Source organism: Quercus robur, chromosome 12 (assembly GCF_932294415.1).
Source record: "Quercus robur chromosome 12, dhQueRobu3.1, whole genome shotgun sequence".
NCBI lineage: Eukaryota > Viridiplantae > Streptophyta > Magnoliopsida > Fagales > Fagaceae > Quercus > Quercus robur.
In genome coordinates, this window is record NC_065545.1 from 897,286 (window position 1) to 1,032,510 (window position 135,225).

The 135,225-nt window shown below is 34.7% G+C and overlaps 6 protein-coding genes, 1 long non-coding RNA gene and 1 pseudogene across 38 annotated transcripts in view; 5 read left to right on the forward strand and 3 right to left on the reverse strand.

Annotated features, from left to right (window-relative positions):
* The window catches only part of LOC126709745 (E3 ubiquitin-protein ligase CIP8-like), a 1,778-nt gene extending 1,571 nt beyond the window's left edge, over positions 1 to 207 (forward strand). For both annotated transcript variants that reach the window (XM_050410079.1, XM_050410081.1), the window contains exon 2: positions 1 to 207. This exon is cut by the window's left edge. In XM_050410079.1, the coding sequence (XP_050266036.1) occupies positions 1 to 26 (26 nt within the window). In that variant the 3' untranslated portion in view covers positions 27 to 207.
* A 1,925-nt stretch (positions 208 to 2,132) lies between these two features.
* LOC126708803 (lysine-specific demethylase JMJ31) lies at positions 2,133 to 10,625 on the forward strand. 2 transcript variants are annotated; one of them, XM_050408754.1, is made up of 15 exons: positions 2,133 to 2,273; positions 2,376 to 2,453; positions 3,598 to 3,681; positions 3,785 to 3,940; positions 4,079 to 4,147; positions 4,255 to 4,381; positions 4,898 to 4,970; positions 5,143 to 5,259; positions 6,247 to 6,366; positions 6,488 to 6,506; positions 7,132 to 7,216; positions 7,391 to 7,719; positions 8,384 to 8,499; positions 8,600 to 8,693; positions 10,203 to 10,625. In XM_050408754.1, the coding sequence occupies exons 1-15, from the start codon at positions 2,151 to 2,153 to the stop codon at positions 10,266 to 10,268; spliced, it is 1,656 nt and encodes a 551-aa protein (XP_050264711.1). In that variant the 5' UTR covers positions 2,133 to 2,150; the 3' UTR covers positions 10,269 to 10,625. The 2 variants fall into 2 exon arrangements, with proteins under 2 accessions (XP_050264711.1, XP_050264712.1); XM_050408755.1 differs by lacking the exon at positions 3,598 to 3,681.
* Positions 10,626 to 15,562: 4,937 nt separating this feature from the next.
* On the reverse strand, positions 15,563 to 20,502 carry LOC126708651 (protein indeterminate-domain 12-like). Its single transcript, XM_050408492.1, has 3 exons — positions 19,291 to 20,502; positions 18,776 to 19,172; positions 15,563 to 16,827 (listed from the first exon to the last, which is right to left on the reverse strand). Exons 1-3 carry the CDS (start codon positions 19,454 to 19,456, stop codon positions 15,855 to 15,857), a joined length of 1,536 nt encoding a protein of 511 aa, XP_050264449.1. The 5' UTR covers positions 19,457 to 20,502; the 3' UTR covers positions 15,563 to 15,854.
* A 14,723-nt stretch (positions 20,503 to 35,225) lies between these two features.
* LOC126708693 (heat stress transcription factor A-6b-like) lies at positions 35,226 to 40,542 on the reverse strand. Of its 29 annotated transcripts, none has more exons than XR_007649235.1 (6): positions 39,659 to 40,510; positions 37,110 to 38,246; positions 36,901 to 36,991; positions 36,716 to 36,781; positions 36,356 to 36,388; positions 35,226 to 35,762 (listed from the first exon to the last, which is right to left on the reverse strand). XR_007649235.1 is itself a non-coding variant. In XM_050408559.1 (2 exons), exons 1-2 carry the CDS (start codon positions 39,956 to 39,958, stop codon positions 37,494 to 37,496), a joined length of 1,053 nt encoding a protein of 350 aa, XP_050264516.1. In that variant the 5' UTR covers positions 39,959 to 40,510; the 3' UTR covers positions 35,226 to 37,493. The 29 variants fall into 29 exon arrangements, 1 of the variants encoding a protein (XP_050264516.1); XR_007649231.1 differs by adding an exon at positions 36,590 to 36,636 and having other exon boundaries at positions 35,226 to 36,388; XR_007649234.1 differs by having other exon boundaries at positions 35,226 to 35,508; positions 36,716 to 36,791.
* Positions 40,543 to 46,973: 6,431 nt separating this feature from the next.
* Positions 46,974 to 62,618, reverse strand: LOC126710001 (uncharacterized). Its single transcript, XM_050410383.1, has 8 exons — positions 62,012 to 62,618; positions 61,635 to 61,790; positions 54,481 to 54,627; positions 52,590 to 52,676; positions 52,230 to 52,358; positions 51,795 to 52,073; positions 48,802 to 49,121; positions 46,974 to 47,829 (listed from the first exon to the last, which is right to left on the reverse strand). The coding sequence occupies exons 1-8, from the start codon at positions 62,559 to 62,561 to the stop codon at positions 47,215 to 47,217; spliced, it is 2,283 nt and encodes a 760-aa protein (XP_050266340.1). The 5' UTR covers positions 62,562 to 62,618; the 3' UTR covers positions 46,974 to 47,214.
* Positions 62,619 to 62,621: 3 nt separating this feature from the next.
* On the forward strand, positions 62,622 to 65,391 carry LOC126710158 (peroxisome biogenesis factor 10-like; annotated as a pseudogene).
* A 33,293-nt stretch (positions 65,392 to 98,684) lies between these two features.
* On the forward strand, positions 98,685 to 104,504 carry LOC126708595 (uncharacterized). 2 transcript variants are annotated; one of them, XM_050408397.1, is made up of 8 exons: positions 98,685 to 99,424; positions 99,525 to 99,674; positions 99,822 to 99,980; positions 100,836 to 100,916; positions 101,927 to 102,049; positions 102,301 to 102,525; positions 102,618 to 103,123; positions 103,743 to 104,504. In XM_050408397.1, the coding sequence occupies exons 1-8, from the start codon at positions 98,866 to 98,868 to the stop codon at positions 104,352 to 104,354; spliced, it is 2,415 nt and encodes an 804-aa protein (XP_050264354.1). In that variant the 5' UTR covers positions 98,685 to 98,865; the 3' UTR covers positions 104,355 to 104,504. The 2 variants fall into 2 exon arrangements, with proteins under 2 accessions (XP_050264354.1, XP_050264353.1); XM_050408396.1 differs by having other exon boundaries at positions 98,688 to 99,424; positions 101,921 to 102,049.
* Positions 104,505 to 120,875: 16,371 nt separating this feature from the next.
* On the forward strand, positions 120,876 to 125,049 carry LOC126708598 (uncharacterized). Its single transcript, XR_007649201.1, has 4 exons — positions 120,876 to 121,498; positions 123,297 to 123,348; positions 123,470 to 123,686; positions 124,220 to 125,049. It is a non-coding gene; the product is annotated as an uncharacterized LOC126708598 (long non-coding RNA).
* The last annotated feature ends 10,176 nt before the right edge of the window (positions 125,050 to 135,225 follow it).

Here is a 135,225-nt window from a genome sequence, read left to right on the forward strand (position 1 = left end):
CAATGTGTCGCTATAGGTTGCCTTAGTCAGTTAGTTGTTGATTTTTTTATCAGAAACTAATTGTGTTTTTAGTTAGTTCATTTATGTTGTCTTCTATTGTTTTATCCAATTATGGATCAATTTGTATGCCTTTAAGGCTTTAGTTGTGTAGGAGGACAATTTCTGCTTAACCTCTGATTAATTAGATTCATCTTTTCTGAGCAACAAGTATCTTTCTTATATTTGTTTTGTTTTACAGATATAAAAAGTTTTTCTTTTCCTCTTAATGTTGTTAAAGTGAATTGAAAGAAAGTAGAAAATTATGACTACAATTAGTCTCACTGAAAGCATTGTATATTGACATCTAAGACTGCTTTTTTCTTATTGAAAATATTAGATCATAGTTCATCTAAAGTTTTACTGTGGATTTTGCACAAGTGACAGATTAGAAATAATGCAATGCCTCCGCACACTAGTGCCTAATGCCTATGGAAAAGCAGCCCCTAAAGATGTGATGCTAGTTTTGTTTTTTTAATTCCTTGTTTATATTACATTGCTTTCAAACTATTTTCAATGTTGATGTCATTGGGTACAAATATTTGGAAAACACTTAGGCACTATCGGAGTATAGTGAAATTGAGCTCCATTCTCTCACGTTATTGATGGATCCTACTAGGAATTTAATGAGTAAATTTCACCATAAATGTGAAAAGAGGGAATACCATTCATCGTGCTTTAGGAGTAACTAATTAAGAATTACTCCGGGAATCCTAATGAAGAATACGACCAACTCGGCTCCTCCATTCTTAGTTGCAGAGCAAGAAATCACTCTATTGGAGGTGTTGATGATTAACGTCGATATTGAGGTTGGCAGTGGCAATTTCAACTTGGCTCCTCCACCCATGATCGCCATGGAAGATGATGATGATGATGATGATGATGAAAGTGGTGTTTTTTACTACGAACCAAGAATAAAGCATAGAAGATTAAAATAAATACCATAACTATTAATGGATAATAAAGCAAATACATGACTATAAAAGGATGTTTAAAAATTAAAATACCAACCAAGAATAAAGATATTTATTAATTTTCAAATGCACTATTATTATTCATTCATGTTCTCTTTATTTTGTGAAAGAGTATTTTTTTTCCTCTTGTTATTGTGTACATCTCAGCCGTGTCTTGCATTTTTTTTTTTTTTTTTTAAATGACACGGTTGTAACACACATGCAGAAGTGTCCCAAGCATGTTAAGTGTCCGACATAGGTATAACATGGATACAACATCCCAAATAAAGTATGCATACTTCTTAAGTTAAGACTTAAGAGTGAATGTTATAAAATCAAATTTTAAGGAAGGTTTTAAGTATGTTACATAATAAAATAATATACATTTGAAAAATGAAAAATAAAAAATAAAAAATAAAAAATACAAAGCAAACACAAGATTTGAATTCCCTTTCCCACTTGTTGTAACTTGTAACAATTGAATTATCAAAATTAAATAAGAACATAGTAGGGTAAGGTGCTTGAAATATTTGAAGTACTATAAATCAAATCTTTCAAGGATACAATGACTTGTTTGAAAGATTAAAAGGCGTAAGAGCTGGCCAGGCACTTCAAAATTTAAATATCAATATAGGGGTTTATGCTTTTATAAATATGATATACCAAACAGTAACTTGGGGCTGATTTTTAATAATTTTTTTTTGAGAAATAATTATAATATGTTTCTAACTCCGCAACTCGAACCCTTTCCTCCTAAATCCCTAAGCATTTTGTGCATAGAGAGGTGCCAATTCAGCTAAAAAGCCTTTGACCCTAATTTTTAATATTAATTTTGGATAATTGAAGTAAAAATTAATTTTGGATATCTACTCAGTAATGGAGCAAGAACCATGATGGACACGACCCAAAATCATAAATCATTGATAACAATATCTCTCCTTATCTCTCTCCAAAAAACTATTTTTTTTATTCATCAAGTCTTTCTTATCCTGATCTCACTAAACGAATTGGGTGACCTGACTGTGTGAGCCAGTTCGGTCCAGCCCAAAATGCCAAAACCCTTAATCTGGACCTAAAACATTCGGGCTTCAACTATAGGCCCAGCCCAAAACGCTCAATAGATACTTTCTCTTAAAACAAAAAACAACACTAATCGGAGCAATGTCCGTACAACTAGATAGCACCGGAGAAAACATGGACGAGTCCCTTCGAATCCAAAGATTCGAACAAATTCCTTCGTCGTTAGAGTTCGAGTCTCTGATCCAATCCACAAACGTTCCCGCTGTAAAATTCACACTCACTCTCTCTCTATTTTCTGTTTGTTTCTCGGGAAAATAAAATGTAACTCAAAACTTTCTACTTTTTTCTCTTATTATTCATTTACAGGTGTTTACTGGATGCGTTAAGGACTGGAAAGCTTTTTCCAAGTGGAATCCATCTAATGGCGGCCTTGACTATTTGCAGGTTTTCTTTTCAAACTCTGTAAAAGAAATTCCAGTTTTGCTTTGGTGCTCTTTGATTTTTTGTTGGCCTTTCAGGAGAACTGGAATTGCATTAAGAAATTTGATGCCAAATTGTGTAGTACTATCCCTTGAAATTTGATCAAATACAATAATTGAAATTAGAGTGATGTTAGTGTTACCAATAAATTTTACTTCATTAGTCTTAGAAATTGATGTGCTAACTATTATACACAATACAAAAAATTAACTTAGAAATTTATTCATTGTCGCGTTATTTTGTCCAAAAATCTTTGCACTAGTGGTGATAGATGAATGAGCTCACAAAATCGATTCAACAGAAAGTACCTTGGGTGTATGTCTTTTGCAAATGATATTGTTATGGTCGATGAAATTAGATGTGGAGTTCATGCCATTTGTAAAAATTGATTGGTAAGTTACATACGCATATGATGGGTCTTAAACCTATGATTTCACTCTTCACCTAGCACTTATTAGGGGAGGAAATGCCAATTGAGCTAGAGCTCATTGGTACTTTATGTAGTGAAATTGTTAGGAGCTTTGGCATTTTCCTTGAAATTATGGCTGAGATATGCTTTTCAGTTCTCAAAATTTGGCTCAAGTTTGTCGTACTTTAAAATTTAAAAGTTGCAATTACGACCCTAAAATATTTAAAAAGGTATTAATTTTTCCCCTTCTTCTTTTTATGGTAAATTTATTCCATGCCACATTAATTTTTTTAATGTGCCATGTCAGCACTTCATCTGCCATGCATGAAATTTTTGTAATGGGATATGTTTCAAATTTTTTCAAGAACTCAATTACGATATGTGACAAAGTGCTGACATGGCATTGAGGAATGAAAATGAAATTTGGAATAAATTCTAAGAATCAAAAGTGTGTTTTAGCCTAAAATTCTTGTTCAAATGTGTGTGTGCATGATGCATGATCTTCTTGACACTGTGACTAATATATTTGATTTTGGCCTTAAAGAATAAGCCTTAATGCACATACGCTTAAATTTTATTTGCATGCTTGAGTAGCATAGCTACAAAGATTGTTCTACCTATTGCTTTTGCAGTTATTAATTTTCTATTTATAAAGTCATTAGATGAATTTTTGATTTCTTTAACTTAATGGAAATTTAGGAACGAGTAGGGTCTGGTATTGTGGAGGCCATGCTCTCAAAATCAGCGCCTGTCTTTTATGGTGACCTTAGAAGTCATGAGAGGGTAATTTTTTTGTATAGTTTCTTAAAACATTATGGAACTTTGAATTGCTCTCTCTCATGGAAGTCAATAAACCCAATTACTTTAATTCCCTTTCTTTTTATAGGTTCCATTACCATTTTCTACCTTCATTGGTTATTGTAAGCAACGAATGCAAAACAGAGATTTTGGTTGTGCCAATTCTGAATTGGAAAGTCATGGCCTAATTGGGAGTGATGTAGAGCATGCAGAAGATGCTCCTGAACAAATCTATTTAGCACAGGTTCCAACTTCATGGGCTTTTGTATCATTCATAAATTTGTATTTATTTTGATTTGGATGTATCAATTTTCGGTTTTTAGGTTTCACTTTGCCTTTGAGAGGGTTATGGTTTAACAACTTTGAGTATTTAATTATTTAGACACCAATTATGAATGCTGATAATGAAGAGAAGGTTCAGTTGGAAACTTTGAGGGAAGATATTGAAACGGTAAGTATATTTCTTTTCACTATCTACCATTGTCTAGTCCATTGCTCTCTGCAAAAGTGTTCTTTCACAGATTTTATTTTTCTAATCAAGCTTGGTTACTTCTGCAGCCTGCATTTTTGGAGAGGAAAGCACTAGCATCTATCAACTTGTGGATGAACAATGCTCAAGCTAGATCAAGTACTCACTATGATCCACACCATAACCTTTTGTGTGTAGTTGCTGGCTGCAAACAAGGTGAAGTCATTATTTTGGTTTCCTTTGCGATGGATGGCCCATATGCATGCCAAGAGTAGATGACCTAATTACCTTATCAAATGACAAGGGGGGGTTGGGGTCTTGCAACTTTTAAAACTGTTATTTCCTTTTCAGTTGCAAAACCATGTTAGGCATTTCTTTTTGCAAAGCACAAGTTCACATTGGCTTATATGTATATGAGGATACAATCAATTAAGTGGAAGTAACATTTATATATACCTTATGAATCATTATATCCACAAAATGTTGACTACTGATTTGTTTCACCGAGATGGTTGGCATTTCATGGCTAGTTTTCAGGGGATGTCATCATGAGTTGAGATACTGAGATTTTGGTCTATCAATAACATTGATGTATAATGCGCACCCAACACCTTCAGCCTTGAATATTAAATAACTCAACATAAGTCTTTTTTTGTTGGTGGGGAGGGGGGTTTGCATAAAATAGTTTTCTTTTGTATGGGCACTCAACATAAGAGCTTCCGTGCTATGCAGTTGTCTTATGGCCTCCTTCTGCTACTCCAGTGTTATACCCATTGCCAATATATGGTGAGGCCTCAAATCATAGGTATGCTACTTTCAATACTGGCAACAGGAAATAATTATTTGCTTCTTCTCTACCCATAAGATTTTTGAAATGCTGATACTTCTAATATTTGCTCAATGACATAAATAATTTTCAGATTTCAATTTTTGTGTGGCCTGCATTTAAAAAAAAAAATCTTTTGTGCATTTGGCAGTTCTGTTGCTTTAGAAAACCCTGATTTTTCAACTTATCCAAGAGCAAAATGCGCAATGGAGCACTCGCAGAAGGTTGTTCTTCATGCAGGTGATGCACTTTTCATTCCTGAAGGCTGGTAAGGTCTAATTCTGTCTATTTATACCAATGTTGCATTTGTTAGATCCCTTTACAATTATATATAATGTTGACCATTTTCTAGATTTATGATATGTCCCTCTCTTCAAGTTTAGTAGTGTATGGTCTCACCATCTCTCTATCCCCTCTTTATTGTGATCTGCTTCTTTTTGGTGATGATTACTTTGTCTACTTATGATTACATTCTTATCATACTAAGCTTAGCCTTCAACTCCAATTTATTAGCTGTGTGCTAGTTATTTTCTTTGCTTCTTGTCTAGACTCATGTTTGATCTCTGAAATGGAACTAGAGACAATATGGTTATTCATTTTCTGTGAAAATTCTAATGTGCAATATATGCATGGTTGTTGAAAACTAAAAATTTGATTTTGACTAGGATACCTGTTAATGCATCCTTGGGCAGTACTGCATAACAAAATCTGATTCATGCTTAACTTCTTTACTTCAGTCAGTTGTGCATATTCTCCTGTCATTCCATTTTATTGTGGGCTACTCCATCTGTTAAAATGCATGACTTTGTTTTCTTTACCTTAACCTTGCAAATTTATGATCCTCAATCATTCCACATGTGATGGTGCACTCTCAACTATCGCTGTCAGTGGTTTTCATTGCACATGATAGAATTTTTTCCTTGACAGTACCTATCTCTGTGCCTGTAGTTCCCTTTGCTATCATTATTCATGTGGCATTCTTAAATCACTCACAATAATTTTTATTACCATTTTACTAGTAATATAACAACAACAATAACTAAAGCTTAGCTGGTTGTTATCTGGATGGATGGCAGTGTTTGTGACATTATTAGCGTAGCTGACTTATTTCTTTCTATTATTATTATTATTTTTAAGTAAAGAGTGTCATATCATTACAGTGTTTACTCATTATTTAATAATTTCTCTTTGTGGACTTAACCTTCTTCTATATGTATCTTCAGGTTAGGTGATTATTTTTTTCTGTTTGTTACAGGTTCCACCAAGTAGACAGTGATGATTTGACCATTGCTATTAACTTTTGGTGGCGATCCAACATGATGTCTTCCATGGAAGAGCACATGGATGCATATTATTTGCGCAGAATATTGAAAAGGTACTTGTAGTATAGATTCTTTAAAATATGTTGGTTAAGCCAGCTAGTGTGAAAAGCTAACATTAGTTCTGTGTCAATTTCATGTGTCATTCACTCATCGAATCAACATTTTATATAAAAGATTGACAGATAAAGAAATGGTATGTATCTCTCTTACATATGTCATTTGATGCCAAATATTGTTGGCAAACAGCCATTTTATGGGGTGGGGGGTGGGGAGTGACAGAAACAATCCTTTTTATATTTATGATTTCCACTTTAGAATGTATTTTCTATTGTTTGAGTTGTCTTTTTCATTCTTACTTCCATGGGTATGGAAAGTATTTTGGGAAAGATACTCATTGAAATGTCCTAGAGCTTCAGAATTACCAGCAGTCATGAAATTAAAAATGATTTCATATGTCTGCATAATTTTTCTAAAACTTTTACTGAAATCTTCTTTTTCTTTTCCCCTATTATTTTTGGTCTTTAATGCTTAATTTCTATAACATTTTTTTCTTAGCCTGCAGAAGTTTAGGATCTCAGGTCTCTTACAAATTTGTAAAAGTTGATTATGGAACTAATTTAATATGAATTTCAGACAGACTCATAGCTAGTTAAATGTGATATACTGATGAAATCTTTGATTTCATTCGTCTGTTTCAGTCTTAATTCTGTGGTGGAGTCATATTTAAGACCTTCATTTATTTTTTTTATTTTTTCAAATATATAATAAGAAGTTTATTAGTGAGTGTTGTTATATTTGGTGATGTACAATTAGGGCAGGACCAAGTGCTACATAAGACCTCTTCTACTATAATGGGGGACATGAAGAGGCATATATGTGAGCTGCCTAGTAATGGAAAAGCAGGTCATTTTCTTATAAGCCCGTGAAATCTCTGTCATATATCAGGATTATTTGTTCTATTTTTTTTATTTTTATTATTTTTATATATCAGAGTAAAAAGAAGGAAATTCACTGCTCATTTCCAAGCCAGTGGCTATATACTTTTTCTTACATCATAATTTGATATTTGATAACCAGATCATCGTGGCAATGATTTGGATCAGGCTTGTGAGGAAGCAGATTCAAAAGAAAAAGAAGTGCAGCAGAAGAATCTGTTGCAGGACCTGGAACCCATTGCTCTCCAGGTGCTTCATGAAATCGTTTCTCTGGTTCATGACTATATTAACATTTCTGATCACAGTCAACTACTGCAATCGACTTTGATAGATGATTCTGCTGCTAGAGTGAAAGGTGAATGCAAGAAATTTGTGCCAGCTAATTTATTTCACTTGGAAGATGATCCAGTTGCTAAAATTCTTTGGAGCCTTCAACCAAGTACCCTGCAACATGTATTTTTAGCTATGGCGGTGAGTTTGTATGCTCCAATGAAGCTTACACTTCAAAAAGGTTACTGAGTTTTGTGTTAATACTTGTTTGGTACATAAAGGGTATGGTAAATAATTTTATTCAATACATATTATGAGATTGTAAAGTCTTGTTTAATCTAAATGGCACCTTTTATGTAAGTTGTTGCTTAACTGATATTAAAAGAAGGAATGTGGTGAGTGTGATCTCTTTTCCCTTTAATATTCTACGTGGCAAACAAAGTGTTGATTGAAGTGATAAGAAAGTAAAAGGACTTACGAGATTTGAAGGGTCTCCAATTACTGATATCTTTATACTTTATTCTTATTCATTTTTGGAAATAATTTGAAATTCTTTAAATTTTATTTTATGTACCTATCGATTTTCTATTAGCTAATGAATAATTTTGAGCTCCAACCCCGTTGCCTCACATTAATTATTCTTCCTTTGTTTTCTTTTCACGTGGTAAAAGAAGCCCCACTTTTGGGGGGGGGGGGGTTTGCATGTGGCTTAGGTGTCATGTCTTGTACTTCGTCTTCGTTTCCAATTGTTTTGTATATCCTAATTAGCCCGTTGTATGTTCGGCCATTTGAGGATTATTTATTGATTAAATTTTAGTTATCTTATCTTCAAGCATGTAAAACTAATTACCCTTTTTTCTTTCAGTACAATTTCCCAAGAACTTTGGAGGCTTTGATCCTTCATTTGCTTTCACCAGTGGGGGCAGAAGTCCTTACACGGAAATTTGATGAGATGGATCAACAGATCACTGAGGAAGATAGGTACTTGCTAATTTCACAATCATTCTTTACATAAGTTTTGTGAAAGAATAATGCATTTACTTTATGGTTTTTAATTTTGTCATTCATCACTATGTGTCAGGAACAAGTTCTACCAGGTTTTCTATGGTGCATTTGATGATCAATTTAGTGCAATGGATGCAATTCTGAATGGAAAAGAGTCATTTGCACTCCAGGTAATGCTGTGCTCTTGTCAAATGTGTTTTTTTTGGAACTCAATGTTTGTCATATCTTCTAGTATCATCTACTCATCTGCAAAATGTATATGTACTGGATTGCTGGGAGGTTGTCTTTGGATATACGCAACATCCATTTTTGCTGTGTTGGGTGGGGGTTGAGTGAAGAAATAGGATATAGTGTGGCTCATCTTCACCAATGAGCTCTAGTTCATATGTCACTCCCTCCCTTGTAACTGCAAGGTGGTTGAAGGGATTGAGGATTCAAGACCCACCCAGTGCATGTGTAATTACTAGTCGAAAAAGAAAGAAAAAATAATGTGGCTCTTCTTCCATGTCAAGACTATAAATAATCTCTTTGATTTGATCAATAAAATTTTACTTATCTATCAAAAAAATAATAATCTCTTCAGTTTGAATAGTGTGTTTTAAAAAGAAAAAACTAGCAGATCAGCCATCATTACGAATTGCTATGATATGCCTTTTAGAGTTGCATGAAACAATAAAAAAACGGTCTTCAATGTTGATCATATTCATTCATTGGATTTCATTCCCCTGATTTGCCTGTTTTGCAAGGAATAGTTACTGAGCAAGATCTCACCTGAACTTCTCTTTGGAAAATTTTCATAATTAAATTTAATTTACAGAGATGCCATGGAATGCTTTTGTGGATTAGGATCCTTCCATTTGATAATGTTGTCATTGTGGTTTTTCATTGTTTTAAAATATGAAATGCCCTTGCACCATGAACATCATACCATGTTTCTTACAGTAGCTTGTCCCAACAAATGACAAAGCTGTATCGTGGTGGGAATCTGGTGGTAGTCAGGGTTTACTTGCATTAGCCAGTGCACAGAATAAATGAAGGTTAAAATGTTTATAGTTTTGGTGACTGGTTTCCCTGGAACAGAGGCCCCTTACTTTATTGAGGTCATCTAGTCATGAAAAGTACTGGCTAATGCTTGTCTATCATTAGTTCCATGAATAGAGACAAAAAAAAAAGAGAGTTCATTGTATGGTATCTTGTGAAGAATTCAATATCAATTTTTTTTAATCAGAATTTTGCCTGTTGGATTTGGTTGATTCTGTCATGGCATTTAATATTTTATCTGTAAAATTTTGGAATATATACATTTCCGCATTAACTTACTCTTGTACAGCCAGTACTCCTTGTAGTTTTGTGATCAATTAAACTTCGACAGCATTGTCTTTTTCCCCAAAATAAGTCTCAATCTATCACCGTGTCCTTTCTTCATTTTTTTCTCTTTTACATTTTCTCAATTACCATATCATCATCTTGGTAGACATGCTTGTATATTGGCTTACCTGCAAACATATAACTATAATTCTAGTTCCATATGTTGAGCAGTGTGCACATATACAGAAGGTGCAAATTGCCTAGAATGTCATTCAACTTTACCCTTGAATGGTTAACTTTTATCCAAAAATTTGAAACCTAACTGCAGTGCATTCTTCGTAAATTTTCGTTTTGTTTGTTTTATGTTGCAGGCATTCAATAATGTTTTGAATAAATACGTGGGAGTAAACTTGGACGGACCTAAACCAGGGTTTTAATGACACTTTGGAACAACTGGTCCCTGCAGTATCTCTAGAGAGAAAAGTACACATTCATGTTCACAGCAGAAACTTTTTCCCCAGTTGGTGCCTTCATGTCAGCCATCCACAATTTTGTATATTAGGAATAATTACTTTGAACAGTTTTGTTGTGTATATCACTATCACTATTTCATGCAACAGTTCTATGCAATGCCCCTTTCACATATAATGAGACTGATGGATGTAGGTCCCATTCATAAGAGGACCATTACATATACATGTTACCATAATTTCTTGTGTATCTCAGCTTTGTACATGCTGGCTGATCTGTGTTATTTGACTTGCAATGCAACTCTGAATTGTTTCCTTATTTAAGATCTAACATGGTCCATTAATTAAGACTGTACAGCGAAATTGTATACTTGGTGAACAGGCTTCTAATTATTTTAGTTAGATCTGTGACATTTCTTTTTCTTCTTTACATTCAGTGTTCATTATAAACTTCTACTGAATGTGTCAATGAATTTAATGATAAGGTCAATGTCAAAGTATGAAAGTAACTTGATCTGACATATCCACGTGTAGATTATCAAAAAAGACAGATCCTCGTGTAAGTGCAAGTTGCATAAAATCATTAAGAAAATGGTATATATAATATATTAATGCCTTCAAGTCTAACCAAAATTCACTTATTTTTATTGCTGTATAGTTTATACAAAAATCTATAGTTACCGAAAATCCCAACGTTTGCAATACGCTCCAATTGACCCGAGGTCTGAGATTTGCCGTAAACAATGGGCTTGCGGAGATTTTGATTAGAAACAATGGGTACCCTTTCACATCACCATGGGCCTCGACCACGATTATCTGCCTCATGGGTATCACATTTGATTGTCTATTAGTCATAATAAGTCTCTAAACATAACATTTTTTATAACGGCTGACATGATTTATTATGATTATGATTTATTATGATTGATTCATAAAAAAGGTATTGTCAGTGTTGGACCTATGTAAAAATTATGCTACTTCGATCACAAAAAATTAAGGCAATAATAGGTGAAAAAAAAAGTTGTGAAAATAATATTGTATCCCTATCAGTTGCTGTAATTACAATTATACAAAGTTGCCAAGATGTGAATAATATGAATGATAATGAATATTCAGACTAACTAACTAAACTAAAAAATCTACCAAAAAAAAAAAAAAAAAACTAAACTAAACTAAAACATTATCAATAATGACTTTGTAAAAATGTCCTTAAAACTTTCCTTATTTGTTATTAATTATAGGGTAATGGTAATTCCGATGAAGTTTGTGGAGAAGACAGGAAGCTGTATGGGGATTTCTGCAGAAGAGAAAAAGAGAGAAAAAGCATGAAAAAGAAAGGTTTGGTAATTATTAAGATTGGAAGCAAGAGAGAGGTAAAAGCAGGGTTTGATGAGATGAGATTCCTCGATGATGGAAGATGACATGTGCAGGAGTGCTTGAGAGAGAGGAGGAAAGGGGAAGAGAATAGAAGACTAGAAGAGAAGCTTTTGGTTTTGTCTGGTTGTGGAGCAGTGAGAGAGAGAGAGAGAGATAAAAAGAGGCGGTCTTTTGTAATAGGCAAATGGCATGTATTGTACCTAAACCCTGCCACTCAAATATACTTTCTAAAAGCTTGGATATACCATAACACCCAACCTTCCTTTCATTAATCCCAAGGTCCTTTCTCTACCTCTCTCTCTCTCTCTCTCTCTCTTTTGGTGAATATACTTGGTTGTAGTGGCAAGGAACTTTGCCTCTTACTTTATTTGGCTAAGAATGTCGAGAATAGTACTTGTAACCTTTAAATCTTGTAAAAAAAAAAAATCTTGCGTTTGCTTATTAAGCATGTTACTCTGCTCTTTAACATGTAACACTAATTATTTGAGGAATGACTATTTGTTTGTTCATCACCATACCCTCTAAATTAATTGAACCTCTAAATGGGACCCCTAAGTTTAATTATTGAGGCCTAAACCTCATAAGATATCGTTGACATTAATGTATTTAAATCCGTATAATTGGTTGTAAAAGCATTAAGATTCAAGTTTTATAATCTTTAGAGCGTGGTTTTCCTAAACTTTCTCACCAATTGAAGGGTTTAAGATTTGATCATAGGTAGGCCATGTGAACTAAGCATGAAGAAACACTTGGAATATGTGATGGTTTTTGCTAGTTAAGCTGCCAACCAAAGGCTGCGAAATGGGGACGTGCACAGAAATTGATAAAGGGTCATCAAGGAAAGAAGAAGACTGATCAGAACTGTAATTCAAAGTTCTATCGAGCATCTTTTCGTGACCGTTGACATTTTTCTTCTCTATTATTTTCTCTTCTTTTCCTTTCTTTTCCTTTTCTTTTTTTCCTTTTTTTTAGTACCACTTATATGTGCCGGACCACCATCACACCCAAATAGACATATAGTATCAACTTAGTTTGCCTTTTCACTCACGCTTACAGTAGGTTTTACACCCTTCCTACCTTCTCTTTAGAAAAGGCTACACTTCTTCGGAATTATCAAAAGAAAGTAATGGGGAAAAGAATTTCTCGGAATTTGATTATACTTTTAAATCTTTTTGGTAGGTTATTATTATTTAAAGATTCAATGGTATTTGACGTGAGAAGAAAAAAGAAAGTTGCACGAAATTTCCCAATTGCAATTTCTTCTAGTTATCCAATTCAAATTGGAAATGAAGGACTTCATCTATTAAATTCCAACATGGTTCATGTAAACAAACAAAAATTTATGATGACTCCTTCAAAAACATTTTTTTGACTCATTTTCTACCCCTCTTGTTTGGTCTGTTCAGGTTTCATGTCAATATCTTTGAAACTTTAGTTTTATTTTTATTTTTTTGGGTGATTCTTTTCTGGCAACTCTACTGGACCCATGTAAACAACTTGCATTTTTTTTATTTATGTGTTCTAGAGGATGGTCATTATTTTCTAATCATGCAATCATATACTAAATTTGTGACTTACTAAAACATGGTTGCTTTTAGGGGAATTTTTTGACCATATATATATATGCCTAGTTGAGAAACCGAAATTGCTCTCATTTGTATCCCTTTTTTGACTCAAAGCCTACTTAATTAATTCTTAATCAATTCTAGTACTTTCCATCCCTTTTTTCTTTGGTTTTACCAAAAGCTTCTGTTCTTCTACCTAGAGAGACCAATTAATGGGAGAGTTTAAACCTATTATTACCGTCTATATAGTTTCAAACTTTGCCCTAAGAACTGAAAAAGTCTATACTTTCGAATTGAATACAATAGGAGAGTTAACTGGAATTGACTAAATGGGCATTATATTATATGATCTTTTGGACGTAACATTTAGAAAAATCTTAGAGCCATACAGTGAGAAAGATAAAGATATAATAAAAAAATACAGTGGATTTTTCATGCTTATTATAATTAACTTTCATATCACCGGCACCTCGAATTTTCTTATGGGTTATCTGACTGGATTGCTTGAAGGTCCAATAATCAAATGCACTAATGTCAGCAAGGTTGGTCAGGTTTGGGTTGGTTGAAGGGCATATTCGTAAAATCGATGGAATATGAAGTGTGGGCCCATGCTTACCTCATCTCGTACTTGGTCATCAGTCTCATTGGTCTTTGCTTGTAGTATTTTCTTCGCCTACAAATAGTCCAACACATATTAATTATAGTTTTCTTAATCATGCAGAAGTACCATTCTTCTTGGTAATTTTCTTGGAAATTGTGGGTGTAATCGTAATTCTGTTGCATGCAAGTTTCTCGTTTTATTATACGTGTATGGCTAACATCACGTGGAAAATGCTACATACATCGGATTCTTTCTCACTTTCTTAATTTTCCATCATTAAATCCAATGAATAGAGAAAAAAAAATCAAGCTTAAAAAATTAGTACGAAGAGGAATAGGAAACTGCTAATAAGTTAATTATACCACCTACTTAGAAGAAGAGGATTCAAATTTAAATCCTTCTTCGTAAGAGTTCCGAACAATATTATTAAATATTATTAAGCTATAAGACTTTGATTAATCAGTTAAGTTTTAAAAATATTATTGCAGTTTTTGTTTCAGTTTGCAAAAGGAAGTGTGCCATGTAAAGATACTCACTAGAGTCTAGACACTAGAGGCATGCTAAGACAGTGGAGTGGCTTTAACAAGCATGTACAACAACGTCCTTTTTCAAAGGAAAAGAGGATTGAGACCATCTTAATTAATTGCACACAAAAATTTATGCTCAAACTGCACCTTCTTTACACTGAATAGGATCAATGCAAAATCCTCAATAGCATTGTAATATGTGTTTCCATGAATATCACCAATTAGCCCTTGATCGACTATCCTCTCGTCTCGTGCATTGCTTATCCTTCTAACGAATCGAAGTTTTAACTCCATATATATTGTGACAACTGACAGGACTTGGAATAGATGCGTAGCATTAGAGTGAATTCCCTCAAAGGGAACAATGCATGACACCTTTCTTCAACTTCAAATTGATGGGAAATTGGGTTCAATCTACTTTCATTCAGATTAATTGGCAATATTGTCCTAGGCCCTATTACATTGTTAATTAAGGCTTATAAGTATATATACTGGGTAAGTTAGCTACTCGATTTTGCAGTTGAGCCTTAAAAAGCTATACATATCATGATAACAGTAAACATTGGGCGGTGGCCACCCTAATACCTCTAGCTAGGTATATTCTTTAAATGACTTTGGCATATGTATGAACAAGGCACTAAAACCTCAACGATGAGGAACAGGAAAAAAAAAAGAGAGAGAGGTAGGGTTTCAACTTTTTCTTAGAAGGAGAGAGAGTTGTAGGACTTTTTTTTTTTTTTTTTTTTCACAACATCATTTCAAATCATTTTTATGAACGCCATTTATGACATTTCACCTTAACAATTCTGAAAAAAGAAATGTGGAAAATTTGTAGCTCCATATACCTGTTGTGTTTCAAATGAAAACGATAAAATCTAACCTATAAAATAAGAAGACAAGGCATTGTTTTAACTCAAGCTTCCCCCCGATTTGTTCTATAGCTATTAGATAATCTCTTTTTTCTTCTGAATTACTAGAATGCCACCCTCATCTACCATTAATCATTGCATCAAAGAGGAGGTGAAAAAAGGATAACAAGAAAAGAAGAAAAAGGCATGGGAGCTAGTGAGAAAAAAATGAAAGGAAAAATACAGGCCAAATAAAACTTCCAACATGAAGGGAAATTTCCCCATGAGAGAAAAGCTTACTTCCATTTAAAACTAAAATAAACACATTATAGACAAAAGGTAATTAAACTGGTAACATAACTCGATCTTTATAATAAAAAAAGAAAAATGTAAACAACAAAGCATTTAGTAAATGAAAGCCCAAAAGGAAACAAAAACAAAGGAGTTATATAATTGTTCATCAAAAAAAAGTAGCCATATAATAATCAAATGAAAAGCATAGAACTTGGACATAGACTTCCTCTAGCTAGAAGTAGAAGTAGAAGTAGAAGGATACTTCTGTCATTTCACAGAAGAGCCTAGTAATTTGTGTGAAATTACTCTTATAGCCTTTCCCTTTCAATGTTTTTACCTCTCTAACAGTCCCTCCACGTTTCCGAGGAAGGGTCAGCCAATCCAAAACCTTGGGACTTCATGTTCAACATCGACGTGTGGTCACGCTCATTATAATGTTGTTGTTGTTGTTGGTGTGGGAACCCTACGCCATCCGTGTACGATAGCATATTTTTCACGTTAATGCTAACGTTAACGTGTCCATGTCCATGTCCATGTCCATGTCCAGTACTTGTTGTATTTGTAGCTGTAGTAACATTGCCATTGCCAGCAATATCTGTGAGACCCAGAAAATCCCTGGTCAAACGGTCAGTCTTGTGCCACGTGGCGAGGTTTCGTGACGTGAACTGATCAGCGATATTGTACTGATCGTTGGAAGAGGAAGGTATCATGTGACTCACTACTGGGTCCATTTGAATTTGATGATGATGATGATGATGGTGACTCGGTGTTCCGAACTCAGCTGAAGATATCATGTGACCCACTGACTGACCCTGTTGGGCTGCATTGGCTGTTGAGGCTAAACCAACGGTTGCAGCCTTTTGGAGAAGTGCAGTGGCTGAGAGGTGCGCTGACGTGGCAGGGTTTGAGAGGGTTTGGAAGGGTGAGTTTATCAAAGCCTTGTGGTGGTGGTGGTGGTTGTGGTTGTGGTTGTGGAAGTAAGTTTGTGGGATGTGGAAATGGTGAGGTTCAAGTTGTTCTTCAGGCTTGATTTGATGAAGTAGTAGTGGGTTTTGTGAGGGATTATTATTATTATTACTATTAGTATTAATACTATTAGGGTTAGGGTTTTGTTGGGGTGGTAGTGGGTCCCAGGGATGGAGGGACATGTGGGTTTGTGGTGGGTTTGTGAACTGTTGTTGGGTTTGAAAGGGAAAAAAAGTTTGGATTATTGATGGGTTTGTGCTGCCTGTGGCCAATTGGTTTGCTGATAGTCTTGCACTCTCTTCCGCCAATGCATCACAGAATGCTCTATGGGTTATGAAGCTGTCTTTCCTGTCAATTTTACATGAAAATTAGAGAGAGAAAAAAAATATTCAAAAAAAAGAAGAAAATAATTATGTTTGTGAATGCTAGTTAGTGTGTAGGATTATTATTATTATTTTTTTGCTGAAAAATTTATTTGCTGAAAATTAATGTATATACAATTGTAGAGAGAGAGATTTTAAAAAACTATATATACATAAATAAATTAGTAAATTAATGGAAAAAAAGCTAATCCAAATGGACTAGTACTACTAGGTACTAACAGATTGGAAAAAAAAAAAAATTGACATGTTTCACTTTGTCTTATAAATTCCTTTTGGTACTTTCAATGTGGGGTTACCAAATGTGGGGTGAAGATGGTTGTGAATCTCTATCGTGCAAATGTTTTGTGCTTTTCACGTGAAAGAGTTTAGCAATGCCAAATGAGTGTCAAATATATCCACGGTTTTTGGTTTCCAGAAAATTTTAGGTGTGATCATCAAGCACAATTTGAGAATTAAGGGAATTTTTTTTTTTGGCAAGTAACACCATGCATTTAAGATTGATGATGCAAATATGTCTTTTCCTTAGTTTATCTTGTGGATAAAACTTAAAAGAGAGAAAAGACGGTGAGAGGCTAAGAACTCATGCATGCGGATTGCATTGAGACACAAAGGTCAAAAAAGCTACAGAGCATAAAAGAGAGATTATCTTTGAGGTCAAAATTAAAGTTGAGAGAGAGAGAGAGAGAGAGAGAGAGAGAGAGAGCAATTGGTTGATGTTTATACATGCAAAAAGGGCATTGATAATGTCAAGGAATTGGAGAAATTACAATGGCAGAAGTCTTTTGAAACTAGATAGAGCACATGCATGAACGAAGATATGGAATTGTTGAAAGTAGAGCATATGCATGAAACAATGATATGCAATTGAAGCCCGACGTATCTATTGATAATGAAGAAGAAAGAAAAGCAAATCACTATATCAGATATTTTTGCAGATTTATCAGTTTTCACAATGATGAAATTGTTCAGAGATTCATTGTTCAGCTAGTAATTAATTGCATGCTTCATAAAATAGAATAAAAATGTCACGGATTTTCCAGCCATGAAACACCAAAAGCAATTAACATATTCTTTAACTTTTATCTAGACAAGAGCAGATCCACTCATTCTTTTTGAGACTGCAGTCACTCCATTACAAAGTACCAAGAGGATATACACAGGAAAAAGAGGCAAAAGTAAACCCTTGAAGGAAATCAATAATTTGAGCATTTTAAATTAATATATATTTTTTTTGAGGATGTCATGAAATATCATGTTTATCAAGCATAAGGACGGACAAAATGGTCTCAAAATACAAATCCCTAGGCCACAGAAAAAAAAGAAAAAAAAAGAATAAAAGAACTCATGCATATATGTCCAGTCTAAGCATAAGAGAAAAGATTAAGTTTGCTATTGAATCACAGACAAAACAGTATATAAAACAAAATTTTACATTGATTGTTCCTATTCAGCTTATCTTTTTTGTTGTTTATATATGAACTTAGCTATATGGTTCAGATTTCAGAGATATTGCTATCAGTTTCACTTTAAATGTCACCAGCAACAGACACTCGTCTTAATAGTCTCCACTTTCATGCAAGCTGCCACTGCATCTAAGCTCCAGATATAATTCATGCAGAGGGCTTACCACTCTTGTGTAAGAACAACCACAAAACAAAACCCACTCAAAAACAAAAACAAAGACCATCCTAAAGACTTCCCTCTCTAAACAAAAGACCAATTTTTATATGAATCATATTTCTAGTCCAAAGTGATGAATGATAGCTAAGAAAACACCAAAACTAGGGAAAGTTTGGAGCTTTGAGACGCGCGCGCGCACATATATATATATATATATATATATATGTGTGTGTGTGTGTTTATAAAGACCAAAACAAAAGAAGTGTAAGAAAATTGATTATAAAAAGAAGAACCTGGAGAAGAGGGTTCCACAGTCACATCTATATTCTCTTGTCCCACAGGTTTTAGAGTGAGCCTTCCAATCTGATTGAACTGCATAGATCTTTGAGCATTTCTCACACTTCCACTTCTTCTCTCCGTGTTTCCTACAATAGTGTTTCTTAATTCCTGTAAGATCACCAAGAGCCCTTGAAGGATGGTGGTGAACGCATGAAGGCTCAGGACAAACATAGGCTCTTTTTCTTATCTCTTTGCTGTTTCTTTGCTTTAGCTTCCAAGGAAGGTTATGGCCTCTCCTGTGAAGTTGAAGGTTTTGATCCCTTTGAAACCCCTTGTTGCAGATCTCACATACAAATCTGTTGGTGGCTAGTAAGGTCTTTGGGGATAATGCAATCACTTCAGCATCTGGGTCTGAAACACCATCATATATACATAGAAACAATTTTTTTTTTTTTGAGAAGAACATAAAAACAAAGACAAGACAAATCTGACAAAATTTTGAAGAGATTGACCCAAAACATAATCTTACCTGGGTTTCCAGGTAGGCTTCTCTTTTTCTTGATCTTCTGTGTTTGTGGTGGAGAAATAGTTGAAACCATTGGATTTAAGCCACCAAAGTCTTGAACTCTAGTACCAGAAGAAACACTGGCTTCTTCAGACAAAGAAGTTGAATTGGACATAGCTGCAGGAAACATTGCTTTTGACTGGAAACTCCCTCAGAGAAAAACAAGAAAACCCCAAATATCTGATCTCTTTGTATTAAATTCTTCTCCAAGTTTATAACTTTCTTCAAGTACCCACCTTTGCACCTTTGAACAAACTAAGAAGGGCAGTTCAGAAATAGAGAATCCCAGCTTTGGACACAACTAATAAGCTGCAGAGCTGGCCTTGTTGAAGAACAGGTGGCAGTGACACATAGACACAGAAAGGCATCATTCATTGGTTTTGCAAAAGCAAAATTAATCTCGTGAAGAGATGATGATGGTGATGATGATGATAGGTTATTCTCCAAGTCACTATCTTAGGCCATGGATTGCTTGTCTGAGCAACTCTGCAGAACCAATTCAGATATATCTCTCTCTAGTCTCTCTCTCTAAAACACATCAAGAGCTTTCACCATGCAGTCCAACATGGAAAGAGCAGACAATAAGATGGGTTTTCCTCAAAACTTCTTCACAACCCAATAACTCTTACCTTTTCTGTACATATGTGTACAGAGAGAGAGAGAGAGAGAGATAAACAGAAAAAATCAGTAGCAGGGTGTTGTAGATGATAGTGTGTACAGAGGGTGATGATTACAATGGCAGACAAAGGAAGGAGGGGTGGCAAATTGTAAATGAAAAAATTGAAAATAAAAAATTTAAAAGAAACCAAGATGGGAAAAGGCTAGAAAGCCAAAAAAAAAAAGCTTGGAATACTGCAAAGACTAGAGAAGAATCCAAACCCACTTGATGCAGCAAATTTTTTCTCTTTATTTTTTTTTAAAAATTTTTTCTTTTCCTTTGAGTTGAGACTGATGTTGGCACTTTCTGTCTTTTCTTTTGTTCCTGTAATAAAACACCCAAATCCTAAAAGGCCCTTGATTTGAATGGAATGATTTTAAAAGGAGGGATTGCTTACCAGAAGGCTAAGGAGATTGAGAAGCTTAAAAAGCATGGGAGGTGGTAAAGGCAAAGTGTTAGAGATAGGGCTTCTCAACCTTTTATATAACCCCACACTAACATGATTGATTCATTGATTGACTCTCAGCTACACACTGTGCTTAAACTATAAAATTTTTATGAGCTTATTGATATATTTTCAAACTAGCCACCTGTGTATCTTCACCTCCAAATTCCCTTAAGAAATGAATTTGACCAATTAGAATGTCATTTTTTAGCCTTTCCTAGAAGAAAAAAAAAAAAAATAGAGATAAGAATGCCTTTTAATCAACCTCCTTAAATCTCGTAAAAGTGGAAGTTTTGTGCAATAAATACAATTTTTTTTAAAAAATACCATTACCTTCTTCTTATTATTGTTATTAGTATTATTATTTCTGAAAAATGATTTTTTTTTTTCTAAATTATCATTTGAATCTCTATAAATTTTAATTATTCTTTGAAATTATTTCACAAAGTTTCCTTGAAATTATTATTTTGTTCAAGGATCATGATCAAATTCTTTCTTTCCATTATTTCATTGAGGATTTTCCTCCCCTTTCTGTCTCTCTTTTGTTATTATTCTCTTACATCCTTGTGTATAGTGAAAGTGCTCAAGGAAACCCCACCAAGGGGAGAATTTGGAAGGTCACTTCTTTTCTTTTCTCTCTATCTATACTTTCTTTATTCCAAACCCAAATCTAAAGCCATGGAGTCAGAACACAATTTGCCCATTTTATCCCTTCACTTACCAAAATTAACTAGAAGTTACACAATGTTGATGTCTAGAATGGTCTTTTTTAGAATATAAGGGATTCCCTATCTTTTTAGCAGTATATATTAATAGGCTCTATCGCAAATGCCTCCATAAAAATATTCTATTAAAATTATTTGGAAAGTTTGAAACCCGAATATGAGTATTAGAATTAAGAAATGGGTTATTTCCCTATAGCCCTAAAATCAGCCAACTTCTCTAAAAATATTTACGTTTCCAATAATATTATGTAAAATATTATCTTGAATGGACAACTACATCTGCTTTAAATATTTATATGAGACTAGCTACCAGAAAATTCCCTATCTTTAAAAAGCCATATGCCTGGCCTAAACATGGATAAACTAATCAAGCAAGTCCATAAGTTTTAGGGGTGTAGGAAAAAGGACTCATCTGCATATAGACCTTCTGGTACAAATACATTGCAGTCTAATGCCACTCTTATAAATCTTTTTGGAATCCAATGTGGGTACTTTTGATCTAAATCTTTTGAATATGCAGGCAGAGCTTTTTGAGTGAGATTCATGTTTCTTTTCTTTTGGGATAAGATGAGATTTATGCTTCATTATTGATTCACCTTTAAAGAAAAGAATGCAAGGTATATTGTCTCAAATTAACAAAACCCTCACGACCACAGAAAGATGGAAGTATTGTTTAGTGATCTGTATTGCAGTTAATTAGCGCTACAAGAGCCCCAAGATAATTAGTTAAAAAAAAAAAAATTGAAATAACCCAGTATTACATATGAGAAATGACCAGTACATACAGTTAAGTATATATATAATACACACAACTACATTTTATAAAGGAATTTGTTACTTTAAATGTACTATGTGTATACTAAAATGGGCGTAATAGACACTACTCATTATATATATTGCACCGTTATTTTACCAAGCCTTTTGCACCATATAGCATATGATGTGGTTTCTCACTCTTAATTGTTTATGAATGACCAATGTTCAATGTAGTAAATTTCTAAACTTCACCTGGAATGATAATTTTAGTTGGAGTAAGAATTTAGTTGGACAAGGTAACCCATATTAATTATAGTTGGTCATTTGGCTAACTTGGAGTTGCTTATTCTTCTTATTCATATATGTTAAGAATTTCAATTCATGTTGAACATATGGTAGAGAGAGAGAGAGAGAGAGAGAGAGAGAGAGAGAGAGAGTAATAAGGTGTTGCTAAATGTCAAAGATAATTGATAACTAGTCAGAGAATATTGAGAGAGTTTTCGACTTACTAGAGAGGTGAAGAATTCAAGCCCCACCCTTTGTCATGTTAGGATAACCATTAGTATTTTTACCTTTTTATATAGAATTTAGGAAAGACCAATGTAAGGATGCAATCCTTTTCCATATTCATAAACAGCCAACCCTTGCAAAGACAAGAATCAATTCCAAGTGTTTGGTACAATCACCAATAAGATTTACCAAGGCTCAACACCTTTTATAGCGTTGGTTGTTGGTGTTAAGAGATAAGACAAAAAAAAAAAAAAAAAAAAAAAGAAAAAAAAAGAAAAAGAAAAAGAATAAGAAAGAAGAAGTGAGATTGCTCTTCTTGAACACCCAATTTCCTCATGTTGATCAATCCAGCTAGCTAGGATGGATATATTTGACCTTTTCAAGTGACTGAAGTACACATATGATGTTATGATAGCCATCTCATAAAAGTGTGTCTCTTATACTTGGTCTTCTAATTTTTGATTTTTCCTATTATTACTCTCTGTTCTGCATGCAGAGAGGCACATTGATGAATGAGAAAGAATAGCCCATGCGGGCCATACCTTATTCACGGGTTCTTCTATTACTAGATTCTCGCATGCAGGTTTTGGCTTTCTTACCTCCCAAGCCCACAACCAAAGGCATTATTGTACTAGTGCACCAATATTTTTAACTTTTTCTATATCTGTCTTGCTTAAGAACTTATTCAAGATCATTGTATTTTCTATCCTACGTTGTCCAAATATATGTTATACCCACTCATCTCCAATGAATTAGGTTAGGTGCATCAAACTCAAAAGTTTGGAGGTATTTTTTTTTTTGTGTGGAGAAAATGGATTTCAGAAATGCTTTTGTATGAACATGATCTATTAACAAGGTGAAGACCAAGAAATGCCTTAGTAAACTTGCTCTAACAAGGTGAAGAACCAAAATATTCATAAACAAATAGAAACTAAAATTTGTTTGTACAAGTTGTTTAGTCGAAGTTAATGCTTGGAGCTTGGAATTAAATACTTGCACTATCGATCGGAGCCTCTAGACATTACAGGGATTCCCATCCCAGATAATAGAATTTATGCATTGAATAACAGTTCATTGACACTAACTAGGATTGAACCAGCTGAGTTTGAATTCCTACCCACTTTATTAACCCATCCGGCCTTTTCTTTTTCACTTTTTGCTGAATAATTGCAAACTTTTCTATATAAAGAGTATGCCTATTTATAAAATATTACTATCACTCCTAAAGTTTTTAGTTTTTGCCACTTTACACTAAGGCATTTCAAACCGTTGATTCTTGGGACATGATCTATATGATTGGTGTGGAATGGCACACGTGTTTGGACCAGAATCTCAGTTTGTTTTTCATATAAAAAGAAAGTCTCATATAAACCATAATTTCACCCGTGTATTTGTCTGTGTCTAGCAAACTGATGATGCCATAAACTTGTTATAAGTGTTGTACAAAAGTTTTTTGTTGTTGTTGCATGAGAAATCTATGAATTGTGTGGTTGAGGAGAATGAGAAACCTGAGATTGAATTATAATTATACTAAAGATATGTTTGGATATCGTTTATTTTGTTAAAAATTAAAAACTGAAAACAATAAAAAATTTACTGTTCATCAAAGGGTTACTGTAGATATGCCTATTTGCACTATTCATGTCCCATGAACAGTGTAATAGGCACTGGTTAAAAAAAAAAAAAAAAAAAAGGCTTGAAACGCGTTTTGCTGAAAAACGTGGACGCAATAATTGGTACCCAAACGGTACCTAAATAAGACAAATTAAGGAAAAAAAAATTCACACGTCCAATAAACCTTCAATAATTTTTTTTATTAAATTCGTGAGGTTGGGAATAAATGCTGGTATCAAATATCTACCGTCTTTTGCCATGCTTAATAAATCCTTTTTTACCACTGCGCATCTTGGGTGTAGTGGTCACTCTACAAGTATAAATGCTTGTAGGGTGTGGGGGGCAAGGACCGGTGTTCAAGTCTTTAGGAGGGAGTTTCACACACATATACACTTAGGTTATGTTAGAGTAGAAATTCTATCTTTTATATATATATATATATATATAAATCCCTTTTTCAAATTTAGTGCAATGTTTGGTATAGTTCTTTTTTCAAAACTTTGAAAACAATCAATTTAAAATGAGTTAGGTTGAAGTTATATCTAATATGAATTTAAGTAATGTTACATTATTTAATATATTTTTTATTAGATAGTAATTTTGACAAATTCACCATTAAATTATATTTAAAAAAAAATACATTTTATGCTTTGTAAAATTTCAAAATGATGAAAAATTAATAATTATGTCATTCAACAAATGCAGTTTTGAACTGTACTCCCAAACTTGTAATTAGTTCTAAGCAAAATCACTTCTTTTAATTTCTTGTGTTATACTGTTACGTTTGCCTATATTTTACAACAAAAATATATGATGTTTTAGTCTTGTATTTGATTACTATATGACTACGTAAAATATACAGAGAAATGCCTATCTCGTGTTCCTTCTGTTCTAGGTAAAATAATAGAGTATGATAATTAAAATTATCTGGAACGTACGTGTAGCAGTTGAAAAAAATAAAAATATTGCCGTGCATATCTTGCTCGGATTCTAATATATATATAAACTAATAGCATTCCACTACAACGTTATCATGAGTGAGAAAGGTGGACAGCTATATATAGATCCCATAAAATTAAGTTATGAGTTTAATTTGTCAATTATTAATTATTGTGTTCTGCGTGTTGCAATGTCCATATAACATAATGCTTAAACTTGGGCATTAGTGGAAGTCAGAAACAAAAGGATTGGGCTTCATTTCTTGTCAATTTAGTTTGTCCAAATTCTCCTTGGCTTCTTGCTTACCCTATAATCTTTCTTCGGGACATGGGTCAAGAGAGGAAAACTCGGATTAATCATAAATTTGGTATGTAATTAAGTGGTTATTAGCTGGGTTTATGAAGAAAAAATTATACAATATAGGGTAAATTCCACTAATATATCCTAAAGTTTGGACTAATGCCAACCAAATTCAAGACTTTTCAAAACTAGTCAATTTAATCCCTAAATCCAACTTAGTCTATAAACATTTAGTTATTTTTTCTTAATTGTTTTAAAAACTAAATTGGTTCTAAAAACCAAATTAGTTAGTTTTGAAAAGTCTTGAATCTGATTAATATTAGCCAAAACCTTAGAAAGTATGAATGAAATTTACCCTATAATATAAACCAATATTTCATATATATGAGATATAATAGAGAAGGTATATTATTTATTTATTGCATGCAGTAGATTTCTCATAACATGTCGGTCTTATCGGTGTGTGGGGTTCATTTAGAGTACCCAGCGAGTACAAAATATACCTTCAAGTTCACGATGTCAGGAAGCTTAGCATAGAGTTGTGCGGCTTGTGCCCGATTATAGGGCCCAAAATTGCTACGAATAAGCCAACGAGCCCAAACAAAACACAGCCCTCGTGTACTGAAATCATTTAGGACCATATATATCCAAGACCAAGACCCCACTCTAGGACCATCATGACCTAACGAGAAGGCAAGGAAGTTAGGCTTTTTATCAAGTTTGAGCTAGTCACGAGCGTTGAGCTGAAGAATTGGACCCACAGCCTCGATCCACGTGTCTGACTCACGTGCTTCCAAGACAGACAGATAGACACGCGTAGCCCAAACTTGTAAAAGAACTAAAATGAAAAGCAACCATACATGCATGATTGGGTATTATCATTTCTACAATTGCATAAATATAGTAAATTCTTATATAGTGTTTAGAGACCAGAGACATCCACCAATTACTTAAAGCATATCAAGTTGAATCATAATGCATGCACTTGAAAATGTAGAAATGGTTCTTTAAGGTAGCTGGTAGCTAGCACTAGTCCTTGCCTTATCTGGTAGCGCCAATCCTTGATAGTAGGTGTGCTAATGTTTAACATAAACCACAAACACGATTGAATAGTCATATGAGGGGCTTATTTTATGTAATGCCAAAGTTCTAGTACCAAATTAACAAAAAAAAGAGAAAAAGTTTAAAGGATCTTAGCTTAAAAACATGAAAGTTTAAGGGGTCTTAACGTAACAACATAAAAGTTTAGAGAGAGAGAGAGTACTAGTTCAATACTTCAATTTACCAAACTTGAAATTGTAGCATCTATAAATTCTTGATTCAAGGTAACTTGAGGAATGCTATCATAGACGGGTGCAAAAAGAAAATAAAAAAGAAGGGTTGGAATATTAAAGTGTGTGAGTGGCGTGAAATTGTGAATAACTAAGTAGTGAGGTTCTATATTGGATATTAACGACAATATTGCGTGGTTACTACTTACTTTAACATCACTAGATTTAAACTTATAAACTTAAACTTTTAGGTCAAATGATGCACTTATATATATACTTAATTTTTTTTTTTATTTAGCCCTTCTTATAATGTTATCTATCGCAGTGGCGAATGATCAACAGGAGTGAGGGGGCCTTGGCTCCCTCTCTCCACCCCCACCCCCTCCCAAATTTTTGAAAAAAATTAAAGATTTTTTTTTTTGAAATTATCCTATGTAATTTGAAAATTTTTAAATGATCCTTATCATTTTGGCCCCCCATTTCCGATAATATACATACATACATTTACATATATATATATATATATATATATATATATATATATTTAAGAAAGTATAAAAAAAAAAAAACATAACTTTCATTTAAATAGAATACAACCATAAATATATATGTAAAAAAAATTACAATAATTAAACATATAGGGCCCATTTGTTACCGTTATTTAAATAACAGTTTTCAGTGTTTAAATAACATTACACGTATTTTCACACATTTTTTCATCCACACGTAATTTCAAAAAATACAAACAACGTTACTAGAACAACATTATCAAACGGGCCCTTAGCATCTTTAAAATGAACACAGAGATATTTTAACAATTACCTCAACAAATAAAAGGGGAAAAAATTCTAATTTTTATCTCAACACATGTAGGGCTTACTTGTACCACAACAATAGAAAAATTGAAAGGTCAGAAGTTTTGTTGATTCGCCGCACCACCTAGTCTCTCACATAGTGCTCTCTCTCTCTCTCTCTCTCTCTCTCTCTCTCTCTCTCTCTCTCTCTCTCTACGTTGGTGTTTGCCTTCTTCTTTTTTCTTTTTAGTTCTTTTTCCTTTTCCAACTGTTGCTGCAGCTTTGTGTTTACAATATAAAAAGTAAAAGTTCTGTGTAACTAGACTAGACAAGAAAGAGTGAAAAATAAGATTGAAGCTTCCATAAGCTCCTCACTCCTATGCAGTGCTCCTGTGTACTTTATTTTTCATTTGGTTTGTTTTGATTTTTTTACTTTACGTTTCATTTACTTTCTTTTTTATTTTCCTTATAATATATTATTTGTTATTATAATAATCAATATATTATATACCGTATGGCATTATAATTTATAAATGTACTTGATTAGTTTGATTAAAATATACAGTATATACTACTATATTAACATGTATTTAGTTGTTGTTTATAGCACATATTAAGTTATGAAGTATTATACATTATTATTTTAGATTTCATACACACAAATTTGTTTATATATATACCCCCAAAGATAAATTCCTAGCTCTGTCATTGATCTACCAGACAAAGAAGAAAATTTCATGCATTATATATTCTCTTAATTTCTTTAGGTTTTCAGGTATTATTTCAAGAACCCGAAAGCTAACTTAAAACTGCTCCATAGTAGAATTTGTTATTTCAGTCCGAGCAAGAAGACAATGATATAAGATTAAGATATATTCATACATAAATAGGATTGGAGTTTTATCCTCTTCTAAGTTAAAGTAAAGCCATCACTGTGAAGCATGTAAAATGATCATTGTTTACACATATAAATATTATAGCTTGAGAACAGGATCTCTTGTATATGTTTTTATAAGAGAATATTGAAAATGACTTTTGCTGTTGGCGAAAAAAAAAAGAAAAAAAAAAAAGAAGATAACTATAAATCTAATAAAAATATTTATAACTATAAATTAGGCAGTTTGAGAAATGTAACTACTCTATTAAAAAAAAAAAAAAACTTCTATAAATGATACCATCCGTCTTTCATGAAAATGACAAGTAGTTTTTTAAACAATCCCATTCAAAATTGATAAATTTATTTGTTAGAGACTTAGGTTCTGTTTGGATACTGATTATTACTGAAAACTGAAAACACAGTAAAAAAATAGTTTTTAAATGTGTGAATAATGCCGTGAAATCTAGTTTTAATGAAAATTTTGCTGAATTAGATAATTTGTAGATTTTGTGAATAATGCACAGAATCCACTGATAGAGACGCAAATGCGCTGAAATTTCATTTCAGCTTAATCCAAATCCAGCCTTAGATGAGTCAAATTTGAACGACAACTAAACAGTAAATTTATAAATAAGTTTGCGCGTTAACTATATAGTAAAAGCTTAATCAATCTTATAGAATTTTTTATTTCTATATATAAATAGGCATTATGATCCTTTTTTAAAATATCAAATTCATGGCTGGCTAAATTAGATTAATTAATTCTCTGACTTGTCCCTTTTGATGACTGGAGGTCACGGATGGGAAGGCTGGCTACAGCTAGAGAGAGTAGGACCAGAATTTAGGGTTGAGAGAGTATATAGAAATAATGATGATGACATGATTAGCCTATTTTTGGCTCTTTTTGGTTAGTTGCCACCTTTGTTTATCACTGTTTAGTCGGCGTACAAGTTTTGATTAAGAAGATTCAAAGACGTTTCTGAAGTACATGTATTTAGCCCGTGATTTTTAAAAAAATATTTCAGCCTGGATGGGACGTTGTTCTAATTTTCTGCCAACCAAACAAAACCAAGTATTTCTTTATTTTTGATACTATAAATCCAAATCACAGAGAATTGACAATATATCCAAGTTTTTGGCAAAGCTCTCTAGTGGAAAAAATAATACCGTCAACTCTAGATTTTTTTGGGGGCTAGGGGGGATTATAAATAAAAGACGTTCCCACTTAGGCTTATTGACTTCAATCCCAATAGACTTAGTCTTCATAAATCATTGGTAAAAATAAGAAAAGTATAAATAAGGTCTATTCAGGCATAACATCCACCTTTTAAATCCAATTTGTATTTCTTACCAAGTAAACATTTTACGGAATATGCGTTTGTAAAGAATAGAATATATAGTAGGTATTTAGTGAACAAGAACATGGCTCTAGTGTACAGATCGATGGTTAGGATGGCTAGGTTAAGAAGGACACCAAACAACTCCCCTGGAAATTAAAATTGAAAGCAGACTATATGTCCCTAAACCCTAACATAAAAGAATGCTTGTTCTTTCTTTTTGGTGGCTCCAATTAGCGGCAGTCAAATTTATTTATTTTTTTAACCATGAAGTAATTTGCACAGTGGACCATCTTTCCTTCGAGAATCTAATATATATCACATCATTATGTAGTGGCAACGGTCCCCAAATTAATTAGTATTAATATATATACATAAGGTTCCGCCAATTGACATATTCTCTCTATAGAAAGAATTTGAATATTCTCAAGTGCCACGTCAAAGATAAGAATAAATTAAATATTGGTTTCATTTGGTTAAATGTTTTAAGATTTTTCATTTCTCATACATATACACAAAATTCTTTGCATTTCAATTCATCATTTTTACCTCTTACACTTCTACTCCTTTATATATACTTATCCATAGCCCTTCATGTCATTCCATGTTAAATACATACAGACCAAAAACGATATAATTTGTCTTCAATCTTTTGATGGCACCTGCCTAGCTTCAACATTGTTGTCTCATCTAATCCTAACCCATATGAGTTGGCTACAACCAAGGAAGAGGACTTGTATTTCATATTGAGTGATAGCGGCAATTACGATTTTGATATTATGATTTAGATGTTAAATTCAGACATTGTAGATTTGTGAGTTTTGTAAAGACTATGTGAAATGTGTATTTTGTTTTAGAATTAAGGAGAAAGAGAAAGACACATTCTATATTAACTTTTTTCTTTTTGATAAGTTCTATATCAATTCTTTTTCTACATTAATATTCTCCCAAAGTTGTTTTTTTCCTCATTATTTTAATTAAATAATTGTAATAGATGTGTGTGTGCAATTTGTAATTGTTACTTCTTATGATAAACACATTACTAACAAAGTTGTATAACAATTATACTATAATATATATATATATATATATATACAATATTTTCCAAAACTCTTTTACATAAAATATTACAACATTATCCAAATATTGCATGGGCAACTTACTAATACTAGGTTAATTTTAGAAGTTCATGAGAAAGTTAAATTAAGAGAGAATATGAGAGGAAGACTAAAAAGAATTTTCCTCTTATTTTGGTAGTTGATTTTAAATTAGAACTAGTAACAATTTATTACTTAGAGAATGTTATAAATGTAACACTTTTAACAAAAGAGATAAGTGTTTATTTAGGTATTAGTAAAATTTTTAGAATAAAAATCTAAATGCTGAAAGTTAAATTTATTAAAGAATTTATTATCTTTTTCCAAATTTCTCAAATTGAAGGGAATTAAAAGGAAATGTTTTAAAATTAAAGGTAAGATGTCCCTTCAAATCTTCTAAGATCTTTTTCTCTTTGTTAGAAAAAGGATCTAATGTCCAAACCCTTCATCCAAACTTGTGTTGTATAGGCACCTAAACTAAGCAAGTTTTATTTTATTATTTTTTCAAATGCCTAGAGAAACCAGGTAATTAAGTACAAAAACTATGTTCATCTAATTGTTGGTTTTTAAGCCGTGTATTAGATAAGGAAAATATTATTTTAACCCACTTATATATCCAAAATCCAAAATACAAGTATGAGAAAATTGCAAGATATATATGACAAAGGTCATCACTCTATCACATCACTGAGATGTCTCACTAGAAAAAGTTATTACAAATACACGTACGAGGAAACTACAAGTTAAAACTCTTTACACAACATCAATTAATGAATAGTTCTGCTTAATGATTAATTAAACGAGTGAGCACGACAAGAAAAGAAACCACTATGTTGCATTCTTTCTTTGAACACAATCTCAAGGTTTAAAAAATATGGCCATTTAATTAGGGCACCATCTTCTAATGCTTGTTGCCATGTAGTATAGTTCTTATTTGCAAGGAAATACCCTCACACTTTTAGTTCATATATTGATTAAACCAAATCAACCTTATTGATTTGTGTATATGATAAAATATATATATATATAAGGTTTATTTGAATACCGCTTATTGCTGAAAATTGAAGACTGAAAATACTGTAACAAAATAATTTTTAAATGTGTGAATAGTACCGTGAGACCCAAAAATGCATGAGTATATGCATTTTGCTGAGTTTAATGGTTACATGAATAGTGCCGTGGGACCCAAAAACAGCCAAACGCAGTTGAAACTGGTATCAGAAGCGTGCATTGTAACCGTGGTGTAAACGCAGATGCAAACGTAGACGTGGGGCAGATAAACGCAATCCAAACGCCGACAGTCTATGAATTGTGTGTTATTTTAATTTATGATTATTAAGGATTTCTAAGGGAGTTTGTTGAGAATATTATAACAAAATTTGAAACACGATGTTGCAGAAAAAAGCTTACTGAAATTGCTACGAAAATCAGACTTTGGTTGTGGTAGGCCGTAGGCACTAGATTGGCAGCCAGAAAAAAACAGCCTAAACTATCGGTTGAGACTTGTTGTTGGCATTAGTTGCCATTGTTTTAAAGGAAACTCTTCTCATAGGTGAACGGTCAATGTCGGATTCTTATTGCAAACTTGAAATTGTTCTTATGCAACAGTTTTTGAATCTGAATGGGTGAATGTCAATATCTCAAACTCTTACATAACCAAAAAAAAAAAAAAAAAAAAAAAAAAAAAAAAAAATGAAGAAGCTTATATTCAAGATTTTATAAAATATGAAATTCTCTCTCTTGTCTTGTATGTGCTATTAATATTTGATAAAGCCTGCAAAATCTCACATCTACATTAATGCTTAAGCTATCTTAACTTAAACCAATCATTATCACACACATTTTTGTCTAAAAAAATTCTGGTGAAGTGCCAAGAGACAGTTTTGGTGAAGTGCGAAAAGTCTGGGCCAAGCTATATGAGAGGTGCTCTCCTTTGTAGACCAAGGCAACAACCTTTCTATGGGACTTATAAGTTACTATTAAGGAGAACTAGTTGTAGGTTGTCATAGAGGGTAATGCTAAAGCTTGTGTTGATTGCCAATCTAATGGGTGAATAAGTTTTTTCTCAAAAAAAAAAAAAAGAAAAAAAAAAAAAAAAGAAAAAAAAAGAAAGAGGGTGAATAAGTTGACTGGTCTATTAGCACAATTATTTGTGTTTTTCCTTGAATTTAGCAACTCCTTTATCAAATTTAAGTTTAGTTGGATAAGGAGATGTTTAAATTTTGCAGCCCACATTGCTGCAAAATTTGCTAAGTATGTTTAAAAGCCATTTATGTTGTAATAAGTATGGAGTAATTCTAGTACCACGTAAAAAGTTACAACGTTTGTCACACTTATTTTACGTGATAGACTGTGATTAACTGTCTATTTCTTTTAGTTGGATCCACTACTTTTTCTCCATTATTTATAGTCTGTCAAGTGGATATTTTTGGTAAAAATTGTGACTTTTTATGTCATACTTGAATTTTTTATAAGCATGAAGGCTCAAAAGTAACACTGATGGAATTGTTGTTGACTCTTCGGTTTGATTAATGAAGATCAAAATTATTTAAAAAATAATAATGAGAAGGAGGAGAAGGAGAAGAAGATATCTTGTGTCATATGTTCAGGTCTTGGTTTTTTGGGTGTGTGGGCTTTATGAAGTTAAGCCCAAGCCCAATCACATTAATAGATAGTGCTACACAGCATTGGGTCTTCAAGCCCAAAGATATTAAATGGCATTACACGTATTGAACCCCAAGCCCCATAGAAAAGTAGATAACATTATATGGTATTGGGCCTAAAATCAAATGCCTAATAAAATCAAGAATTTCTACTTTATGATATCGTTGAAAGAAACGATCATATTGGGCTTCACTTGATTAACTTGCCATTCTCCAGCCAAATAAACTGATAGAAAAAGAACTCTTGTTGTTACAAAGTAGAAAGCAGCTAGTCTGAAACTGAAAGGATCGTTACCAAAAACTCTCTTGGGCTGACTACTTCCAATAGTGCTACATAATTTGAAAATCTAACCATTGAATTGTATGTTCTTTATACTCTTAATACGCATGTCAAATTTTGTGTCAATTGGATATCATTTACTATATCATCTAAAATATTATATTTTATGCATAATTTTAAACTACAAAAACTTGTAATTTAAACAATTTATTGATGACATAACTATTAATCTTTAATTTTCTAGAAATTTTACAAGCATGTAAGATATAAGAAGAAGATGTAATCCAATGGTGGATTTGTCAAAATTTATCTCCAATAAAAAGATATTGAGTAAGGTTATAGTCTTAAACTATAATTAATTTTGTAACTAAACTTTCTCCTAAAAAAAAATCTATAATGCGCAAGTTGTATGTTGTGGTGTCAAAAAATGGTCGATATAACCCCCCCCCCCTCTCTCTCTCTCTCTCTCTCTCTCTCTCATGTGTGTTTGTTTTTAATAAAAAAGAAAATAAAGTTTTGTCAAAAAATGGTTGATATAACAAAATTTTGAAAGACCATAAGCTTGTCTGTTTGGGGCACTTTTAATGAGTCTGTGGAATGAACATCTTCATGATTATGAAATTTTATAGGAAAAAATATATATAATTATGAGGAGGAAAACTTTATGAAAAGTCACACGGATAGTGTGAGATTACGTGTGGTATGTACGGATAATGTGAAACAGGCAATGTAAAAATAACATTTTTCATCCTTTTAAAAGTCATCAATTTTTTCCTCAAAAAAAAAAAAAAAAAACGTTATCAATTTTAAGCTGGTATACGATTTGTTAGTTGTAGAATGGCTTATTATTGGAGTGAATTAAAAGTTTTTGATCTTTTGAATTCTCAAGCTGAGACGAAAGTCATTATTTCTCAAAGCTTTTAATAGGGAAGGGGCCAAATTACCATGAATTTACACAATAATCTGCTCCTACACAATTCTATAGGAAACTCTACCCCTCTAAATTTGTATTTGTTCGTAGTCAGTCTTATAATCTTATTGTCTATCACACATGCATAGAAACTATATTTGCTTTTGAGGTAAAGCTTGGAAGTTGGTAATAAGACCACTAAGCCGGATTCACTCATTTCCATTTTCACTTTATAATAATTTAAATTAAATTTTAAAAAAATTTCTAATAATTTGTTTGAAATTCACTTATTTTATTAAAACTAAAATTTTTTTACTGAAAATATAATAAAAATAAAAGTTAACTGAAATAGTATTGTGAAATTAATAAATAATACTAAAAAATACAGGTATATACCGGGCAGTTATGTATACTGCATAATGGTCTCAAAACAATATTATTCTGGATTAATGATGATTATCTCACCTTGCATCACAAAGGATAGAATTCAACTAAAAGCAACTTTTCTGAACATTTTACAGTTTCCACGTGTTTGCTATGTCACGTGTCTCTCTACATAGTGATTGGTCAAAGTTTTTTTTTTTTTTTTTAGGAGAGGAGAAAGGCAGGTGGAATCCGTGACACGGAAAACAAAAAAAGATAACATGATTGTACCTAGATTTCTAATCCATATGTTCAGGATTAGGTTGAACATAATCTTGTTCTAGGCCTTATTCAGCCCTCTGATGAACAAATGGGGTATATAAATATTAGCTCACACTGCTACCCAGAAATCAATTGCACGTGCAGCACATATAGAGTTAGGTACAGAAAACCAAGGATATGGGACCAGTTTTTGTTACAAATCTCAACTTATAATACCTACTGCATAAAGTCTCACTCATTACTTAAAGAAATCTATATTGCAGACAAATATACTGCATTTTGTATTAGAGGCAGCAACAGCATTGTAGAAAGAATCATAATCTGCACTTCAACGAAGTCATTCTACTCTTAGTACTCTTTCCTGTATTCATATGAAGGAAATCAACAAAATGAATCATAAGGAACAAATTAATTTTTTTAGTTATGACATATATAACAATAGGTTACATTTTGAAAGCCCATATTTTATTTTTAACTTTCACTTGTATTCATCTGGAGGGCAAACAAAATGAATAAAACCATGAAGAACAAATTTGTTTGGTTATGGCATATATAATAATAGGTTACCATTTGAGAGCCCACATTTTACTTTTAGCTCTTACTTCTTGTATTTATCTGGAGGACATCAACAAAATGAATAAAACCATGAGAAACAAATTTGTTTGGTTATGACATATATAACAATAGGTTACCCTTTAATAGCCCACTTGTTACTTTTAGCTCTTACTTCTTGTATTTATCTGGAGGACATCAACAAAATGAATAAAACCATGAGGAACAAATTTGTTTGGTTATGACATATATTACAATAGGTTACCCTTTGAGAGCTCATATTTTACTTTTAGCTCTCACTTCTTGAATTCATCCGGAGGATATTAACAAAATGAATAAAACCACAAGGAACAAATTTGTTTGGTTATGACATATATAACAATAGGTTACCCTTTGAGAGCCCACATTTTACTTTTAGTTCTCACATCTGTATGATCATTTGGAGGATATCAACAAAATGAATAAAACCATGAGGAACAAATTTGTTTAATTATGACATATATAACAATAGGTTACCCTTTAAGAGCCCTCATTTTACTTTTAGCTCTTACTTCTTATATTCATCTAGAGGACATCAACAAAATGCATAAAACCATGAGGAACAAATTTGTTTGGTTATGATATATATAACAATAAGTTACCCTTCGAGAGCTTACATTTTACTTTTAGCTCTCACTTCCTGTATTCATCTGGAGGACATCAACAAAATGAATAAAATCATTAGGAACAAATTTGTTTGGTTATGACATATATAACAATAAGTTAACATTTAAGAGTCCACATATTACTTTTAGCTCTCACTCTTGTATTCATGTGGAGTATATCAATAAATGAATAAAATCATGAGAACAAATTTCTTTGGTTATGGCATAAAGAGTGCAATAGGTTACCCCTTGAGAGCCCACATTTAACTTTTAGCACTCACTCCTGTATTCATCTGGAGGACATTAACAAAATAAATAAAACCATGAAGAACAAATTTGTTTGGTTATGGCATAAAGAGAGCAATAGGTTACCACTTGAGAGCCCATAGCTGTTGGAAAAAGACTGATGAGAACCAAATTGCCATGACTTGGAAAAATCTACAAGGAACTACAAATGTAACATCAAGATATTCATCACCGACCAAATCTCTCTATCTTTCTAAAACAAAAAGGGCAACCCAAAGACACAGAAATATCAAACCGACAAAGATAACTACCAACTGCCATTTGGATTCAAAAGCAATATTCAGTTGTGGTTCTTGAAGCTTGCAGGTACACCTTGTCCAATTTCAACAGCTTCTGAACAATCTACATTAATTTGAGGCCAAGAATATATATTACAAGATGCAGATACAATAAATGAAATTTGATGCATCACCCATTGAATGATGGGTTTTTAAGAAGGTGAAAAAATAAGGACAAGAACCTTGAGACAAACATGATAGGAACCAAAGATCTGTCCAAGCAATGCCTGCAACCTAACCAAGATAGAGCAAAATAAGAGGTAGGGATGTACAAGAACAAAAAAGACAACAGGAATTAATAGAGTTTAGAAACGCCAATAATTTCCATGGCTACACTGCTTGTTACTTCTCCTGTCCTGTTGATAGTAAGAAATGCAGATCAATGTTATGGCCAATTGACGTTTGTAGAGACCCAAACTACACCAAATGAGACACTAACCAACTACTATCTAAAGCTACCTAGGAAAAGGTCATTATGGCGATGAACTGAAGAGGATGAATAGCAATGCACAAAAAGGTTCTGCTACTCTACTTTGGTCTTGAACTTAAGTAACCTATGCGATCAGCTATAAGACATTAACATCTTCATCTTCACCTCCTTCAGCATCTAGTATGCCTAATTCTTCTTCAAAATTCTCATTGAATAGCTCTTCCCAAAATCCCTCATCAAGTTCTTTATCTCCACTCTCTGGTGGCATTAGCTCTTCATTTCCTTCCTCTTGCACCTTTCTTGCCCTACCTAATCCTTGCATTTCCATTGCAAGTGCTTCAAGCTCTGATTCTTCAAAAACATAGTCCCCAAACTCAAGAGGTTCAAGTTTAATTTGGTTTGATCCTTCACCACCCCAGCTTGATTGGCCGACACCACTACCACCACTAGGTCCTTGATCAATAGGCCTCCTCCTTTTCTTAGTCATGGCTTCTTCTAGCTCCTTCCTCTTCTCCTTCTGTTGGACAAGCTGCTGGAGAAAGGTTGGGTTTTGCATTGCTCTAGCTAAGAAGGACATCATTTGTTGTTGCTTCTTTTCTGTCCCTTGTAGCCTTTGTTCCATTAATTGAAGGTATGCTCTAGTAGTCTGTTGCTGCTGTCTAAGCTTCACTAATTCCATCACTAGAACCTGCTTGTCACGCCTCAAATGATCAATTTCTCCATCTAGTCCAAACCTGCCTAGGTCAACACCTGGACCAAGAGCTTGTTGTGGAGGAAAAGGTTGAGGAGGTGCTTTTCTTCTCTTAATGTTTCTTAGAAGATGTCTCTGGCCCCTTAGAAAACCTTCATTGGAAAACTCCCATCTATCTGGATCAATCTTCCTAAATCCCTGCAATAATTAAATTCCACATTTAGTATTTCGCTAAACATATGAAAATTAAACCCCAATCAGATTGAAAATTTCTTTTTCCTTGCTGATTCAGCCCATCAAACTTTTGAGTCAGACTATTACTTTCTATTGGTCGCCAAGATCAAATTTTTATGTGCTGCACATGCTAAGTGAGTAGAAACAATGAGCCGAATATAATTTTTCTGACTTTTGGAACCAAGAAGAAATTGAGAAAGGTCCCACATCCAGAGAAAACCATAGATTTAAAAATTTGAGAGTAGTAGTGGGAGTAAAATTGCAGCTTATAATGGGAGATTATTTAAAAAAAAAAAAGGGCATAAAAATGAACATTCTAGGTAATAAATATACCATTTGTTTTATGGTAAATGAAAGTATAACTAATTGAGATTCTATAACCTTTAAGAACAAGGTTTTATACCGAAAACAGTAATACTAATAAATAATGAACATCCAACCAATAGGACTTCTCAAGTTCTCATTGTTCAATGAGCATAAATGCTTAGGCTCCGCTTGGGAGGAGGGAATGGAATGGAATGGAAAGGAATAAAAAGAATAATTTTAGAATATTCTTCCCTTCTCTTGTTTGGGAGTTTTAATGGAGGGAATGGAAAGTCCATTCCCTTGTTTGGGAGTTTAAGTGAGAGGGAATGAAATGGATAGGAGGGAACACTCATTCCTCTCTATTCCCTTAAAACCTCAAATTTTCATTCCCCCCAAAATTGGAAGGAATGGGAGGGAATGAAATTAGATTTAATGATTTTTTTACTAAAACTCCCAAAATAACCCTATATATTCAAACTTTTATTTTAAAATAGGGGTCTAATAGTAATATTGTCATAAAATAATTCCATTCCATTCTCTCCATGTTGCTCCCAAACAGGATTACTTACATTCCATTCTTTTATTTTAAAAGATCCAATCAAGGTTACTTAATTCCATTCAATTCCATTCCTTTCCCTTACTTAAATACATTTCATTTCATTTCATTCCATTCTCTTATGACCATCTCATCCCATTCCATTCCCTTATGAACTCCCAAGCGGAGCCTAAAGATAAGTGACATTCAAGAACCAAGATAAAATAACCAAGCATTTATAATTAGTAAAGAGAGGAAAAAAAAAAAAAAAAAAGCCCGAAACTGTGAGGAACCAAAGGGTGGAATAATTGAAAACAAGTTCAATAGACATTCTACCCAAAAGGACATTGCTATAGCTTTCATTCAAATAACCTATATGGATGATAAATGATAATTCACAAAGAAATTAAATCAAAATGATCTTATCTTTTTTATCTAATTGAAGTGCTTTGTGTCCTGTAAACATTTTAAACTCAGAACCAAGAAAAAAAAAGGAGTATTGAAAATTTGATGATGAAGAGAAGAGAATACTTACATAAGTGTTGAGCTGCCTAACAAAGCTTGAGAAATTGTTGTGCTTGAAGTGTCTTGGGAGGAGATTTGTGGAGAATGAATGAGGATCCCACACAACAAAGCTGGCACCTCCTCTGTTCCAGGAGACTATGTGATTGGTAGTTGGGTCATCCACCATGTCATAGGTCTTGGTCAGGAATGGTGGTGGACCTGTATCATTAAGGCCCTCCATTGGCTGTGGTGGCGGCATCATCGGCGACCTCGGCGGATGCGATGAACTTGATCCCAGGTACTCTTCTTTTACTGGATACAATGGATTCATTGCTAAAAAAAGTTGATTGCCTTTGATTGTTATAGCAATTTTGTTGCCTTTTAAATTTCCAAATCAAAACAGAGTCCAATGCAAATGCAAGATTGATTTTTATTTTTTAATATCAAATTCCTGAAATCCCAGAAGGATCTTAATCAATAGGTTTGAAAATTGCAAATAAGAAGCTCAGAAAGAATCCAAAGATGGAAATTTGAATCGGGTTTGTGTTAAAAAGCAAGAAGAATGAAAGAGATAAAATGGAAATGTTAAGTTGCTGATACAGAGGAAACAGAGCTATAAAAACTATAGCCTCAAATCCAGAAAAGTTATAAAGAAATGGAAAAAAAAAAAAGGGGATTTTGAAGCAGAACCCAAGTGAGAATCAGTGATATAAATTGGAAAATCTGAAAGAGTAAGTGATGGTAAAGAATAAAAAGAGGAGGACAAAGTGAACCTTTCAGATTTTTCTTCTTGAGCAGAGACACTTACTCTGTTTTCTTCTTGGGGAGGTAGTTTAGTCTGTTGACATGAAGTCGATTTAATTGTCACCAAGAAGCTAAAGAATTAAGTGTTTCAGGCTTTAAATAGAGTTAATGAGGCTAATTATAAAAATAAAAAAGTTAATATTTATTAGAAAGTTCTAGACCTCTAGGAGTAGCAACTTGCAATTTTTTTATATTTTGGATAGGCCTTTCTTCATTTGGCAAGTTGGGGGGACAGAGAATGAGTGAGAGGAAGAGAGTGGTCCATACCTCATGGGAAAGTTCTGGAAGTTCAAGGGGGGTAAGGATATTGGCAGGAAATAGTGATGGTGGAGAAATGGTGTGGGACTTGCACAATTAAAAGAATGGATTTGATCGGCACACTTGATTCATTGAATTTGATTGGTGGGACAATAGAAAGATAGACCCCATTTGTAATTGGGTGAACTTTCATTGGTGGGAGAAGAATAGAGATATAGACCCCAATTGTAATTGGCCGACGTTGTTTGGTAAAGAGAATAAGATAAATCCCATTTGTAATAGTTTTGGGGGACTTAGGATTCGTTTGGTAAGAAATTTCTGTTAACATTATTTGTATTTTTTGAAAATATGTGTAGGTGAAAAAGTGTAAAAATATGAATAATGTTGTTTAAATACTAAAAGTTGTTGTTTAAACAATGATAACAAATGACCCTTATTGATTTACGCAACATCACTCTTATATGTGGAACTTAAACCTTATAAGTGTGGGATTACTTCTATGTGAAATGGGTGTTGTATGTAACTATTATATAAGATATCACTACTTCAGTCTAAGAACAAAATATTTTTTTAATAAAATTAAAATTGTTAACATAATAAATTGTGATTAGTATATAATGAAATGGGTGAAAATGATATCATTTCATTTACAACAGACCATGCCAAAATTTATGAAAACAACTATAAAAAAAATGTAAACTTCCTAACATTATTTGTTGATTGGATGAACTTGATTGAAAAGAGAATAAGATAGACCTTGTTTGTAATTAATCAGGTGACCTTTGACAGAAAGAATGAGACCCCATTTGGAAGAGAGAGAGAGAGAGAGAGAGAGAGAGAGAGAGGTAGGTAATGGGTTACCTCATTTGGAAACCACTACTAGATTGAGTAGAAATCACAAATATAATAGAGGGTTTTGGAGCTATGAAGAGCGTTTTGATTGATTGGTGGGTGGTAACTAAATTATAGGACACTAAAAGTCAGTTTGGATTCATGTCCACGTTTGTGTTTGGGGCTTTTTTTTTTTTTTTTAACCAGCGTGTTATGCACTGTTTGTTCATTGGCCATGAATAGTTAATTTAGGCCAATGAATAGTGTCAAACAGTAATAAACAGTAATTTTTTATTATTTATTATTTTCAATTTTCAACAAAATAAACTGTATTCAAACACACACTAACATAGAAAAGAACGGCTTAAGTAGAGGAAGACACATGTACAAATTACAAAGTGCTTGGTATTAGGCTAATTAGGTAAGCCAAGGTAAATGTAACATAAACACGTGTACTGCTTCATTTCACACATTCCTAATCAAATAAGGCACAGTAATCAATTGCAGCAAAATATCTTAAGGACCACATGTGGCAACCAACTAAAATGACACGTATGAACTTAGCGGCAAAAGTATTTTTTACCTTTAATTTTACTTGTTTTTTCCCATGCACTTTTTCCTTTATCTAAAATGCCAAAATATCTTGAAGAATATCATAAGAGTACTCTTAAGGTCGTGGCATTCATATAAGCCGACATATGTATACTAATTTGATTTTCCAAGCGTGTTGAATCGTTAGGTATGTTACTCTTTCTTGTTTCCTAGTCATATAAAATAAATTGTACCTGCTTTTTAGGGACACTAAATTAAAATTATATAATTCCTAAGAGATATACGTGGTGAAAACTTTAAGTGACACATTAGTTGTTAAGTGGAAAAAAAAATGTAATTTTTAAAAATTTATAATAATTTAATTTTCCAAACGTGTTGAATGTTAGTAATAGTTAGGTATGTTACTCTTTCTTGTTTCTTAATTATATAAAATAAATTGTACTAGGTTTATAGACACTAAAAAATTATATACTTTATAAAAGGTATTTTATAAAATATATACGTGGTGAAAACTCTAAGTGACACGTTAGTAAGTTCCTCGCAAAGTGAGAAAAAGTGGGTAATATTTGAAGTTGTGCTAAAGAGATGAAACTAGGTAATTTCTTTTTTTTTGAGACCGAAACTAGGTAATTTCGATTGGTGTGAACTAGGTAATTTCGATTGGTGTGAAGTAGGGCAAAGAAGACCCCATGTTGTTATAGAATCAAGACACACTCGTCGCTCCTTCTCTCTCTTTTCCTCTCTCTTTCCGACAAGTTGCAATTATTTAATTCAATATTAGGTAAACAAATTTATATTATTGCATTAAACTATGAAAATGATAAGAATAAGTGAATAACACAAAAAAAGTCTCACTACTTCCCAGGCAAGAGGACAACATCTATTTTTTAAATTATAAACCCACTAAAGATATGCAATACAGCAATAGTTTATGATTTATCCAAGCAAATCTTCTACATTGTTCCGGAAGGTACTAGACTTGGTCATTTACAATGATCCTAGAGTCACCATTTCCATATGTTAAACCTTATATACCCGTGAATATGCTTTTTTTTTTTTGGGTAAGACCAATGCCAAAATATAACTAGTATACTTAACCATCACGCACTTTGGGCGCGATGGTCACTCCATAAGTATAAGTGCTTGTAGAGTGTGGGGGGCAACAGTCAGGGTTCAAGTCTCTAGAAGTGAGTTTCACACACATATACACTTAGATTATGTTAAAGTAAAATTTATATCTTGTAAAAAAAATAGAAGTAAGTATATGTATGTGTGTGTATATAAATATATATTTATATATATATATATATATATATATATATTCATCCAATTCCATTCATTGGTCTTAAAAATAAATTAAAAAAAAATGATGCGCATGGTGGCTTAGAAATATTGTCTCGAGTTTCTCAAAAAAAAAAAAAAAAAAAGAAATATTGTCTCGAGGTTGATGAATAAAAATCGTAGGTATTCCTCTATCCAATTACTAAGCGGCTAATATTTTAGCATTTAACAATTAAAAAAGTAACTTTATAACATTTAACACATTACTTTACAATGTATCTAACATCAAAATTTCTATTTTTTTACCACTTCATTTAAATATTCTTTTTATTATTATTTTTTATTCATTTTTATTCTCTCTCTCTCTCTCTCTCTCTCTCTCTCTCTCTTAGTTGAAGTGATAATAAAATATATTTTTTAAAGATTTCAGCTACAGTAGGATGTCAAAGATGACATTCTATTGTAGCTAAGATGTCAACTTTTAAGTATAGCACCCTTAATGTAGTGTGCTTTTTAAAAATCAAATGTAAAAAAATAGCATATTTAGCATTTGAAACCTTTGATGAGAATGCTCTAATACATCTTTTTTTTTTTTTTTTTTTGGTGTCAATAATAACATGCCAATGTGTAATATAATATACTACTCGGATTTTCATATCCACCACTACACTCCACCTCTGCTATCACACCAATGAAGAGTCATATATATGTTGGAGAATCTTTCAAATATTTAATATTTATTTAAAATTTTATTTTATATGATATACCTATGAAGGGGCAAAATTTAGCGCAATGGACTTTCACCACATTGGGCCTGACGGATCCGAGCCCATGGGCTGGCAACAGTAGAGCCCAGTGGCCTAGAGCAGTTCCATATTCTTGTCGCACATGTAGAGTCTCCAAGGAAATCAGAAACTTAGCACAAAGAGCATTCTGGAAGATACGCGCGTTAATCCCCTCTACAAGGAAATGTCTTGTCCATCACGTTTGAGATTACTCAAGAGGATTCTTATAAGGAAAAGACTTCCACATCAAGGAGGAGAGGTCAACCTACTACTATAAAAGCCTCAATACCCTCGCAAATCAAGGTACGCATAATTTACCCTCTCTAGCACTCTAGAGTTGAGAACAATTCTAACTTGACCGTTGGAGGGTATTTGGTCGACACCACACTGGTGCCCTCGGCGAGATCACTTCTTTCTTCTTGCAGGTTGTTAGCTTGAGCGAGCGTGGATCGTATAGCTCACTGGTGATTTTACGGCATCATCAACCTACATTATGAAAACTAAGAATGAACAATTTTACATGATATAATGAAGTTTTAATAGGTTTAGTGTTGGGAAACCATGCTTACAAATTGAAAGTTTTGTTGAGTTACAAGGTGTATTTTTAAGTACTTAAAAAATGTGGCTATAGACTTAACCTATAGCTGCATTTTTAAAATGCTGCTATAGGTTAGTTTTAGCTGTGTTTTTCAAATGCAGCTATAGGGGTTTCAAAGATTGATGTTAGGAGGAGTCTTATTGTGCCCGAGACAAGTTAGACCCAATACCGACTAACAAGCCAGGGGGAGGGGACGGTAAAATTCAAGTTGGTCATCGAGTGCTATTAGTGCCTTTGGGAAGTTCGCTGCCGAATGCTATTTGGCGTCTAGAAGAAGTTTCAAGAGAATCTCCAAAAAGAATGATTTTCCTTTAGGATTCTAGTCAGAAGTGGGATTACGTGGGAAATGATGAAAAAGTAGTTATTTGAACCCCACTAAGGAGAGACTATAAAAGGGTGGGGAGGACGAATAGTGAGGGGGGGTTCTAAAAAGGAAAAAAAGAGGGAGACAAAGGGAAGGTGAGGGCAAGTAGTAAGAAAGGAAGAAGAAAAACCAGAGGGTAGGTGAGAACTAGGCTTAGAATCACAAAAGTAAAAGAGGTTGGGCTGTTAAGATAGCGTTTGAGGTGACTATATGTAGGAGTGCAAGGAAACCCACCAACAAGTAAATTGGGAGCCCAAATCCTTTGTCCCTAAAATCATTACTCTCAAGTTTGGGCACCACAGCGGCAATAGGCCTTATATAAAAAAAGGCAGCTAAAACCACTTATAAATGCGGATATAGACTTAACCTATAACCGCGTTTTAAAACTGCAACTATAGGTTAAGTATATAGCAAATGCGGCTATAGGTTAGCTATAGCCATGTTTTTTGTAAACGTGGCTAAAAAAACGTGACTATAGCCCGTGTTTTTTGTAGTGAGTCCAAGTTAAAGAGCCAAGGTGAGTTACAAGTTGTTGACTATTGTTCAATAGATTGAGAATTATTTTGAATTGATTGAAAATCATGAATTTTGTAAGATCAAGTCTAATATGTTGTTTGTTTCATTCTTAATTTGTGGCCTACTTGTTGGACTACATAAAAACACATTAGGGGCGACCAAAACAAGATAGAGTAATTTTGTCGTACAAACAGGTCCAAATCCTATTTATCTCTATTTCACCATCATACTAGTATTCAAAAAGTAGATTTGAAGACAATATCCTTTAAGAGCTTCTTAGAGACGGTCGAAGGTTTTGATAGTGAATAGTGTCATCCATGAAAACTTCCAAATATTGAAGAATTTAGAGATTTTGAAGTAGTAGAAAGTTTTTGTTGTAAGTTATCCACGCGTTGCTGAGTCTAGGTTGAAAGGTTTTATATTAGATTGTAGACTTTTCTCAATATAGCGGATTTTTCTTTGAGGAAGGTTTCACCTAGTGGCTTTTACTTTGAAACCGTTGTTTCATTGGTTTTCTATGTGTTGCCATATTGTGTGGTATTTATTTATGCTATTATTTATTTTTGCATTATATTGGTGTTGTCTTTGTTAACCATGTGTAGTTCATAATTAATTTAATTAATTATTTGGTCTTAAAATTCGTTAATCGATATTTTGGGGATCTTAATAAAAACTAACAGATCAGAAAATATACTAAATTCTTATGTGTGTGTACCTTTTTTGTTATGTGAACTGTTTAGTTCGAAGGTCCAAGCATTGCATTTGTCATGCAATAGTTATTCCGATGGTAATTAACTTTATCCAACAATAAAGAATACATGTTTTTAACTTCGATTTATTTGATATCATTTTGTTTTTAAATAATAACTTTATTGAATTTGAAGCAATAACAAAGAAAGGACTTTACCCATCTCCATCTTCACAATCGACAACGGACTTTGTCCTGTTACAAGAATAGGCCCAATGGCCCAAATTATGGGCTACAAAATTGGCAGTGCAATGGGCAGTAACTTCATGGGAGTTAGGACATGCTACTAGCCACTAGGGAAACGACACACAGCCCATAGAATGACAATCAAGCAGAATGGATAGCGAACGGCAGTTGTTCCATTGTTTTATTGATAGTGTAAACGACAATCATTTTGAAACTAACTAATGTGTTTGAAAAGTAGTACAACTCTTAATGCGTTTAATGGAGATGTCTATAATTCAAATACCTCATTCCTCAATTATAACTATTGAATTTATCAAAAAAAAAAAAAAAAAAAAAAGCAGTGTAACTTTGCATAAGAAGAATATAGCATGTCACAACCATTCTACGTAAATCATAAATATTTGAGAGTGATTAATTAATTATTCAATTATTGAACTCATTCATAACTCAAACATTTTGGAAGTTTAAAATTTCAATTCCAACGAAGACACACACAGCAACAGGTGCACGACACACACAAAACACCGAAAAATACAATACATCCCAAATTAGTTTAAAATGGCAAACACCTTATTTGAAACTTAGAGCAAACCATCAAACCCGTATGATAGGAAAAAAAAGTAAAAAAGTTCAAACAAACAGTTGTAGAATATGGAAGAAACCCTTAGAGAGTAATCGCCTTGTAGCTCGACGGAGGCACCTCGTCCAAGTTAGCCATTGCATAATCAATGTAGAGCGGAAGCTGATGTAAGAAAAAACAGATTATCGGCAGGCATGTCAGTCCTGCATATACGTTAAAGGTTTTGTCTTTCAGTTTATTCTCAAGCATAAAGGAATGTCCAGCAGAAAAAGAAACCAACATCGACACAATGGATATGAAGAGCGTAGATAAGCCAAACAGAAGTCTCGTTGGCAACTTGAAGTGGAAATCTTTCTGTTTGTATCGTTCAGTAAGGATGGAGAGAAACAAGAACAAAGCAGTGGTGGAGAAGAACAAGGCAATCAGCGAGGAGTAGGCAAAGATGGAGAGCCCCGATCGGTCTTCAAGGTTCGGCTTCCCTATTTTCTCGTCGATATTACCCGGGATAGTGGTCGATGCCGCAAAGGCAACAGTGACGATGAGTGCAGCCACAACTGAGCAGGATTCAGAGGTTTTGTTTAGCCACTCGCTTCCTTGTTTGACTAATTCCACATGGGTGCCGTTGAAGATTTCATCAGGGGTCATTTTGTCCTGGTTGAGTTGATAACGGAAGTGTTCCGGCATGTTGTTTTTTACGAACTGCATTAATTGATCATATGTCCAAGGTGAAAAATTCTATATCAACTTGTAGGATATATTCAGTAAAAAAAAAGAAAAAAGAAAAACCAATTTGTAGGATATGTCAACAGCCTCATAACTAAACTAGCACTCAATATTTGACTAAGGGGTGAATTTATAAATGACGCACGCAATTATGCACATGCATTTATATATGTATAGAGGATTTGAGACCAATTTGAATGAAAAACTATTTATTTGAACACTAATTTATATATATTAAATGTAAAAAAAAAAAACTCACATAATGATAGCATATTCATTGATTTTTTGTTTGGTAACAATATTTATTACTCCTATATTGTTAATAATTAGGGTTTTTATCACATGAATAATCTTTTTTTTTTTTTTTAATATAGTTTTCAAAGTCAAAATTTAAGTTATGAATGGAATGATTTTAGTAGTTAGATAAATATTAATGTTGACTCATAAAATTTTGGCTAGTACAGTGTTGACTCATAAAATGTTCGAATCTTCAAATTAATTGTAATAACAGAGAAAATCTATTATGGTTGGTTATGAAGTATATTCCACATGCAATTCCACACAAACATGTTGAATTTTACAAAATAAAAACAAAAAGAAAGTCCAATTATATTCTAGGTTAAGTATGGAGGGTCCAGGTTTCAAAATTTTAAACTACACAGTATGGAGGGCTTCAAATCCTAATTACTCACAAGTATTACTTAATTAAGAATTTCTTGGATGGACGGGGACAATTGGCTCCTTTGGCTTTGCCTTTGTTCAAAAGGTTTAAATTCTCCCCATTGTAATAATTTGAGTAAAAAAAAAATATTCTTGTAAGATGTGGCATTTGCTATGATGTGCTATAATTACACAATTAGGTGCTTCCGTGAATAGGTGGTCAGGTATTTCGGTAATTAAGTTGCTTAATAATAAAAATCAAGGTCAAAGTTGGTTTTGACTTCATACCTCATACCACTTGATTTCCCACTGCATTTGCAATGCTGCCCCAGGAATTACCCAGGGCTCTTGTTCTCCTAGCTCTGCCGCTAGATGTAATGCGTTGTTTCTGTTCGCATCCACTTCATGAATTAGTTTACGTTTCACAAAATCATGCTTGAATAGTACCCTTAAAACATGTGTTTGTCTGTTCTTCGCTGCCAAAAGCACAATATTGTTGCTCTCGTCGTTAATGGCCATTGGAATCTCTTTAAGTATTTTCACGACCATTTCTGTGATACCATTTTTGGCCGCAAGCAATATGGGTGTCTCTATCTTTTCCTCCTTTCCTACAAATAACAAAAGGGTGGAATTAAATGTTAGCCACAAATCATATTATATATAAATATATATATATATATATATATATATATATATATATATATTTATATACGCGGTTGTTGGAAGTGGTAAATCAAAAGGTGTCTCTTGATATTTCATAACAATTCATGTTTTTTGTTTTTCTATAACTATTTGTGTCTTTTGTTTTTTCATAACTTTTTGTGAATATTGTCATTCCATAACATTTGTGTCTTTGAGTCTTTTAAATTCTAGAATTTTCTGTTATGAAACAAAGAGTAATGACAATAATGACAGCTCTTATAACTTCACCCTATAAAATGAGATAGATGTATGATGTGAAAGTGTATGAGAGAAAAAGTTGTAGTATGCTCTCAAGGCAGTAGCTTGATATCTTTGTTTGTGAGTTTGAAGTACTATAATAAAATTTTCATTCCCCTCTTTCTTGTAAGTATTTTGTTAAAAATTTAAGTCAAGGCTTTGTAAAGCCAACAAAGTGGTATCAGAGCCAAGTTCTTATAGCCTAAAGTCTTTGTCTACACCATTAGTAAGAATGTCTTCTAACATGGTACAACCATAAATTCCTAGATTAACGAAAGAAAATTATAAGAGCTAGCAGATTCAAATGAAACCATTGTTTGGATCACAAGAGCTATGAAAGCTTAACCCACAAGTGAGCAAGAAGTCACCTACAACGCAGACCAAATAAATTTGCTCAAGGATATATTAGAGGAAGAAAGACAAGAAGGCATTGTTTCTACTCTATCAAGGGGTGGATGAGTCAACTTTTGAGAAAATTGCCAAAGAAAAGTCGAGCAAAGAAGCATGGGAGATTCTTGGCATTTTCTTCAAGGGTGTTGATTGTGTGAAAAGAGTTCGTTTGCAAACTCTCTGTGTTGAGTTTGAAGTTGCTCACATGAAAGATGGTGAGACTATTTCTGATTATTTTTCACGATTACTTGTAGCTGTTAATTGTTTGAAAAGTAATGGAGAGAGTATGAAGATGTTCATGTGGTGGAGAAAATATTAGGATCTCTTGCAAATAAATTTGAGCGTGTTGTGGTGGCCATTGAAGAGCCCAAAGATTTGGAGAGTCTCTCAATTGAGGAATTAATGGGATCTCTTGAATGTATGAGCAGCGTATGGAAAAGAATTCTAGCTATGTTGTCATTGAGCAAGCATTAGAGTCAAAATTGACCCTAAGAGAGGAGAAGAGGCTCCTGTGGAGGATATACCAATAGCAACCATGGCAAAGGTCATGGAAGAGGATCCTAAGATATATAAAAGGTACCATGAATTTTGGTCTTTTATATTCATATAATAATGATGCTACATTATATGGATATTCAGATAGTGATTGGGGAGGTGATCAAGATGAAAGGAAAAACACTACTAGATATGTTTTCTATCTTGAATCAACAACTTTCACTTGGATGTTCAAAAAGCAGAGTATTGTAGCTTTGTCAATGCGTGAAGTTGAATATGTGGTAGCATCCTCTTCTGTTAGTGAAGCAATATGGTTGAAGAATTTATTAAAAGAATTTGATCATCCACAAGAAGAATCCATAATTATTTTTGTGGATAACAATTTTGCCATAGAACTTTCTAAGAATCTAGTTCAACATGGAAGGAGCAAACATATTGACATGAAGTATCATTTCTTTAGAGATTATGTGAAATAGAAAGTTGTGAAGCTCCAGTATTGCAATACAGAAGTGCAATACAAAAGAGCAAGTAGCAGACATTTTTACCAAAGCCTTACCAATTGATAGATTTAGAAGATTGAGAACAATACTTGGTGTGAAGATGCTTCTGGTTTAAAGGGGGGAGTGTTGGAAGTGGTAAACCAAAAGGTGTCTCTTGATATTTCATAACAGTTCGTGTCTTTTTTTTTTTTTTTTTTTTTTTGACATAATTGTTTGTGTTTTTTGTTTTTTCATGACCGTTTGTGTCTTTTGCTTTTTCATGACCGTTTGTGTCTATTATCATTCCTTAACATTTGTGTCTTTGAGTCTTCCATATTCTAGAATTTTTTGTTATGAAACAAAGAGTCATGACAATAATGACAGCTCTTGTAACTTCATCCTATAAAATGGGATAGATGCATAATGTGAAAGTGTGTGAGAAAAAGTTGTAGTGAGCTTTCAAGGCAATAGCTTGATATATTTGTTTGTAAGTTTGAATTACTCTAATAAAATTTTCATTCTCCTCTTTCTTGTGAGTATTATGTTAAAATTTAAGTTAACGCTTTGTAAAGCCAACAACGGTTGCCTTGCCTGTTCTTCTCAGCCAAAAACACAATGTTGTTCCTTCGCTCTTGACATTAATGGCCATTGGAATCTCTTTGAGTATTTTGTTGACCGTGTTTGTGATAGCATTTTGTGCCGCAAGCAATATGGCTGTCTCTATCTTTTCCATTTTAGGAATTTCCTCCTTTCCTGCAAATAACACAAGGGTAGAATCAAATGTTGAACACATATCATATCATATATTATTTATATGCATTAACTATTATCCGGCCCTAAAAAGTACTAATTACAATTAAAATTTTTAATAACGGTTTATATATATAACTAACTCAGATAGATCTACTACATGTCTCTTTTTAAATAAGTTAGTTCATGTAGTATGTATGGAGGAGGAGATGGGGATTAGTAAATTACCTTTTTCATTCTCTTTCTTTTCTGAATCAGTTTCCGTTCCATTGCTCTTATGCTGTTGCTCAGTTTTGGAAGCCGTGGCACTGACGTCCGTAGCCTGGACTGTGGGTGGTTCCTGTTGGTACTTCCAATCGACCACGGATGTTTGCCCAGGGCCAGGGTCCCTCCCGCTTGAGAAGTCGAAGTACATTTTTTGATCTTTTGTACGTTCGATTAATATTTCCATTATTTTTTCCATTATTTTATCAGAATATACGTGCTTCCGTTTTATCATCATTATACCTAATTATAATCATAAAAATAACAATTATATTAAAAAAAAGGAAAATATATTGTATGCCTATATTAGTTTATATATAGGTATGGTTATATGGTTAAGAGGGGGGAAAAAACGAAAGTAGGTAGTTTGATTATCTGATATATTGGCAATGTGAATACCTTTCAGAAGATCATGAATGAACTTATAGCCCGAAATGAATAATATTTCGTTGCCTAAATCAAAGAGAATGTCAGAGTACTTGGAAAACCATTTCTGAAAATCCTGAGCTTCACTAGGAGCATGGGGTCCTGTACAAAACACAATTATTTCTTTATAGATTATAATGAGCAAAAATAACAAGGGAAGTGGCGCATATAAGTTTTCGCATTAGCAGTACTTTGAAAACCATTAAACCCAATAATTTAATAGATGGACTGGACCAACTAAGAACTAACCCCATCTTAAATCCCAAACCAACTGATTTGGGATTCTCTAACAATTACAACTCACATTCACTTTATACATTATGCATTTCTCACCTTCTTGTTCTGATTTGGCACTCTCTACATCAACATCCCCGCCTCTTTTAATCTTCTTTTTTAGTAAGTCCCTGCATCTCATAGTCACTAGAAAGAAAAGTAACGTTATAGAAACTAAGGAAAGAGGAGACCAGGGTTAAAAAAAAAAAAAAAAATCAACACTGCTTTTTGATGGTTTTTGGGTTCTGCTGTGTATGTTGAAGTTATAATCATTCTGTACAACGTAGTTTTGTTGGGCAACAATCTTGTGTAAATTAAAAAAAAAAAAAAAAAAAAATTTAATAATGAATTTCAACCTATCTTCAAAAAATATATGTTTGGAGGTTTTTTTGTTGCTTGAACATGTGTCGTGCTTTGATACGTTAGAATCAATTTTTTGGAGGTTTGTTTAGTACAGAACTCATGCCAATGTCTCACCCGTTAACCACTACTATTTTGCTTCCCTTTAAATGGTAAAATAATGTAATTAGTAAGTGAAATAAAATAAGAGGTGGGTTATGAACAAAGCCTCCAACAGAAACATTAAGAACATTAAAATTAGTTCAAAAGTAATCCAAAATATTAGAGCTTGTTTAGTAGAGATTTAAGTGACAAAAGAAGTAGTGAAGAATCACATGGGTTCGCTTTTAGTAGTGCTAGTAAAACAAGATCAGTGTGTATGTCACGATTGAAATTCAAAAGCAGGATGTTTGAGAAGATTAAAGCAACACATAAAATTTTTATTATTCATCCAACAATGCTAAATAATATGTCGATGAAGTCAGAGTAAAGTTAATGATGCTGCTAGAATAAAGACATTTAGTAATTGTAATAAAATTTAAATAGGTGTGTTCAGTAAAGTAATGAAAAAGTCCAGCAATGCTATCAAATAGATTTAGCAAAATATCGTAAAGAGCTTAGCAAAGCTAAGTCTAGATGTTCAACAATCACAAGTTAAAATATTTTTTATAGTCAAGTAATGAGTGGCCAGTCATGTCAGATAAGTAAAATTTACACAACGCAAACAAATATCTTCGGTACACTGACATAACCTTCTACAGTGAAATTTTATAAACCTGATGAAAAGAGAAGAGTAAGTTTGAGAAGGGGAGAACATAGCTTTGGGTGGTACATTCCTTCAGGAGTTAAGCCGTCCTCTTATTTCTGTTGCTGGACGAGTATTATCTTTGGGGGATAAGTACTAGTGTACACTGGTTGTTGCACACAACCATACACATACTTTCTATTTAGATTAAAATCATGATCTCAAGTCACAGTTTCAATTCAAATAAACATGGTAATTTTCTTTGCGCAGATAATGACCATGGAGACCAATTAATTAAGAGGAATAGAGAGTGATGTCTTAAAGCAAGTAATGAGCTATGATTATTGTCCATTTGCTGATTACTAATATAAAAATAAGTTTTAAGGGTGGTGAGACTTGAAAATTCTAAAGGAGACAATGTCTGCAGAAATTATAATATGAGATGAAACGAATCGCGAAAAATAATAACATAGGGTATACTGCACATATTATGTTGGATTGCATGTTGAGTTGGTGGACATGTACACTTAGCACGTACAAGATTACCATCTATTGACTAGGATTTTTCATCCTAGCGAACTGTTAGTTGGTAAATTTAAAAGTGTTTTTTATTTACTTGATTCATGTTAACGCACGATATTGCAAATGTACTTGTTAGTGCTGTACCTCGATATGAGTGAATGGAGAAGAAACTGCACGAATTTGATAAACCTAGAGTCGTAAATGATCCTACAAAAATTCACATCTCTAGCGTACATCTAAACATTTTCGAGTTGCCCTGATATCATGTTCTCTGCTTTTAAAGTAAAGAAAAAAAGATTCATTTATTTAGCAAAAAAAGAAAAAGAAAAAAGATTCATTTCATACCGGCACGAGCCATTTTCCAAAAGGGATATATGCGTTCTTGGCAGCTCTTTTGGGATTCGATCCTGGAAGACTCGTCAATTCTTTCCATAGCAGAACTAACCAAACCTCCAAAAGCAGTTTTGTGCTTGAGCTCTTTAACCCATGTACCTTTCACACAACAACAAAGGGTAACGATGAGTGGCGTAGGACAATAGATGTAAATCGGAATAATCCATTTGATAATTGAGAGATGTATACAGTGCCGGAACTACTATAAGACATGGGTGACTATATGCCCCCTGAAATTAAAATTTTATTTTATTTTATTTATTTTTTCCATGGTGTAATATATAAATATATAACACTTAAAATTTGATCCAAAAATTATATATCTTACTCTCCCAAAATTAAAACTAGCCTTTCTAATTAAATTGAAAGGTCAACCCAAAGAATCCAAAACAAATTAAAATAGCCACGTGACCAACCATATTTGTGTTTGAAATGAAACTTTGATTGTTTGTTATTTGGGACAAAATTAAAAATACTAGATTTTGGAATTTGGGTGCTGTCGTGTTGTCTGACTCTACCTAAAGATTAGTTTTATGCTTTTCTTTTTTATTATTTATTTATTTATTGTGTTTGGCTTTTTTTTAAAAAAAAAAAAAATATGTTTCGGTGGTTATTATTATTATTATTATTTTTACTTGGCAACATTACTACAAGACTTCATAGATTATTTGTAATACTTCATATATTATGGAAAAAATTAGTACTGAAAATGGAACGTCACCATTATGATCATAATGTAGTTTGACATTTGTGCTTAAATTTTTTTTTGAAATATTTTTGAATTGTGCTAATGATTGTTAAAGACGAACAAATCTATATATATTAATAGGCAAAATTGAGAGAAAATTCAATTATGTTCTAAATTGGATTTCAATTATTGTCAAATTTTGCGTCACATGTCCTATTTAAGTAGTTTTATTTTATTTTTTTGTTTTTGTTTTAGGTGAGTTAAGGAAGTACAAAAAACGAAGAGTCTAATACAAATAAATTATTGAAAACTCAATAAAAAAGAGAGAGTAAACTCACATGTGTATATCCAAAAGAAATTAAAATAAAAGAGAGAGAATATAGTTTGAATCCATATAGGTATGTGTGGGGCCCAACAATATGTGGGCTAGGCCCATTTGTTCATGGGAAGCTTTAAGGCCCAATCCGAAGAGGATGTTAGTCCAAGCTCATTAGTGTAAAGCACACATGGGCCCAAAGAGGCAGCCGAGGACGGTGCAGCCCTCGGTTTGGTCCAAAGCTCCATCAGGAAAAGGGGCAAAAGCGGCATAGGGACAATCTTAAAAGGAAATCTGAAATATCTAGGAAAGGCTGACCTTACTGTCTTTCCCAGACTGACCTTTGCACCTAACAGAGCCGTGTTCTTTGGCTTTATCAGCCACTCCCAACGACTTAGGTCTGGGACAGATGGGACAAGTATCAGTCTTGGAAAGGTCGACCCTACACGTGGACGAGGGAAATTGAACGCATGCTAGTATAAAAGAAAAAATATGTAACCTAAAGAGGGGCCTCCAGTCCCAGAGGGAGAGGGAGGGGTTCCAAAGGTGAATACACCTGAACCATGTATGAACAGCTTAACAAAACCACTGCCGGGTGAACATGACTTAGCCTTTAGATCCCACTCTCTACAAATGATATTGTATGGGCCCATTCACGTCCTGACCCAACTACAATTTCGGTTCGTTCTGGACCGTGACCCTACAATTGGCGCCGTCTGTGGGAAGGCTTGCGCGTTAGCTCGAGCGGTGGCGAAGTTGAGCTTCTGTCGAACAAGGGACTACGAGGGTGCCTGTATCACCGGCGACACATTGTTGCTATTCCAACATAAGCTCCCACTAGGGGCTACGTTCCACGGTGTCAACGACATGGGCAAGCCTAGGGGCTTCAAACATCAGGCCAGCTTCCCCCACCTTATTCGAGGAGCTAAACCTTCGGAAGATAAGCAAATAAATAAGAATACAAGTTTTGGACAGAACCAAGGCCTTGTATGGTCCTCGGACCCAAGCCTCTGGGGAAACCAACTACTTAAAAAGAGAATACAAGTTTTGGACAGAACCAAGGCCTTGTATGGTCCTCGGACCCAAGCCTCTGGGGAAACCAACTACTTAAAAAGAGAATACAAGTTTTGGACAGAACCAAGGCCTTGTATGGTCCTCGGACCCAAGCCTCTGGGGAAACCAACTACTTAAAAAGAGAATACAAGTTTTGGACAGAACCAAGGCCTTGTATGGTCCTCGGACCCAAGCCTCTGGGGAAACCAACTACTTAAAAAGAGAATACAAGTTTTGGACAGAACCAAGGCCTTGTATGGTCCTCGGACCCAAGCCTTTGGGGAAACCAACTACTTAAAACGACAATACAAGTTTTGGACAGAACCAAGGCCTTGTATGGTCCTCGGACCCAAGCCTCTGGGGAAACCAACTACTTAAAACGACAATACAAGTTTTGGACAGAACCAAGGCCTTGTATGGTCCTCGGACCCAAGCTTCTGGGGAAACCAACTACTTAAAACGACAATACAAGTTTTGGACAGAACCAAGGCCTTGTATGGTCCTCGGACCCAAGCCTCTGGGGAAACCAACTACTTAAAAAGAGAATACAAGTTTTGGACAGAACCAAGGCCTTGTATGGTCCTCGGACCCAAGCCTCTGGGGAAACCAACTACTTAAAGTTTTGGACAGAACCAAGGTCTTGTATGGTCCTCGGACCCAAGCCTCTGGGGAAACCAACTACTTATAAGGAAAAACTGTGTTACATGGATTTCCTAGTTTGCCCTTGGATCCTCAAAGCTAAAGGGACCAGTATAGAATGGAGTAACGTGTTTCCAAAAGCATAACCGGAGTCATGCAATGCTCGGTCGCTCCCTCGGGTGAATTATTTAGAATTTGTCATCCTCGGACAATATTCCCGCGCTTATTACAGAGCGTTCAACCGTCATCTCGGTTAGTTTCCTAAGTTTAACTTACTATGAGTCATTATTATGCCTGATAGTGTCGGTAGATTAGAATTAGTTGGATTGTGTTTCAAGAGTTCTTGCTTTAAATACCGCTGAGGAGGAACACACACATAGAACACACCCACTCACAAAGTAGTGTTATCAAAGGAACAGCATTCAAAACAAATAAAGAAGTCTCCATTTTTTACTAAAGCAAAGAAACAGTACAGCGTACAATGAAAAGCTAGAATCAGTTTGTGTCAAAACTCACTACATAACCAAAAAGAAAGGAAGATACAAGAGAATAAAGTAAAGCCGAGGAAGTAGATCAGAGGAGAGGTTGGCTACAGCTCCAAGATCTTGTTCTTCCTCAATGCTTTCACTTGCCCACAACTCAAACAGCAAAAGAGACCCAACTTGAGCCTGACACCGCTGAAGGAAAGGTGCAGGGAGTTGGAAGTTGAGGGGCTTTCTCTAAATATTCGCCCGCCACAAGACAGAGGCGATGATGGCGGAGAATCTTTCTTCTGACACACCAAAGTTCTGGTATGAACAGAACCTGCTTCGGATTTTGACTAAAAGAAGAAGAGACATCCTTTCCCCTCTATTGAAATAGAGTACTCTCTTGAGCCTATGCTTCCTGTGCCCATACCTCACCATTTTTAGTCTCATAAGTGCACGGCGCTTTCGTGGCGGAGAGATTTCCTTCTTCCCAACTTTCGCCTCAGACATGTTGTGCTAAGGGAAGACAACACTGAATATAGGAGCTGTGATTTGGGAGAAAACTAAAGAATTGGTGCGAAGATGAAGTAACTTTCTCTCCTATTTATTTAAAGAGATAAAGAGGTGGCATTTAGTTCACGCAGCGTCCCAAGGAACACTAAAGACAAGATGGCGTAGGCTCAGTCTCCAACGTCACCTGCAACCAGGGAATTAAAGGAGTCTCTGGAAGGTGCACCTCGAACATTGGGACATCAAAAAGTACTACGTAACCAAAACTACATAAATACCCTTTAAGTTGTGGGCCAAGTGAGTTCGTGGCCCAGGCCTGTTTTGCACGGAGGCCTAGGGGCAATGGCCCACACCGAGGAATAACTGTTGCCGAGGACAACTTCCTGCTCGGCACCTCGCGAAATACCTGAGGAAAGGGAGAAACTGAACTCAAAGGGTCTTGGACAGAACCTAGGCCTTGTATGGTCCTCGGACCCAAGCCTATGGGGAAACCAAGTACTGAGAAAACCTAAGTTTCGGGCAGAACCTAAGATTTGCATGGTCCTCGGACTCAAGCCCATGGGTAAACCAAGTAATGAGAAAAATGTCTAAGTTTAAGACAGAACCCAGGTATTACGAAGTCCTCGGACCCAGGCCTTTTGGGAAACCGATTATTCGAACGGGGAAGGTTCTCGGCTCAAATACTGTAAAAGGTTAAAGCCAGTGTGATTAAAGGATGGCGAAACGGCCCAACTCTCATTAACCTAAGGAAACTGTCCATTTGGCGAGTGAAATGTCTTCGGATAGTTATTTCCTACACTGTATCAAGCACTTAGTCCTCATCTTGGCTAATTTTAAGGTGAGTTTCGTCCCTCACTGGTCGGCTTTGCTATGTTAAATAATTTTATTAAAGTCATGGTGACACCTTTTTTATTAGCAAACATTTTAGCCTTAGTTATTATTGATTCAAATACTATATTACGGTGCCGAGCAGCGTTGGTAAACTTGTAAAAACATAAAAACATAACATACGAAATAAATGAATAGCAACTTTTATTAATATGGAAAATTGTTACAACGTACAAAGAAGGGCTTGAACAAGCCTATACAAAAAATGAACTGCCAAAGCAACACTAGCATCTGCAATACAGATAAGTAAATAGTCAGTTGCCTTTTAAACTCGCCTTCAAAGCTTTTCCAATCTCTGCCTCAGTACTGCTCGTATCAGGAGAAGAACCTTTTTAGAAAAAGATAAAGGAGAAGGAAGAAGAATTGGAACACATGGAAGCACTTCAGCAAGCTCTTGTCACCGAAGAGTGCAAAGGAAGAAGAAGATGGAGGACATGAGCAAGAGAAGGAGGAGAAGAAGAGGGAAGCAATGAAAAGAAAGTAAAAGGAGCAAAAGAGGGAGAAGGAAAAGCACCAGGATGGATCTGGTGGGGGAAAGAAGAAGAAAGAAAAGTAAAGGGTGGCGCCAGTGAACGAAGAGAGGAAGAAGCAGGGGCATTTAGTCCCTGCCCCAGTCCTGACTCCTAGCACACCGGTGCCACATTAGATATGCTCATGAGAGAGCGGGTGGTGATGATGCTGTGTGTTCTCGGCTCAATCACGTTGAAGGTGCGACGTGACGAGTTCTTGCTTCGGATTTTGGCTGAAAGGTAGGCGGGATAAATCTTGAGTCTCTGCCATCCTTGCCCCGACCGAGCCATCTCGAGCTTGGTCAGAACGAGGTGTTTTTGGGAGGGAGAAGGTTTCTTCATCACCTATGACTGTGGTGAACGTATTACGAGTCGAGGTATAATCAGAGGGTAAGTATAAATTCTGGGAGGGATCTGAGGACTTCAGTTTTCTGGGGGATTAAGGGATTCACTTGTGAAAGAAACAACTCATGTCCACCCTCTTTATATAAGGGATGAAAAGGATAACATTAAATGTGTTCAGAGCTTCAAGGAAATCTGCCAGCGAGAATACGCCTGTTCTGCTCCCCCACGTCATCAGCAGCCATTGAAGTTGAGAGGTCTCGTGAAAGGAAAACATTAAAGACCTACTTCGGGTAACCAAACGGACAGAACGTATCAAGGCTAAATCAAGGATGATATCTCGTAGGTCGGAGCGTTTCCTGGGTATTTGGAGAATTGCCAACGCCAGGGAAGGGTCGAATTAAATGAGCAGTAATGAAGACTCGGAGTTACCAAAACCCCCCTTTCCAACCAAGAGGTCGGACAACAGGGTTTTGAGGGGCTATTGTGGGGCCCAACAATATGTGGGCTAGGCCCATTTGTTCATGGGAAGCTTTAAGGCCCAATCCGAAGAGGATGTTAGTCCAAGCTCATTAGTGTAAAGCACACATGGGCCCAAAGAGGCAGCCGAGGACGGTGCAGCCCTCGGTTTGGTCCAAAGCTCCATCAGGAAAAGGGGCAAAAGCGGCATAGGGACAATCTTAAAAGGAAATCTGAAATATCTAGGAAAGGCTGACCTTACTGTCTTTCCTAGACTGACCTTTGCACCTAACAGAGCCGTGTTCTTTGGCTTTATCAGCCACTCCCAACGACTTAGGTCTGGGACAGATGGGACAAGTATCAGTCTTGGAAAGGTCGACCCTACACGTGGACGAGGGAAATTGAACGCATGCTAGTATAAAAGAAAAAATATGTAACCTAAAGAGGGGCCTCCAGTCCTAGAGGGAGAGGGAGGGGTTCCAAAGGTGAATACACCTGAACCATGTATGAACAGCTTAACAAAACCACTGCCGGGTGAACATGACTTAGCCTTTAGATCCCACTCTCTACAAATGATATTGTATGGGCCCATTCACGTCCTGACCCAACTACAATTTCGGTTCGTTCTGGACCGTGACCCTACAGTATGTAATTGTAATTTTTTTCAATTGTAACGTGCATATGCATGGTTTATACACTAATTAATCAATAATATATCAACTTTATAGAGTGATTATGCTTGTATTTACTCTTACAGTTTCTATTACAACTACAAAAGAAACATTTTAGTCATGAAGTTGTCAATACTAGGTTTCTCAATAAATGGAATTTCTAACTGAATTTTTAATTTTATACATAGAAAGAGGAATTATTCTAGCATATAATATATAAGCAATCATAAAGATTTCGGGATTTAAATTAAAAAAAATGGAGTTTAATTTTGATAGATCATAAATAGCTGAGTAAATATATTAGGAAATTAACTATTTTGGGTTTTTTCTGTTATTTAGATTTCGTTAATACTGAATAAATCATAAATGTTAGTTTTGTTTTTGGTGTGTATATATATATATAAGATTTAAAAGTACGGATCAAAAAAATTATATACATATGTCCCGATGTTTATATATACGCTTAGCAAAACAGGAGTACTCATGATGTATGTAGAACTCGGCCGGATATCCACCATTAAAGAAAGCTTGTGATTTGCAGCTAGACAATTGAGTAGTACTTACAATGATAAATGACGCTCTTCCAGTCCCAAAATTTAAGGTGGCAACAACTTCTGAAGACCGAAGGCTTACTTGCTAGGAGATGCAGAGGGGTGATTCCATGCTCGTTCACAGAATATGCAAGACTACGGTCCCGTTCAAGTATTTCAAATGCCAAATCTGTGAAGCACAATAGTTTAAATACGCTTCAACAGTATTCCATTAGTTGCCCAATTTGACTATAGTCACGACTCACGAGTGTGTTACAAAATTTTCTAGAATTTTGTTACAAATATAATAACTTAATAGTACATTAATTCATAATTTGCTTTTGTCAATAAATTTTAGTTCACTTGAAAAAAAAAAAAAAAAAAAAAAGTTTAGCAAAAATATTTACTCACCGAAATGCTCCCACCTGATGGCACAGTGAAGGATAGTCTCACCATCCTTTCTTCTGTAGAAGGGATTGCTTTGGCTGTGGTTCGAGTCGGGGGAGCCACCGAGGGATTGGAGACAAAGGAAGTTTGGTTTTTGACCATGAGAAGCGGCTAAGAAGTGAGGGCTCTCACCAGCATTGTTACGAAATAAATCTTCAAGCACCAAGTCCTGAACGTCCGAATTTTTAAGTTCTTTAGCAAGGAGCAAGCATATTAAAAATCTCCTCGTTGTTGCTGCCACATGCAGAGGGGTATTCCCTTCATTGTTTTTTGTCCATAGACCGAACTCCGAAACCTTGGTAATTTCACTTACAAGTTTACGTACCATATCTTCTGGGGCAATGGACACAGCTACGTGCAATGCTGTGTCCCCTGACGTGTTGATCCTGGCGCAAATGGCTTTGGTTTGGTGTTTCTCATACATCTCAACAACATTCCACCATTCACCTGTCATTGTATTATTGTACAAATTGATGGCGAGCTCATCATCCTGTTTCGCCCTATTTTCTGCCATTTTCTTTCTCACAACTGTGAACAATGACCAAAAATATTTGATATACGAATAATCCTAGCAATGCTGGTAATGTGGATAAGTTATCGGGCTATAAATAACCATAGGGGGGGGGGGGGGGGGGGGATCAAGAGAGATGAACAAAAATCTTCAATTGGACTCTTATTATTTATTTTATTTATTTCTTGATAATTCCATAGATTCAATGAGAATAATGTTTTTATTAGAAACACCAAGAGAGTGCCAATTAAGTTATAAGATTCTTGATTACTTTTTTCTTTATAAACCTTTATTTATAGTCCTAATCAACTCAATTAGTGAAATTTATTATTATTGAATTCATGGAACGGACGTTATATATATAAAATAATGATAACTTTGATTACTTTATAACCAAAAAAGAAAAAAAAAACATATGACAGGCTGCCATTGGTTGAACGTCAAAAAGAACACTCACACGTACGGCAGTATAGAAAATTTTTATTGAGCCATTGGAAGAGAAAAATAAAAATTTTAGAGAAAGAGAAGGAAATTATGAATAATTATTTTATGCCACATGCCAAGAAGAAAATTTTTATTGAGCCATCAAAAGTCATAGAGAGAGAGCGAGAGAGAAAAGAATAATTATTTTTATTCCAAGAATGGAGAAAATAAAGGAGGAATAATTGTTTTATGTTGAGAACTTGGCCCTTTAAATTTAAAGATGTCTACTATAAATTAAATTAGGTAACGGTATACAAAATGGAGACATTTTTTTTAAAGCTATTGTATGTGTGTTTCACGATTTGTTTCGAAACTAACTTTTGTTACTTTGGATCTTAAAAGCTATTGCACGTTGTTTCTGTTAAGAAGAAAAGTAAGAAGAGCATTGAGGCACGTGAGCTTCACATGCAGGAGATTAGTGAAGGTTTGATGAAGGAAGAATTAGTTGATAAGGAGCAGCTAGGTTCAGACACGTGTACATTAGGCATTAGCTAATTCCATAATTGCTGCAACTAACTCCGTGATTCACGGATTGATTAGTTAGTTAGCTTTTCTGGTTTTTTTTTTTACCTTTTATGCTTGCTTGTAAATTCATTTGAGATGCTCATCTATATATATATATATAAAACCGAAACTTTTGAAGCTCCCACGTTTTTCCACATCAGCATTATTTAAAAAAATAAAACTATTAAAAAAATAAAACCCTAAAAAAAAAAAACTATTAATACATTAGTGTTATTTTTGGTGGCCACAGTCCTCATCGTTGTTTTAACAGGTTGCAGGACCTTATGGAATTCCTCCAAACCCAGCAAGTCGTGCTCTTTTCATTGTCTACCATTAAGCGGTTCCTTATATTGCAGAACGAATTAGGTTCAACAGTTCCATCTCTTTGATTTCTATTTTTTACACATAATATTTTTGTAATTGTGATTAGGTTTGAGCCTGCATTGAAACTTTACTCATAGAAAGTGCCGAATTTCCTGTTTTGACAGTTCTAGAGTAGTTTCCCATGCCATTGTTCTGGCTGATTCACAGTCTGATGAGCCCTACACCGAAACTTTTGAAGCTCCCACGTTTTTCCACATCAGCATTATTTAAAAAAATAAAACTATTAAAAAAAAAACCCTAAAAAAAAAAAACTATTAATACATTAGTGTTATTTTTGGTGGCCACAGTCCTCATCGTTGTTTTAACAGGTTGTAGGACCTTATGGAATTCCTCCAAACCCAGCAAGACGTGCTCTTTTCATTGTCTACCATTAAGCGGTTCCTTATATTGCAGAACGAATTAGGTTCAACAGTTCCATCTCTTTGATTTCTATTTTTTACACATAATATTTTTGTAATTGTGATTAAGTTTGAGCCTGCATTGAAACTTTACTCATAGAAAGTGCCGAATTTCCTGTTTTGACAGTTCTAGAGTAGTTTCCCATGCCATTGTTCTGGCTGATTCACAGTCTGATGAGCCCTACAACAATGTTGCTCCAGGAAGCAGTCATGTTCAATCTTCCACTGTGACTAATCTTCCACCCTCCTCCACATCAGGGGTGTCTGTTTCTCTGATAAGGTTAAAAGAGAAATTCAATGGATTATGGTTTTATGCAGTTCAGAGATGGCCTACGGTATAGTTGTTATTTAGGCATCTTGCTAACTCCAGCCTTAATATATGAAAATATGATATAACCTTTTGAAACTAAGTCATGTTTTTATATGCAGTTTAATTGAATTACAACTTTTATTTTTTATTTATTCTTAAAGAAAACCCATGTCTACAAGGTATATGATGAGATTGTTCCTTTTATATTATTTTTTTTCCATGGAACAATGTCCATTCCCTCCCCCCTCCCCTCTCTTCTAATTCCCTCTCAGTTTTAGTGCTTTGTATTCAATTTAGCTTCCTTTAATTGGGTGTTAGAGCACATGGGGAACTGCTTTTCTTATTTAAGATTTATATGTCCAGGTGCTCCCTATAGCTCGAGAATTTTTGCAATTGGTTCTTTGTGCTAACCTAATGTTCTTCTACTTTGAAGGTTATTCCTGTCTTTCAGAGTTTATTTAAGGGATTAGAAATTCAAAATCTTAACGATTCAAAATTTTTTCTCTCCAAGCCTCTATTATCATTTATCAAAATGTGCTACAGGTATTCGTTATGTGTTCATTCGTTATTTGATTTTTAAATAGTTTTTATGTTTGTATTTTTGATTAAAATGAGCCGTACTCACAACCATTTTTGACAATTTTGAGTCCAACCTTAGGAACAAACTCTGGTAGCCATGATATGACTCCATCGTGCAGGTTAACCCTATCATCTAAAAACTTTCCCGTGCATCGCACGGGTTAGCGACTAGTTTCAATAAAAAGCAATCTTCTATTTACCTTTCTTTCTAGGGAGAGAGAGAGAGAGAGAGAGAGAGAGAGAGTTCACATTGAATGTGCAATTGTTTTACAGATTCACCACTAACTTTTGTTACTTGGATCTTAAAAGCTATTATATGTGTGTTTTAAGATCTGTTTCGAATCTAACTTTGGTTACTTGGATCTTGAGCTATTGAATGTGTGTTTCACGATCTGTTTCGTGGAACATGTGTGTTTCATGATATGTTTCGAAATTCTCATAAGATTTTGCACCGTAGAACTTTTAAGTATGAGATCAATTTTAATTTTATGATTTATGAATGTCATATATTTTACGTGGTTTTTCAATAAATATTTAGAATTTCCTCTTACTTTGAATTTTTGTTTTTTGTTTTTGGATTTTTATAGTCAAATCTGTGAACTTTTAGTTTCTAATTAACATAGAATGAATTAAAAGAGTAAGTATTTAATTTTCTTGATTGAGAATACGACAGTGCATTACTTCCTCAGGCATTTCACATATTAGTAACTAACTAATATCATGATTAGATTCACCGTTCATGTAAGAAAAATGAAGTATTATATGTCTATACTTCAAAAGCATCTAATAATTTTTTGGTTAGAATATAATTGCAAATATATTACTTGGTATCAAATGGGCATATTATTGTACTCTAAAATATTAAATAAATTTCCGTATTAAGTTTTACGATGCTTACAACTTGGCATCCAAGCTTAAATTTTATAGAGTAATGCTATAAACACAAACTATTTTACAACATTTTTACAAACTGCTGATGTGGCTTTAATATTTTCCAAATAGTTATTGTAAATAAAAATGTGATTTTAGTGATGGACTCATATAAGAAATAGTAAGAGTTTGCCACATCAATAGTTTGCAAAAATATTGTAAAATAATTTGTGTTTGTAGTATTACTCAATTTTATATAACATGCAAATCCTATATTACATATGAATTATTTTATCATAAGTCTTTGTCTTGTTTTACATTAAAACTTTCTTTTCACAAACTCAAGGTGAGGGGCAATTTCTTCAAGAAATGATAGATGATTGTAAATATGTGGTTTCGGATAGTGAGTATAAATAGTAAGAAAATAAAAAAAAAAGTTAAATAAAATAAATAGGTAGCTCATGTAAAGCTTACAAATAGTAAAAAAGATAAACAATAAATTAGTTTATAATTACATCCCAAATGGGCACGAAAGCCTTAACCTAAACTCATTATAGTTATATTTTCTTTTAGTCAGCGAAGTTCTTTTGTTTTTTGGTTTTCCAATACAAGAACTTCGCTATTATATTAGAAGGAAGCTTTAGCATTTGTTTTACCTCTTTATTCTTCTTGGCTTCTTGCTGTTCTATCAAAGTATCGGGAACATAAAGTTCTTTTGTTCTTTCGTTATCAAAGTATCGGGAATATAAGTTGTTGCTTGTTCCACGTCGTTTTACCTCTTTATTCTTCTTGCTCTTCTAGCAAAGTATCGGGGACAAAAAGTTCTTTTGTTATTTTCTTTACAAGCATTTGCTTAGAGTGAAATATAAAATTGTCCTCCATGATTGTGTTCATCAAACTTGGATCTTAAGTTGTTGCGTGTTCCGCGTTATGTTTCAAAATTAATTCTCTTAAAAATGTTGCACCATAAAAGATTAAATTACTTATGCTCAGTGTATGATAAGGAATCCTTTAAGGCTTGAACAATGAATGATGTAGGGAAAAATATGGGATAAATTTTTTTTAATGTAATTTTATATTTTTCAAAGATTACTTTCTTTTTCCTTATAAGTTATATCAATATATATTTTTCTGGTCTTATTTCCAAATTATGTTTTATGGAATTGATAAATTAGCAAGTGTTGTGTGTGGTACGGTTGTCCAAACCTAACAGATACCCGTCAAAATGATAGATCTGACTAGGCCAAAACCAAGATTTGACCGATTTGATCAATGCGGTGGTTGACGGTGCTCTCATTCTTTGAAATTTGATGGCTTTTGGGTTGAGTGACAGATTGTTGCAAGAAAACTTGAATCCAATTGAGCCATCTTGTTAGTTTTTAGACCCCTTAAAACCACAAACAAATTAACCTAGGTAATTAGCCAAGTGATTACTTAGTCAAATTAATAGATCTAGGTTAACACAAATAGTAGCGGAAAATAAATAACACAACGATATGATAACTCAGGAAAACCAAACCGGTAAAAAACCTGGGGAGGATTTAACCTAGCTATCCTCAAGGTAAAAAGCAAATCCACTAGAAAGAATCGAAGTTCATACAATAAGACTTACAAGCCCCCACGCTCGACTTCTTATTACTACCCACCAGTAGAACTTACTGACACGACCACATGCAAGTTTCGAATCCACGGACTCCTTCTTTCTTTGGCCTTTGCAAAACACAAACACCCCCGTTTGTGACTTTGAGATCACACTCAAAGGTTTAGCAACACAAACTCTCCTGTTTGTGACTTCAAGACCACCATTGAAGGTTTAGATCATCAACACCTTTGATGACTAGAGAAGGCAGCAACTTCTACAACACTGGATCTTGAGATCCTTCAAGGAATAATACCGGTAGAAGACATAATAGAGATTTTTAGGAACAAAACCCTAAATACAAAAGAGGCACCCTCTTTTCTCTCTGAAAAGCCTCACAAAAACGTGCTTAGGGTTTCCTTTATATACTGGAGAAGTAGATTAGAAACCCTAATCCTAAATGAGCTTGAACTGCTGTTTGGGCTTAATTAAAATTCTACAGATACGACTTTTGATCGATCGAGCCTGTCTTTCGATCGATCGAATCAGACAGATTATGAAATCTTCTTCCTGCAGCTTGTATGTTCTTGAATTTTGACTTGAATCACCTTGAGCATTGTCTAATAAAACCTATAGACTCTAAGATCTATATCTAGACAAGTTTGTGTTCACGATTTGCCAATTGTTCTAAACATTTAGAACCTAACACATCCAAATCGTGGTTCCTTCGAGGTTGATGGTGAGTTATGTTCTTTCCCACCTGAAGTGATCTAATCGAGTTTGTGTTGAGCACAAACCCAACTCATGGATACCCTAGCGTACAGTGATGAATATCTCTAAGAGTCTAGCAAATATAACTAGATATTTAAATACATGCTTTTTCACATTATGAATGATAATAAATTCTTAATTACATCTGAACCCACCTTAACTCAAAACAATGCTGTTATGAGATTTTGTTGTACTTACAAACTCTATCTTACTTGGCATGTCTTCCATTTGGAGCTTGTCTATATTGGGTATATACGTGTGATTGAAATCTCATATTAAATAATAATGTAAATGTAAGGTTGAATTTATTCAACCATTTTGTTGGCTTTATTCCGTGTCAAATTTGCTTGTATTTCAACAATTAGTAACCCTGTATTTAGGTGGGTTTGTTGTAAGGGTAATGAGTGAGATAGAGTGTTGAATGCTTAAGAGTGTGCAAGAAAACAGAGTCTCGCGGCTAGATCTTGCGGGTGACTCGCAACTGAAAGCCGCTAGAAACAGCACACGTGCCAAGCATGCCAGAAGTTGAAGCGTCATGCTAGCTGGAGCACTACAGGACAAAATAGGACAACTGGCCGTTCTGTTATCGCGCGGCTGGATCTCGCGACTCAGTCAAGCCGCGAGCCAGCCCTGTTTTGAAAAACCTAACGTTTCACATTCCCCTCTCATCCTAGTAACCCACAAAAGAAAGAGAGCTTTCAGAGACAATTTTGAGAGAGAAACCCTAGAGTAAAACAAGATTGATTCATTAACAATTTTTACATAAGAAACTCTTCAAATTCCTCAACTCTCTTCCTCTCAATTGTTAAATCCTTGAGAGACATTTTACCAAAACCTTTTCTCACCATATCCATTACTGTGAAAGGGCTGTTTGTTGTTCTAGGAAGCAATTAGGAAGGAACTAATTTACATTGGTTGATGTTATGGTCAAGTAGCAGAATCCGGGAAGCTAGAAAAGAAATAGGTTCGGCGTAACCTTGTTGGAGCAAGAAGCTTGGAGGGCTTAGGTACACTGGGTAGATTAGGCTTGGAGGGTCTATTACTGTTCATGTATCCTAACTACATTTTCTAGTGGATTGTTTACCACTTGGAGGGCGGTGGAGAGGTTTTACGCCGAGGGCTTCGTTTCCTTTTCGATAACACATCGTGTGTTGTCCTTGTGTTTGCATCTCTCTTCCCTTTATCTTTGCCTTTTATTTTCTGCTGTGGATGTGATTTTAATTGGCAAAGATTGTTTACCAATTCTGTATTAAGCTTTTGTTCATGTTCCGCACATTAATTGTTTGATATAAAACTTGAATTGGTAATTTGTAAATTGGTGGTCTAAACGTTCAAGGGTGTTTTTACACTATTTGAACTTTCAGTAAAGAATGAATATTTAATATAATATAGTTGAACTTATACACATTAAGCATAGATGTGTCTTTATATATTATATTAATTACTCAATGTGTCTCCCCTATGTGTTATTTCCCTAACAAATGGTGCAGGGCAAGGTGACAAGGTTATCAAGGTCCCATTTGCAGTTAGAGCAGGGATGAGGTGTGTATACTTGGAGCTCTCACAAGTATATGGATCGCATAAGGCAAAGCCCATAAAACCCATGTATACAATTTTGGAAAAAGGCCCAACAATGGAGTATTGCTATCGGTGCTGGATAACGGTCTGGCACAAGGTTCCCATGGATGAGTTGTGGAATTGAAATGTGGTTCCCATGAATGACATATGAGAGGCCCATAGATGACACGTTAATGAAGAAAAATCCCATAAGGCAAGGGGGGAGTGAGCAAACTTGTTGTTCATGGCCCATATAGAAGTCTTAAAGCTCACAGAGAGGTATAGACTTACATGTGAGGGGAAGATTGTTGGATATACAAGTGTAAGTGAAATCCCACATTGAATAATGATGAGATGAATGAGTAATTAATATAATATAATTGAGTTTATATACATTGGGATTAGGTCTTTTGGGTTAAGTGTATGTCACTATATGTTATATTAACTATTTAATTGGAAGTTCCTCAAGATGTTCTCTTCCTTAGGGCCTGTTTGGATTGAGGAGGGGAGGGGAGGAGTGGAGTAGAGTTGGTTGAAAATAGGCTAATTTTGGGCCAAATCTACTCTATTATACTCCCACTCCCACTTCTTCTCCTTCTCCTTCTCCCTCAACCGAAACGAACCATTAGAGTTCATTCTTGTGGATGGAAGATCCTTTGACCCCATTAAGGGTTTTTTTTTTTTTTTTTTTTTTTTTTTTTTTGGAAATATATACGAAGTTCTTAGTTAAATTAAAGTCATTTTATGATAATGGACGATAACGGTTTTTAGACTCGGACTATTCAAAGAACCATAAAAAGGAGGGATTTAAGATTTTTGAGGTTGGATCGAGTGTCATAATTAATTTAATAATTATTTAAAATATAAATATATATTAAATTAGTAAAAATATAAAGATCAACTAAAATAGTCCAAATAAATATAAAAATCTATCTTTTAAATGTATTTTTCTTATCATAACTTTTATAAGGCAAATAAGAAATATTAATTCCTATGCTAGCAAGGGAGATGAAATATTTCAATACATATTAATATTGGTGTACCAAAAAATATATATATATATATATAGACACACACAGCATTTTTGTTAAAGTTCAAAATTTTTATAATGCAAGTCTATGTCTAAATTATCTTTAATTCAAATCCCGCCATTTGACAATCTAATAAACTATTTTCATGAGGCCCAATGAAAAGGTTAAGAGAGATGGTTAAATGGTCAAGTATTTCCTATGAAAAAAAAAATGATGAAGCTTCAACCCCAATAAAACTTTAAAGATAGATCCATTTCCCATGACACAACTCAACAAGGAGGGTGTGAGACCCCAGCAAAAATCTTCCCCAACAACCCATGAAGACCTCGTCATCAGGGAGGTGAGTGGTTAAGCAAAACCTCTAAGTCCTATTCACTTGTGGCTGCATTCGTTGCCACCATTGCCTTTACAGCATCAATCACTGTCCCAGGCGGTGTCAAGGGCAGTGGCACACCAATCCTCGAAAGCCATCAAGCATTTGACATCTTTGCTGCATCCTCACTTGTTGCCCTAGGCTTCTCTGTAACTTCATTGTTCTTGTTCCTCTCCATTCTCACTTCCCGATACCAACAGAACGATTTTTGTAGTGACTTGCCCAAGAAACTTCTGTTAGGTTTAACTTCGCTCTTCGTATCCCTTGCGTCGATGTTAATCTCTTTCTGTGGAGGACATTTCTTTGTGCATAAGGATAAACTTAAGAACAATGCACTTCCAGTATATGCAATTACTTGCCTGCCGGTAATCCTTTTCGCCATAGCACAGTTTCCGCTCTACTTTGATCTTTTAAGGGCTATTTACAAGGTGCCTCGACCAAGCTACAATGTGGATTGATCTCTCTGTAGGGTGTTTCTATTCTACATTCTACAACTTAATTTGAGCTTGTTTGAATGTTTTTACTTTTTCTATTGGTTGAGTTTCAAGGTTTGATCAACGTTGAATTCAACTTTTTGTTTTGGGCCTATTCTGTGGGATAAAGTTTAGTTACAAAATTGGTTGTAATCTAAGACTACAACATTTCTTAATATTTTTTATTTGAAGTGATTTTTGACAAATCCACCATTGAATTACATTTTTTTCCTTATATTCTTTATACTTGCAAATTTTCTAAAAAATTAAAGATTAATAGATATGTTATCAATAAATTGTTTAAATTGCAAGTTTTTGTAGTTTAAAATTATGTATAAAATATAAGTTTATAGATTATATCTTAAATAATATCTAATTGACATAAAATTCGATATGTGTATTAAGAGCGTAATTCAACAGTTAGATTTTCAAAATAGGTAGTAATATTTATTTTATTAAGTAAGGTTGTAGCCTTAAGTTACATCCAATTTTGTAACTAAACTTTGTCTGTCATGTAATTATGTCTACGAGTGTGTTTTTACTGAGATTTAAACCTTTCGAAAATGTTTTGCTTATGGGTTCAACAATTGAATATTAAGTGTTTTCTGATTCTCTCACCCCCATTAATAAAGACACTGAACTATATAAGTTCTTTTTTGACTGAAAAGGTAGAAAAAATCTAGGTTCTGAATTTGTTCTCTAAGCGTACATCGCCAATAGTTCGAGTCATAGGGAGTAGACCATTGACATAAGGCACAACCCAATATGGAAAAAACAAAAACACCAGCTGCTTCCAACTCGATCATGTAGTTGGAGGAGTTTTTATTTTATAATTATATAGTTATAATAATTTAAAAAATTTAGTATTTATCTATATATATATATATATATATATAAAACCGAAGCCTTTGCTAGCTCCATAATTTTTCACGTTAGCATTCTTTTTAATTTTTAAATCTGATTTTTTTTTTTCTTTTTATTAAATATATATACTCTCCGTCTATTTTTTTTGCTGAACTTTTTTTTTTTTTTTGGTTGAACATATACTCTCCTTCTATGAATATATATATATATATATATATATACTCTCCTTCTCAAAAAAGTTTTTTTTTTAATCGATCACTCTCTCTCTCTCTCTCTCTCTCTCTCTCTCTCAATGGTTGACACCATTGACACCGCTACAGCCACCACCTCAGGAAAACACCACGGCTGTTGCTGCTGCTCCGCCGCCGCCGCCACAGGAAATCCCTATTCCAAAGACAGAGACGGAACGCTAGGGCGACTAAGAAGACGACGAGCCTTTGGAGGACACGGCTACTTCGTCAACGTCGAGGCCTTGACCATCGACGACACCAAAATGCTCATCACTGCGGTACCATCAATCTCTCACATCACCAAGATTTGAGTTTCTTTATTTGCCTGATCCTAATTACGGTTTCGATCAACTTAATACCTTTGCTGCTACTTTTGGTTAGAATATAATAAAGTACTGATTTTGATTATAGTTTGAGATCCTAATTAGGGTTTTGAATCTTTATCATTGATATTACTTTTTGTTTTGATGCTTATACAATGTGGTAATAGATATAGTGTTCTATAGTTTTAATTCCTATTATTATGTTACTTGGAACATGAATGTAGAAACACACATGTATAGTTGAGTCTAATAGATATGTTTTGTTCAATTTTCAATTTTGGGTTTTGATATATTAGGGGGTTAATTTGATGTAGGTTACTGTGAATGATACCCTGTTTACATCGGCAAGTACTTTCGAGGACTTGAATATGTCAAAAGAACTGCTGAAGGGTTTATATATCGAGATGAAATTCCAGAAGCCAAGTAAAATTCAAGCTATTAGTTTGCCCATGATTTTGACTCCTCCCCATAAGGATTTGATTGCCTAGGTGCATAATGGTTTTTCTGTCAATTTAAGGATTTCATTTTTAATTAGGTTTTTCTGTCAATTTAGGGATTTCAATTCCTAACTCCTTTTTCTCTCTATTCATTTTTGTTGAAGTTAGGAAAACACTCATAGAAAATCAAATTCTATAGGTTTTGTAAGAAAGTGGAGATGGTATTGAAGAGCCTCTCAACCGTCAAAATCTAACAACAATCCTACAGGTTTTGCTTTACCTTCAAGTTTTGCTTTATTTTGCTATCTAGGTTTTTTAGCACATCTGATTTAGCTTAGCTTAATCGTTTGTTTGATTAAATAATTATTTGGGCACCTAAAACGTCAGCCTTCTTTGTCTCCACTTAGTCCCCTGTTTTTTTTTTTTTTTTTTTCAAACCTTCTACCTCTTCTGTACAAGTTCATGTATTTTTCGTTTTGGTCTGTCTCTGATTGTAAAATTTAGGAAGAAATTTTATCTTCTCAGTTGGGTTGTAGCTGTTGTTTTGTTTTATAGTAGAATTGTAGTGAACTCCAGCAATTATTCTTTTTAAGCTATTCTAGTAGATGAAACACATAAAATCTTAATTAAAGAGATATGTGATAAGTGATTGCAAAGGGAACAAACTAGCACAACTTATTTGTCAACATTAGATTTGTTATTTTGTATATTTTTCTGCTCTATTGTTGGTGACACGAATTGGAGACATATGGCCATTAATGATTGATTCATAATGTGATTGTTTTGTGCAGATTTATTGTTTTGTGATTGTTTTGTGCAGATTCAATTTCTGAGAAGAACATTAATCTAGGATTTGGCTACTTTTGTCAAGTAATAGGTGTCTGTTGGGTATTGGAGTGCAGTTTAATTGTGGAATAACAAGATGTCCATATTTTGGAGGGTTTAATTTGAGAGATTATATAAGTTTACCGCATTATGCATGTTTATTGTGCATGATTTAATATTAGTAGGTTGTATACTTTTGGTTTCTAAGGTTTTGCTCTCAAAATATATTTCTGAATTCAGAGTTATAGTGTTATGATCTATTTTAAAGTAGTGAAACTATTGATTTTCATATAAATGTTTTGTGCTCTTTGGTGAGCTTCATTGGATTAGTGATATGAAATTTAGTTAATTAATACCCATTTGGTGTCAAAGCATATAAGAAAGTGATTATTGGTATATGGATGCATTTATAGTTTCTTATGGCATTATTCATGATAAATCAAAAGGCATATATTACACCTTTATACAAAGTTTTTTTGTGTGCAGTTGACCTTATACTTAAAGCTTTAGGTTTTGTCTTGAAACCCCGTATTTTTAGAATTGTGATCTTGGATTTAGAACAATTAGATTTTCCCCAGGAGGAACTTCACTTCGAATCAGATTGAATTGCATATTTGAGATTTGAACTTGAAGTTACAAAATTAGTCAAGATTAATAGATAAATTTTGAAGACAAGATAAAAATCAGATTATATTCGAAATTTTTATTTGCTAAGCTTGCATTAGATTGGTTGTTTTAGGACAGTGCTTTGAGATTCTTTTATGTGGTGGTTTGTGCAAAATGAGTCTCCACAACTTATAGGGTAGTGGAAGTGTTAATTAAGCTACAAGACATTTGGCTACCTTTATATTTTAAAATGCTCTGTGTTTTCTATTCCTTTTTATTTTCCTTTCCTATCCATCAAGTGCCCAAGAATATTGAGAGTTCACAATAAACCTTAAGCTAGAGAGAAAAAGAAAAAGAAAAATAGGAGGTTGTAGGTTATTAGCAACAAATAACACAGGAGTTGTGCTTGAATTTGTATGCAGGGAGTTTCACTCTATTTAAATTGATCATGTTCAATTGAGTTATCAATCATAATGGCCATGCTCTTTTGTTTTGTTTTTTTTTGTTTTTTACCTATATGAATTAATTAGATTGCTTTGCCCGTTTGTAAGTAATTAGCCATTTGTAGTCAATTTGGAATGATGTCTAAGTGGCTATCAAGGCTATTGGAGCATTTAAAGCCAACTGCAGTTGTTGATGCAGGTTTGATTTTCAGTGTGAAAAGTAAAATGTTGGTGAGTTTCATTTAGTTTCCACTTATTTTATAATGTTTAAATCATTAAATTGTGTTTAACATTTATGAGCTTATAACGTGGTAAATAGTGCTTATGAACCATTAGTTAAGGTGCCTTACCAGGATCTTATAAAATATGTGTGAAAACGTGAAAGAAAATATATGTGCAATGTGTGTGTGTGTATATATATACACACACAAATGTAATATTTAGTACAGTTACTTATTTGTTCTAACCTACATTACTTATAAATGAATTGCATGAAGTTGATTAATTGTTTTTGGCAAATTACCAATTATTTTTAGCTCTTTTTTTAGTGTTACATTTTGCTATAGGCTTTTGTTTCTTCGAATTCCAAACCAATTGAGAAGGGAAATTAAGGTATCAGTAGAGCAAAAGTTTTATTTTAGGAGAGAGTTGAAAATTGGTCATTTCATCATTGTCATGTAATAAAAAGTTCCAAGCTCATGCTGCAAATTGCGCTTAAGTTCTTGAATGGTAGGGTATAACATGGGTTCCGAAATAGGTTCCTAGGATCAACTTAAGGATAGTGTGTGATAGGTTGGATAATTGATTGATTAGTGATATTATTGCTTTCATATGCCTCTTATATCTTCGACTGAATTCATAGACAGCTTACCTTCTTCCATTAAGAATTTTCCGATTTTGTTATTACAACTGGAGCTATGCATTTTTTTCTTGCTTATAAAAAAGGATATAAGTGCAATTTATGAAAGTTAGAATAACAATTTGTTGTCATTATTCTTTATTAAATGAAGATAGAAAAAAATTTGTTATATATTTTTTAGATTTTCATAGATATGTGTTAGTATATGAGTTTGTTTAATTTTATATTTTTATCTAATTTATTGGTCTCTGTGATGTTTCTAGCAAGATAATTTTCCTTTTTTGGTGATTTTTATTGGCTTTACTTACACTAAGTGCTGTTTGTATGCCTGTTAATCAAATAGTTTGATGAAAGCGATACATATAAGTGCAATTTATGAAAGTTAGAACAATAGTTTCTTATCATTTTTTTTTATATTAAATGAAGATAGAAGAAAATTTGTTATATATTTTTGAGTTTTTGATATATACATGTTTGGAAATGAGTTTATTTAATTTTATATTTCTGTCTAATTTATTGGTCTTTGTGATGTTTCCAGCAAGATGGTTTTCCTTTTTTGGTGATTTTTATTGGCTTTACTTACACTAAGTGATGTTTGTATTTTTGTTAATCAAATAGTTCGATGAAAGCAATAGACAATTTAAGTAGAATTTCATAGTGGGTTTGTGTGATTGTGTCTGAAATTGTAATTTTAAGATAGATTTGCTTGATTTTGATTGCTCAAATATATTTGTTCTAAAGTAAATGTATCACAACAATACTTTTTGGGTTATTGATATTGTTGGGTTCCTTAGAATAATGGTTAGAACTCTAAGCCTTATGGTCGTGGTTGTAAGAAAATGTTTGCTCTTCTCTCTGCCCTCTACAACACTCTAATTTGTAACATTGGTTACACATTTTTGGATTGAATATTAGCTTTAGGATGTTGATTATAATGATAGAATTTTGTATAACCTTATACATTCTTATGCAGTGACCACATGACACTTCTTAAAGCTTTTTAAGGTTAGAAGGATGCAAACCGTAATGAAAAGAATCCTGTCACCTTGCAAATGACAGAGGATACGAGAATGCAATTTGTAGATCTATTTAGCATTGGTTTTGTAAACAAATTGATGAATGCTAATGTAAGTTCTTTAAGATTTTCAAATTTTAAAGCATTTGATTTGTTGAAATCCTATATGACAGTTTTTAGACCCCTTAAACAATTGAATTAACCCTAGGTAATTAACCAAGTTGTTACTTAGTCAAATTAACAAGTCTAGGTTAACACAAATATATCATATCATGCATAGCAGCGGAAAATAAATAAGACAATGATATGATCACCCAGGAAACCAAACCGGTAAAAACCTGGGGAGGATTTGACCTAGCTATCCTCAAGGTAAACTTGAATCCACTATCAGAAAGAATCGAAGTTCATACAAAAGGACTTACAAGCACCCCCGCTCGACTTCCTAATGCTACCAACCAGTAGAACTTACTGACACGACCACGTGCAAACTCCGAATCCATGGACTCCTTCTTTCTTGGATTCCCACCAGCTACAAGCACCCCCGCTTGTGTATTCTTTAAGCTTTAATGGCAGCAACTGTTTTGATCATCAAGGTTTAGAGAATATCTCCTCCTTGAAAACCCTAAGTTTGTGTAAAGGAAAGCTTCTTTAGATCTCACAAGAGATTTACATAAACCGCAATATGAGCAACACTAAAACGTGGCTAGGGTTTACCTTTTATACTTAGGACAAATAAGAAACCCTAAAAACGTTTTAAAACACATAGGGCTGAGTTGGACGAATCTGCAGAAAAGCAATTTGCCCGACGTTCGATCGGTCGAGTCTAAGCTTCGATCGATCGAGCCAGGCCGAAAGCCACACTGCTTTCTGCTTTACACTCGATTCCAACTTTACATTGACTTACAACTTTGAGCTAGCTTTAAACACTTCTAAACACATTGTTTTGATCATGGTTTGCCAACAATACAAATTAGAGTTCTAAATACATAAAGTCCTAAACTTTAGAACCTAACAAACTCCCCCTTTGGCAATCCGTGACAAAACACAACATATAAGCTCAAAGTTTACAAAATGAATAAGCCCTTTACAAAATAATGCTCATAAACAAAAATTCAATCCTAACTACTATCCATCAGTTGCAAGTGTAGACAGCAGCTCAATTGAATCAACCTGTATATTTCCTGAAACACTAAACAAAATGCATAACCGCATGTGTGGGAATAATACAAGTAAACAAAATAACTTCTTGATTTCAAACAACACACAAATAAAGACATATATCAATGAATAACTCATAAATATAAATCAATAAGCAGTTTGAAACAAGAAACAAATAAAGTACTAACAAAAACATAAAACTCCCCCTAACATGAATATCCATCAAAAACAAGGAAAGAGCTAAAAAAGTTAAGTACACAGTGAAGCACTTAGATACAATCTAAAAACTCCACAAGCTCCAACGAAAAATAAAAAGTCTCCCCCTGAAAGCAAAAACTCTACAAGTACTCCCCCTTTTTGTGACGGAATGCCGAAGGGCACACACGATATCCATCATCAAAAGGGAGGTGGTCTAAATTGCGCCAACTCCGCACGCAAGACACGGATCTCATTAAGCACGTCCACCAAAATCTGTCCTTGAGCCGCCTGAACGGTCAAGAGATGATCCAACGTGCGACAAATGTCTGAATCATCCGTAGCAGTCGGTGGAGGAACAACAACATCAGCATCAGCAACAGTACCTGAAGGCTCAGCAGCAGCTGTACCTGTAGAAGAGGGAGGAGGGGGAACACTACTAGATGATGCACCTCTAGGACGAGAAGGAGGGACCCTCAACAGAGCAGCTCTCTGACGAAGAAAGGTGGCACCTATAGGAGCTATCACATGAACAGGCTAACCTGACGGAAAACCATCTAAACCCAAATAGAGCAGAATCCTATGAATAAAAATAGGATGAATTAGCGCATGCCCTACGGCAGAACTCCTATGAACCTCGTTCAAAGAACGAAGGAACAAGTGAGGAAAACTGATAAACGCTCCAGAAGCAAAGGCGTACAAAAACACACATCGCTCTAAAAGGATGGTGTGGAAGTGAGAGATAGGCCACAAGGAATGACACGCAATCCTAAAGAAGAGATAGGTAATCTCGTTAAGCTCAGCGGACGTGATCCGAGGATCAGAACCCCACTGGATAGATGACTCAGTGATGTAAGACATGACTACATCTAAAGAGGGTGACTCATCATAGGGATAGACAGCATCCCGAACTACCGGCACCCCAAGAGCCTCAGCCACCACCCGAGGGGTAATGGTGAACTCTACACCTCGTATCCAACTCCTAACAAGGGTGTTGGAATCATAGATGTGGCAAGAGAGATTCAAATAGAACTCTCTAATTAGGACGGTCGGAGGTGGATGATCTATCTGTACGAGAGGCAACCAACCCCTAGACTCAAAATTAGCCCTAATGGCCGGATCAAGCGCATCTAACACAATAGCTCGCTCAGACCAGATCTTACGCCTACAGTTCAAGGTGTCATAGGCTTCTCTACACTTATCATTCTTAAACAGCTCTACTCTAGGTGGAGAGTCAGAGGAAGTGGAAGTGGTCCTATTAGCTCTAGTTTTCCTAGGCATGGTGCTAAGATAAGGATCAAAACACATAGCGAAAGAACAAAACCACAAAACAAAACCAAAGGCAGATTGCAAGTTAGCACAAAAGCAAAAAATAGAAACAAAATCTATATGATGCATGAACAATTTTAAATGTCATGATGCATGTGCTAATGTAGTGAACCAAGTCAAAAAGGTTCAAATTACAAAATTGGCTTGCACATAAAGGTTTTTCACACAAAAACCCCAAATTAAAGAAACCACTTGATCAATTTTTTTAAAAATTGACGAATTGATCATTGCACATGATAGAATAACAATAATAATGACCAATTACATCAATTGGAGAAGCCAATTTCATCAATTTAAGCCAATTTGACAAAATCCCCAATTCGGATCAAATTCAAAACCCTAGAATTTTCAATTTTTCAAAAACCACCAAATTGATCAAATTAAACTATAGAGAACATCAATATAACATCATGGCACAAAAACCCATTGATCAATTACACAAGAATTGGCTTGAATCATCAAAAATCCCAATAATTTTGAAGATGGCGAAAATACCCATGAGAATGCATGAAAAATGCATGAAAACAAGAAATAAACTTGAAAAAGAAGGGCAAAAAGGTCTTACTGGCTTCTAGGGACAAAAACCTTGCAAGAATCTTGAAGGAAAACGACAAAAATAGATGGTGGAGCCAAAAGCCAATGCGGAGAGAGAGAGGAACTTGAAAAAGTTTGAATAGTGACTTTGAAAAAGTCCTATTCTGCCTTTTTTAAAAACCAGAAACACGAGTTTCGATCGGTCGAAAATCAGCCTCGACCGGTCGAAACAGACAGAGGCTCCCTCTCTTAAAAAATTTAAAATTTTAAAAATTTTGATCGGTCGAAAAACAGAATGGACCGATCGAATATGGCAGAGGCTCACCAAATTTTTTTGGAAAAACACAATTTTTGAAAAACAAATTGATTTAACTCAAAGCAATGAAATTCAAGGACAAAAATGCATGAGTATGAGATGATATGATATGATTTTCCAAACAAGACTTTTAAGCCCAATATTCCCAAAATAAAATTTTGCATTCTCCACAAATTTTCAAGCAACAAATTTAGTTTGCACACAATTCAAAGTGATTGCAAAAACTTGGTTGGTCAGACCATAAACACACACAATAACATGTACTATGTTTAGCAACGAGTAACTCGTGTAGTGTGTGCTACTAGCAAAGACATGAGATACATGTGAGGTGATATGTGAATAGCAATTAATCACGAAGTCTACAAAATTCATCACAAAGAATTTAAAAGAGACTATTACCTAAAGAGTTACATCATATAACTCCCACATCTCCTAGATCATAAGCTTGCAATCATGTAAGTTTCTTGTATTTATGCCTCATAATATACATTCCAGTTTTAAGTTTATTGTGAATTTGGCATCAAGCCTAATAGTACACACCAATTAGATTTTAAGAATTAAGCACTTAAACCGAGGCTTCACCTTATGTTCTTTTTGTGCATGTACTACACTTTCTCGAGCACAAAATCTTATGATATGCACTAAGGTGTTCATGATTGGCTAGTGAACAGTGGTGAGATGGTTATTTATGTCTTTCTCTAAAAGTTCAAGTCCGTCATTTAAAAACAAGTGACTTCAAGATTAAGACATAGTAATCAAAAACCATACACATCTAAACCATACACATCTTTCCCATACAACATGCACTACAAATCTTCAACTAGTAGAGTGCAATAAATAAGCCCATCAAAGCTAAACAAGGTACAAATAACATGTTATGTGAAAATATATTGACCAACCTTGTTCTCAAAAACCAAGAAGAATAGTGTAAAAACAAAATGTGCTTCCTTTTTCCTTTTTTTTATTTTATTTATTTTATTTTTTATTTATTAAAAATAAAAACACCTAGAATGAAATGCATGAATGTTATGCTATGCAAATCCTAGAGACAAAAAAAAAAAAAAAAAAAACCAAAGAACAATGGTCACAAAGGATAAAGCAATGAAGCACAAGGACCATGAGGCCAAAGACAGATTAGGGACACAGAATCACACCAATCACTTGACGAAGAGTCTTAAACTTACTTCTATCAAGAGGTTTGGTAAAAATATCAGTATTCTGACGCTCTGTAGGAACATACTCAAGACACACAATTTTTCTTTCAACAAGATCCCTAATGAAGTGATACCTAATCTCTATGTGTTTAGTCTTAGAATGCTGAACATGGTTATTAGATATGTCAATAGCACTAGAGTTATCACAGTAAACCACCATAGTATCTTGGGATATCCCATAATCTGTTAAAACCTTTTTCATCCAAAGAAGTTGTGAGCAACAACTTCCAGCAGCAATATATTCTGCCTCGGCAGTAGACAAGGACACATAATTTTGCTTTTTGCTCATCCAGGCAATAAGGTTAGCACCAACATAAAAACATCCACCAGTGGTGCTTTTTTTATCATCAGCATTACCAGCCCAATCAGAATCAGAAAAACCAGCAAGAGACAGATTAGACTCTTTGCTATAAAATAATCCATAGTCACAAGTTCCAACAACATATTTAATTATTCTTTTTACAGCATTTAAGTGTGAAACCTTAGGATTAGACTGAAATCTAGAACACACACCAACACTAAAAGCAATATCAGGCCGACTAGCAGTCAAATATAACAAACATCCAATCATACTTCTGTAGAGTGTAACATCAACAGACTCACCTGATGGATCATTTGTTAGTTTTGCATTAGCGGCCATTGGTGTTCTAGCATGGGCAGCATGGTCCAGTCCAAATCTCTTGACTAGATTCTTTGCGTATTTGGCTTGGTTGATGTAGATCCTTGAATCCGTTTGCTTCACCTGTAATCCTAAGAAATATGTTAGTTTACTAACCATTCTCATTTCAAACATTGCCTTCATTTCATCTGCAAAAGAATGAGCAAGAGAGTCATTAGTAGCACCAAAAACAATGTCATCTACATAAATTTGAGCTACAACAAAACTATTCTTATCCTTTCTTATGAAGAGAGTAGTGTCTGCAAATCCCCTTTTGAAGCCGTGCTCAGTAAGATATGCAGTCAATCTATCATACCAAGCCCGTGGAGCTTGTTTCAAACCATACAGTGCTCTCTTCAATTTGTACACATCATCCGGTCTGTGAGGGTCAACAAATCCTTTAGGTTGTTCAACATAAACTTCTTCTTGCAGCATGCCATTCAAGAAAGCACTTTTGACATCTGTAGGGACACGATTATTTAACGGCCCAAGAATGACGTTGGGCTCGTAAGTAAAGGGCCCTTACAATATGATTTGTAGAGAGTGGGCTTGAAAGGCAGGACTTTAGTCACAGGTTAGCGGTTTGAATGAGATTTCTCTGGAAACTTCTCTCTGGGGGGACTTGGCTTGACTAGCTAAGCCTTCCATTAGTGCGGGTTGTAGGGTTGAAGTCCTCGGACAGTGTCCGAGGAGCATTGTACCCTTCCCTTTGTCCGAGGAGCATTGTACCCTTCCCTTTTTCTCCCCTTATGCAGGATTTTTCCTCCTCCCGGGGGACTTTTTCTTTCTTGGCTTTCTTTTTCTTTTATACTAGTGTTCGTTTTCCCTTTTAGGGTTCACGTGTAAGTTTTACTTTCTGGGGTACAGTCCTGTCTTGTCAACCCATGCCTTGAGTGGTTAGGGGTCGTTGGGAAAGTTAAAGGGCATGGTTTAGAGTATGGGCTTGTTAGATACAGGGCTTTGCATTATGATGTTGGCAGCTTTTCCCCTTATCCTGCCCCTATACTGAGTTTGCCCCTTTCTCCAGGCATTTTGTGAGGTGCTGAGCATGAGGTTGTCCTCGGCAATATCCTTATGCTCCTTTTGGGATTTCGTTAGGCGTCCTCGGCAATGGCTTTCCTTGGCTTGGGTCTTGGCTTGGGCCTTGGGCCCTAATGTAGAGTGGGCCTGGGCCGTGAATTCTCTTGCCCCACAATAGCCCCTCAAAATCCTGCTGCCCGACTTTTTAGTTGGGGAGGAGGGTTTTGGTAATGTTGGGCCTACATCATAGCTTGCTCAAATTCTGTACTCTACTAATATTTGTGTTTTTCCATTTACATGGGAGACGCGCCAAATTAAGAGGCATTCCTTTACCCACTCACGTGGAGTCCTTTGACGCTTCAATACTCGAGACGCGCCTTCACGAGGATCTTCAGATCCTACGGTTGCGAATGGCATTGGAAATTGAGCCAACTCTGCCTTGTTCGTAGCATTCCTTGGAAAGCTGCACGAATTGAATGCCACCACCTTACCCTTTATATAAGTAGGATAAGAGGTTATTCTCCTTACATACAAACCCTTCGGCTCTCTTCAAAATCATAATCCTTTAGCTATAATCACAGTTTTCATATTCAGTGCTATCCTCCCTTTGTGCAATATGTTTGAGACACGGGCAGGGGTAAAGGAACTACATCCGTCACAGAGGCGCCGGGTCCTTCCGAGACTTAAGGTGGTGTGGTCTGGACAGGGGAGGCACAGATTCAAGATAATCTTCCGTCTTGACAAGGGGGAAATGGTATTTCTCCCTCTTTCAGTCAAAATTCGAAGCAGGTACTGGTCGCACCAGACTCTTGGTGCGTCAAGAGTAAGGTTTTCCGCCATCAGCGCCGTCTGCTCTATCGCAGGTGTGGTTACGTGGAGGCCCATCAACTTCCGGCTCCCTGCACCTTTTCTTCAACGGTGCTGGCCTGAAGTTGGGCTCCCTGCACCTTTTCTTCAACGGTGCTAGCCCGAAGTTGGGCTCTCTGCACGTTTTCTTCAAAGGTGCAAGCCCCAAGTTGGGCTCTTTTGCTGCCTGAGTTATAGGCATGTAAAAGTATTGAGGAATGACTTCCTTAGACAAAATTTTGGAACGACAGCACGTCTCTCCTCTGCGCCTCTTCTTCGGCTTTTTCTTCACTCCCTTGTATCTATTCTTTTTGCTTATGTAGTTAGTTTCAGTATGAGCTTATTTAAGCTCTTTCCTTGTACGCTGTACTGTTTCTTTGTCTTAATAAGAAATGGATTTGCTTCCTCTTAAATACTTTACTTTTCTGCAACAACTACTTTGTGAATGAGATATTACATGTGTATTTTCCTTTGATGATGCTTAGAGCAGGAAAAACCTTGAAACAGAATCCTACCAATTTTGAACTTATCGACATTGTCAAGTATAATAATGATAATTTCCAGTAGATTAAACTGATGAAACTAACCGAGATAACGGCTGAGTGTTTCATAATGCTTGCGAGGCGGCCGTCCGAGAATGATAAACTCTAAATAATCCGTCCGAGAGGGTAGCTGAGCAGTGAGGAACTTTGACCGTGTTTTTGACACCATCTGACCCTATAACTGTTGCATCAGTTCCCTTGGTATTGAGGATCCGAGGGTAGACTGGGGATTCCATTCACTCTAGGGATTAACCCAACTATCAATGGGGAACTCTTCTTCGGGGTAGATTCTGAGGGCCATATAACATCCAGGTTGTGTCCAAACCCCGTATTGTCTCTTCTAAGTAGTTGGTTTCCCCAGAGGATTGAGTCCGAGAACCATACAAGGCCTTGGTTCTGTCCAAAACTTGTAGTTTTCCTTCTAAGTAGTTGGTTTCCCCAGAGGCTTGAGTTCGAGGACCATACAAGGCCTTGGTTCTGTCCAAAACTTGTAGTTTTCTTCTAAGTAGTTGGTTTCCCCAGAGGCTTGAGTCCGAGGACCATACAAGGCCTTGGTTCTGTCCAAAACTTGTAGTTTTCTTTCTAAGTAGTTGGTTTCCCCAGAGGCTTGAGTCCGAGGACCATACAAGGCCTTGGTTCTGTCCAAAACTTGTAGTTTTCTTTCTAAGTAGTTGGTTTCCCCAGAGGCTTGAGTCCGAGGACCATACAAGGCCTTGGTTCTGTCCAAAACTTGTAGTTTTCTTCTAAGTAGTTGGTTTCCCTAGAGGCTTGAGTTTGAGGACCATACAAGGCCTTGGTTCTGTCTAAAACTTGTAGTTTTCTTTCTAAGTAGTTGGTTTCCCGAGAGGCTTGAGTCCGAGGACCATACAAGGCCTTGGTTCTGTCCAAAACTTGTAGTTTTCTTTCTAAGTAGTTGGTTTCCCGAGAGGCTTGAGTCCGAGGACCATACAAGGCCTTGGTTCTGTCCAAAACTTGTAGTTTTCTTCTAAGTAGTTGGTTTCCCCAGAGGCTTGAGTCTGAGGACCATACAAGGCCTTGGTTCTGTCCAAAACTTGTAGTTTTCTTCTAAGTAGTTGGTTTCCCCAGAGGCTTGAGTCCGAGGACCATACAAGGCCTTGGTTCTGTCCAAAACTTATAGTTTTCTTTCTAAGTAGTTGGTTTCCCCAGAGGCTTGAGTCCGAGAACCATACAAGGCATTGGTTCTGTCCAAAACTTGTAGTTTTCTTCTAAGTAGTTGGTTTCCCCAGAGGCTTGAGTCCGAGGACCATATAAGGCCTTGGTTCTGTCCAAAACTTGTAGTTTTCTTCTAAGTAGTTGGTTTCCCCAGAGGCTTGAGTCCGAGGACCATACAAGGCCTTGGTTCTGTCCAAAACTTGTAGTTGTTTATTTATCGATTTATTTTCCAAAGGTTAGCCCCTTGATCAAGGTGGGGGGGGGTTAGCTTGATGTTGGAAGCCCGTAGAATTGCCCGTGCCCTTGGCACTGCGAGGCATAGCTCCTAGTGGAAACTTATGTTGGAACAACAACAGTATGTCGCTGGAAATGGAGGCACCCTCGCAGACCTTTGCTTGACAGAGGCTCAACTCCACCGCTACTTGAACCAACGCGCAAGCCTTTCCCACAGACGGCGCCAATTGTAGGGACACGATTATTTAACGGCTCAAGAATGACGTTGGGCTTGTAAGTAAAGGGTCCTTACAATATGATTTGTAGAGAGTGGGCTTGAAAGGCAGGACTTTAGTCACAGGTTAGCGGTTTGAATGGGATTTCTCTGGAAACTTCTCTCTGGGGGGACTTGGCTTGACTAGCTAAACCTTCCATTAGTGCGGGTTGTAGGGTTGAAGTCCTCGGACAGTGTCCTCGGAGCATTGTACCCTTCCCTTTTTCTCCCCTTATGCAGGATTTTTCCTCCTCCCAGGGGCCTTTTTCTTTCTTGGCTTTCTTTTTCTTTTATACTAGTGTTCGTTTTCCCTTTTAGGGTCCACGTGTAAGTTTTACTTTCTGGGGTACAGTCCTGTCCTGTCAACCTATGCCTTGAGTGGTTAGGGGTCGTTGGGAAAATTAAAGGGCATGGTTTAGAGTATGGGCTTGTCAGATACAGGGCTTTGCATTATGATGTTGGCAGCTTTTTCCCTTGTCCTGCCCCTATACTGAGTTTGCCCCTTTCTCCAGGCATTTTGTGAGGTGCTGAGTATGAGGTTGTCCTCGGCAATATCCTTATGCTCCTTTTGGGATTTCGTTAGGCGTCCTCGGCAATGGCTTTCCTCAGCTTGGGCCTTGGGCCCTAATATAGAGTGGGCCTGGGCCGTGAATTCTCTTGCCCCACAACATCCATTTGATATAACTTGAAGTTTAGATGACTAGCTATAGCCAGCAATATCCTAATGGATTCCAATCTTGCTACTGGAGCAAAGGTCTCATCAAAGTCAATCCTTTCCACTTGAGTGTAACCTTGAGCAACAAGTCTTGATTTATTTCTGATGACAGTGCCATGTTCATTTGACTTGTTCTTGAAGATCCACTTAGTTCCAATTACATTCACACCCTTTGGTCTAGGAACTAATTCCCACACATCATTCCGAACGAATTGATGAAGTTCTTCATGCATAGAGTTCACCCAATCAGCATCTTGAAGTGCTTCATCTACCTTCTTCGGTTCAAATTGGGATAGATAGCATGAGTGTGTAATTACACTTAAGGCTTTTGACCTTAATCTCATATTGTCATTCAGACTTCCCAATATATTTGAGGAGGGATGATTCAGTCTTACTCTAGAGGAAGGACCTTTAACCAGAGATCTGGATGTACCTCTCTGTTCTGATGAAGGACTAAACTCATGTTGAACCTGTTGAGTCTCATGAATTGGAGTGAATGGTTTAGGACTTGATGGCACAGATATTGCATCATTCAACACCATTAGCTCCTCATCACTATGTTTCACAACATAATCATCAGGGAGAGAGTCATTTACCTCCATTGGCTTATCTTGAACCTGAGTAGTACTTTCTGGATGTGCTTCTGGACATACTTCATCATTGATCATAATATTTGAAGATTCCATGATAGTTTTGGTTCTCAGATTGTACACCCTATATGTCCTACTAGTAGAGGAGTACCCTAGAAAGTACCCTTTATCACTCTTAGCATCAAATTTCTCTAGGTGCTCTCTATCACGTAGAATGTAACAATCACTACCAAAAATCCTGAAATACTTGACAACTGGCTTCTTCCCTCTCTAGAGTTCATAGGGAGTCTTCTTGGAGTCAGGTCTGAAATACACCCGGTTTAGTGTATGGCAAGCAGTGTTAACTGCTCCTCCCCAGAAAGATTTTGGCAATTTTGTATTGTGCAACATCACACGTGCCATCTCTTGAACGACCCTATTTTTCCGTTCAACTATTCCATTTTGTTGCGGTGTCTTCGGTGATGAAAATTCTTGATGTGTGCCCTGTTCATTGCAGAAAGTAGCTAGCTTGGTATTCTCAAATTCTCTTCCATGGTCACTTCTGATTTTGGCTACCACTATATCTTTTTCAACCTGCAATTTCTTACACAGATGTATCATCTTCTCAGGAGCCTTAGCTTTATCTTTCAAGAGCACTACCCAAGTATATCTGGTAAAGTCATCCACAACCACTAGAATGTATTTCTTTCCTCCCAAACTCTGAACTCTAGTAGGACCCATAAGATCAATGTGCAGCAACTCCAGAGGTCTTGAAGTTTGAACACTAGCCACAGACGGATGTTTAGATTTTATCTGTTTACCTATCTGACATGGTCCACATATGCACTTGTCTATCTTCTCAAACTTAGGTAAACCAACAACAGCATCACATTTTGAAATCTTTTCTAACTGCTTATGACTTGCATGCCCCAGCCGTTGATGCCACAAATCAACTTGATCAATCTTTACACTAAAACACTTGTTGCTTATGCTTGGTGTCAATCCATAATAGTTGTCCGCCGTTCGTACACCAACACATATACAGTCACCTCCACCATCAAGTATTTCACATTCATGTTTAGTGAAGAGAACATTTAGTCCATTATCACAAATCTGACTGATGTTGAGTAAATTTGCCTTTAGTCCATCAACATACCAAACATCTTCAAAGACCGGTAACCCTGGGATGTCCACAGTTCCAATGCCTCTGATGACAGATTTGCTTCCATCTCCAAAAGTGACTGTACCAATCTTTCCTTCAAAAAGAGTCTTGAATAATCCTTTGTTTCCTGTCATATTCCTGGAACAACCACTATCCAAATACCAAAGACAAGAATCACGTGCCTTTAAGGCGGTTAAGGCAGTATAACACAAATAATTATTACCACATATGATAAGACCAAGATGTTCAAGGAAAGATTTAACAAACTCAACAAGAGACAAACATACAAAGTAAGCAAGTTGATGAATAAGCAGAAAGAATTTCCAAAAATCCATACCAAGGGGTCAAGGATCAGCTCAGTGATCAAAAGATCAACAACAAAAGAGCTACCTGCTCTGATACCACTTGACAGTTTTTAGACCCCTTAAACAATTGAATTAACCCTAGGTAATTAACCAAGTTGTTACTTAGTCAAATTAACAAGTCTAGGTTAACACAAATATATCATATCATGCATAGTAGCAGAAAATAAGTAAGACAATGATATGATCACCTAGGAAACCAAACCGGTAAAAACCTGGAGAGGATTTGACCTAGCTATCCTCAAGGTAAACTTGAATCCACTATCAGAAAGAATCGAAGTTCATACAAAAGGACTTACGAGCACCCCCGCTCGACTTCCTAATGCTACCAACCAGTAGAACTTACTGACACGATCACGTGCAAGCTCCGAATTTACAGACTCCTTCTTTCTTGGATTCCCACCAGCTACAAGCACCCCCGCTTGTGTATTCTTTAAGCTTTAATGGCAGCAACTGTTTTGATCATCAAGGTTTAGAGAATATCTCCTCCTTGAAAACCCTAAGTTTGTGTAAAGGAAAGCTCCTCTAGATCTCACAAGAGATTTACACAAACCGCAATATGAGCAACACTAAAACGTGGTTAGGGTTTACCTTTATACTTAGGACAAATAAGAAACCCTTAAAACGTTTTAAAACACATAGGGCTGAGTTGGACGAATCTGCAGAAAAGCAATCTGCCCGACGTTCGATCGGTCGAGCCTAAGCTTCGATCGATCGAGCCAGGCCAAAAGCCACACTGCTTTTTGGTTTACACTCGATTCCAACTTTACATTGACTTACAACTTTGAGCTAGCTTTAAACACTTCTAAACACATTGTTTTGATCATGGTTTGCCAACAATACAAATTAGAGTTCTAAATACATAAAGTCCTAAACTTTAGAACCTAACACTATAGTTACTAAAAACTTTTCCGTGCATCGCACGGGTTAGCGACTAGTTATTGTAATTATTATTACTCTTTCCTAAAAATAAAAAAAGTAATTATTATTACTCAATTGTCAAATTACAAATCACAAACTCTTATTAATTACGGAGATCCGAGAATATGTACCTATGTTCCGGGCAGAGCCGAAACCCTTCTTCCCCTAAACAACAAAGATGCTATTGCCCATTACCTTAATATAATAAGTTATTAAATATAATAACTTGTTTATTGAAAATATTTTTTCTAACTCTCTTAATGTAGTTATTATTATTATCATTAAAAAAAAAAAAAAAAATGCTCCTATGTGTAATGTAACCTTAAAATTATAAAATTGTATATTATCATAACTCCTAATTAATTAAGTAATGTGCCAGGATTTGATTTAAAAGGAGGGAAAAATTCATATACGACATTTGCAATCACTCACGTGCATGTCAATATAAAGTGTCTTTTGCAACATTTCAAATTATAATGTCAACTAACAAATGTGATGATTTTTAGTAGTTACATAAATACCAAATGTTGCTTACATAATCTTCTGTTATTTTGTTTAATATGGACTCATAAATATTTAAATTGTAATAATTAAAACTGTGGGGTACAATAATTTATGGGTCCGGCCCACACGCTTATGGGAAGCCCGCTGGTCTTAAACTGAAGGAGGCCAGGGCCCAAGCTCGAAACTAGGAAACATAAAAATAGCCCGAAGACATAGCCGAGGACGGTTTCGTCCTCGGCAGGCCCAAAACCTCAGGGATAGTAATGGAACACGAGTAAGCTAGAAATATCAGAAAATATCCTGGGGAAGTTGTCTTTAATGCCCTTCCCTGACATGACACTGCCCCTAACAGAGCCGGGATCTTAGGCTTTATGGATCATCTCCAGTAATTTTGGGATTAGACTGATGGGACAGGTATCTGTCCTGGGAAGATCGACCCTACACGTGGACGAAGGACAACGAACGTAGGCTAGTATAAAAGAGAATGTTATGTGACCAAAAGAAGGAGGCTCTCTTCCCATCTAGCTTCTGGAGAAAGACATTGATGAAAGAAAATGCCAGGATAATGTACACCGGACACCACATAAAAACCCGCCGACGGGTAACCAGGGACAACACCATCGCTCCTTGAACATGATCCGAGGAGCCAAATCCTCCTAGATAGAAGATTGAAGGGCCTGAGTATCCAGCCCAAAGCTCTTTCTCATATTGGCTCACCTACAGTCCGTCCCGAAACGTCGCCCTGTGATCCAACGCTGGTCTTTCAAGCCCACTCTCTACAAATACTATTGTGAGGGACTTTCCGCGTGCGAGCCCAACATCGTCGCTGGGCCGTTGAAGATTTTGTGTCCTTACAAAAACTATACAATGAACATTTTTATATTTGAAACTTTTGAGTTTAGCTACAATATTACACTTAATTTGAAATTCAATATTTAATTATCTACGATATTATAACACTTTATTGTTTATTACAAAAAAGAAATTTGAGATCCTATTATCATTTGTTTTCCAATTTATAACAATAGTGTATTTTTCTCTCTCTCCTCGATTAAAACTCTTGCTATTTTATTTTCTTTTCTTTTTTCCTTAATTTTGTTTTCTTCTATAGGTTTTAAACCATAATAGGTATTGATAATATATGTTTATTAACAAAGATAACTAAAATACTTGTGTGTTTCAAATTGTTTAAAAGGATTTGTTGTGTCATATGTGTGGTATAATTTACCACTTTTCTTAGAAGTTACTATAACTTTTGAGTACAGTTTGTAATGTATTTCAAATTTGTTTCAAAAAAAAATATAAAAGAGGACTATACCAGTTTCAAAAACGCGCATAGGTCCACTATACCCGCGCTTTTCTTGTTGCCTTTGAATAAGTACATTCTAAATAAGTATTAGCCTTAATTCTTTTTTTTTTTGGGGGTTAGGGGCCCCACATGTTCAATAGACGGGTGAGGATTTAAAGAGGAGTCTTGGATTGCTTGGATAACTGTCAGTGCATCACCTTTTAATAATGTCTTGAGTCAGTTCTCTTTTGCTTTCCTTGCTTCTGCAATCAATAGATCAGTACATTTTATTAATTCAATCCAGATAAACTTTACCTCTGCCTTGTGGTCTCTACCACCCAAACTAGGCTGGCCTTGTATTTTCCAATTGTTGCTTGCATCAAAATTCTACTATACATTCTAGGGAGGAGGGCGAGTTCAGATGCAAATATTTTTACTTTCTTGGGCTTTGTATTCCCATGTTTCTTGGTGGTTCCTATAAACGCATATAATTTGCTCCATAATTTTTATAGGGTCAGGCATTTCCTCTGATTTGATGACATTAATTGTTCCTGTTAATCCAAATTTCATCACATGCAAACGCACCAAACAATATGAAGTTATTTTCCTCATTTTGTGGTATATTGAGAGCCTTTGAAGGGTAGTATTACTTGGATCCAATCCACAATAGTTTGAATTCGAAGTTCATAGAATCAAATTGGCCATGGAGAGAGACCATGCGATTCTAGTGATGGAGCACTCTATAAATAGGTACTCTAAGGTTTCTATTTCTTCTTTGCCTAGAGGATGAGCTGTGCATCCTATTGTGAACTTTTCACTTAAAACTGACCTGGTGGGGAGGATTCTCCAATCTCCATGCTATCTTTCACATCAGAAGCTTCTATCCTTCATGAATTGCACTTTGTCAAGTGGGCCTGTTTCATTGAATCGTTCTTTCCGGCCAATAGGCTGGCCTTGATGAGTAGGGGCCTGAATTACCGTTTACCCAGTTGAGCTTGTCAAAAAAATCTTAATCAGAAAGGTTGTTTGTCAAGGAGCTTGTCTTTTGGGCTGTCTCCTTGTCAAACCACCTTTCTGATTAAGATTTTTTTTTTCTCTATCCCATTGACCATTGGGCTGGGTTGCTTTGCATAAGGTCCGACACTTGTTAACATCATTGGAACAAAATGTGTTGTTAAGGGCCTTCTAAAGACTAAAGAGGGTATCCAGCTTGTTTCTGTAATTAATGTCAAGCCCAGTTCCATCACCAACCATCCAGAATGATCCTTTGAGAAGTAGATAAAATTGTTAGTGGCAAATTTTTAAACAACAAATGAATAGGCCGAAAAACTAAAACTCAGCCCAAGGAACCCATCAATAGCACAAAGCCCATGAAATTGGCCCATAAATTGATTTAGTTTAAACCACCAGGAAATGTAATTAATTGGGTGAACGAGTAGGTTTGGCCAGTGGTCACACGGGGACAATCGTACCCTAACGACAATGGCTTTCGTTTTCAACTTTTCAATTCTGTAATGGCTTCAATCATACACTCGCTACCTATTATCATTGCTACTCTTACCTAGCGACGCATTAATCAACACACCTTGCTTCAGAGATACTCCTTATCGGATTTCTAATTGGTTCCCAACACTGGTGCCACACACCATATCAGTCCAAATCTTGCTAGTATTCACATGATGGAGTAAATTCTCCAAAGGATATATAATGATTGCATTATTTTTCTTTCTCAAAGGTTTTGTACCATATAGGTTTTTTCTTTTGCAAGATTATAATGAGACAATCATAAGATACTTGATGAGACATAAAATATCCTAGTGTAAGTAATTCCCTAAACCGACTGAAGTATCTTTATGTATGTGTTAGTTCAGATAAAAATGTGTGTTTTTTTACTTATATTTTGTATCAAGCGATGATATTAGATGACCACTTGAAGAAGAAGCTTATATATAATTTCATTTTTCACAATTTTTTTTTTGTCTTATCTTGCTATTTCCTTTATCTTACAACAGTTTAACTTATACAAAAGTGAAGTTTTCAGAACAAGGGGGAAAAAGATTTAAAGAAAAAGAAAGCTGTGAGCTTATGGTAAAGGGAAAGATGCTTCTACTTTGCTCATGTCGGTAATATATAGATAGCACATTACTTTCGTCTCTCTCTCTTTTAAAGAAATCTCCCTCTCTTCCCCAGTTAAGATAAAGAAAAGTTCAATGTGAATTATGAAACACGGGCATGCAGGGATTCATCTATATATATATATAAAAGCGAAACCTCTGCTGGCACCACAATTTTCCACGTCAGTACAATATTTAAAAAAAAAAATTAAAAAAAACATTATAACACCTTAAAACCCTAGCAACCTTACCCCTCTTTCAAGTTAAGAAATATAAAGCCACAGTTTCTGCAAACTCTCTCTCTCCAAACGTAAATATCAAATTCAACCCCTTTAATTTCTCTTTATATTTTTGAGGCTTCTATAGAGTTATAGTGAGTTATGCTGATTTTGTTTTTTGTGTGTGTGTGTATAGATGGTCATAATACTCCGGTATTCCAACCTTACCCCTCTTTCAAGTTAAGAAATATAAAGCCACAGTTTCTGCAAACTCTCTCTCTCCAAACGTAAATATCAAATTCAACCCCTTTAATTTCTCTTTATATTTTTGAGGCTTCTATAGAGTTATAGTGAGTTATGCTGATTTTGTTTTTTGTGTGTGTGTGTATAGATGGTCATAATACTCCGGTATTCCAAGAGAAGTTTGTGTTTTCGTTAATTGAACGCCTTAGAGAGATAAGTGTCTCATATTTTTGTTTTTTGAATTGATTTTGTGTGCTTTTTAGACCCTTTTGGATCAATTTTGTTAATTGGGTGTTTTTTTTTTTTTTTTTTGATAGGGTCCAATTGGGGAAGGTTCTTTCAAAGGATTACGACGACCGCACTTGGTGTCTGTATACTAATAGTGGGGGTAAGTCCTATAAATTACTAACCCTTTTAAGTGTATAATCTGTTTTTAAAATTATCTATAATATTTTGTCCTCCGAAAATTTTATCTCTTTAATTTTAGTATATTGTGTTTCTTAAGCCCTCCGAAAATTTTATCTCTTTAATTTTTAGTATATTGTGTTTCTTAAGTTATAGACAGATTTTCTTTGTTTCTTATTTTCAATAATAAATCATTTTATTGCAATTCCGATAATTGTTTGAGAAATCCAATATGTTCATATCTCTATAGAATAGAGAATAGTAGAAACCAATTTTATTACAACTACTTAAATTGAGTTGACTTAATTCCGTACAATTACAAAGTATAGCATGAAAGATAATGGAATTAATTGTTGTAATTTTTATTTTCTTTCCATGTTTTGAATTAAGGCTCAGTTGCACAATATGTGTAAATTCTTCAGAAGGCTACTTTAAATAGTAAGTCAATGTGTCTCTTACATTTGGGTATTAGTTAGAATTATTTTCAAATGATTGTACCAATAAAAGTGAATGTGTATAAATTTTGTTTAATTATCCCGTGTATCACACGGGTTAGCGACTAGTTTTCCTAATTCACGTGTAACTTGTAATACATGTAACTTAAAATAGTAATTAAGGAGGAGGAATTTTGTTCGTAGATAACTTGAAAAACACGTATCTAAACATTAGATGTAAATATTTGAGACAGATTCATTATCAGAAGCAAAGTGGATTGCATGTTACTTAATTAGGGTTCTGATATGAGAACCATCTTGGAGGAAAATCTTCTATTTCATCTTAACCAGTTAACCAGATAGTTGCATGATGGTTTTGATTAAATGCTTTACAATTTTTTCTAATTGCTGGTTTAGATTTTCAATAAATCTATATATCCTTACTCATTATATGCCCGTTGCAGTGGACACTGATTTTTTTTTTTCTTCTATTTTTTAATATGAATCTAGATTTAATTGCAAAGCATATTAACGAGTTTTTTCTTTTTTTCTTAGTCAACACAAGTATGTTAGGCTGGAAAGTGAAAAGTCCGACTATGAGCTACAAGACATCTTTTTTAGGAAAGTTCTATATTCTTACCACTACCAGTTTTGAGCATAAGTAATCTTTTCTCTTTTCTTTTTTTCTTTAGTCCTTTACTTTTTTTTTTTATGCTCTTTCTCTCTCTCTGCTTTTTACTGTGTTCATAAATGGAAATAGGTTTTTTTTTTTTTTTTTTTTTTTTTTTTTTTTTTTTTTTTTTTGAGAAAAAAATGGAAATAGGTTTAAGACTATAGAACCAGTACATATTGCCATTTTTTTTTATAACTTCCACACAGATCCTATCTCAAGATTAAATTTATTTTCATTGGTCTTAAAGCATATGTCCTTCTCGAAAAAGTCTGCATTCCCCTACCCTACTCTTCTTCTTTAAAAAAGACAAGGTTAAATTCTATTGCTAAAGAGCTGTGACAAAGATTCATTGTGCTGTTTAATGTGAAACAGAAGATATAAGAGGGTTAGATCTTGCCCTAGCTTGACATAAACATTTAATCTATAATGAATCAGGAAAATAGAAAAATGTCTATATATATTGGATTTTTGTTTTCGTTTACAATTTAATTAGGGTGTCAATATATAGGCTCCATAAAACCTAATTAATTACAATGTAACAGTATTCTTATATTGATCCTAACTAGTATACTACTCTAGAAAAGCTTTAATTTAGTTCAGAAAACCCTAAAAAACAATTAAAATAAGGACATACAAACCTAAATTTTAAAATACAAAAATTATATAATAAAATAATTAAGTAAGTAGACAATAAAATTTGATCCTCATATATATATATATATATATACACATATTCTATCTTACATAACTTACTCTCCAATTAGGGGGGGGGGGGGGGGGGAGGTGGGGCGACCTTTTTCGTCAGGTTTTTAACTTAAAACAAAGTAAAAGTACTTTAAATATTACAAATGTTTGGATATATATATATATATATATATATATATATATAGATAGATAGATAGATAGATAAAGAAAATATCAATAATTTGGCACAATACAAATTCTTATCTTTGCGTTTTATTTGATTTGAAGCGATTGCTAATAACCAACTCATTTTTTTTTTTCTTTTACAGTTTACATCCAAAAAATTAATGGACTTTGATATGTAAATGAAATCCTTGGACTTATCAGTCCCATCTTCACCACATTTTTGAATTTGATTAGATCTTCCATAATATTCCTAACGATTTTCAAGTTAACATTATTTTTTCTTATCCATTCAATCAACTCAAAATTCTCTTTAACCTTTTGAAAAACTTGTGAAATACTGCCTTCATCTCAAGCTCAACTTGTGGCAAGACTTCATTTTTGTTCAACATCATCGTTACTCAATTAAAAAAGTTGGGTTTACATTCTAAGCATTATCCCCTTTACATTAATTTTGAATATTTCAAGCATTTTTTTGTATCATTTTCAAGCTTATTTGAGACAACAGGATATAATTATTTTTAATAAAAAAAAGAAAAAAAGAAAAAAAAAAAAAGGAGTAACTAATCTATGAAGAAAAAGGGCAATACCACTCACTGATGCTCATGCGGAATACTAGTAGCATCTTAAAATTTCAAGCATCTTTGCATGCTTAAGCAAAGAAATCTTCAAGTCAAGGGCCCAACCTATTATTTGCTAGTTGGCCGGCCTTGGCCATATAAGCAAAACATTTTGCATGATTATCCTAATTCCTACTACCACAATAATTTGCACAACTTTGATCTCAACTTGCTTCTGTGGCGAGTTGTAAGTAATGAAAAAAAAAAATTTAGATTTATGTGGGTTTATAATTCCATCATTCACAAGTTACCTACGTACGTGGACAAGTTATGACAAAATTGTAAAAATAATTATGGCACCAAACTTACTCATCATGTGACAATCTTTCAATCTCAATGCAAGTGTGACAATATTCATGACACTCCTAAGCTTTTCACTTTTATACTTTTTTTTTTTTTTTGTTTCTCTATTTTAATTTGTTGTTTTGTTCTTGGCCTTTTTTTATAAATTATGCACAGTTTATATGATACACACCGGAGGTGAAATCATATTTTGAAAACATGATTGTATAATTTAACAATTATGACTAAAATTGTATTTTCAAAATGCGATTTCACCTTGTGTATGTGGTTGTGTGCACTTCCGTGTGTGCAACAACAGTTTCCGTGCTTTATATTCCTATCAATTTTGGTGTGTTATTTGTCTTTTCATGTTGAAAAAAAGGGGCAAGTTCTCTCACTCACTCTCTCCTCTCCCTTGTCATTATATATATAGCTCATAAGCTGATAACACATTTCCATTATTGCGAGGTACAAAATCCTGTGATCCTTTCTTAATTCTTATATCTAATATTATTCATGATTTGTTCCTAGTAGTAACAAAGAAATGGAAGAAGATAGGCAGGAAGTGGATCACGATGAGCTTGCTCTCAATTTGAACAGGAATACCATGACAGGTGATTGGGGGAAGGTTGTTGAGATGTATAAGCAACACACATTATCAGCCATTGAGGCCAGGATCAACACATCAGGGGACACGGCATTGCACGTAGCTGTTTCCATTGCGCCAGAAGAAAAGGTTCAACAGCTTGTACATGTAATTATCGGTGTTTCGGAGTTGGGTTTATGGACCAAAAACAATAAAGGGAATACCCCTTTGCATGTGGTAGCATCAACGGGGAGATTGAACATATGCATCCTCCTTGCTGCAAAACTTGATGAGTTTTTGGAGGTTAAAGATCCGGCGGTACAAGAATTTTTTCGTAACAATGCTGGTGAGAGCCCTCTCTTCTTAGCCGCTTTTCATGGTAACAGACAAATCTTCCTTTATCTGCACTGGTTACTCTTGGAAGCCTCCGACACCAACCTCAAATCAATCGATCCTGCTTACAGAAGAAATGATGGTGAGACTGCCCTTCACAGTGCCATTATGTGGGAGTATTTCGGTAAGCATTTTGCTTAACTTCTTTTCATACTGCTATTACCTATATATACTGAGTATTTTCTTATTCATTACTGACAGGTTTTAATTATTATGGTTGACAGATTCTGCGTTTGAGATACTTCATGTGGAACCCAGTCTTGCTTATGCTGTGAACGAGCTAGGAATCACCCCTTTGGATCTCCTAGCAAGTAAGCCTTCGGTCTTCAAAAGTGGTTCTCACATTGGATGGTGGAAGAGCATCATATATTATTGTAAGTATTACTCAATTGTCTAGATTCAAATCACAAACTCTCTTCAATTTTGGAGATCGAAGTTGTACCTACATTACACGTACTTTTCCTTTGTTGTTATCCATTGTCCAACATCACCTATCCTTATCCTTTGTTGATGTGTGAAAGGTATATATGTTGAAGAGCTGGAGCACAAAACTGTTCGTAAAGAATCGGTTGATTTAGTCACTAAGGGGTCTTCCGTAGAAGACATTACTCACAAATTCCCAGAGAATTACCTAACATGTTTTAGGTTCTATCGAGTGCTATTGAAGATGGCTCAATCCGGTATGGAATGGAAAATTCTAAATTTACTGTTAAGATTGTGTGGTTGAATAATTAAATTCTAGTATCATTTAACTCTAGGTTTATAAGATTCATGGAGTTGCTTTTCCATTATTTGATTTTTTTTTCTTTTTTAAGAATCATGTCAGTGATTTTTTTTTTAATTATTTTTTTTTATAGAAGTAAGACAATAATATTGAACACACAAAACTAAATACATAAGAAGCAAGGCATACCCTACAACTTAGAAAACAGAAACAGCAAGACTAGGACTTATAACACACTAGCATACCCTGCCGTAACATCTTATAATTTTTAAAAAATTGCTTGTGTTGCTGTATTGTATTCATACCCGTACCTACCCGTACTTGTACCTGTACCTGTGTCCTTGTTCATGTCCGGGCATCCTAGCCCATAATACTTTGCCATGCATAAGAGCCCCTCTTTTTATAGTCTGATTCCAAGAATGTGCTGCGGGTATAGTACTCTTTGCTTTTAAGATCTGGGGTAGTAGAGAGGTTTGGTTGTGGATTGCCTCCAACACTGTTTTGCTAACAAGTAGTCATTGAACGATTGAAGCTCACGAATGCCTTCCATTTGCCGTTGGCCGACACAATACCTTCCATTCATTGATATTGATGTCTCTAATTAATCATGTGCAAAAATAAAAAAAAATTTAATTTCAACGAATTTTTTTATTTTTATTTTTAAATTTTCTAGCTTTACTACATAAATGAGTTAAACAGAATAATTAAAACTTCAACATATACAACAGAAGCCAAAAACCCCGCATGAAAATATTGTTGATTTATTTTTCTCTTCTTTAGCTTTGTAACGGAAGTGCTTTCCTTTTTCTAGTGATTGAAAGATGCAAAGGCCGGAATGAAGATGTAGAGAATCCCAACGCACAGAATGTTACTGGCCAATCAGAACGAAAAGGTAAGAAATTATGCATCAATTGTGGTATGTCGTGTAAGATTTTTTAATTTCATTTGAAATTATGGTTATTTTACAAAGATAGTAAAAAAAGAATACAAGACAAGTTGTGATTGATTGAGTATAAAGTAAAATACAAAAACTGGGATAGAGATTTGTATTCCTTTTGATATTATGCATTTCTTAATACAAATCCTCTATCTCATTTTTTGTGTTGAAATTGTTAGAAAAATTTCAAAATCAATTGGGTTTTGGATTTAATATGGGTAGTTGGTCCGGTCCATCTATTAAAATTTTGAGTTGAATGCTTTACTAATTAACCTTCAAATGTTGCTAATGCGACAAGTTCCAATTAATTCAAGTGATAAAAAATTTTGTCTTCAAATAAGAGATCTAAGGTTTGAAATCCTCCTACATAAAAAATAAAAATCTAATTGGTGTCTTATCTTGATGATAAGAGTAATTATCATAAAATGGACGGCTGAACACCATAAATTGAAATTTTAACCTAAAAAATGGTAGGCCAAAATATTATTTTGGCTTCTACGTCTTGGTAGCATGTAGTCCTCCCTTCCCATATAACAAGTTATTACAATAAGAAATCCTTTGAGATTAGCTTCAAGATGCTAACAAGAAGTTTTGAACCTAATATTTTATAGATATCATAAAGAGTTAGGAACTACTATCCACTCTCTTCATTCATTCTTGGGATATGTAAAAAAAGAATAAAAAATTAAATGCAAAATGAATAGTGTCTATGTAAATTTACATAGTTATAGTAGTTATTAATGGAATTATACATAGAGTGTCATTGATTCGGGAGTTTTTTTTTTTTTTTTTTTTGGGTTGAGAAGATGGCTTTCTGGGTTGGTTGGGCAAAATGTGGAGCATTTTTTATTTTACAAAGACGGATGTGAATGTATGTTATTTGCTTATTACTAAAAATAAATTTAAGAAAAAAATCTCGTTATTTGCACATTATGATGAATTATTTTTGTTTGGCACAGAAACAGAATCCCAAGCTCCGAGATTAGTTACGAAGCATGAATTTCTACGGAGACATTATGCGGACTGTTTTAACATTTTTCGTCTTTTGTACACAATATTCATCCGGGTTATTCTGGGTTTTGGATATGGTATGTCACTGTATTAGACTTCAACCTACTTTTAACACCCCCCACCCCAACACAACACATACCACAAAAAAGTATTATTATTTTCTATATAAAAGAACATATAATTATTTATAATAATTTTATTAATGTGATTTCAATTACATTCATCATCATGATCGTGTCAATTTGTTTGCTTTTTAAGTAAATATATACGTAATTAACATATTTGCCTTTTTGTAATATATATTATATTTAATGATCATAACAATCAGAGGGTATAAGGAGGATAAAACAGAAGCATGTATATTCTGTTCAAATCATGAAAATTCTTGTGAAAAGTACAAAAGGTAAAGAAGCTAACTTCGATTTCACAAGTGGGTCGAATCCTGGGCAAACTATCAACCGGCCGGAAACTTGGGGGGGACTACCATCACAAACAGACAGTCCCAGTGCTCTCCCTTCCGAAACTGAATTAGAAGAGAAAAAGAATATTAGAGGTGTGAAAGTACATTAGCTATATATGAAATCAATTGATTTGAGTTATATATAGAGAAATCTCAATTATAATTAATCCTTTTGTTAAAAGCAGGAAAGGAGGAAACGCCAAAAATGGAAAAGACAGAGACACCCTTACTTATTTTACTGCCAGAGAAAAGGAAAATGAGTGAAACCGCAAAGATAGAGGTACCCATATTGGTTGCGGCAAAAGATGGTATCACGAAAATGGTCGATCAAATACTTCAAAACTTTCCAATTGACACTAATGACAAAAGCAAAGAAAAGACAGAGACAGTCATATTGCTCGCAGCAAGAAATGGTATTACGGAGATGGTTGAGTACATACTCAAAGAGTTTCCAGTGGCCATTAATTACATGAACAAAGATAAAAATATTGTGCTTTTGGCCGCTGAAAGCAGGCAAACACATGTATTACAACATCTGCTTGAGCAAGAGTTTGTGAAATGTAAACTAATTCATGAAGTGGATGCGTATGAAAACAACGCATTGCATCTGGCAGCCCAGATAGGAAAGCAAAAGCCTTGGCTAATTCCTGGAGCCGCATTGCAAATGCAGTGGGAAATCAAGTGGTATGAGGTATGAACTCAAAATCAGCTCTGTCCTCAATTTTTATCACACAATGTAATTACAACACATCGTAACAAATGCCACCACCTGCAAGCACTTTTCACATCTTGTTAGCAATCACCTAACATTGTATATAGTAATTACTGCGTACGGGTGTGCACAAAATCCTCTCTTTAAAAAATTCCCTCATCTCTTATATACTTTTCATTAAAAAATTGAAAATATGTATATAAAATTTTATTTTTCACGGTTTAACGTTAATCAATAAACTCTTTCTCCCTCTCTAAAGTTAATTTCTTCTTATGTTGCCACACATAAACTTTTGAAAACCCATATTTTTCTATTCCATTCATTCTGTTATATATTTTTTAATTGAATTTAAATTCTATAAGGATTCTTTATTTAATTTCCTATATTTACACCCTCCATTAAAATTTTAATATGTTTTATTTTCTTTAAATGGTAGATTAGATAATTTAATATATAAACACATTCATAATAATGGTTATTAATAACTACCATAATTACTAAATTCTACATTTACGAAAAAAAAAAGGGGTAATATTTTATAAAAATTTCTTATGCATGAGTTAGTGATTCTTATTTGTATATATATTAATGCATGTAGTTTGTAAAAGACAACATGCCGCAACACTTCTGCTATCAAGTCAACAAGGAAGGCATGACCCCAAAAGAAATCTTCAACGAAACTCACGAGGAATTAGTAAAAAATGGAGGTGAGTGGCTAAACAAAACCTCTGAATCTTGCTCAGTTGTGGCTGCTCTCATTGCAACCGTTGCCTTTGCCTCATCGACCACTATCCCGGGCAGCATCAATGAAACAAACGGGACACCAAACCTTGAAAGCCACTCGATGCTCACCATCTTTGCTATCTCCTCACTCGTTGCTCTTTGCTTCTCCATCACTGCTTTGTTCTCGTTTCTTGCCATCCTCACTTCTCGGTATGAACAAAAAGATTTTCGTAGAGACTTGCCAAAGAAACTTCTACTTGGCTTAACTTCTCTCCTTGTATCAATTACATCAATGTTGATTTCTTTTTGTGCTGGACATTACTTTATGCTTAAGAATAAATTGAAAGACAAGGCCTTTCCAGTATATGCAACGACATGCCTGCCGATAGTCTTCTTTGCCATACAACAGTTACCGCTCTACGTTGATATTGTATGGGCTATTTTCAAGAAGGTGCCCCGATCAAGCAATAAGGCTGTTTCTCTCTAGGAGTTTCTTCTCTACATTATAGAAACTTGTTATTTTTGAATATTTGTACTTCTTCCATCAATCGAGATTGATGGTGTGCTTAACGATTGAAATAAGTTGTTTTCTATTTTAAATTAATATGGGACGCATTGTTTTGTTATTTTAAATTAATTTGGGATAAGATGTGTTTTTTTTTTTTTTTTTTTGGGCTTATGAGTTCAATAATGGAATAATTTTAGTTTCTCGAAAAAAAATTAATTGAATAGTTTAAGTATTTTATGTGAATCTCTCTCTTCTTAAGCAATTATTTAGTATTTTGAAGGTATAGTAAATCAATGATTGGTACTCCTTCCTCTCATATAATAGTGAATTCTATTAATTTTTTGTTATTGATAATTTCAATAGTTACAAGAAGGGAAAGAGGTTTGAACTCTGAATGTTTTCGTTGAAAACGTCAAGAAATGCTAACCAATATGTACGTTTTTAGACCCCTTAAACACAAACAGATTAACCTAGTTATTTAGCCAAGTGATTAACTTAGGTAAATTATACAAATCTAGGTAACACAAATAAATCATATCATTGAAACAGTGCGGAAAATAAAGAACACAACGATATGATAACCTAGGAAAACCAAATCGGTAAAAAACCTGGGGATGATTTAACCTAGCTATCCTCAAGATAAAACAAATCCACTTTGAAAGAATTGAAGTTTTACAATAGCGACTTAGACCACTAACATCCTGTTGCTACCTTGAGTAGAAAACTTACTACCGTGACCACGTAACAACTCTGAGTCCATGGGCTACTTCTTTCTTGGATTCACAGCAACCACAAGTACTCCCACTTGTGTTTTCTTTAAGCTTTTTTATGCAGCAATTGAAACGATCACCAAGTTCTTGACATCAATCTTGATCTTGATAACCCTAAGTATGTATGAAGGCAAACACCTCTAGATCTCACAAAAGATTCATACACACAGCATAAACAACAACAATAAAACGTGGCTAGGGTTTTTCCTTTTATAATTAAGGCAAAACATAAAACCCTACACATCATATGGGTTTGGGCTGAGTTGGAAAAATCTGCAGAAAAACAATCTGCATGAGTTTTGATCAATTGAGTCTAATTTTCGATCGATCGAGCCTTGTAGAAAGTGAACAGTAATTTTCTACAATTACTCAATTTCAACTTCACATAAACATACTTTGAGTAGTCTTAATCTAGACTCTAAGTTTTGATCATGGTTTGCCAACATTACATTTTAAAGTTCTAAAACATTTAGATCCTAAATCCTTAGAACCTAATAAACTCCCCCTTTGGCAATTCGTGACAAAACACATAATAAAACAAAATGCTCAAAGTTACAAAAACAGCCCATTACAATATAATTGCCCAACCAAAAACAATTCAACCTAACTATTATCTATCAGTTGCAAGTGTAGAAAGCAGCACGACTGAATAACCTCTATATTTTTGAAACACTTTAACAAACACATAAACGCATGTGTGGAAAATACAAGTAAAAATAAATAAATTCTTGATTTCACATAACATAAAATAAAAGACATATGTCATGAATAACCTCATAAATATAAATCAATAGCCAATGTAGAATAATGTGAAACAAGAAACAGAAACAAGAACATAATGCCTCCCCTTATCATATACAACTCATAAAAAATAAAGACATCAAAATAAATACATCATGAGCCAAAAAAAACAAGTACAATGTGAAGCACTTAGATACAATCTAAAGCTCCAAAAAAAAAAAAAAAAAAACTCCCCCTATCTCCATCCATATGTACTCCCCCTTTTTGTGATGAATTGCCAAAGGGCAATTAAGACTCATCATCAAAAGGAGGTGGTGGAGGTGACCGTCTAAAGCTCGCCAAATCTGCACGCAAAGCCTGAAGCTCCATGAGCACGTCCACCAAAAGCTAACCATAAGCCACTTGAACGGTCATGATTGTGTCCAACATACGATGAATGCTAGAATCATCTGAAGTAGAAGGTGGAGGAGAAGCAGTAGCAGTCGGATCAACATACTCATCAGCAGTCGGATCACCTGAAGAAGGAGGAGGAAGAGGTGTAACACCCGAAGAAGACTCAACTCTAGGGCGTTTAGAGCTACCGAAGGAGTAATGACATACTTTTCACCCCGTATCCAACTCTTCACAAATTGAGTGTTGGAATCATTGGAGTGGACAGAGAGGTTCGAGTAGAACTCTCTAATCAAGGTAGTCGGAGGAGGATGGTCTATATCCATCAAAGGCAACCAGCCCCTACGCTCAAAATTTCTCATAATTTCTGGGTCAAGCTCATCTTAAACAACTTTTCTCTTAGCCTACACAGATCTAAGAATGTTCAACTTCTCATAGGTCTCCTGGTTTTTCTCACTGAGAAACCTCTCACTATCAAGAGCTGGAGTAGAAAAGGAGGTGGATGTCCTATGGGCTCTAGTCTTCCTAACCATGATGCTAAGGAAAGGGAAGGATAGGCAGAAAAAAGACAAAAGAAAAAAAAAAGAAAAACCCCAGGGCAGATTGCATCAGACATGGTTAGAGCACAAAAAAATAGAAAAGAAAATCTATATGATGCATGAACAAAATAACCACATGATGCATGCTCTAATGCATTTGAGAATAGTCCAATTATACTTTAAAAAACATAGAATTGGCTTGATCATAGAGTTTTAGAACAAAAACCCAAACTTTGAAAAACCCAATTTCAAAAATCCCAACAAATTGATCAATTTATCATTACACAAGTTAGATAACAGTAAATAATAACATAATTAATCAATTACTCAAGCCAATTTCATCAAATTATTCTCAATTGAACAAAATCCCCAAATTTGGTGAGTTTCAAGCCCTAGGATTTTCAATTCTTCCCAAATCACAAAATTGATCAAATTAAACTATGAGGAACATGTTTACATCATCCAATAACAAAATGTTCCAATAACAAAATCCCATATACAGGTAACTGTTGTATGGCAAAGAAGACTATCGACAGGCATGTCGCTGCATATAGTTTAATTCTTAAGCATAAACTATGTTCCTTATAGTTTAATTCGATGCTCACCATCTTTGCCGTCTCCTCACTCATTGTCTTGTGCTTCTCCATCACTGCCTTGTTCTCAATTCTTGCCATCCTCACTTCTCGATATGAATAGAAAGATTTTCGTAGAGACTTGCCAAAGAAACTTCTGCTTGGCGTAACTTCTCTCCTCATATCCATTACATCAATGTTGATTTCTTTTTGTGCTGGACATTACTTTATGCTTAAGAATAAACTGAAAGACAAGGCCTTTCCAGTATATGTAGCGACATGCCTGATGATAGTCTTCTTTGCCATACAACAGTTACCGCTCTACGTTGATATTGTATGGGCTATTTACAAGAAGGTGCCTCGATCAAGCTTTAAGGCTGTTTCCCTCTAGGGGTTTCTTCTACATTTAGAAACCTTTTATCTTTGAATGTTTGTACTTTTTCCTTCAATTGAGATTGATGGTATGCTTTAAGATTGAAGTAAGTTGTTTGCTAATTTAAATTAATATGGGATGTATTGTTTTTTTGAGTGTTTTGTGCACCTATTTGTGTTTCAATTGTACTTAGAGATTTTAACCTTTTGAAAGTATTGGGCTTTTAACTTATGAGTTCAATAATTGAATATAGTTTAAGTATTTTATGTTGAATATATATCTCTCATTCCAAAATAAGGCAGGATCCACCATTGATGTTGGAATAGTCCTTCAATTGTCATGAATCATGATTTGTACAAAATGAATCTCTCAAATTCTATAATTACATGCTTATTTTTAGCCAAACCAAAGGTTCTCCTCTTGTAATTATTTAATTTTTTGAAGGAACAATCAAATGATAGGTACTCTCTTAAACTCTAAATATCTCCATTGAAGTGAGTTCTAGTTAGCTCAACTAGTAAAGTCTCTTATGGTTGAATAAGAGATCTGAGATTTAATTCCTGCTGTACACACAATTTTCGTAAAAGATAAATCATGCGGTCACAAAACATTGTAACAAATAATCAATTTGTATTGATTTGTATATATGTGAGTACAGTCTTTTGTATTAATCTTTACAATGAAAGAGTACAATAAACTCTTCTAATTCGATCTCCAAGAAACTTTACGATCTGAAGGGGCTTTGAAGCTTGATCTTGAATCGTGCTTTGATGTCTCGAAGTTGAATGATTAGTTGAACGTTCTTGATTTGATGCAAGGGCCCTTGGCTTAATCTCAAATTGAATCAAAAGAGAGAATCCCCACTTTAACTCGAAGAAGTAGGAATTAGCCTTGAATAAGAGAAAATATTATATTTTATAGAATTTTCTTGTGCATTGCACTGGTTAACATATATATTAAACTATTAACACATGTAGTTTGTAAAAGACAACATGCCGCAACACTTTTGCTATCAAGTCAACAAGGAGGGCAAGACCCCAGAAGAAATCTTTAGCGAGCTACACATGAGTACTTAGTCAAACAGGGAGGTGAGTGGCTAAACAAAACCTCTGAATCTTGCTCAGATGTGGCTGCACTCATTGCCATCGTTGCCTTTGCCTCATCGACCACTATTCCAAGCAACATCAATGAAGAAAATGGGAAACCAAACCTTGAAAGCCACTCAATGCTCACCATCTTTGCTGTCTTCTCACTCATTGCCTTGTGCTTCTCCATCACTGCCTTATTCTTGTTTCTTGCCATCCTCACTTCTCAATATGAACAGAAATATTTTCATAGAGACTTGCCAAAAAAACTTCTACTTGGCTTAACTTCTCTCCTCGTTGTGAGAAACCGAAAACTTCAATGAGAAAGGGTGCTCTCAAAAAAGAGATTTGGGTGTGTAAGGTTGAATTTATTCAACCATCTAATTGGCTTTATTCCGTGCCAAATTTGCTTGTAATTCAGCATTTAGTAACCCTGTATTTAGGTGGGTTTGTTGTAAGGGTAGTGAGTGAGATAGAGTGAAGATTGCTCAAGAGTGTGCAAGAAAACAGAGACTCGCGGCTGGGACTCGCGGGTGACTCGCGGCTACAAGCCGCCAGAAGCAGCACACATGCCAAGCATGCTGGAAGATGAACAGTTATGCTAGCTGGAGCACTACAGGACAAAACAGGACAACTGGCCATACGGTTAACTCGCGACTGGATCTCGCGACTTAGTCAAGCCGCGAGGTCAAGCCGCGAGCCACCCCTGTTTTGTAAAACTTGACGTTTCACATTCCTCTCCCACTCCAGTATAAATACCCCTTTTACCCACGATTGAAAGAGAGCTTCCAGAGAGAATTTTGAGAGAGAAACCCTAAAGAAAAACCAGATTGTTTCACCCACAATCTCTACCTTAGAGTCTCTTCAAATTCCTCAACTCTCTTCCTCTCCATTGTCAAATCCTTGAGAGGCATTATACCAAACCTGGTTCTCACCATCATCATCACTGTGAGTCAGTTGTTTGGATTTCTGGGAAGCAGTTAGGAAGGAACCAATCTTCATTGGTTGATGCTACGGTCTAGTAGCGGAATCCGGGAAGCTAGAAAAGAAAAAGGTTCGGCGCAACCTCGTTGGAGCAAGAAGCTTGGAGGGCTTAGGTGCACTGGGTAGATTAGGCTTGGAGGGTCTATTGCTGTCCTTGTATCCCAACTGTATTTTCTAGTGGATTGTTTACCGCTTGGAGGGCGGCGGAGAGGTTTTTCGCTGAGGACTTCGGTTTCCTCTTCGATAACACATCGCGTGTTGTCTTTGTATTTGCATCTTCCTTCCTCTCTATCTTTGCCTTTTTATTATCTGCTGTGGTTTTATTTTGTTATGGCTTAGATAGTCTTTAACCAATTTCGTATTATAGCATGTGTTAAGTTTCCGCACACTAGTTGTTTGACATATTGCTTGTATTGGTTAAGTTGTAATTTGGGGGTCTAAACGTTCAAAGGTGTTTTGTACATGTTTTTGAACTTTCAGGGTGCTTTTTCAGGACACCTCTCTTTTTGGGTAAGTGGTGTAGAGTCGCCACTTATTTTTTTATACCAAAAAAAAAAAAAAAAAAAAAAAAAAGAGATTTGGGTGCTTTTTCTCAATATAAACATAAAGATTTTTGTAGAGACATGCCAAAGAAACTTCTACTTGGCTTAACTTCTCTCCTCGTTGTGAGAGACCAAAAACTTCAATGAGAAAGGGTGCTCTCAAAAAAGAGATTTGGGTACTTTTTTAGGACATCTCTCTTTTTGGGTAAGTGGTGTGGAGTTGCCACTTATTTTTTATACAAAAAAAAGAAAAAAAATAAATACAAAATTACATGATCAAAATACTTCATTGTAATTAATTAAATAAAAATAAATACAAGCTTAGATTGAATCTTACAAGACATTGAGTCCTAATTACAATCTACCCAAAAATAAAAAAGAAAGACAAAGCATAGGTCTACTTATCCAAATGAACTAAGTTCGGAGGCTAAGTTTTGAAATAGGAAGGTGTTAGGCACCCATTCTATCTAGACAGTGTCTAGTCTTCTAGACTGTAATGACCAATATACCCTTTTTGCATGATATGAATGATATGTTGAACATACATGACACACTTGACCAAAACTAACTCACATAAATCTATTTTATGAATGTATCTTCTTTTTAGAAAAAATTCAAATTTGTTTTTGTAAAAAAGAAAAAAGGATTTGATTCATTAAAAAAGAAACCAGATCTGTTTTTGTGTAAATAATAAAAAAAAAGTTTTGTAAATAAAATCAGATCTGTTTTTATATAAAGAAAGAACAAGGTTTTTGCTAAAAAATATCAGTTCTATTTTGGAGCAAAGTTAAAAATGGTGATTTTTATTAAGAAAAATCAAATCTGTTTTGTGAATAGGAAAATCTAGATTTGTAGAGAAAAAAAAAATCAGATCTATTTTTTATGAATTAAATAAGAAAAATAATTTTCTAGAAGAAGAACTACACTCATGAAATAAATCTATGTTACATGCATTAAATTAAAATTATCTCAACTTTAACTTCTTCTTTTAAATTTCAAAATCTGTTATTTTGTGACAAAGAAAATTTTCTTAAAAAAATCATATCTATATTTAATGAAAATACAAATTAGTTTTGTGTGGTTTTTTAAATAATCAAATCTATAGTTAATGAAAATACAAATCAGTTTTTAATTTAGAAAATCAGATCTGAAAAATCCAGATAAGTTTTTAGTTTAAAAGATCTTTGTTAATTAGCAGATTTTTGAGATTCAAGAGAAAGATTACAACAAAAATATACCAAGAACATGTTTTGAGAAAGGTTCAAACAACACATGGCAATAACATCAAAAATAATAAAAACACCTATGCATCATCAAGTAGAATTAATAGAAAGTGATAGTTTTTAGACCCCTTAAACAATTGATTAAACCTAAGTAATTAGCCAAGTTGTTACTTAGTCCAATTAAACAAGTCTAGGTTATCACAATATAAAAGATCAAATCATGCAAAGCAACGGAAAATAAATAACACAAGATATGATCACCCAAGAAACCAAACCGGTAAAAACCTGGGGAGAATTTGACCTAACTATCCTCAAGGTAAACTTGAATCCACTATCTTGAAAGAATCGAAGTTCATACAATAAGACATTCAAGCCCCTACGCTCGACTTCTTATTGCTACCAACTAGTAGAACTTACTGACACGACCACGTGCAAGCTCCGAATCCACGGTCTCCTTCTTTCTTGGATTCACCACCAGATACAAGCACACCCGCTTGTGTTTTCTTTAAGCTTCAATGGCAGCAACTGAATTGATCATCAAGGTGTAGATAAATCTTCTCCTTGAAAACCCTAAGTTTGTGTAAAGGAAAACTCCTCTAGATCTCACAAGAGATTTACACAAACCGCAAATATGAGCTCTACTAAAACGTGGCTAGGGTTTGTCTTCTATACTTAGGACAAATAAGAAATCCTAAAAACGTTTTAAAACCCTTAGGGCTGAGTTGGACGAATCTGCAGAAAAACATTCTGCTCGAACTTCAATCGATCGAGCCTGTCTTTCGATCGATCGAGCTAGGCCGAAAGGCACAATGCTTCCTGCTTTAACTCGACTCGAACTTTACATAGACGCACAACTTTGAGCTAGACTTAAACACTTCTAAACACATTGTTTTGATCATGGTTTGCCAACAATACAAATTAGAGTTCTAAATACATAAAATCCTAAACTTTAGAACCTAACAAACTCCCCCTTTGGCAATCTGTGACAAAACACAATTAGAAGCTCAAAGTTTACAAAATAAAAAGCTCTTTACAAAATAATGCTCATAAAAAAAATTTAATCCTAACTACTATCCATTAGTTGCAAGTGTAGACAGCAGCTCAATTGAATCAACCTGTATATTTCAAGAAACAAAGAACAAAATGCATAACCGCATGTGTGGAAACAATACAAGTGAACAAAATACTTCTTGATTTCAAACAACACACAAATATCAATAAATAACTCATAAATATAAATCAATAAGCAGTTTGAAACAAGAAACATATAAGGTACCAACAAAACATAAAACTCCCCCTAACATGAATATCCCATCAAAAAAACAAAGTAAGAGCTAAAAATGTTAAGTACAAAGTGAAGCACCTAGATACAATCTAAACTCCACAAGCTCTAACCAAAAACAAATAAACTTCCCCTAAAAGCAAAAGCAAAAACTCTACAAAGTACTCCCACTTTTTGTGACGAAATGCCAAAGGGCAAACAAGATATCCATCATCAAAAGGGAGGTGGTCTAAATTACCCCAACTCCGCACGCAAGGCATGGATCTCATTGAGCACGTCCACCAAAATTTGTCCTTGAGCCACCTGAACGGTTAAGACATGATCTAACGTGCGACGAATGTTGGAATCATCCGAAGCAGTCGGTGGGGGAACATCAGCATCAGCAGCAACACCTGACGTCTCAGCAGCAGCTGTACCTGTAGAAGAGGGAGGAGGGGGTACACCACTAGATGATGCACCTCTAGGACGAGAAGGAGTAACTCTCAACTGAGCAGCCCTCTGACGAAGAAAGGTGGCAACTATGGGAGCAATCACATGAACAGGCTCACTAGACGGAAAACCATCTAGACCTAAGAAGAGCAAAATCCTATGAATGAAAATATGATGAATCAGCGCATGCCCTACGACAGAACTCCTATGAATCTCGTTCAAAGAACGTAGGAACAAGTGAGGAAAACTAATAGACGCTCCAGAAACAAAGGCATACAAAAACACACATCGCTCTAAAGGGATGGTGTGGAAGTGAGAGATAGGCCACAAGGAATGACATGCTATCCTAAAGAAGAGATAGATCATCTCAGTAAGCTCAGCGGACGTGATCCGATGATCAGAACCCCACTGGATAGATGACCCAGTGATGTAAGACATGACTACATCTAAAGAGGGTGACTCATCATAGGGATAGTCAGCCTCCCGAACAACCGGCACCCCAAGAGCCTCAGCCACTACCCGAGGGGTAATGGTGAACTCTACACCTCGTATCCAACTCCTAACAAGAGTGTTGGAATCATAGATGTGGTAAGAGAGGTTCGAGAAGAACTCTCTAATCAGAACGGTCGGGGGTGGATGATCTATCTCTAAGAGAGGCAACCAACCTTTAGACTCAAAATTGGCCCTAATGGCCGGATCAAGCTCGTCTAAGACCACAGCTCGCTCAGCCCATATCTTACGCTTACAGTTCAGGGTCTCAAAGGCTTCTCTAGACTTATCATTCCTAAACAACTCAACCCTAGTAGGAGACTCAGAGGAAGTGGAAGTGGTCCTATGGGCTCTAGTTTTCCTAGGCATGGTGCTAGGATAAGGACCAACACATAGAGAGAAAAATAAAACAAAACCAAGGGCAGATTGCAAATTAGCACAAAAATAGAATATAGAATAAAAATCTATATGATGCATGAACAAGATAAATGACATGATGCATGTTCTAATGCAGTGAATTAAGTCCAAAAGGTTCAAATTCACAAAATTGGCTTGAACATTAAGGTTTTAACACAAAAACCCCAAAATTTGGAAAACCACTTGATCAATTTGAAAAATATTGACGAATTGATCATCACACATGATAGAATAACAAAAATAATGACCAAATACATCAATTTGATAAGCCAATTTCATCAATTTAACCCAATTAGACAAAATCCCCAATTCGGATCAAATTCAAAACCCTAGAATTTTCAATTTCTCAAAAATCACAAAATTGATCAAATTAAACTATAAGAAACATCATTATAGCATCATAGAACAAAAACCCATTGATCAATTTCACCAAAATAGGTTCGAATCATCAAAAACCCCAATATTTTGAAAGTGCCGAAAATAACCACAAGAATGCATGAAAAATGCATGAAAACGTGAAATAAAATGGAAAAGGAAGGGCAAAAGAGACTTATTGGCCTTCAAGGACAAAAACCTTGCAAAAATCTTGAGGGAAAATGACAAAAAAATTGATGGTGGAGCCTAGAGCCAACGCGGAGAGAGAGAAAAGTTGAAAAACTATTTGAAAAAGTGACTTTGAAAAGTCCAATCTGTCTTTTTAAAAAACCTGATTCACGAGTTTCGATCGATCGAAAATCAGCCTTGATCAATCGAAACAAACAGAGACTTTCTCTATCAAATTTAAAAATTTTTGATCGATCAAAATAGGCAAAGGCTCACCAAAATTTGAGGAAAAAACACAGTTTTTGAAAAACATTTAGAATTAACTCAAAACATTGAAATTTAAGAACAAAAATGCATGAGTATGTGATGATATGATTTTCAAAACAAGAATTTTAAATCCAAATTCCCAAAAACAAATTTTCTTGCATTCTCCACAAATTTTCAAGCAACAAATTAATTTTGCACAAAATTCAAAGTATTTGCAAAACTTGGTTGGTCAGACCATAAACACACACAATAACATGTACAATGTTTAGCAAAGAGTAACTCGTGTAATGTGTGTAACTAGAAAAAACTTGAGATACATGTGAGGTGATATGTGAATAGCAATCAATCACAAAGTCTACACAATTCATCACAAAGAATTTAAAAGAGACTATCACCTAAAGAGTTACATCATATAACTCCCACATCTTCTAGATCATAAGCTTGCAATCATGTAAGTTTTTTGTATTTATGCCTCATAATATACATACCAGTTTTAAGTTATGTGAGTTTGGCATCAAGTCTAATAGTACACACCAATTTTGATTTTAAGAATTAAGCAATTTTAACCAAGGCTTCACCTTATGTTTTTTTGTGCATGTGCTACACTTTCTCGAGCACAAAATCTTATGATATGCACTAAGGTGTTCATGATTGGCTAGTGAACAGTGGTGAGATAGTTATTTATGCATTTATTTAAAAGTTCAAGTCAAACATTTAAAAACATGTGACATCAAGATTAAGACAGAATAATCAAACATCATACACATCTTTCCCACACAACATGCATTACAAAACTTCAACTAGTAAAGTGCAGTAAATAAGCTCATCAAAGCTAAATAAGGTACAATAGACATGTGATGTGAAAATAAATTGACCACTCTTGTTCTCAAAAACCAAGAAGAATAGTACAAAACAAAATTTGCTTCTTTTTTTTTTTTAATTTTTTTTTATTTAAAAAAACACTTAGAATGAAATGCATGAATATTATGCAATGCAAATCCTAGAAAAACAAGAACAAAACCAAAAGAACAATGGTCACAAAGGGTAGAGCAATGAAGCACAAGGATCATGTCAGAAAGACTAAGTTAGATCGAGTCTTTTGCATCCAAAACCTTTTAGATGCACTATGAGCATTGGAGTTCTTATTCACATAAGAATGATTGCCAACTCCAGGATTGGAATAAAGGTTTAAAACCTTTACCAAATCACCAATAAGTACCATAGGATCAAGTGCTTGAGGCACAGGTACTTTTGGTTTGTTTGCTCTCTTAGCAGCTTGCAGCTTGCAGTTTGTAGCAGTTTGGACGGATGTGTCCAGACTTTCCACAAAAGTGACAAACCCATGCAGGCTTATCATGTGTCTTGTCATTAGATAGGGTAGGTTTCTTAGGCTTAGACTCTTTCAGATCAACCCTAATCTTCCTAGATGATGAACCTTCTAAGGGTTTAACGACTTCACTCACAGGGGGTTTGACAGTTTCACTCACTATCTCACTCGTTGAAGGTTCAGAAGAAGAAGATGAAGGAACAAACTTTGTGGAATGGGGAGTGGTCACAGAGATGCTATCAACATAACCTAATCCAGTTTTGTCAGAAGAAGACTTTTGAACACTCAGCATTTGATCAAGTTTAGAACTAGCAGATCTAGCAACAGATAAATCAAGTTCCAAGGATTTAACTTTATCAAGCAAAAGCATATTTTCAGTTTTCACATTGTTCAAAAGATCATTAGCATCAAACAGTTTAACAAGCAAAATTTTCTTTTCAAGCTCAAAAGATTCAATTTTCTTCAGGCCAAGTTCAACATTCATAGCATCCTTTGCAGCAATTTTGCAAAGTTTATTATAGGCCTCTTGAAGATCTGCATCTTCAGAGAGTTCCCTATCAGAAGGGTTCTCTTCAATAGATATGCTCTCATCAACTACAGCAGTAGCGGTGAAAGTAATGAAGTTTCCATCCTCATCACAATTAGACTCATTATCAGAAACTTCACCATCACTAAGGGTTATAGCCATAGCCTTACCCTTAGACTTCAAATAGGTTGGACATTCAGATTTCATGTGTCCATACCCTTGACATCCAAAACACTAAGAGCCCATGGAATTATTGGAAGATTGACCTACTCTTTCTCTAGGTTTATCATTGTTGTTAACCTTAGTGGGATCATGCTTCCTAAAATTTCTAGGTTCAACAGTGTTTGTGCCTCTTGCCTTTCTATTGCTATTCCTAAGAAAGTTTCTAAAGTTCTTGGCAAGATAGATAATCTCTGTAGCAGAGAGCTCATCATCAAATCCACCACCTTCAACATCATCAACTGACTTAAGAGCCATTGATTTGGATTTGGTAGTTTTGGGTAGATCCAACTCATAGAATTGAAGAGATCCTACAAGTTTATCAACATGGATGGAGTCCACATCCTTGCTTTCAATAATGGCAGTCACCTTAGGTCTAAAGTCTTCAGTCAAAGATCTAAGAATCTTCCTAACAATTTTAGGTTGATCATAGATTTCACCTAAGTTAAAAGCAGAATTAACAATATCATTCAATTTAGCATAGAATTCATCAAAAGATTCATCGTCAGACATCCTAATACTTTCAAATTTAGAAGTCAATTACTGCAATTTATTTATTTTGACAGCCTTTGTGCCTTCATGCATAGTCTGGAGGATATTCCAAGCAGTATGAGCGATCTCAACATTAGAGATTCTCTTTAATTCCTCCATAGAAACAGCGTTAAAGATTGCATTTATAGCCTTGCTATTAAACGAAGTTGCTTATTTTTGAGAAGTTTCCTACTCACTGACAGGAGTAGTAGGCTTCTCCCATCCGTATTCAACGGAGTTCCACACCCTCTCATCAATAGATTTCAAGAATGCTTTCATCCTTACTTTCTAGTAAGCATAATTATTCCCATCAAAGTGAGGAGGAATAACTAGAGAGTGTTCGTGTTTCATGACAACATGGGTCAAGGATCAGCTCAGTGATCAAAGGATTAAAAACAAAAGAGCTACTCGCTCTGATATCACTTGATCGTTTTTAGACCCCTTAAACAATTGATTAAACGTAGGTAATTAGCCAAGTTGTTATTTAGTCCAATTAAACAAGTCTAGGTTATCACAATATAAAAGATCAAATCATGCAAAGCAGCGGAAAATAAATAACACAAGATATGATCACCCGGGAAACCAAACCGGTAAAAACTTGGGGAAGATTTGATCTAGCTATCCTCAAGGTAAACTTGAATCCACTATCTTGAAAGAATCGAAGTTCATACAATAAGACTTACAAACTCCCACGCTCGACTTTTTATTGCTACCAACCAGTAGAACTTATTGACACGACCACGTGCAAGCTCCGAATCCACGGACTCCTTCTTTCTTAGATTCACCACCAGATATAAGCACACCCGCTTGTGTTTTCTTTAAACTTCAATGGCAGCAACTGAATTGATCATCAAGGCGTAGATAAATCTTCTCCTTGAAAACCCTAAATTTGTGTAAAGGAAAACTCCTCTAGATCTCACAAGAGATTTACACAAACCGCAAATATGAGCTCTACTAAAACGTGGCTAGGGTTTGTCTTTTATACTTAGGACAAATAAGAAACCCTAAAAACGTTTTAAAACACTTAGGGCTGAGTTGGACGAATCTGCAGAAAAACATTCTGCCCGAGCTTCGATCGATCGAGCCTGTCTTTCGATCGATCGAGCTAGGCCGAAAGGCACAATGCTTCCTGCTTTAACTCGATTCGAACTTTACATAGACGCACAACTTTGAGCTAGACTTAAACACTTCTAAACACATTGTTTTGATCATGGTTTGCCAACAATACAAATTAGAGTTCTAAATACATAAAATCCTAAACTTTAGAACCTAACAGAAAGGAAAAGAAAAATGAAAGAAAAACTACCTCTTGCATGAGCGTGCTCTTCTTAGTGAAGGAATATTTTAGGATTCAAAAAAATTTATTCAATTCTCTTTGAAACCTAAAATATTTTGCTTATAGAATTGATAGTTTAATATATAAACACATTTATAATAGTGGTAATTAAGAATTACCATAATTATTAAATTTTATATTTAAGAAAAAATTAAAATTAAGAGAAAAGATTATATTTTATAGAATTTTCTTATGCAATGCACTAGTTAATATATATATATATATATATATATATATATATATATAAAATAATTAATACATGTAGTTTGTAAAAGACAACATGCCGCAACACTTCTGCTATCAAGTCAACAAGGAGGGCAAGACCCCAGAAGAAATCTTTAGCGAGACACATGAGGACTTAGTCAAACAGGGAGGCGAGTGGCTAAACAAAACCTTCAAATCTTGCTCAGTTGTGGTTGCACTCATTGCCATCGTTGCCTTTGCCTCATCGACCGCTATTTTAGGCAACATCAATGAAGAAAATGGGAAACCAAACCTTGAAAGCCACTTGATGCTCACAATCTTTGCCGTCTCCTCACTAATTACCTTGTGCTTCTCTATCACTGCCTTGTTCTTATTTCTTGCCATCCTCACTTCTCGATATGAACATAAAGATTTTCGTAGAGACTTGCCAAAGAAACTTCTGCTTGGCTTAACTTCTCTCCTCATATCCATTACATCAATGTTGGTTTCTTTTTGTGCTGGACATTACTTTATGCTTAAAAATAAACTAAAAGACAAGGCCTTTCCAGTATATGCAGCGACATGCTTGCCGATAGTCTTTTTTGCCATACAACAGTTGCCACTCTACGTTGATATTGTATGGGCTAGTTTCAAGAATGTGCCCCGATCAAGCTATAAGGCTACTTCCCTCTAGAGGTTTCTTCTACATTATAGAAACCTTTTATTTTTGAATGTTTGTACTTTTTCTATTAATCGAGATTGATGGTATGCTTTAGGATTGAAGTAAGTTGTTTGCTATTTTAAATTAATATGGCATGCATTGTTTTTATTTAGGTGTTTTTTGCATGTTGTGCACCTATTTGTGTTTCAATTGTACTTAGAGATTTTAACCTTTTGAAAATATTGTGCTTATGACTTGTGAGTTAAATAATTGAATATAGTTTAAGTATTTTATGTTGAATATATATATATATATATATATATATACCAAAAATAAGGCAGATCCACCATTGGTGTTGGAATAGCCCTTCAATTATCATGAATCATTATTTGTTAAAAAATTAATCTCTCAATTTCTATAATTACATGCTTATTTTTAGCCAAACCAAACAAAGTTATTGCTTGGTTCTCCTCGAGTAATTATTTAATATTTTGAAGGTACAATCAAATGGTAGGTATTTTGAAAATATCAATAGATGTCAACTAATGAGTTTCAATTAACTTAACTGATAAGTATTTTACCGTTGAATAAGAAAAAAAAAATGTCAACTAATTGAACTATAAGACTCTTGATATCCTGCCTTGTTATTTGAAAATTGTGGTTATGAGTTAATCTTTTAATCACCAAAGCCCATTTAAATTTCTTAAAACTTAAGAAATTGAAATTTTCCATACAAAAATTATATTAAAAACTAATAAATCACTTAATATTTTGACAATACAGTTTTATGTAAAATACCTAATATAATTAGCAATAAGAAATAGGTTCCTCATGACTTGAAATAAAGAGAGTATATTTCACCTTTAAGATTTTTTATTTTATTTTTTGTTAATTTTATTTTTTTAGATATGCAGAGTTTTTCAGATGCTCTAAAGATCGATTTAGGGAATGCTTTTTAAAACATTTTAGGGAAAATAAAAAATAACTAATTTTTAAACAATTTTTTATATTTTCCACGGTATATCTAGAGGAGTTTCATTGCTTCACACGCATATAAGAAAATAAAAAAACTCCTGTGCAGATGCTCTTGCCCGTCTAGGATCCAAGCTTCCCTCTGATTTTTTGTATTTCTCTTCCCCTCCCCCCTATTTGTTTAACGTTTATGTTTCGGACCTCTATGGCCTCTATCATTCCAGGCTTTGCCCTGGCCCAGTTGTATCTTCTTCTCTTTTTTAGATTAATGCTTTCTCCAGTTTACCAAAAAAAAAAAAAAAAAAAAAAGGCATTAGCTTAGCTTTCCGTTGCAGCTCACCACCGACCTATTTACTCAGAAAATTTTCAATTTAACAGTACCTAATCTAATGGTGATCTTTCAGTTTCACAAACGGTAGCAAATGAATGAATCATTCAAATTTCACATCCTCCTCCTCATCCTCCTATTATCGATTCTTTTTGCAACGCGTTCTAATGGAGAATCATCGACGTGCGTGACGGTCTACAAAGAAGGCGGCGCTCCCCCGGTCTTTCAATCCCCAAAATGCCCCCGCTGGACTCTCTCAAATTACGGTTCCACCATCACCATCATCACCACCACAACCTCAAGCACCGCTCCTTGCCAATTGGCGATACTTCAAGGTCGCCGAAAATCCCAAGAGGATCGCATCCTCTGTGCCATATTCGCATCCCTTTTCCTGGTCTCTCTCTCTCTCTCTCTCTCTCTCTGTGTTTTTGTTGTTAATTGCATTAATACCATTCTATTTAGCATATATTGCAGAAACACCCCTGAGTACTTCCATTTTGTTTCCTTTCCGGCCAATTTTGGTTTCTTGCTCCGAATTTTCAATTGCTAAAGTTTTTTTTTTTTTTTTTTGAGAGTTTAATTAAAGCTACAAGAAATAGAATGGCTTGGAGTTAGACATTTATGTTTATTGTGGATATAGTTAGATTTTGAATTTATAAAAATGTACGTTAAATTTTAATTGTTTAATGGAAGTAGTTGATTAAATCAATTAAATACCACATAGGGGTGTGATTAGAAATATTGAAAATTGTTAAAGCAATGGTTAAGTGATGAAGTCTGTTTGGTACAAGTTTTTAGCTCTTAGCTCTTAGCTTTTATGAATAGCATTTTAAAACCTCACTTTTTCCTACATTTTCTCGCTCTTTCAAAAATTTTTAAGATACAAGTATACTTTAGCACACTTTTAGCAAAAAGTTTTCAACAAAAAGCTATATAAGCTGTTACTAAACAAACTCTAAATATATTATTTCTTATCACCTTAATTTGGGACCATAGGTAATTTAGTAATCTTGATGGATAACGTTACAGACAAGATAATTGGTAATTTTCACAACAGTTAAGTTGACAAGTTTTTACTGGTTAACATCTAGACCAATCACTGATATCACTTTTTAAATTATTATTAACAATTTGCCACATCAGTGATTATGAAGTTTTGTGCAACTCTAGACTTGTTGGATCTTGATTCTTGAGTTCCAACCTTACCTTCATTCTTCCTTCCCAATTAAGAGTTGAAAATTCCACATGTTGGGCCCCCACTTAACTTATTAAGGGAGACTCTAGTCCATTCGTGAGGAAGAGTGTTATATTAATGATTAGGTAAATTTACCTTTCTTATCAATTTAAGTTTTTGGGACTAGTGGTAATTTATCAAAAATGAAAGAAATTTAGGTGTGTTTTACTGTTTCATTTATTGTAGTTGGCTTTTGTAATGTAATGAATTTGATGTTGGAGCAAGCAAAATGGGGTTAAAGAGGTTACAGTTGGAATCATGGCTGTGTTTGATGGTCATGATGGTGCCGAAGCTAGTGACATGGCTCCGAAGCTTTTATTGGAGTATTTCATTTTACATACTTATTTCCTTCTGGATGCAACATATTTTTCAGTCACATCTGTTTTGGTACAGTGCTCTTATATTGTTAATAGTATTGCCTACATGTTATCTCACCATATACTTTTAATTGACAGGATATTGTTCATATGTACTTCAAATAATGAGAAGGCATTCCTAGGTCAAAGTATTCATTGCCAGTGAATTTCAATAATTCTCTTCGCTTTGAATTTTTAGAAGAAGCATTGTTGAGGCATAGATTTTTAATTGACGGGATATTTTTTATATGTACTTCTAATTTGTGAATGCTTTCCTTGGTTTAAGTATTCATGGAAAGTGAGTTTCGTTGATTCTCTTCACTTAGAAATTTTAAAGGAAGCATTGTTGAGGGCAATCCATGATATTGATGCTAACTTTTCTATGGCAAGTTCTATTTGATTTTTCTTGGCTTGTTTTAGAATTGTTGTGCATTATTCCCTTCTTTTTGCTTGTGTTGGCATTCGTTCACTTAAGCAATGATGGAAGCATCTCACAAACAGTGAAAAATATTTGAATTCGTACTTCTTCCATAATTAACCCTATTGTGACTTCCAAAAGAGCTTGTAATGAAGTCTTATTAACTTACATTTCTTGCTGCCAGGAGGCTTGTAGCTCAATGGTATTGTCCAGTTTTCTCCTTGCGAAGAACCTAGGTTTGAATTTTTATTTGACTGGGCATTAAAAAAACTTACATTTCTTACTTTTTTATCATCTAACATCATTAGTTTAATATTTATTGAAATTCTGATTTAGCATTCTCTGAATTATTATCAGTCGTGGTGTTATATCTGCACCAGAGGTGACAGATTGTACTCATTAGCTGATAGCATAGTGAACACTGCCTTTGAACATGTCTGGATAATATGACAGCCGTTGTGGCTCCTTTGGGATCTATTGTTTTTTCTGAAGATTTTCTCAAAGAAAGTTGTGTTGGAGAGGGAGACACAGATTTCCCAGCAAGTAGTTGACTTCATAAGTTATGAACACTCAGGTGACTCTCTCTGCTTTTAAACTTTCCTAAAGATTATTGATTGCATAAGTTTTGAAACCAGAAGTTCAGTTTGCTGGGTTCACAGATTTTAGCTATGGTTTATGAGATAACCAGCACAGAGTTGGTTTAAAATTTATCACTTCTATTCATGATTTTTAGTGGAATTAACTTTTACTTCAATGCAATCGTGTCAAAACTAAATACTGATAGCGAGATAACTATCCTCACAAAGAGGAACTAACTCCTATCATTACTAATTTGAAACCTTAAAAACCTAATCTGCAGCTTCTTACTATCCTCGTCTGATGCTGCATATTTATTTAAACTCAAACTTCATCTGTTGCTGCATATTTAAATCATCATTTGCTGCTGCATAAATTTTAATGGATCTGCTGCAAGCCTTATCCTTATTTTTACTTTTGTTGTCTGAAATTCAGACATAATGGTACTTGGTATAAAATTTTACTCCATCAAATTTATAATCAACAATCAAACTCTCTCTAATCTCTCTATGTGTATATATTTTAATGCAGTTTGTTAAAAATAACCTGCTGCAACACTACTGTTATCAACACAACAAGGAATGCAAGACCCCGGAAGAAATCTTCAATGAAACCCACATGGACCTCGCCAGGGAGGGAGGCAAGTGGCTGAAAAGCACTTCAAACTCCTGCTCTGTTGTGACTACACTCATCACTACTGTTGTCTTTCTGGCGTCAACCACTGTTCCTGGTGGTATCAATGATAGTAGTGGCATGCAAATCCTTGTAAAACCTCTAGCGTTCACCTTATTTTCTATTTCCTCACTTGTTGCTCTGTGCTTTTCTATCATTGCCTTGTTCTTGTTCCTCACCATCCTCACCTCCCAATACCAACAGAAAGATTTCCGTGGCTGTGCCAAGAAAACTTCTGCTTGGCCTAACATTGCTCTTTGTTTCCACTGGGTCAATGTTGATTTCTTTCTGTGCTGGACAATTCTTCTTGCTAAAAAGTAAACTGAAAGATATGGCGCTTCCTGTATGTACGATGATATGCCTGCCGATAATCCTTTTATCCATAGCACAATTTCCACCCTACTTCCAACTTTTAAAGGTTACTTTCAAGAAGGTCCCTCCACCGGGCTTTAAGTTAAGGTGGTTTCTCTCTAGGGTGCTTCGTCTACATTCTACAACTTTGTGTTGGATTGGTGATTTTACCTTTTCTATTGTTCGAGTACTATGGTTTCTTCATGGCGAGAATTCTTTAATGTACCTCAAGGATTTGTCTTATACATAATTAATTATGTTGAGAATTCTTTTAGTTGTAGGACAAAATTTGCCCATGAAAGAAGATAAATTTGATTACAACAAAGTGATAACATGTCTTAAGTTTCTTTCATTATCTAATGATTATTTTATTTTATTTTCTATTAAGAAGTGTTTTCATTATCTAAGTGATAGCACATGCATTTTTTGCATCATGGTTAAACACCAAGGAATTCTTTATCCCGAAACCATCCGTTACGCTATTGAAAATAGTTCGGTGAAATCTTCATAGTTGTATTTTATTGGGCAAACCAAGACGAACAAAAAATTTAAAAATTTTTGTTGGCTAAAGGTTTTTAACTACTTGATAAAAGACGTAAAATGCAATAATAAAAAATCTTATATTAAAAAGTCAATTTGGGGAGCATGGCCCCTTTGGTCCACACCTAGGTTACTCTCGTTTCACATTGTTCAAAAGACAAAAGAAATTTTCCATCTTTGAGATTTAGGGTAATCAACATTACCCTTTAAAGTTTCAAATTTTGCTACCCTAACATTACGTTGCATTTGGATTTGCTCCCTTCCATCCATCTCAACTAGCCACGTGTATTAATTAATCCAATCGAATAATACCATGTCAATTACTTATGCCACATCACTTAAATAATCTATTAAAAAAAACCCTTTTAAAACTTAAAATAATTCTCTAAATGTAAGAGGCCTAAATGTAAAATAAAATGATTCAAAGCATAAAAACTACACCATTTTGATGAGTTGAGGTGGCACTTAATGGCCACCTCATTAACAGTTAAAGGAATTGATTAAAATTTTTAAACTTAGAGAGTAAAATCAAAATTACTTTAAACTTTAAGGTTGTGATTTGTAAATTAGTCTTGTTAGGAAAAAAAAAAAGAAAAAAAAAAGACTCAAAGCCTCAAAGGCTACCAGTTTGTCCACGTCGTCTTTGTTTCCACAAATACTCCTTTCGCAAGAATTCGCATGGTTTTTCTTCCCCCTCCCACCCCCAAAACTTTTCTTGTTCTATGAGATTATGGATCTGAAATTGGGACATAGGAATTTTATCTTTCTAACAACAAGGGAACATTACTAACCAAAAAGAAAATGGCTGCTGTAAATTAGGGTAACGGGAGAATAAAGATATTTCTACATTACTTATGTGGGTTTAGAAAAAGAAAAGTTCAATGTGCAAAACTGGTAGGAATACTGCAATTTTATAATTAACATGTAACATTCATGTAACTTAAAATTTTAGGGTGAACCTTAATGAGAATTTAACATTGTACATAACGTGAAAAAACATGTAATTCTGAATATTTACTACAATGAGTTTTAGTTAATTTAATTGATAAAATATTTTTTCGTAGATTAAGAAATCTAGATCGAATCTTGTTCCATCCAAAAATAATAATAATCAATTAATGTATCCTAGCCTAAGATAAAGAATGATCATCATAAAGTAGACACATATTAATATCCGAACACACGCACACATCAAAATTTTGTGACTGATTCAATACTGGACGTGGAACACATAACTTAATTGGGGTCCTAAGTCTTAGGAGAACCGTCTTGGAGGATAGTTAATTTTTTTTAATGGTTAGAAATACTTACATAATTTATATGCGTGACCTTGGCAATTCATACCCATGCCCCCCTCTCTCAAACCACATGGTGCATGCTTTGGAGCTGTTATGTGGTCATGGTAGTAAGTTTTCTACTCGAGGTAGCAATAGGATGTTAGTGGTCTAAGTCGCTATTGTGTAAATTTCAATTCTTTCGTAGTGGATCTGTTTTACCTTAAGGATAGCTAAGTTAAATCCTCTCCAGGTTTTTTACTGGTTTGGTTTTCCTAGGTTATCGTATCGTTGTGTTATTTGTGTTAACCTAGATCTGATAATTTGACTAAGTAATCATTTGGCTAATTAACTAAGTTAATCTGGTTGTATTTTAAGGGGTCTAAAAACAGACAGGCTAGTTTTTCAAATATGTGTTTCACACCAAAACAACATCGTTTTTCATTAAAATAAACGTTGCCGTTTTGATCAGGAAAACTAGCTATAATTTTATCAAGACAGTGTCATTTTAAAACACTGTCATCTCTGAACTTACCTTCTCCCTCAAGATATTAGAATTCTGTTGATGACATGTTAATCACGTGTGTAATTAGAGAATAACTGTTCCCAATCTTTACACATCTATAGTTGGGTAGTTAGATTAATCTATTTGTGAATCTGTATATATAATTATATGAGAAATGATATGTCCACAACATTTTCACAACATTTTTACAACAAATTCTAAGTGACAAGTTGTTACTGGTTGTTATTGTTGGGCAAAAAAGTAATCTTAGTGTTAGATTCAAATTTGAACCTATAACAACTAACCACCTATGATTTGTTGTAAAAATATTGTAAAAATGTTGTGAACATAGCATCTCTCAAATTATATATGTATGTAATGGTGCACATCAAGGTTAGTTAGAGTTGCTAATCATTTTTTCATTCTCCCACAAATCTCTCCTTTTTCTCTCTCACTTTTCCTGTTCTGCCATTGTTGAAACTCTGATTTTTCAAGTAATCTTTCAGGTTCAAATAAGCAAATGTAACTGAAAATGTATAGAAAATAGATTTAAATCAACCGAAATTTCTAGACCTCTAGCATCAGGAAGAGAGAACATTCTCTGAGCAGAGAAGAGCCTTCGAATCACCAGCATGGCTTAAAAGAATTTTACCATATACCAAAAGAATAACAGTGGCAATAGATCCTTCAAAAGCCTCTTTTCTCTGGAACCCTCGTGTAATTATAGAATGACCCAAAAACAAGATAAAAAAAAGAGCACTGCTTTTGAAATTGCAATGAACCAGAAAGAACAAAGGATCTAGCTTTGGAAAACTATAAATCAATATATAGCAATGATTGCTCTTGATTGACAGCGCTTCGTTCAAGATTCCCAGTTGCGTTGATCGGTCCGAAATTACAGGTAAACACTCCAAATTTGTGAAAGCATTAACAAATTAATAAGTTGAAAACTCAAAAACTTCGAAGTGTAATGCACCACTACAGCCACAAGAAAGCCACCACTTCACACAAAATTTAAATTTAAATTATGAGTTTAAATTGGGTGAAGATACAGTATTTTTACCAAATTTAATTATTCCAAATTCTGACTTCACCAGAAGGAGACACCGCTGAGAATGGTCTTCATGACTTCATCTTCATTATGCTCTTGAATTCAATGTATTGAATACAGTTTGACAGGTAAAATAATACAGCAAACGTTTTGGAGCCATTTCACTAGCTTCATCAGCAACATGGCCATCAAAATTATATGTTGAGATTAACAAGTAATAGATATATCAAGATTGCATGTTATTATACTATCATCTTGATGATTTGTTCCTTCTTAAAGTCTGGAAAATTTCCAATAAAATATGTTGGTAGAGTACTTATATTATGTGCATTAAGGTAGAGGACTCTGCTGGGAGAGAGATGCCGTCACTAAACAGGTATTTATCTCCATTTTTTTTTGTTGTTGTAAGAATCTGCCAAGGGTAAAAGTTATAGTATACTTGGGAATTCGCTAAGATGTTCATTTGGCGAAAATACGATTAATTAAGCTGAGAATTCTTTTAGTACTTGTAGGAAGTACTAAAAGAATTCTCAGCTTAATTAATCGTATTTTATCTAATGATTATTTAATGATTATTTTATTTTATTTTCTATTTTGAAGTATTTTCCTTTTTAAACACCAAAATCCATGAACACTTATGCATTTTTTGCATCATGGTTAGACCAAGGTTTTCAGACCCGGACCGGACCGGGAGATTGGACGGTGAAAACCGAAAATCGGAATGAAAACCGGTTTTTTAAGTATAAAGAACCGGATTTTTTGTTAATTTCGTGAACTCCTAAAACCGGGGTTAGACCGCATGAACCGGTGACAAGAACCGTGAACCCCTTAGCTTTTTTATTTATTTATTTTTAATAAAAACAACTGAACACAATTTTATTCTACTTAATTAAATTATCCATCTCTTACAAGGAATTAAAAAAAAATTTATAATTAAAATCCTTCAAAGGTATTCAACTTTACTTCAAAAATTAATCATAAATTTTAATATTTTCATGGTTATTATTTTATTTTATTAACTTTCTTATTTAATTATTAAATATATGCTTGAAAATCATTAAATTTCCCTCACATATATAGATATATTGTCAATTTTGCTAGTTTTATAAATTTAATATCTATATTTAGGCTTTAATTAATTATTAAATTAATTATGACGTCATCACGGTTTGACCCCAACTCGACTTCAAAAACCTTGAACCTCTCATTTTTATGGTTCAATAAATGGTCTGGGTTTGAAAACCTTAGGTTAGACACCAAGGATTTCTTTATCCCGAAACCATCCATTACGCTATATTGAAATCACAGTCCAAAAGCTCATTCACCCTCATTCGGTGAAATCTGTGAACAAAACAACAAATCCCAAAAGGATAAATAGGCTAAAGCCTAAGAATGTCCAAAATAATTGGAGTACCAGACAAACGAGGGATAAATCAGAATCATAAACATCTTCAATTAATGATACATTTCTATCAACTTAAAATATAATATGTAGTAAAGCTTTAAGGGTTTGTTTGGATATAACTTATTTTGCTGAAACTGAAAATTGAAAACTGAAAACACTGTAGCAAAATAATTTTTAAATGTGTAAATAGTACCGTGGAACCCATTTTTAATGAAAAAGTTGATAAAAAGTGGAGTTTGTGGGACCCGTGAACAGTATATAAGTCACTGTTCATGGCTGAAAAGTCAACAATATGCGGCTGGAAAAAAAAAAAAAAAAAAAAAAAAAAGGAAAACGCGGACGCAGACGTGAGATTTGCTATCCAAACATACACTAAGTTGGAGGTTAGAGAAGTAGGAGACAGGCTTTGGCTTTAGTCCAGGCTGGATGAACAGTAGATTCTTTGGCATTGATTGCTAGCTACCAAAAATCCTTACAAACAGTAACAGTAGAGCAGTGATCTTGTCTAATAGTAACATCAAAATTAATTTTGTACCTTTTTTTTTGGTTGGGAATCCTAGAAGCTGCGTGTTTTTGAGAGATAGTAAGAGCATCCGTAGTAGATGTGTCAAATGTGCCAAATGTCAAATATTTGGCACATTTGGCACACCAAACACAAAAAAATACTTTCCATCAGATGTTCTATATGTGCCATATTTTTACCATTTGTGTCCGTACCGTTGCAAATTTGCAGCGGTACGGACACAAATGCCAAATTGGAAAATAATATTTTATTCGACTTTTCTCTCTTCTCCCACTTCTTTATTTAATTTTTTCTCTCTCTTCTCAGAATCTGTCTCTCTCTCTCTCCCAAGTTCCCAACCCGTGTTCTTCCTCTTCTCACAATCGAACGCGAGCAAGAAGAAGGTGGCGGCGGCGGCCAAGAGAGGAGGAAAGGCAGCCGCGACTTCGTCGAAATCGGAGGCGGCGTCAGATTCGCAGAATGGAGCGGATTTGATTTCTGATTTCCGATCTCTCTCTTTAGCTTGATTTGTTGGGTTGTGGGTTCACAGTTGTATGATGATGGTGACTAATTAGCTTGATTTGTTGGGTTTGCCATGGTGGTGAACGGCTAAGATTGTGGTGGTGGCGGTTTGTGAGCTTGTGGTGGCTGTTGAAATCGGAAGCGTGAACGGCTAATTAGCTTGATTTTTGATCTCACTCTTTCTTATTGTGTTTGGTTATTGGTTGATTTGGGTTTCGATTTGTGCGATGGGTGGGTTTCCGTTTGTGTCGTGTGTGGTGGCTTGTGTTTCTGTTTATGCAGTGGGTGGTTTTTGGTTTGTGCCGTGTGTGGTGGCTTGCATTTAGGTTTGTGCCGTGTGTGGTGGCTTGTGTTTCAGTTTGTGTGGCTTTTGTGGGTTTCGATTTGTGTCGTATGTGGGTTTTGGTTTGTGTAGTGGGTGGACTTCAGTTTTTCTGGGATGTGCAGTGGGTGGTGGCTGTGGCTAATTCGGTAGAGCTGTGGCTGTGGCTAGTTCGGCGAGGCTGTGACTGGGTTGGATAGGTGGTTGTGCTGTTGCTGTTGTTGATGATAATGGGGGAGGGGATAATATATTATTTTAATGTGTAGTAAATATTATTTTAATGTATAGAATTGAATGATAAGACATCTGATAAATGGGATATTGTAAAATGATGTGGTAAAATAATAAAGTAAGTCTTTGGTGTGGCAAAATGGCATTTTTTTTGCCACATTTGCTGTGTATGCTCTAAGGCAGTCCCAAGCAACCAAATGAGACTGGAAGACCTTTTTTATTTGAATAGCCAGATTGATATTGATCAAGAGGATTTGAGTTCTTGATGGACCAAGTTCTTCCTAAGCCACCCGATTTGGTCACAAATTATATGTACCTGCATAAAGAATACATTTTGTGCACTCTTTTCTATCCATTGCAGGATTAAGAACTGGATAAAGAATCATTTCAATGTTAGTAGTTAAACTTGTTTTTAATTAAACTTTCATTAATAAGTGTTGAAAGTTCAATTAGTGTATAAAACACTATGAACGTTTAGACCCCCAATTAACAAATTACCAATTCAAGCTTAATATCAAACAATTAATGTGTGGAATAAGAGCATAAGCTTAATACAGAATTGATAAATAATCTAAACCAAATAAAATCACATCCACAGTAGAAATTAAATGGCAAAGATTAAGGGAAGAGAGATGCAAACACAAGGACAACACAACGATGTGTTATCGAAGAGGAAACCGAAGCTCTCGGCGTAAAACCTCTCCACCGCCCTCCAAGCGGTAAATAATCCACTAAAGAATGTAGTTGGGATACATGAACAGTAAAAGACACTCCAAGCCTAATCTACCCAGTGTACCTAAGCCCTCCAAGCTCCTACTCCAACGAGGTTACACCAAACCTATTTATTCTTTAACTTACCAGATTCCACTACTTGACCATAGCATCAACCAATATGAAATTGGTCCTTTCTTAACTGCTTCCCAAAGCACCAAATGGCATTCTCACAGATATGGGTATGGTGAGAAAAGGTATTGGTAATGTACCTCTCAAGAATTTAACAATGGAGAGAAAGAGAGTAGAGGAATTTGAAGAGTCTCTATGTGAAGATTGTGGATGAATTAATCTTGTTTTTCTCTAGGGTTTTTCTCTAGGGTTTCTCTCTCAAAATTCTCTCTGGAAGCTCTCTACATTTCGTGGGTATAAGGGTCTATATATAGTAGGGTGAGAAAGGAATGTAAAGAGTCAGTTTTTCCTAAACAGGGTGGTCTGGGGACTTGGCCTCGCGACTGGGCTGAGTCGCGAGTTCAAGCCGCGAGCTAACGGCCTGGCCAGCCTGGGACTTTTGTCCTGTAGTGCAACAGCTGGCATGACTCTTCAGCTCCCCTGCATGCTTCACACGTGTGCCAACTTTGGCAGCTTGCCAGTCGCGAGTCACCCGCGAGTTCCAGCCGCGAGTCTCTGCATCCTTGCACAATCTTGAGTATTTTTTCATATTCTCTCACTCACTACCCTTACATGATTCCCACCTAAATACAGGGTTACTAATTGCTAAAATACAGGCAAATTTGACACGGAATATAGCCAACAAGATGGTTGATAAAATTCAACCTTACAAGTGTGAGTTTTATAAATTAAATAAAATTGTGGTAAATGCATATATGTGGGGGATTTCTTGAAGTTAAGTATGGTATTTTATGAATGCAAGAGTTTAGAAATAAATATCTTGAGGGTTAGTGGTGGCACATGTATAGTATATATAATCCATGCATCTGTTAATTTCAAAGCAAGAGTGAACCATTGACATAAGGTACAAACCATATAGAAGAAACAAAACACCCATTGCTTCAACTGGAGCATGTGAGTTGTTAGAGTCATATTTTATATGTAATTGACTAATTTTTTAACAAAATGCACTTTAATTGTAATTAGGTAAATCTAAGTTGGGTTTAATATATTCAGAATTATATTATTGAAACATATCAAGTGTTAGTATTAAAGACATGAAAATTGATCCAAGAAACAAGTGAAGAAAAATTGTTTTATTAAAGCTTGACAAATAGTTGCTATCGAAATTAAATGAGAAACTTGACACAAGCTCGATCTATCGAGAATTACGATTTCAGAATTCCAAATTTGTAATTCGGCCTAAGTTAATATATTTGTTTAGGGTTTTTTTTCTCACAAATCACAACCCTAGACATATATAAGGTTTATTTTTAAGAGCCGTCACACACGTATTGATGTTTATCGCAATGAATCTGTCTCAAATATTTTCATTAAATGTTTAGATAGGTACGTGCTTTTCAACTTAATTAAGTATCGATCATTGTTCCTCACCCTACAATATTAAGCTACATGCATGTATTCCACGTTGCATCTGAATTAGAAAAATGAATTCCTTCCCGTGTTGCACATTGAACTTTTCTTTATCTAAATTAGGGTAGTGGGGAAGTTTCTCTAGAAAAAGAAAGACGAAAGTAATGTGCTATGCCTATACCGACACGAGCAAAGTAGAAGTATATATCCTTTCCTTATCTTAAACTCACAGCAGTCATTATCTTTTTTTGTTAGTAGTGTTCACTCTTTCTTTGGTTCTTTTCTTCCTTGTTCCGAAAACTTCACTTTTGGAGAAGTTAGTTCCTAGGGGAAAAAAAATTAAAAAGAAAACTGCTGTAAAATAAAGGAAATAGCAAGACAATACTATATATATATATATATATATATATATATAAAGATTATATATGAACTTCTTCAAGTGATCATCCACCCCCACATAAAACATAAAACATAATTGTTATACAATTGGTTCTTGACCAAAATTGATTCTTGAAAGACAATTTTATATTTCATTCTAACCAGATGGTTTGCCTTAGAAGGAGTCGGTGAATACATTTTTGTGTAATTTTTAGATTTATTACAAATGTAAAAGAAAGTTAATGGAAAATTTCAAAAGCTAGGGGGGCCATGGCCTCCCTTGGCACCCCCCTAGCTCCGCCTATGAGTACGGTAACTCAGCATCTATTTTAGCTCTTCTAGTAAAGCAAACCAAATGGTTAGAATGAAATATAAAATTGTCTTTCAAGAATCAATTTTGGTCAAGAATCAATTGTTATTTCTCCTAAAGTGAATTAAAATATAAAAATAGAAACATAGTGTCCATATCTCGAATTCTCCAAATGAAAAATAACAATTATGTTTTATGTGGTGGTGGATGATCACTTGAAGAAGTTCATATATAATCTTTATATATATATATATATATATATATAGTATTGTCTTGCTATTTCCTTTATTTTACAGCAGTTTTCTTTCTAGTTTTTTCCCCGCCCCTAAGAACTAACTTCTCCAAAAGTGAAGTTTTCGGAACAAGGAAGAAAAGAACCAAAGAAAGAGTGAACACTACTAACAAAAAAGATAATGACTGCTGTGAGTTTAAGATAAGGGAAGGATATATACTTCTACTTTGCTCGTGTCGGTATAGGCTTAGCACATTACTTTCGTCTCTCTTTTTCTAAAGAAACTTCCCCACTCCCCTAATTTAGATAAAGAAAAGTTCAATGTGCAACACGGGAAGGAATTCATTTTTCTAATTCAGATGTAACGTGGAATACATGCATGTAGCTTAAAATTGTAGGGTGAGGAACAATGATCGATACTTAATTAAGTTGAAAAGCACGTACCTATCTAAACATTTAATGTAAATATTTGAGACAAATTAACCATCAAACGTGAAGTGGATTACATGTTATTTAATTAATGGTCAATTTGAATGGAAAGAGAGTAGAGTAGAGTCAGACAATGAATATTTGATGAATTTAGCTTTCGCAAGCCCTCTATGAGTTACCGAATTGTCAACTTGCATTGCAGTGGAGGTTGATTTTTTTTTTTTCCCCATTTTTTATATTAATATGGATTTACAAAGCATATGGCTTTTTTTTTTGGGGGGGGGGGGGGGGAGAGGGGGGTGTGTGAAATAAATAAAAAAATCCTAGAAGCTTTAATAAAAGTATGTTAGGCTGGAAAGTGAAAAGTCCAACCATGAGCTACTAGACATCTTTAAGGAAAATTATATACTCTTTACCAGTTTTAGCCACGTGGCAAGTTGTGACTAAAATTGTGTACAATTATGTAATCCTAGCATTTTCCTTGCGATAAACATCAATAATTAACAAATAATTCAAGGATTCCTTGTCATACATAAAGTGAAGCAATTGTGAATCTA

Bases quoted from the DNA above. Each gene is read 5' to 3' on its own strand.
- LOC126708595 (XM_050408396.1), top strand. From the start codon at position 98,866: ATGGAAGAAGATAGGCAGGAAGTGGATCACGATGAGCTTGCTCTCAAT. The intron at 99,675-99,821 runs GTAAGTATTACT...GATGTGTGAAAG, and splicing joins GAAGAGCATCATATATTATT to GTATATATGTTGAAGAGCTG. The intron at 103,124-103,742 runs GTATGAACTCAA...TAATGCATGTAG, and splicing joins GGGAAATCAAGTGGTATGAG to TTTGTAAAAGACAACATGCC.
- LOC126708693 (XM_050408559.1), bottom strand. From the start codon at position 39,958: ATGAATCCATTGTATCCAGTAAAAGAAGAGTACCTGGGATCAAGTTCA. The intron at 38,247-39,658 runs GTAAGTATTCTC...TAATTATTGCAG, and splicing joins TTAGGCAGCTCAACACTTAT to GGATTTAGGAAGATTGATCC.
- LOC126710001 (XM_050410383.1), bottom strand. From the start codon at position 62,561: ATGGCAGAAAATAGGGCGAAACAGGATGATGAGCTCGCCATCAATTTG. The intron at 54,628-61,634 runs GTAAGTACTACT...GTTGTGTGAAAG, and splicing joins GAAGAGCGTCATTTATCATT to GTACATGGGTTAAAGAGCTC. The intron at 49,122-51,794 runs GTAATTTACTAA...TGTTATTTGTAG, and splicing joins AAAGAAAGAGAATGAAAAAG to GAAAGGAGGAAAAGATAGAG.
- LOC126708651 (XM_050408492.1), bottom strand. From the start codon at position 19,456: ATGTTTCCTGCAGCTATGTCCAATTCAACTTCTTTGTCTGAAGAAGCC. The intron at 19,173-19,290 runs GTAAGATTATGT...ATGGTGTTTCAG, and splicing joins AAGCCTACCTGGAAACCCAG to ACCCAGATGCTGAAGTGATT. The intron at 16,828-18,775 runs GTTCTTCTTTTT...TAAAATTGACAG, and splicing joins TGTGGAACCCTCTTCTCCAG to GAAAGACAGCTTCATAACCC.
- LOC126708803 (XM_050408754.1), top strand. From the start codon at position 2,151: ATGTCCGTACAACTAGATAGCACCGGAGAAAACATGGACGAGTCCCTT. The intron at 3,941-4,078 runs GTTCCAACTTCA...TTAATTATTTAG, and splicing joins AACAAATCTATTTAGCACAG to ACACCAATTATGAATGCTGA. The intron at 8,500-8,599 runs GTACTTGCTAAT...ACTATGTGTCAG, and splicing joins CAGATCACTGAGGAAGATAG to GAACAAGTTCTACCAGGTTT.